This window comes from Rattus rattus, chromosome 12, assembly GCF_011064425.1.
Source record: "Rattus rattus isolate New Zealand chromosome 12, Rrattus_CSIRO_v1, whole genome shotgun sequence".
Taxonomy (NCBI): domain Eukaryota; kingdom Metazoa; phylum Chordata; class Mammalia; order Rodentia; family Muridae; genus Rattus; species Rattus rattus.
This window is the reverse complement of record NC_046165.1, coordinates 21,098,024-21,242,202: the sequence shown is the minus strand read 5'-3', so window position 1 is coordinate 21,242,202 and position 144,179 is coordinate 21,098,024. Positions and strand designations below refer to the sequence as shown.

Sequence of the window (144,179 nt, the reverse complement as noted above, 5' to 3'; positions counted from 1 at the left end):
GACAAGCTTCAGAACCCCTTCTCAATCTGCACTTTCTGACTTGGCTCCCTGTCTGCAAGGCCAAGAGGTCCCTTTTCCGAGACTGTGCATCTGTTTTGCCATTCTGAGAACTGCCGCGTTCTTTCTGGATTTCTTAAACCACTGGGAGGGCTCTGAATGTCCATTTCCTTAATCCACCCATTCTAGAAAGTCTCTAATTATACAGCTATGCCTTAGCAACACCAAGTGATTCAGAGGACAAAGGAGAGGCTCTAAGTTTTAACTACATAATATAAACAATAACCAAATAGGTGTGTGTTAATATTGACGTAATCACCATCCAAAGGCTGTGGGAAGAAAGAGCCGGCTGCAACTAGGAGCTGTGCCTGCAAATTAGATTTGTAGAAGGTAAATGCATAAAGTAAAACGATCCTCTGAAGGGTCTTACATGCACCGAGCACATAGTTAAATTAAACCAGAACCTGTGTAACTCTTGGAGATCTAGTCTACAGTCCATACAAGGTAGGACTGCTTCCCACACCACACTACAACTATTTGTGGTGGCTTGAAACTATGTTATAGAGGAGATCCTCACACTTTTCTTCCTAAAATAAAATCTAAAGTAAAACTGAGGACGTCTTCCTTTTCCAGCAAGTGGAGAGGGGCTCCATTCAGTCTGATCCAGCTGCTGTCAGCTGTGACTGAAATCCTAAATCCCCGTCTTTATCACTTTTAAAGTGGGGTCAATTGCGGTGCTCACATAGACACAAAGGGGCACAATTCATTTAAATACTCGGTGTGTGTTCTGATATGCCATGTGCGCCATATGCCACCTTAAACACAGAAGGGAAGTTTGAATGTAGCTACGACTTCATTGCTGTGTTCAAAGTTGAGAAGGTGCGAACTCACACGTCCGATTAAAAATACAAGGTAACCCTTATTACCACCCAGTGTGAAATAAAAATGTGACAAGTCTCCTGTCCCATTTAGTTTAACAAGCCTTGTTACCCAGGTGCTTTTGTTTTCATTCTGTGTGATGAGAAGTCGAGGACAGAGGCCAGGTTCAATGTGGGAGTCAAAGGGAGGGGTGCAGGGAGATTGGGCAACGTTACTCCGCCTAAATGCCATTCTAATCTCCAAAACCTCACTTTGAGCCTGCTGTGATACATCTTCCTCTTGGTACAGCTGGCTGCACCATATCAGTTCCAACCTAGTGAAACCTGAAAACTTGGGCGTTAACCTTTCATTTGACCAAAAGATAGAAATCTAACCCGGTAAGACAAAGAGACAATGGGTAAACTTTGCCACTCACCCGTCAGTGTGTAGACTAGCAGAATGATGCCAATCTGTCAAAAATGACAAAACGTGGGTCTCACCCCCATTCTAGCTGGATCAGAATCTGATTAATGTCAAGACCCCCAGAGATGCCCTTAGGTGAGGTAGGGTGATGGACTTCATTGCTTCAACCAATGTAATGAAAATGATGTTGTGGGAACAGAGGAAGCTAAGTGAAGTGTATTGTTGACGTTAGCGCAGCCATGTCAAGGAGACAATGCCTCAGACCCTGGGGGATGGCAAGACCTTCCCCTTGTTCTACAGATGATAATGTGTATCAACCACAGTTCCTTCCTTCCAGGTCACTTCAGTAGGAGACTACTCCACCACAGACCCTCCACCAAGATTAGCTAGACTGCCTCCTGTATACAGCAGATGCGTGGAGTTCCTGGGCTGCTGGTGCACCACCGTCAGAGCACACTGCCCACCCCCACTGTTTGCTCCGACGATGCCAGCCCTCAAGATGCCCGCCCTGATGATGCCTGCCCCCACACTGTTTGCTCCCACATTGCCCAACTTCTGCTTTTCTGTTGTGTTTGTCATTTCTTCAATTTCCATTGGCCCAGTAGGTCAGTCCCAAAGGCATGCGGGTCCTGTCGTTGGATGTTTCCTAATTCTAGTTTATTGATTGTAACCTTTGGCCATGTTTTAGTGTGAGCAAAGACCGTCTCTTTTACCATCGTCAACCCAAATCTTCTTTTTTTTTTTTTTTTTTTTTTTTTTTTTTTTTTTTTTACGTAGCTGGGGACCAACCCAGGGCCTTGCGCTTGCTAGGCAAAGCGCTCTACCACTGAGCTAAATCCCCAACCCCGTCAAACCCAAATCTTACTCTTTACCTGTGACCAAGTACTCATGGGCTTACATTACACCCTTTGGGCTCAGAGACAGGGAGGCTCTGTTCCAAGTCTTCCAGTTCCCTCACTGAAAACTAGAGTTAGCCAGTTCAATCATTCGTAAAACAGGGATAGATAATGTTAATACTATTTTCATGTTCAATCTTCCAGTGGATCTTCCGATGTACAACACGTGTGCTTCTGGGTGGGCAGCTCATTTTCCAAAGTTCTCTGGGTGGCTGTCTTTAGGCAGCCTCTCAGTGAATCATAATATTCAGAATTCATGCAACTCAATTTTGTGCAGCTTTTTTTTTTTTTTGGAGACTTATTTTCAGAATGAGGAAGCATTTCTCAGTTTCTATTCCTCAAGTTGGCTGTGCTTGGCTGTGTTCTAGTTCAAGAGACAAGGTTCTTGTAAAGAGAAGATGCTTCTCCCATGGGACTGTTGTTGAAGAAACCCTTGCACACACAGTAAGCCTGTGGTACACAGCAGACTTTGCCTTTGTGTCTAGGTAAGATATTTGTAGAGCCTGGGATTGCTGCATTCTCTAATTCTTAGCTAGGTCTGCCAATTGCAAAAACCCAAAGACAGGAATTAAAGAGCTGCACTCGTATGTCTTTTTTCTCCATTTCTGAAAACACTGGCTCACTGAAAAGGAAAATGTCAGAAGGAGCTGTTCTCCTGTTCTTAATGTATAGCCACAAGCAACATGGAGACCAGTTCCCTGAAGAGAATTAGAGTAAGCTTTGAATAACAGGCTTGTGTAAGCGAAGCCTTCCTCTCTCGAAGCTGACTTGTGGTTTTACTGTTTTTCCCAAGTCCACAGTGCCTCGTCTGAGACTCCATCTGTAAATTTGCTTTTGGAAAATGAATTTAGTGTTTTGGGGAATCAAATTCAAGCTTGCGTGTTTTGAAACCATTTAAACTCTTTCCACCCAACAGAGTAACAGAATAGTTAGAATGAAAACAATGGTTTTCTTTTACCGGTGCCACATTGTTTTTCTTACTTTGCCTCCCTCTAGTGTCTCAAAGCGAACCTTGCATGGATATTTCACACAGGGACCCATCCTGCTCGTGAATTTGCTCATCAGAAAGAAGTTGTATCCAGTTTCCGCCTATTACAAATAAAGCGGCTATGGCCATAGTTGACCACGAGTCCCTGTGGTTTTGTGGAGCATTTTCGGGCTCTGCCCAGGAGTGGTATGGTTGAGTGTTGAGTTAGAACTAGTCCCAATTTTCTAAGAAATAGCCAAATTGATTTCCAAAGTGGTTGTGTAAGTTTGCACTCCCATCAGTAATGATGGAGTGTCCCCCTTGCTCCAGATAAATGGTCACTTGAGTTTTTGATCTTAGCCCTTCTGACCGGTGTAAGGTGGAATCTCAGAGTCATTTTGATTTGTGTTTCCCTAATGACTAAGGATGTTGACCATTTATTTCTTTAAATGCTTCTTAGCCATTAGAGATTCCTCTGTTGAGAATTCTGGCTATCTGGCTCTGTACCCCATGTGGGTCCCAATAGCGATTATGGTGGGGCTGTCTCTGACTGTTGCCTGCCTTTGGATCCCTTTCCCCTAACTGGGCTACCTTGCTGGTCTCAGTGGGAAAGGATTCACCTAGTTCTGACTGCCAGAGTGGGCGGTACCCATGGGGGCGGGGCTTCCCTTCTCAGGGAAGAAAGGGAAAGGGGTGGGGGAGGAGAGTGTGAGGGAGAGACTGGGAGGAGAGGAGGGAACAGGGCTGTGATTGGGATGTAAAGTGGATAATAAATAAATCGAGGAAAAGAAAAAGGAAGGAAGGAAGCAAGGAAGGAAGAGGAAAAGTTGTAGAGATTCCTTCTTGTCCTTGTTAGAATTTGAAATTCCTCTGCCTTCCTAACTTACCAACACCACAGAGTAGCTTTTCCTAGAAATACACGGATTTCTAAGGACCAAGAGCATGATTGATCACGTGTTTTTCCCTAAAGAATGTCTGGTTCTTGCCCCTCCCCCCGCCTTTGTTTGAACCTAATAATACTAGAGATCATAAAAGTATTCAGATATCAAACTCAACTTGTACTTTATAGGTGAATAATTTACTATATCGAAGTATTGACTTTATCACGCGGCAGTTTTAAAGAGAGGGGGAAATCTATTAATATTTAGATATCATGTGTTTTGCACTCCATTTTTGTCTCAGTCAACATCCTTGCCCTACTTCTGCTAATGCCTGTCATCTGTTCTTTTGTTTGTTTGTTTAATTTTCGGTTTTGTTTCTTGGTTGGTTGGTTGGTTTTTGTCCTTAGTCTTGAAGAAAAGGAAAACGATGTTCAAAGCCAATTCCACTGCAGGAGCTGTTACTGGGCAAGCATTGCTCCCTGGTTAACTCCCTAAATGAGACTCACTGTGCCTTATGGTCTCTCTGACCTGGTGCGTCGGCACTGTGATTCAGAACCACTTAAAGTCCCCTTTGTTGCAAGGGAGGGAATACATCACCAAACACATTCCCAAGGTTTCATGTCTCACCTTTCAGTTGGATGGCTCTACCCTGCGACAGATGTATTAATCAGAGAATCTTAGGTGTGATCGTCAGTAAGTGACGCCTCTGCCTTTTCTCAAACAAGAAGATGCACGATGACTTGAAACCCTTGTGTTCTCGGCAGCACCACGAGACACCGAATATGCCATCTCTGCCTGCTGCCCATCGGAAAGTAACCTAGGTGACAGCCAAAAAAAACAAAAAACAAAAAACAAAAAACAAACAAACAAAAACAAAAACAAAAACAAAAACACCCCAAACCCTCTGATTTTAGTCAGCCAGTTCTCTATTTTTTATTTCTAGGAATTAAAGATTACTTTTAAAAGAAATAACACACGTCATTTTATTAATTATTTGTAATTTCATATGTGCATGCAATATATTTGACCATGTTCACCTTCCCTATCTACCTGTGGAGCCTTAATGTCTTTTTGAAACTTAAGTAAGAACTGGTGGGCTGCAACTGACATCCCTGGTGTTAAGAGGGGGAGAGCTAAGGTGGGGAGGAAGCAGCCCGGGTGAGGTGCTTTCCTTGGCAGTGTTTTAGAGGTATTTGGCAGTAGTCTTCAAAGGAGACGTGTCTATCTTTCTTGGCATGGCTCTTGTTTACTTGTCTTAGAGCCCCACCTTTTACTGGGGGTAGCGTTTTCTTCAGTATGCTGGGCAACTGAGCTGAGACTTCGCACAGCACCAAACTCTCCGGCCAAGTCAGAAGCAAGTTAAGTCTGGTTGTTTCTTCCATCAAGGAGAAAAATAATAGCCAAAGGATTGCCTGGCAATACAGTACTGGTTGATATGCTGAGGCAAGCCTTAACAACTTGAGTGCCCCAAAGTTGTAATAATTCACTACAAAACTATAAGCCCCAGGGCGATTTGTAGCTCTTTATAATTTGATGATAATGCCATTTTGCTGGGGGGACAATACCTACTTGTCATCAAATATGGACAGGTCGAGCTGGTGTCCAACTAGAAGCTTCACCCCTAGTAACTAGCATTCTTAGTACTAGAAGGAACTCTGCCGGAGGAGAAAGGTCATCAATGTCACCCATCTACAAACCCTGCGACCTGCAACAATGACTGGCTGTATGCCGGTGTGATGGTGGCACAAACGTAGGAGTGACCAACCACTTTTAGATGGAATGTAAGGCCTGCTCCATGAGATGGGACTCGTACCCGGTATTGCTAAAGTGGCCAAGAATTCGATACTAGACAGGTCATGGGCCTAGGGGGAAATCTATCACTGTTATTCTGCTACAGAAAAGTAACGGGTTGGGGATTTGGCTCAGTGGTAGAGCGCTTGCCTATGCGCAAGGCCTGGGTTGGTCCCCAGCTCGAAAAAAAAAAAAAACAATAGAAAAAAAAAAAAAAAAAAGAAACGTAACAATGTACTGACTCCTGCTGACAGACTGCTGTATCGGTAGATCAATGCATCATCCAAGCTGCAGCACAAAAGCGTCTTCTTGCAAGAGACGGAAACTGTCACAAAGATCCACAGCTGGACAAGGTGCAGAAGCTCAGAGAATTTGAAGCACTCAGCCCTGCAGGCGCAATGTTTTGTGTGCACTGTATCGATTATCCGATTATCCGTGCATTAATAATGCCGATTTCTCTACCCCTGTATCTGGTTGCAAACCAGACGTGGCATTGTAACGCTTAGTCTATGTTTCTCCCGTTTCAAGTTTGTGTAAACACTGCTCCCATTTATTCCCTGACTTGCCAACAAAAGCCGATCAGCCAATGGCTGGACAGAAGGGAATAGGACCCGCCTTCCACCAGCCAGGGGGAGGGGACAGAGAAAGGGAGAGGAAGAGGGGATTTTCCATGAGTAAGGGGTCCAGAGAAACATCATGGAAAAACACCTGAAGCCCAGAAAGCCAGACCAATAATAAAATGCAAATATCTCAGGGATTTTTGCTGAGGTAACCAAGATTAGAGGATTAGAATAGATTATTAACCACCCAGTGATTGAGCCATAATGTTTATCAAATAAATCTCATAGTCTCTGTTTCACTCATTTGGGAACTAGCCAGGGAAAAAGAAAAACTGCCACTTTAAAAAAACATATTTACGCCGTCCTAAGTGGGGTATCTGTAGGCTTAGATTCTTTCAAAAATCCACTTTTAATAAGGGTTTTTAAATGCTCCCTTCTAGTCTACCATAGGTAGTGGAAAGGAAAGGTTAATAAAACAAAAGAAGATGAGGACTTGTGTAGAAAAAAAATTTTTGGAGCAAAATTAATCAGTGTTGTCAGGATATCAGCAGTGAAGTTCACACGAGTCTTCAGTGGGGTTCAATCCACTCACAAACACTATTCAGGATTTGGCAATGGTGGGTCGATCCAGAAGAAACCTTGAAGCTCTGACAATTGGCCTGAGTCTGAGAAGTGGCAAGAAGCCACCAGAAGGTTGTTCAGCGTGTTTTTCTCTGCGAAGTTATGACAAGCGATGGCCAGCCGATGCCACACAACATCGTCCGCTGTCTGTTGGGTTATACTCGTATCTTTTGCAAACCGCATGCTCTCTCAAGCAAAACATCACAGGCCATTTTTTTCAGGCTGCTTCCAGAGAAACACCATGTGCCTGTTCTCAGCAAAACATCCTCCCACTTCACGTGCCTGCTTTGGCAAAAAAAGTCCTCTCCTAAGACAGTTTCCAGAAAAAAATCGCGTGATACATCTGAGTCTTCAAACAAAACAAAAATGTCCAATTCAGGTGTCTTTATCCAGTCCTTCTCCTTGAGAGGCAGGGGTCCATCTAGAAGAAATGGCCAAAAGGGTGTAAAAGCCAAAAGTGGTGGATGATACAAGGAAACTGTCTTCAAGACATAACTGACTGATACACACATGAACTCACAGTCTGTGGTAGCACACATAAGACCTTACACAAGCTCCTGTCTGATGGAGCCCCAGCACTGAGGAGGGGAGTCCTCACTAACACAAAGTTCCATCCTTAATCGAGAAGTTATCTGTGCTTGATTCCTGATGGCAAAGGAAAAACCGCTTTTCCCAATGGAGTGTGGTGGTCTATATCAACCACACTCCAGGGCGGGTCCCATATCCCGAGTAGTTAGCCAACACAGAACAAACTCCATATTTTTTCAGGGTTTTAAGTTTCATTTTAGCATTATTTTTTATCTAATTGGTTGTTTTACTTGTTTTTCTTTTTGAGAAAGAGAAAGAACACAAAACTATGTGGGAAAAGAGGTGGGAAGAACCAGGGAGCACATTGAGAAGAAAAATGTGATGAAAATATATTGTATGAAAAGGTTTAAATAATTAAAAAACATCAATAAACTGTCAATGGACATTTTTACTTTACTGAAAGTGTTGTACTTTCATTAGTCGTTAATAGCAACTTTACTTTCTAACAGAAACCATAAATACTAAAGGTATGCTTCAAGGCCTTGTGTTTTTATTTGTAGACCCACATTTTAAGATAGAAATTTTTGTGTAGGGCCCAAATACAGTGGCCAGATGCATGGGCTTCAGGGAAGATTTATACGAAGGTCTCTTTGACCGAGATCTCTCTGGGATTGGAGACTTCATAAGGCCAGGGATCCTTGATGTATGCCCTTGTACGTATGCCTTCAAATTGCCTGACATATTATTAAAATGAAACTATAGGAGCGTTTGTTTGTTTTTAGTTTTTTTTCCTTTCTGTGCATGGATTTTCTTTTTCAGGTAGTGTTTTCACACAAAAGGAGGCAGTGGCTTTTTGAAGGACAGTTGGGCTCTGCAGGCTAAAGCGTGCAGGAAAGACAAGACATTCTTCAGAACTCCGGCATGCTTGACTTCCTGCTCCCATTGCCTTGCTCGCAATTTTCAGTGAAGTCATTTATGAAACGATTTCCTTAATTAATGATAGAAATGAGACCAGAAGTATATCTACTATTAAATATTTTAGTATTGCCATAAAAGAATTCTCAGTATTCAGAGCTGAAAAGGGGGGAGGGTCATTATATTCTTTTGTTGTTGTTGTTATTGTTATTAATGCGTGTGTTGAGGGAGGTGCTCATGTGTTACCACACACACATGGGGCCAGGAGACACTTAAGTGAAGTAAAAAGCCTGGGGGTGGGGCATGGAGTTTGTTCTGTGTTGGCTAACTACTCGGACATGGTGGCCAATCTTGGAGTACGGTTGATATAGACCGTCACACTCTATTGGGAAAAAGCAATTTCCCCTTTACCATCAGGAATCCATTGCAAATAGCTTCTTGGCTATGGGCGGGGACTTGGTGTTCACCTCCCCTCCTCAGTGCTGGGGCTCCATCAGACAGGTACTTGTGCAAGGTCCTATGGGTGGTACCACAGACTCTGTGAGTCCATATGTGTGACATCAGTCCAGTTATGCCTTGAAGACAGTTTCCTTGTATCACCCACCACTTCTGGTTCTTACGCTCTTTTTTGTCTTCTCTTCTAGATGGATCCCTGAGCCTTGAGGGGAGGGGTGTGATGAAGACGTCAATTGAACTCAGGTCATCCGGCTTGGGTGGCAGAGGCCTTTACCCGCTGAGCCATCTCTCTGGAACTAGACTTTGTGGTTGCTAAAAATTTCAGTTGATTAATATCTTTCATATTCTGTGACCTGCAACCATCAATAAATTTCACCAGTGCCAAAATTAAAGTTGTATTTCATAATCAAATTAAACTTTTGAGAAATAATTTCTCAAGGGCTTTCCATTACTGAAGGGTGTCTGTGTGGAATACTCACGGAATTTAACCTGGATCGCGTCTGGTGGCTGCCTGTCAATGGTTATGAATGTCACCTAATTTCACCAACCTTCATGAGTAATTACCTTCATAAGTAATGCCAGCCCTGAGCATTCATTCGAAAATGAGTAGAGATATTTCAGATCCCAAAATTGTATATGTTATAGTTACAATCTTGATATGAACACAGACATTATACAAAGATTGATGCTCCCTTACCTTGGATGTAGAAATCTGTGTCTGCCTTACGTTGATTTTTTTCTTACTCTGTGACTTTAGTCTACGTGTAATTTCAGATGCTAAGGGTATGGCTAGTTTAGAAATAAAGATGCTGGGAAGATGATTAAAGAGAAGAATGTCTTGAAAGATTATTTTAAGCCATGGTCCTCAACAGACCTAATGTTGCCACCCTTCAATATAGATCCAGGTTGGGGTGACCCCAACTATAAAATTATTTCTTGAGACTTCATAACTGTAATTGTGCTACTGTATGAATTGCAATGTAAAGACTTTTGGAGATAGGGGTTTGCTGAAGGGGTCAGGACCCACACATTGATAACTACTGCTTTAAAGGCCCTTCCAGGAAGAATTGTCCTAGCTTTAGGAGATAAAGGATCTATGGGAAAATGTGCATTACTTTATCGGATATTATTTTATTGTGGTTTTTGATTTGACAATAATTTCGTACTTAAAACCAACAAAAATAGTATTAAGAACACATCACTACCATTCCGCGGAACTCAACTAATGCCCCCATTTCACTCTATTTCTTTGACAGTTTGTTTTCTTGACCATGCGTTAATGATTAAGTGAATATTAAGCCGTATGCACCACGGTCCTCTATTCCTGGAGCACCTGTCCTCTAAACCTGTTTCAGTGTGAGACTATCCATGGCCCTCCTTTTTACTCACAGTCCTCACTGTCTTCTGTTCTCTCGGTTAAGGTCACACATACATTCTGAACCAGACACTTACCAGTGACGTTGTGCCTTTCTCAAGGTATAGAGCGTGGGGTCAGGCAGAGGTCATTTGCTCCTTACGCTGATGTTAAGAAGATGGTGAAAGTGTTGCTTAGTTTCCACCCTGCATAATTGCTTTGTTTTTAACTTGAAATTAATTAGCAGCGTGTGTGGTAAGACCCTTCAAGTTCGTGCCAAGTTTCTGGTCTTCATCAAAATCTCTTTTTAGATTTAGCATCTGTCAATGTTTCTTGTCTGCTCCAGTCTTCCTTATGATGCTGTGATGGTGTAAAATCATTTTTCTATCTCTCCCTATCCCTGACATATACTCCTCTCCCTTTCTCCTCTCCTCTCCCCTCCCCTCCTCTCCTCTTTCTTTCTCCCCTTCTTTTCCATCCTCTTCCTCCCCTTCCCTCTAGTTATAATGCATTCCTTTTTTAATTTAGAAATCATATGCGTGTAAACCTTCCTTAGCAAGGCTCTGGCTCTTAACAATGTAAACTCACTAATTCACTGCTCAATTCTGTAACACATCTGAATTCTTTTAGAATTACTCCCTCTTACTGCCACAATAAGTAAAGCTATTTTAAAAGGAATTTTAAGGGGCCAGAGAGATGGCACTTACTCCTCTTATTATATCAGAGTTTAGATCCAGGCATCTATGTCATGCCATTGGCAAATGTCTCTAACTCTAGCTCCAAGTGATCTTTTGGTCTCCATGGACACCTGCACACACACACACACACACACACACACACACACACACAGAAACAGAGAGAGAGAGAAACATATAAATAAAACAAAATAAATCTTAAATTACAATAAAAATAGGTTTTTTTTAGCCTTACATCCACCCTATTTTCGACCTGCAAATATTATTTTAAGAACATGTGTTTCAAAGCCATCAGTGCTCACTTCTGTCTTTTCGGTTGGCCTAAGGGTAGAAGCGTAGGTTGATAATTACTAAAAGTGGGTTTACTCCAAAGTTCAGTGTCTCTTAATATGTTGGCAGATTGATATTGCCCAATGTAAATTTTAAGTGACTGACATATGTGTGGACAAGAGTATGTGTGTGTGTGTGTGTGTGAGTGTGCATGTCTACATGCATGCATATGTGTGCTAGACAGAGGTAAGTAAAAGTATGTGTTGAAAGTTGACTTACTCTTATCACACTTTTCCCGATTTCAATACTCAGCCAGTTGTAAGTGTAAAACAAACAAACAAAACAAAAGAAAACAAAACAGTCTGCAAAGGGTACACATTGCCTACTTCCAACCTTTGGGAGGAGGCAGAATTATAGGAACAGTAATTATAGGAATGGTAAGATAAATCTGTAGATTCTAGGGCTCAGGCAAGGGGGCCGTGGGGATGAATATGTGTAGCTGGATTTTGGGGGCAGTGAAAGTATTCCGCATGGCGCTGCGGACCTGACGTGCATCTACAAAAAAAAATAATGCATATGCAAAAACCACCACAAAAGAGTAAAACCCAGGATTAAACCACATGTCAGCAGCAGTTATAAAATCAAGCGATTATTTGTAGGAAAGAAATGAGAAACTAACGTTTGTCCATTTAGTGTTTTCTGCAACGATGCCAAGAAGCTACATAGGAGTTCTCGTAGGCCCTGTCGAACCGGGAAACACAGATAAAGGTGTGGTCCTTAGCAATCCTGGCTGGGGACTCTCAGGCTTGTTTTCCAAACAAACAAGGGAGAGCAGTGGGAGATGCCCTTCCCAGCCCAGACCAGAGGGTTCAGGCTCTGTGCCTGCCCAGCGCCTGCTCTGCGCCCACTCAGGGTCCGCCCCGCCGGTGTTAGCTTGTCTGAAAAGACTAGAACTCTTTCCTAATCCTTCTGTCTCAGAGCTCACATCCACATCACCACCTGCCACAGCCTGTGCATCTCACTACTTGACATTCTCAATGCATTTTCCAGTTTTCCTCTCCACAACCACCACCCTCCTTCAGAGTAGTGAAATCTCTTGCCTGAAAATGTGGCACCACCCTCCTAAATGTCCTCACTAAAATGGGATTTCTGTGACCCGATAGTGAAAAGTGAAGAAAAAAGGGGGAGCTTTAGGTGAAGCAAAACAAAACAAAACAAAAACCCCCCAAACAACAACAAATAAAATAAAGAAAATAAATAAAATCAATAAAATAATCAGACTTTAATTATATAGCCCAACACAAATTTACATTTTTATACACTATAATTGCTATTTAAATCACATCGGTGTAGTGAAGGCCTCCAAAAACCCAGAAATGTCCTGTGTGGCCCTGTTGCAGTACCTGGTGTTGGTCAGTGGGAAGAGAAAGTGCCTGTTAAATGCAGGGCGCAGTGTCTCAATTGACCTTCTGTGGGACGGAGGTCAAGAAGATTAGTCCACCATGCCAAACAGGCCTGAGACCCCCCCCACTGTAGCTAGACAGCCATAGGCTCATTCACAATTCTGTTATCATAGAAGAAAGAAGAAATAAATTGGGAGGGAAGTCCATTACATTATCATCATCATAGTTTTTTAACTCATAAATTATTTCATAGCTCACTGCATATTTAGCACTTCTCTACAGTTTTCAATAAATTTAATTTCCCCTCATGGAGTCATACGTGCTTTTTCTTAGACGTATTCTTTCTTTGGAGTTTCATAGTCTATGCACTCTATTTAATTTTCTGTGTGGCTTATAGAGGGTAAGCATGTAGATTATTTTTAGATGGTTTCTCTTATGCATTTTTTTTTTAAAAACCTGGCACCATTGCTTGGTATATTTATGGACAGTGCTTACACAATCTGCATAACACAAAAGCTATAGTTTTCAGAAGAAAACACAAATACATCTACAGACGCTCTGTGATCAGAATATTTTTATGCTGGCGCGACCCAGTGTGTTTTGGAAAGTAGTTCCTTCCTGCTTGTCCCTCACGGTTGTGATGTCTAAGGTGTTACCCTCTCTGCCATCTTGCCTGCTTCTCTCTGACACCGTCGGAGGGACAGACTTTTCAGAGACAACAGTTTCCTCCTCTGTCTTGTGCAGGGAACACTGCATGTAGCCTCTCTTAATGAGTCCTTGCCTCTGAGTATCCTTGTGGAGAACAGAACCATTACGTGATATTGATTAGAGGGTGAAGCCGAGAGGCCAGCCCTCAAAAGCTTTTCACTGGAGTGGGCTGAAGAGAAAGGAAGGCTGTAGACCATTACCCACTAGTACCCTTCGCCCCAGCACAGAGTCAGGATGACCACGGACAGTGTCTACAAGTAACTGGGGTACGGCCTCTGTGCTAATGTCCCAAAGATTTTATAGAACTGCTTCTTCCTGTATCTTTCTTGTTGTACAGCTGTACAGCTGCTCACTCTGGCGTATACGAAGTGGCTGATTTATGTCATTTGCCTCTCCCCGTGGATGCCTGACTCGGTCTTCCTTGTTATAAACTCGAAATAACAGCCATCGAAAAGAAAAACACTTTTCGATGTTCCACCCATTCCATTCCGGCTTCCAGGAGGGTCACGCATGGTTCACAAATGACTCACAGACCCTGAGAGCTGACTCCTGCTGAGAGTCAACAAGGCCCAGGATGGTGGCACAGTTCACAGTCTGCAGATTCCACGGGTCACTCACCCAGCATGACATTCCTTGGAGCCAGTGGAGGGGATCAGTAGAGCAGCAGCTTGGACAAACAAGCAGACCACAAGACAGACAGACAGGTAGTGACTTCAGCCCGAATCCAGTAGGACTAGAGATAGACAGATGAGATTGGAACCAAGTCCTTGTTTTTCCAGTGACTGATAGGCCCTGCAGAGTGACACTGGCATCTGCAGAGAGAAGCCTGTGAACAAAGGGGAAAGCAGAGGGTATCCATATAAAGGGCCCAGTGTTAATCCATCCTTTACTGGGTGACTCTAAACTCATTTACCAGTATGATTTCTTCCTTTCCTTTCCTCCTCCCTCCTCCTCCCTCCCTCCTCCCTCCCCCCTCCTCCTTTCCCTTCCTTCTTTCCTTCCTTCCTTCCTTCCTTTTAATTTTAAAAGTATCAGTAGGAGAGGAAGTCTGTAAACATTTCAATATAAACGTGGACTTCTGGGTAAGTGCCCTTTAATAGTAATTTCCTTTCAAGGAACTCTAGATGATCCTGTGCCTCTGGCTGAGGGACTTGTTCCTTCTTTGCGTCATGCCTCATTGGGAAGAGGTAACTGCCAAAACTTCCTGTGCCTTTACACATCCCAAAGAATGACTCCCCAAGAATGCCTTTTGAGAGTGTGTTTGCCAGGCCTCGTCATGTTTGGCTGTGGAGGCGGGATCAGTCCACAGGGCAAGCAGCATACCTTTGGGGAGACCCGGAAGTGCTCTGCCAAGCAAAGGGCAGACCTTGGGGACCTCTGGTGAAACATGAGAATTTGTTTACTGGGGTTAGGAATTTGCCTGGAGGAATTTTCTCTTCCTCCTTCCCCCCCTTTGTCTCTCCCCCCCTCCCTCCCTCCTTCCCTCCCTATCTCTCTCTCTCTCTCTCTCTCTCTCTCTCTCTCTCTCTCTCTCTCTGTATGTAAATGGTAGTTTGTTATTATTTTAAAATAAGCTCCTTTACCATTAGAAAATGACCCCTTTGCAATCACAGGTCTTTACTGATGGTTCTTTTACTGTAATATCTTGAAGTTCTCACATAGTAATTTGATATATTTACAGGCACGTGGAGTGACATTTCACGTATGGTGACCACACCGGGGGACTTGGTATAATTTATAACCTCAAATACTTACAATTTCTTTGTGTTGGGAGCATTGAAAACTCACTTCCAGTGTTTCGGAATATCGGTATTGAAATGCTGTTAAATGTTGCCGACCACAGTTCTGGGAAGGGCAATGGTACTCCTCTCTTCTGCTCTCTGGGGCACTAGAGGAACACCCATAAAAGCTCACAGTTTCCCCAGGGCTCTGTTGAGAGGACAAAGAAAAGGGCATGTGTCAAGCCCCGTTTTGGATTCCACAATGTTATTTCATTACCATCAAATATTATATTTTTTACGAGCTGCCTCACCCAGCAGACTCTATGCTATTTCTTAACTATAGCAGGACAAAGTGTCTTTATTGGAACCTAAAGGGAATTATTTTTACTGTAAGAGAGGCGTTTTCTCTATAATTTTAACCGTCACAGAATTCACTTCAACAGATTCAAAATGGGCAAGGAAGGGCAGGGAAGAAACTCACGCTTTTAGGCATTAGCTGTCTGAGGTAAACACACATTTTATATGTGCCTTATTCCAGAATCTGAGATGAGAACCAGAGTGTATAGTGTATAGACTGCACTCGTTTCTGTGAGTACACGGGTCAGGAGAGGTGACTTACACTCACCCAGAGAATGTATGAAGACAATACTCGATCCTGTAACATGAGCAGAGGAATTTAAAAACTTTCCCCATAGTTCATTGCTTGCCATTCAGACCTGTCTTTTAATGACGGAGCCTAGTTACAACACTTATCAAAAGCCCATTAGGAAATCATTTATAGAGTGAAGAAGTATGCATTGAACTCTATTCTTCTATATGCACCTTTATCTAGTTGATGATGGTCAGGAATTCTGGGAAAGCAAGTGGAATGAAGTGGGTAGACACTCATGTAATACTGGGGTGCTTTTCCTAAGCATCAGACGTTCGGCTGTGAATGGAAGGGAATTCAATCTACTTTCCTGGGTACACGCTCTATCTCTCTGGCTGTGCACATCGATTTGAGGCACTGAACTTCACCTAGAGTCCCAGAGCAGAGAAGTAGAGTCCATTGGCTTTGCTTAGTAGGCCTCGTGTGTGTGGTTACCAGGTTCTTCAGACTCAGGTTGTTGCATAAACAGAGATCAAACATCTACATTCCCTGGCCTTTCTCCACAGGGTTGGCCATGGGTGTGTGTAGATTCACTCCCTGTTTCTGTGTTGCAGAATCATGGTTAGACTGGACAGACGAGTCAGGTGATGTGACCGCATCCGAGCGGGGAGGGAGATCCGAGCACGGGTGGGAACCTGAGGGTTGACTCTTCAACACAGAGAGTATGGTTGCCTGACAGAAAAGGCTTCTCACGAGCACTGAGGAGCACTGTGCCAGAGGAGGGAGAGCAATTCAAACAGCAGGAGGAGGAGCAGGAGACATGTCGAGAGCTCCTCCCTTGGACGTTTGCCTGCTCTGAAACTCTAGCTGCATTTATTAGAGTTTCTAAAGGCTCAGGTTTTCTTTGACTCCTGGGAACAGAAAAAGATGATAGTATTTTACAGTGTTGATATGAGATGTCATGAGTCTGTTATCCTGGCAAAGAGGAGGATGAGGCAGGAGCTCAGCAAATTTGAAACCTAATCTACACAGGGAAACCCTTCCTAAAAAATAGGAAAGGAGGGAGGGAAGGAGAGAGAGGACAAAAGTTGAGAGATGAAACCAGATAAGGAATAAATATCTAGAAGCCCACTGACATAGTGCACAGTATAGATGTATACCATAATTTTGAATGGACGGCAATTTCACCACCACACAAACTAAGTTAATGAATCTTGTTCAAGTCTCCTGGATCACTCAGAAGCTCAGTATTATTGTTCATAAAATAGAATATTTGCTAAATCCTTATGCCCCTTTTCTTCGTTAACATTCTCCTTGAACAAGGAGGGAGAGAAAAGCAAGAGACGAATCTTTCCAACAGGACTGCTTGGCACGGACCAAGAGTTGGTTGAGCATGGGTACCTGTGGCTTCAGGGCATTCTGCCACCCTCGCTGGGTTCCCTGTTGTCCACCGCTGCTCCAGAAAGCAGTGGCAGAGCGGAGGTGCCTTTTGCCTTAGGCCAGCATAGCCAGCATGAACTATAACGTATTCTCTCTCTAGCCTGTAAGAAAAGCATTTCAACTCTCTGGTTGAGTTGCCCGTGAGACATCATGTGCTTCTTGTCTGATGCTGCCATAGTAACTGGTGCCTCATCTGTGCTGAAAACCAAGGTGTGGTATGTTTTACTCTCCAATGTTAGATGTGAAGGTTTCTTAAATCGTTGGGAGAAATTACCAATGATGGGGAGGAAATATTCTACAAGATTTTTTAAAAATAACTATCATGTTTTAAACAGATGAGGGTTTTGGAATCCCAAGTTGTTATGTCATTCGAGCAATACTCATACCCCTGGAATTGGGACCCTGGAATCCACATTAAACTCTGGATGTGATGGCGTCATCTATAATCCCAGCATTCCTTGGAGAATTGGGAGGCACAGACAGGAGAGGAGCCTGGTGCCTTGCAGCTAGCTAGTGTGAATAAGTATCCTTGAATCTTGTTTTAGTCTGACTTCGCCTTCTCTAGATCTGGTAATCATAGTAGAACAGATAAAATTAAGTGTTGTTTTTATGAAAGACACAGGAATGTAAGCATATGTGATCTTCCCAAATAACTTTATCTATTAAGTAGACAGAAGACAACATGGAAATCAACAACGAAGACATTGAAAGCATAAGAAGATTTTAAAGGAGCATGGGATATATGAAATTTAACAAGTGAGTTGATGCTGGGAAGATGGTTACATAGATGAAGACACAGGCTACATAAGCCTGAGGGCTAGAGTTAGGGCCCTGGAGTCCACATTAAACTCTGGATGTGATAACGCCAGCATTATAATCCCAGCATTCCTTGGGGGTGAGGAGGCACCAGGAGAGGGGCTTGGCGTTCTGCTGGCTAGCTAGTGTGGAGCACAAGCCACGGCCGTAGAAATCTCTCTGCCTCAGCAAGCTGGAAAGTGAGAAGCAACTGGAAAACATGTTTCTCATTTCCACAGTCATACAGAGGCAGGCGCGAGAGCACACACACACACGCACACACACACACACACACACACACACACACACACTACAACTTTCAAATCCTTGAATGCAACTATTTTTTATAGCCTTTAGATATAACTAGTCCAGTAAGAATGGTTACACTATTGGTTGGGAGAAATGGTATAAAAAAAGGATGACAAGGTGTGCCAATATCAAAAAATCACAGAATTGGAGAATTGAATCATCACAAATCTGATCCTTTTGTTATAAAGGATGGTTCACTATTTTACAATAATATTTGGAGATTTGAAAAAGTCCAGAAATATCTGGAATGTAAAACTGGATTCACTCATTTGATTATATAAAAAGCATAGGACCTGGGAGACACTTTGCAGATGAGTTGTGAGGAGGATTGTGGCTAAGGAGGAAGTGGGCAGGAGAGGGCAGGTGGTGGTGAGCAGAGGGCTTGAGACACTGTGTGGGAGGGAGCCAGGTCACAGGTCTCAGACCTCAGGTGACTCAGGTGGTTTGAGAGACCGTGTGTGATGCAAAGGAAAATTGCAACAGGAACACAGCAGGAGACAAGAGGACTATGGGAGCCACATTTCTCTAGTCAGTGGAGCCTGGGACTCTAGGAAAGTCATGGTCCTTGGCTTCAGTGTCCTTGCTAGTGGCTTCTTTGCTTTTTCCTCATTTGCCCTCGGTAATAAAACCAAATGCATTCAACAACAGCAACAAAAAGAAAGGAAGAACCAAAACCAAAACCTGAAACAACAACAACAGCAACAACAACAACAACAACAACAACAGCAACAGCAACAGCAACAACCACACTAAATGAAACCAGTCTCTGAGAACTCGCTAGGGAGGGATAGGGAGGACTCAAAGATAAATAAACTCAGATCCACTTCAAGTTGCTTCCATTCTGATAGGAAAGACAGGTTCAAAGAACATTTTCAACATTGTGTGTGTGTGTGTGTGTGTGTGAGAGAGAGAGAGAGAGAGAGAAAGAGAGCGTGTGTGTGCATGTGTGTGTGTGAGTGTGTGTGTGTGAGTGTGTGAGTATGTGTGTGTGAGTGTGTGTGTGTGAGTGTGCCTGTGTGTGTGTGTGTGTGAGTGTGTGAGTGTGTGTGTGTGAGTTCAGGTGGTACTGGTAAAGTCTCTATATACCACTTGTGTTAAGAATGTGTAAATAGAACTTGTACATATAAATGAAAGCACATGTATGTCCTTTTGTAATGCATCCAATTTATCATAGCTTAGGTAGTATGTGTCTCCTGGATTCCCAAACTACCCTCGTAGCCTCTTACACTGTTTTGAGTATAAAGTTTTAGAAGCAATCATTAATTATGCCATCTATTTTAACTTAAAAGCCAGAAGAATATGTTCTGTTTTATATTGATTTGGCTCACTAAAATTATATGTGCATTTTGTACTTTTATTTACTTAAGATGTTTATATTGTGGGCTGGAGAGATGGCTCAGTGGTTAAGAGCACTGACTGCTCTTCCAGAGGTCCTGAGTTCAATTCCCAGCAACCACATGGTGGCTCATAACCATCTGTAATTGAATCTGATGCCCTTTTCTTGTGTGTCTGAAAATAGCAACAGTATACTCATATACATAAAACAAATCTTTAAAAAAGATGTTTATATCATTAACTTACAAAAATTGAAGAGTTTCAGAGAACCTGGAAATACATGAAAACAAGATCCAGTTTGTAAACTGGATAGTGTCTCCCTAGAAGATGTCCACATCTGAATTTGTAAATGTGCTAGTTTGATTGGCAAAAGAGACCTTTCGGATGTGATTGAATCAGTGAGAATGAGAAGAGGAGAGCGTTCTGGACTGTCCTGATGGACTGCCTTTATCCAAAGCATCCTCCTCAGAGGGAGACAAGAGGACCACGTCAGTAGCAAGAGTTACGAAAAGAGAGCCAGAGGGCGGATGATACCTGGAAGAGATCGTTGACAAAGGAATGTAGGTGGTCTCCAGGAATGGGAAAAGACAGAGGCAGATCTTCCCCTGGTGCCTTCAGAAGAATCTACCCTGTCTAACATCTGACCATTAGCTCATGAAACTAAGTGTTTAGACATCTGGCCTCCAAATTGTAGGAGAATAACGCGTATTGCTATGAATTTGTGGTTATTTACTATGAGAATGGTGGGGGAACCAAAGCAGTGGTAAATTATGAGAGAGGAGGTGAAATAGATTTCAAAGAGGAAATGCAACTGCTGTTATGGTATTGGAACACTGGAGAAGGAAAAGAAAATATAATTCTAAGTAGAGAGGAATGCCGAGACAATTATAAATGCCCAGTTGTTTCTAAGAGAAATCAATTATGCAATATTTTAGTGAGTGGTGCACTCCAAGCAGATTTACTTTATTTTCTTATAATTCCCTTTCAATCAAAGGTCATTATTAGTTCTTTATAATGCTATCAGTGTGCTCCAGAGACTGACTCTTGGAGTGATGTCCCTGCACCTTTGAAAATCTGAATTTAGTCATAGCATAGGTGACTTACTCCATTTACAAACAGTGTTGTAGGAAAAGAATGTTCGTATGTTCTTGATCTTCTCATGTATGAATTGAGTACATTAGTAGTTCACTAAGAGTTAATTTTTAGATGGCACCTATCTAAACTGTTTCCCCTTATTGATTGATTGATATAGATTGATTGAGATAGAGTCTCACTATGTCCTTTTGGCTACCCCAGAACTCACAGTGTGGAATAGGCTGGCTTCAAACTCACAGAGATCTGCTTGCCTCTGCTTCCCAAGTGCTGGGACTGGATCCTGAGAACGAAGGCTTGCACGACCACGCCCAGACTTTGTGATTTTCTATGTTAACATAGTTGACACCCAGAATGATTCAAAGGAGGAAAGGAGTACTTTATTATTTATTACTGGTTCACAGATGAGAACACCAAGAGAAGAGGCGTTTAACAACTCAAGTAGCCATTGTCTGAGGCTGACATGGTTGCTTCGAAACCAGCTATGTTGTCTCCACTGTTAAGAACTCCTAATGTGGAGTGCTCTGTCAGGATTGTTATATGAGATGGTTAAGGGCTGTAGCAGAAGAATATAGACAAATTCCCTTGACACAGAGAAAGGAACCAGGTTATGTGCTCACTGGCTGGTAGGTAGGGATGAATAGGGATCACCAGTTGCACAATAAACAAATATTTCCAGTCACAAGAATGCCATAAGAATGGATATCGAAGATCTAAGATAGCAGGGTGCGTTGGGACATCAGCAAGTATGTGATATGGCTAGAGCTTAGGGTGCATGGAAAGTATGATTCTGTAATAGAAGGAAAGGCCTTCTAAAGGTCAGAAGACTAATTTTGTGCATTTCTACCTTCCTTGCCTCTTTATTGGCTGAAATGTGGCTGCTCCAACTTAAAAAAAGTTTAACTTTAGTTAATTTTATCAATTAAAGTTTAAATAGTAACAAGGCTAGTGGCTATTGCTGTAAACTACAATTGTACATGAATTAATTTGATTGTGTGTGTGTGTGTGTGTGTGTGTGTGTGTGTTGGGCATTGAAACCAAATGACAAGTGGATGCTATTCCAAGCTCAGTTGTGTATGAATTGAAAGTAATTAGACTTAATGGGGAAGTGGGAGTGTTTTAATAATGAGAAGGGAGTGGCATGGTGCCACCTGTATTTTGGTAAAATGTTAGGAATAGCATGTTTTGCCTGGTAAGGAACTAGCAACTGGATGTATGCTGTCCCTACTGCTCACTCCTTAGCAAAACCAAGGTGAGGGAATTGTATTGAACCATGCTGTGTTATAGCTTTGGCCATAGATTATTGACGTAGGGTAGGTGTCTGTACCAGTTCCTTGTGCATTGCTGTGAGTATGAAACCTGACAGAAAGAACTTGACTGTGGGAATCTTCCCTTTCCCCTTCCCCTTCCCCTTCCCCTTCCCCTTCCCCTTCCCCTTCCTCTTCTTTCTCTTCTTTCTCCTCCTCCTCCTCCTCCTCCTCTTCTTCTTCTTCTCCATCTTCTTCCTCTTCTTCCCCATCTTCCTCCTCCTCTTCCTTCTCCCTTCTCTTGCTCCTCCGTCCTCCTTTTAAAAACTTGATTTGTTTTAATTTATCTGTATAAATGCCTTTCACACATGTACATCTCTGCACCATATGCATGCATGGTACCCATGGAGGTCATAAGAGGGTGTCAGGTCCCCAGTAACAGTCAAGTATGTGCTGGGAACTGAACCCAAGTCCCCTTCAGAAACAAGCGATCTTAGCTTCTGACCTATCTTTCCATTCCACATGGCCTGTTTTATAACTTTGGCCTCTGAGAAAATTTTATTTGTCCACATGTTACATATTTTTTATCTGTAAAACTGCATATATTTTCTATTTCCCTGTCCCTCCTTTTACTTTTGATTATCACAGTAAACCCTGATAAAAGCTGCCCCATGCACACAGCCCCACTGCCATATTGTCTTAAATTTTCCTCTATCATGTAAATCAGTATGGTATTTTTTCTTTACTGACTTAGTCTCATTCAAGATGTCAGGGCATAAGCACAATATGTGATATTTTACTGGAATCCTATGTGAATGGCCTCCAGTCCTATTTCCAGTAGAGTCTTTCTTCTCATTGGAAAACAACATTTTGTTGTTGTTTTTTGTCTCTTTACAGAGCCCTGGCTGTCCTGTAACTCATGATGTAAATCGAGTTGGTGTCAAGCTCACAGAGATCTGTCTACCTCTACCTCTTTAGTGCTGAGATTAAGTGTCTGCACTATGGTGCCTGGTGTATTATCGACATCCTATCAGCATTCTTGTATCTAGATTTCATCTTTGTCATCATTATGTTCTGCTTACAGCATTCCTTATAAAGCATTTGGAGTCTGAAGCTCTGAGTGTTCCCAAATTCCTCCCCAGACATGCTCTTAAGGGCTAACGATCATACGGTCAAATTTGATGCTTGCTCTTGGGTTGGCAGTTCAATCCAGGTTAGTTGACTCTGTTGATAATGACCCCAACTTTAAGATAAGACTTAATTATACAAATAATTTGCCATTCTACATCTTTCAGTGGAAGAAAAGTAGTCCTTTCTTCTAGTCGGTATGCAGTCCTTTTCTTCAGCCTGAAGTCAGAATGGACGAACCATATTTACATGATAGCACATGACTGTCTACAGAGGTCATGAGACTTGGGTATATACAGATATGAACAGACTCTGAGACTAAGACTAAGACAGGGACTTCTGACGAGTTTGGTCTGACTAAGGCTACATTGTCCTGGCTCCATTTTGTGGATGACAGTTCTTAGCCTTCTACTCTGTCTACTCCACCCCCCAATAGTCATGTCTGCCTGGGAACACATTTGGAATTTCCACGACCCTCACCATGGTCCAGATGTATTAACAAGCATAATTAATGTTTATATAAACCTAAGCTAGAATAACTGAAGACGGTATAAGTCAAAGTTAGTGTCATGTTATGTCTGAAATGACTCTGTTCTGTCTAAACAAATGTCTCCAGGTTACCCTGACCCTCCTCTAACATCGATGCAACTGTGGTCATTTTTAAAAATGCTGTAACCCTGAGGGTGGCACCAAGAGATTTTGAGGCATGAGATTACTCTTGGTCACCAGTCAAAATTAAAGGGCACATATTCTCTTAATTGGCTTAGTCAACATAGTTGCCTATATCTTTCTCACGTGGGTTTATTACTGGTAGACACAGGAATAGAAGGAGGGAATTAAAACTTTGCAATAGGGGTTTCCGACTTTAGTACCAATGAAGAGAGAGAATGGCTGCTGCGATTCCCTTATCCAGTTGTACCAATTCCTCTTTCCATGGATTGCCCAAACCAGAGCTACCTTCCCTGTAGAGAAGATATCATTTGTTTTGAGTTTGAAGAAGACGCAGAAAGCAGCAAGAATTTAGGACTGAGTTCTCCAGATTCCTGATGTTGCCTATAACACAGGAAGATACTGTGCTAAAGGCAACATCTCGATTGGATCACCGTATCAAGGAGGACTAAGGCACAAGGGCTGAATGACTTGCTCAAGCTGGATCCTGAGTCCACAGGAAATCAAAGCCAGGCTTGCATGGGTCTGTGGTGAGTTCTCCATTGCTCGTGACATGATGGCGCCGTGAAGTACATTAAGCAAAGCCCCAGCTCCTGCAGTGCTGGCAGCAAGTCATTAATTATGACATCTATCTACTCATAGGCAGAAGAAATTGGCTCTGTAATTACCATCCTCATGATGTCTTTGTTTAACAGACATATAACATTTATTTCTTTTACCTGGAAGGAAGATGAGCAGTCCTCTATTAAAGAAAAAAAAATCCTCAAAGTCTAGGAGAAACAGACCAGTGCTGACTTGTCTTTATCAGTTTTGGAGCCTCCCTGAGATATGGAGGTAACGATCGTTTAATAACAATTATTAAATGATATGGGACGCTTCTTAGAGCAGTCAGAAGCACAATAGGCATGTTTTCTCCTTCTGATATTAGGTAGGATTGGGAACTAGTGATTTCCTTAGACATAACACACACACAAAGCAACATGGCACCCCAGTCTCTAAGACAGGGTACAAGAGCGGCGCTGTGGACAGTGACACGGTTCATCTTGGTGAGGCCAGATTTTTCTTATAAACCTCATTCTATTTTTCCAGCTACCACCAATCATTTGGCATAGGCACCCAACACCAAACCTGGCCATCGAAGCTTCTGAGCTCACCTTCCGAGGAGTCCCCAGGAACTCACTGTCCAATGGGCCTGACCAAGCCCAGTTATTCTAAGAATTCTCAGGGCCTAGAACAGGTCAGGTTGGAGTGAAACTGAGGTCACACCTCCCTGGGCCACCGCCACACCCCACACACGTTGTGTTTGCCCTCTGTACACTCCTTGGAATTCCAGTCGTACTGAAGAATTCCTGTTTCGTATGAAGATCTCTGGGCTTTGCTTACGTGTTTAGAATGAGTCCTCTTTTGAATCAGAGTTAAAAAGATATTGGGTTTGGTTAGCAAACTGGGTGTCCTGACCCACAGGGGAGAAGAAATGCTAATTATACAAAGAAATAGTTATTCGTAAACTCAAATCCCTCCAATGTGTCTTGGACAGTTTTCTTTAATCTCAATACGAGGTAAAACCTCCTTTTTCTGTTTCTGTATTTTATGAGGGACAAAGCCATATGTTTAAACATTCCGGAAGTTAGTTAGTACTTGTCCATACAAGATAGCTTGGAACTGTTTATCCCTGTAATTTTAACCAAGTTCTAACACTGACTACAACTTTACTTTTTATTTTTAAAAGCTTTTCTTTGTTTCTGAGAACCTCAATCTTGTACACAATGAAATATGTCCCTTCTGTCTCCTTCAACTCTCCCACCATGTCCCCTTCCAATTTTGTCTATTCTACCTTTTGTTTTTTCATAATATATTAAGTCCACTTAATACTGTTCATGTGTGCACGGGTGTGGAACCGTCCTCTGGAGCATGGAAAACCTTCCAGCTTCCATGTTCTTAATAAACAATGACTCTCCCTCCCCAGGTACTCTCTGACCCCAACAGCTCTTCAGCATTGGGTGAGGTCTGGTGACCACTACCCTATCCGTGCATGGTTTTTATTGGCATGATCTTGTATAAGATGGGTCGCATCTTCTTTTCGAATTTTCTCACAGACACCAGTCATAGCTAACCTTACTCTAACCAACATTTATCACTATGACAAAAATTTAAATTTTATTTTAAAGTTTTTTCGGGGGCTGAAGGGAGGCTCAGTAAATAGAGAGTCCTTGCAGTTCAAGTATGGAGACCTGAGTTCAGGTCCCCAGAACCCACATTAAGATGGACACAGCAGGGGTGTGCCCTGTGCCCTGTGGTAGTGGAGGCAATGACATGTGGGTCCTTGGTGCTCTTGGTTACCCAGAATGAGATCTGAGGAAAGGAATCCATCTCACAAAATAAGGTGGAGAGCACCTGAGAGAGACACCTGAGGTGAACTTCCAGCACGTGAGACATGTACGCAGATGCATGTATAAGTATGTATATGTGCAACAGCCCCCCCCACAATCATGTATAGACATTATATACATCCCAAGTCATAACTGTATGCTTCAGAACTGTGAAAATAATCTTCGCTTTGGAGATTCAAACCTCTCAGCCTAGAATTAAGGACCATCCAGGAAGTGCTCTCCCAGCTTCGATCCGTCCTGCAGTTGGCCTGGCCTTCTCACCTGAGTGTTTCTACTTCTTGCTATTCTTGTCATAGGCACAGACAAGCCTCACCAGTTTTAATTGTTGGTGTGCTGATGAATTAAGATGACCCGGGAAACAGATGATCCAGTTCCCTTGACAAAGCTCTGAATGCTAAGCTTCCTTAAGTCCTTCTTGCTGTTGTGAAAGGTTCCCTTCCTAGTCTCTGAGAGGAGCTCCCGCCCAGGATGCTCTTCCTGGGTCCTTTCTCTCTTCTTCACAGCAGAAGCAGCCTTGATGCAGGAATCTATGTCATCATCAGCTGTAAAAGACGTTCCGACCAACCTCACCACATGAAAATTTGATTAAAATTCTATTTAATTATTTGTGGTATGTGTCTGGATATGCATGTTAGGGTCTGCATGTGGTCAGAGGATAAACTTCAGGAATCAGTTTGCTCCCTCCACTGAGGATGAAACTTAAATCATCGGGCTTGAGGGCAAGGTCCTTTACCCACGCTGACCATCTTCTAAATTTATTTCTTCCTTCCTTCCTTCCTTCCTTCCTTCCTTCCTTCCTTCCTTCCTTTTAACAAAATGTGAAATAATTTAAGGGTGAAGATTCTTACATTTGGGGTGTGATATTCCTCTGATGTCTGTATGTAATGTTCTGCATGTGGAATTTCTATAATGGATTCTGTCTACATCTTCTGGTCCCAGAGTTCATGTAAATGTTCCTTTCCCAACTGAGCAGTGCACTCCTGGGGACACATGTCTGTGACTTCACATCCCAAGTAGTAGAGGGAAGGAGGGAGAAAAGAAGGGAGAGAGGGAGGGAGGGAGGGAGGGAGAGAGGGAGAGAGGGAGAGAGGGAGGAGAAGAGATTCCCTCTACCTCCAGTTTTGCTTTTTAAAAAGCTTATTCCCGAGTCTAGGCTGCCAGCCGGACAGTGTTGTGTGTTGTGGAGATCAGCTAAAACAGCGAGAACGAACATTTTGCATTTTGGGGCCCAGCAAGGCCAGGAGTTATTTGAAGAACTTCCCTACAGAGAGTCCCGTGAATGAGACTGTTTTTTGTTGAGCTGGTATTTGTACAGGGTGACACCCTCTTTCACACCGCCTACCTCCTCCCTGTGTGACTCAGTGTTGAGAGAGAAGCCTCTAAGCTGCTCATTAACAGTCAAGCGGAGGTGGGAAGTGCACCCAGGAAGCTCCAGGTGCCCATTTGTTCCAGCAGGATCCACTTGGGGAATCACTGCGGGCCAGTTAGCCAAGAGTTCCGGGTTTCTGCGCAGGAAAGGTGAGCTGAATTCTATTTGCAGAGAAAAAGACAACTGCTTTGTAGTTTGTGCAAACTTTTCTGTTTTTCCCTCCACGTGATCAGGGCCGTCTGTATTATCTTTGACTTCTTTCTAAATTTGACAGTTTACGACGAGTATCCCGTGCACCAATAGCGCTACGCTTTTAGTTTCCACAGTCTGCATCACAGCATCACAAACACGGAGAGGATTTTGCTTTTCCCACAGGAGCTCGCAACTTTTAAATCAAGGAATCAGCACTCACGGGTCTGTGTTCTCCAATGACTATAAAACTGTTTTATAAAAAGAGAGCTTTCTATTTTTCATAAGTGATGCTTCTAGTGAAATATTAAACTGTATCGACTTTACAAATAGCTTCATATATTTTTTCTCAACTGTGACAAAAACTGCAAACCCGTTCAACCATATTATCCTCATATAAGAAAATCTCCCTTGTTTACATAGTAGATTCATGGGATGGAGTAAGGAGGGGGGGATGTAGAGATGTGTGATTCTTCACAGGGGTTTGTGTGCATGTGACTGGCTTCGCTATGTTCTGGTTTGAATTAGTTGTGGTTGTCTGACTCTATTTTTTTTATCATTTCTGTTTATGATACAGAGTAGCAGGAATCAAACGCAGCTTGTTAGCAATCATAACTCCTGCAGACCTGGCTCTACTGAAGAACTGGGGTTTTCCTTGCTTCCCATGACTGACTAAGCTGCCCAAAATCTCAGAGTAGCTGAGATGTGTCAGTGCCCAAAGGTTTACTGAAGCGCCCCATTACTTTGTTTTCCAACATGAACAGCCAACAAAGCCCAAGGACAGCATTGTGGGGTACAGTTTCATTTTTCATGAAATTGAAAACTGGCTTTCACTTCTGTAGCTAATGATACGGAAAAAAGAAAACTAAGCAGTTAAGAGTTTACAAGGACAGTTGGATGATTTTAAATGTCAAGATATATAGAGAGTACATGGAAACAGCTCAGAATTTTATAGAAATTTAGGCACATGTAAATCTTAGAACTCATGAATATAATTTTTCAACTGAAAGGGGGTGTGAGTATATGAGTGTGTATTGTGGTGTGTGTGTGTGTGAGAGAGAGAGAGAGAGAGAGAGAGAGAGAGAGAGAGAGAGAGAGAATATGAGAGAATGTGAGAGAGAGGGGCAGAGAGAGGGAGAGAGAGAGAGGAGAAAGAGAGAAAGACAATATGAGAAAAATATGAGAGAGAGAGAGAGAGAGAGAGAGAGGAGAGAGAGAGAGAGAATGTGAGAGAAAAGAGAGGGCAGAGAGAGGGAGAGAGAGAGGGAGAAAGAGAGAGAAAGACAATATGAGAGAAAATATGAGAGAGAGAGAGAGAGAGAGGAATGAAAATATGAGGATGGGGGGGGGGATTGGGGGGTGTGTGTGTGTGTGAGAGAGAGAGAGAGAGAGAGAAGAGAGAGAGAGAGAATATGAGACAATATGAGAGAGGGCAGAGGGGGGAGAGAGAGAGGGAGAAAGAGAGAGAAAGACAATATGAGAGAAAATATGAGAGAGTAGGAGAGAGAGAGAGAGAGAGAGAGAGAGAGAGAGAGAGAGAGAGAGAGAGAGATGAATATATGAGTATGGGGTGTGCATACCATAGCAAGCATGTGGAGATCAGAGGACACTTCTCAGGAGCCTTCCACCATACTGAGGTAGCATCTCTCTTTTGTTTCTGCTATGTGGTGTCTTACAGTCTCGCTGGCCCCTGGGCTTGAAGGTGATTGCCTAGTCTCTTCCTCCCATCTTACCGCAGGGGGGCTGAGGTTACGAATACGTGCTACCACGTTTGGCTTTTTAACTTGGTTCTCAGAGCAGGTCTTCAGGTTCTACCCTTTGAATTTTCTAGACGAGGAAAGCAAAGGAAAGGATTAGGCAACTTTCCAGGCCGAGAGTGGCAGAACCAGAAGTGAAGTCGTACGTATGTCTGTCATTTGTCTCGCTAGATTTTCTCAGCGAGTTTTCAGAGTTCTTACACATAACAAGTAGTAACTGAGTGAACTAAGTTGTATCTTTATATAAGGACTATGGGTGACATGTAAGCAACAGGGTCCTCGCCAGAAGTATACGGCAGTGCTATTGTATAGAACGCATGGGCCGTGCACTTAACATAGAAAGGCATTTTTAATCTGTGGCTTTTGGACTTGGTCTTTTTAGTTTGTATATTTGTAGGACTAAGTAGTGGGAGCCACCAGCCCCTTGGTGTGATCTTATGCGGTACATATGTGAAGGCTGTGGTCTGGTCCCCGCAGTCAGCATCATCTTCCCTCCAACTGCCATTCCCTAGGTTCTGTTCACTGAGCTGCCTTCCCTGACGGTTAGAATTCTGACCACCGCTCTCAGAGAGAGTTCCATTCCTGGGACCTTTGTAAGCCAAGCAGAAGTGCGGTTTAAATGACTGAGTTGGTACGGTGGAATGAACTGTGCATAGTCCCCCGGACTGTCGCTTCAAGGGAACGTGATCTCACATAGCATCTGCTGTGGTGGGTGCATTAGCTCCAAGCACTCCGTAAGAGCAAGGGGATCAAATCCTTAGCCCAGCAGTCAAAGAGAAATCTTAGTTGTTTCCGAATAGCTTCCTTCCTGGCGTTATCCTGCTTGTCGGCCATTCATAGATTTTATTCTGTTTTCTCATCTCAAGAACATTGAAAAAAGTGAAAGGTTGCTAAGTATTGGTTTCAATACAGCCCCCTGTAGCTGCCCAGCATTCCCTGTTTGACGTGGTGTACGCCTATCACGACTTTCTGATTGGAGCGAGGCTCTTCCTTAGATGCATGCTTTGCAGATGACAGCTTTGTTTATTTTGCTTGTCTTTCATGTCAGTTGCCAAATTCTTTGAAGATGTGGATCTCTTACCGTGATCATTAGTTACAGGAGGGAATTTTACAGCTTCATGTTAAATGCTGATAGGCTTACATCTAGCCAAGAAAACCTGCAGTCCAGCCTACTCATTGTACTCAATACCCAAGAGCTCTAGAAATCTAAGTTACACATCACAAATTGTCTCCAATCCTAAGGTCCTTGGCTGTAAGATGATGCTAGTAAATCTCCTTTATGTGGTTGTTCCCTTAGAACACAATGAACTGCTTGTCCCAGGAGACCGTAGCAGACTTCCAAAAGAAATACATAAGGATTAAATGGTGAGCAGAGCATGTCTCTGCATGAAAGACTAATTCTAGTTAAAAAAATCTGCAGGAAACGACCCTCTCCTGCCTTCTCTCTTCCTGTTCATCATCAGGGATGCTGTATGCAGTAAATCCAAGGGGCTGTCTCCCCAGTGGGCTTGACCTTGAGCCAATGAATTAGAAATGGTCCATGATAGGACTCTGATGATTTTTGATGCTTGAATACTTGGCTCTGAGTATTAAGTCAGTGCCTCTGTAGGATGAAGTGAACAAGTGTCCCCAGAATTAGGTAAAATGTAGAATTATCCCCCAGCAGGGATCAGGAAGGTTTCAAGTATTAAAACCAGGAACTGTCAGAGAGTCAATGTGATGTTAGGGGTTTATAAAGATGTAGAAAACTGGTGCATTCAGAGATCTGGATAACAAAAGACTTCACTGTGCTAAATTTTGGGTTCTTTTCCTCACCAGTAAGCAAGATTACCACTGCTAAGCTTTGGCTCTAAGCCCATGAGAGAAAAACAGGTGGCCATTTGTAACCACCTTAAGAGGCTAAGGAAGTCCGGGGCCGCCTGAGACGTTTACATTTCCTTCATTGGGTAGAGACTCACCAGAGATGTTTACTGTGATAACTGTAACACTGTAATTAATTTATAAATTAATCCATGGAGCTGGTCCAAAAGGAAATACGTAACTAAGATACTTAGAAACATCTCTTTGTTTTCCACTTCCTAACATTTCATGGCTTGGGGTGATAATGGTTCTTTGATGGCTTGTCTTATTTATTGGCTAGAACATCTTTTTGCAGGTCTGTGGTTATTGGTTATCGATTATTTACAAGTCTGAGACAATCTCTCTCATTCTTCTTTTAAAAATAGTTTTACAGCCTTTCCCTGATTAGGGATTCCATCTGCCACAGTAATTTCTGAGGAACAGAACACCCAGGACTTCCTAATAAATCAGGTGTTTTTTCCAGGCCCCTTCTGTTTATACCATTGTTTTTCCTAGAGACATTTGCTCTTCTCTCTTCCTGCTTCTAGTCTGTAGATATTTGTCCTAGACAAGTATTTTCATGCTTTCCAAAAAGCCAGCCATTCCCTTAAATGTCTTAAAAGTGGAAAAAGATTCTGAAGTAGTGAGTCTATCCAAGGGCCACTCTCGGTTGACCTCGTACTCTTGGTAAAATGAGCTGTGAAAATCAGCTCTGGCTCAGGCATCTGGTTGACCCCGCGCAATGCTCTACAGCAAAGAGACTCTTATTCCAGTCCGGTTCCCTCTAGTCTGCTAGCTTTCCACTCACTGCCCACGCCCCCTCGCTTGCTATGTTCCTAAGGCAGGAACTTTGGTGTTAGGTTGGTCTGAGCTTGAACCTCCGCAGTGTAATTCACCAGCTATGTAACCCCAGGCAAACCATCCACCCTGAGATTCCTACCCAGGATAAACCGGCCTCTATTTCGAGCTCCTGTCCTAGCTTTCTGGAACATGACTGGGGCGTTATTTTAATCACATCAATTGCCTTAGCTACTTTTTGTTGCTCCTATGGAACGCCATGACCAGGGCAACTTAGAGAAGATAGCGTTTACCTTAAAAGGGTTCAGAGGCGTGGCGGAGGCGTGGCCAAGGGGTAGGAAGCCGAGTGTTCATCTCTTCAAAGTTAAGCATGAATGAAAGAGAGCAAACTGGGCTGAGCAGGGGAAGACTTTTAATCTCCATGTTCATCTGAAGGATGTACTTCCTCCAGAAACATTGAATGATCTAACCTTTCCCAAACAGCCCAACTGGGGATCAAATATCCAACAACACGTCCCCCATAGGGAACGCTTTCATTCAGAAGACCCCATTCCAAACATGGCTCCATCGGGTCACGGCATTTCACCGAGCTACGAAGTGAGGACAGTCGTTGTAAACTGATGACCTAGAAATGTTGTGCGAGTCTTAAATGAGATGATGTGCATAAACGTGTCACCCTATGACCCAGGTCTTTTGTTTTGTTTTTTTTTTTCCTTGCCTTTTCCATTTTCTTCCTGTATCCTCTGTCTTGTTAATCTACCTTCAGCTCTTGGCTTTTTTCTTTTCTGTTTCGCTTTCCCACCTTTCCCTCTCTGGGCCCCTCCCCCGTCCAGTCTAAATTTTGTTCTCACAATCCTTCTGAAAGAGAAAGGCGGCAGAAAGAGCTAAGGGTGTTACCTCAGCCAAGCTCCTCCTTGGGCCAGACTTTTAAATGTCTATCTTTGTAGAGATGACCCAAAGAAGAAAAAGAAAATTGTAGATGAACTGTGAGGCAGTCTAGGAAATTCCAAAAGCTGAGGTAGTTAGGGGTGGCCAGGGGAACAGTTAACTGTTAGACAGGAAAGCTAACCCCAGAAATGCCACTCTTAAAAACAGAAAGCACTGGGAATGCAGCTCAGTGCTGGAGCGCTTGCCCACCATGTAGAAAGCCTGGGGACAAAAAAGTGAGCATTTCAGAAGCAGGGGATGTAGATGGTTTCTTATGCATCCAAGAACTAAGACAGTTGGTTGATTTCTTGATTCTGAGCTCGAGAAAGTAGTTTTGTCTTAAACCGGAGGACAGTTTCCTTTGGCAAAGTGTGCAAACAGTGAATGCTACGGGTCACCTTCTGGGGTTGAACCTCGAAGAGGAAGTGAAAGGTTGGCTGGTGGTTCACAGTTATTTGTGTTTTTCTTTACTTCGTTTGGTTCTGTTTATGTCAAGGTCCTTGAGAATTTTAGCTTCCTGATTAGAATTTCAACTTAAACATTTAGTACTTAGAAAGTTCAGGAATATTTAAACTTGAAGGTTGAAAATTGGATATATGGTCATCTAAACTATAGCTTGTTATGGGCACAGGTCAGTACTAACACTGGGGTGAGAACACAAGATTTAATATGAGAATTTCTAATTTAATCCAATACTAGTTGGCTGAAAGACTATGGACCCCTTCTCTGGGATTTTGTCTCCGATTATAAACCATAGGTATAATGTGACATACCACGATGTTCTTAGATATAGTATGACATATCACAAAGTTCTTGCAAGGACTTGAAAAAACACTAACAAATGGTGATCTTTGTAGTTCCCAAAGCAACAGAGAACTGGAACATCATTCTCTCGTGAATTTCTACATTTAAAACATAAGTGTAAAATATAACTCTGCTATAATCCCAGCCCTAGGAAGCTGAGGCAGCTCTTGGAGTCTAGCCTGGGCTACATGATAAGAAAATGGAAACAGAGAGGCTCATTGCTGACGTATGCCACTGTTCCACACAGATTCAGGCAGCAACTTTTTGAAGATTTCATCTGTCTCCTGAAAAGCTATAAACTTTACTGCAGCGAGACTGAAAGCCCAATTAGCTGAACTGAGGCTGCTAACGTGGTCTCATTTGCTTAGATGCTGACCTGATTTAAGATTCAGGTAATTCCAGTCCCTAAAACAGCAATTGCACTAAAGAATTTCATAAAAAAACAAGCTTTCCCTGCATTTAATTTTTAGCATTCAATCTGAGAGGCTTGTGACTGACAGCTCAATTCCAAAAAAGTATTTTTTAAAACAAGGATATTCTTCACAAGATATATGTTTTTGATCCCTTTCTAATAACTACATAAGAAGTGTCTATCTGTACATTAGAAAGATATTGCTTTCTGTCCTGAGTGGAATATGTTCCATATTTTCGTTGCAGGAAAATGTCTGGGAAAGTAGAATTGCATGAAGGAGGGGCTTGCCTCACAGATTCTTTAGAATCCCCAAGTAATGGCTCTGGACCACCAAATGGGCTGATGAAAGAAGGCAAGGTAGATAATGGTTAGCTGAGGAAAATTATGTAGGAGAGATAGAAAGGAGCCCACAGAGGAGACCCTGCCCACCTTGAACCATCAATCAGGGGACCATTATTTTGGCATCACTTAAATCCAATAATTGATGATGATGATGATGATGATGATGATGATGATGATGATGATAATCTGTAGTATCAGTTATTTTTAGTTCAGTGGAGAAACGCAGAAATCTCAATGAAGTATTATTACCAAATTGCATACAATACAACTTCCGTTATTATCTAGATTGCCTCAACGGACAACGTGAGTTTTGGAAGCCAAGTGAAAGCCTTGCTCAGCTTGGCAGCAAGATGGCCGAGGGAAGCAGTACTCTCAGGGCTTGTCTTCAGTGTGGTGGGAACTGAGAAGTTCCAGGCTGAGCTGTCAGGAGATGTTGGCACTGCCCTTCCCGACTGTTGCTACACCCAACCACACTTCCACTGTTGCCCACTGTTGGTCTACCAGAGTGATTCTCTGCCAGCCTTCTATTGGCTCTATCGTGTAACGTTTGGAGCTGTGCATAGAACCATTTACTGCGTTGCAGTCATACATACTTCATTACAGCCCCTGTTTCTACCATCTGCGGTGATCTGTGCAGGTTACATTGTGGGCCCCTGCAAGTAAAGAGAATAGCACCCACTGAAAAGATTGATATAAGATCATATGCCTGAGCATAAGAATTGTAGTGACCCAACAAGTGGCCCCATTGCTAAAAGTCTTGGTCACAGGCATGTTGTCATATGTGCTGTTTACTCATCAAAGAACCATGACTGTACTGTTGACTCCTGGCCAGATGTTAAATCTATTTGTTCCATAAAAGCTTAGAAACACGGGGGAAGAGCATTAGGCTTGAGTAATAAACTCAGATGCAACTTAACTTTTAATAACAGGAGCTTCACTGTTCTCCTAAAAGGAAAAGTTTGAAGGCAGATAATTCAGGATAATTGGGGCAGCTCTATGATTGCTGTAAAAATGGCCACTCCTACCTTCTGCGTAGAATCTTAATTCAGAGCAGAGCGTCTGGAAGCAAAAAGACTAAGCAAAGGGGAACTTTTTCCTCAAACTCGATAGCCTAAACTGTGCCCACCTGTGGCTTCGACAGAGACTGAAAAGCGTGGTTCTACGTACAAGTAAGGAGGAGGTGAAGAACGGGGACTAGAGAGGTCACCGTTCTGTGTCACGACACCCTGATGAGTTGTGTCTGGTCTTTTCCTTGTCATCCGTTCCTACTGCGTCAAGGGCTACTTTGATGGTTCCTAAAATTTAACATGAAACAGACAGTTAAAAAAACATTTTAATTGTATTCAATTATACGGTTTTTGAGATAGGATTTCTGTGGGTAGCCCTGGCTGCCCTGGAATTCTCTCTGTAGATCAGGCTGCTCTCAAAATCACAGAGATCTGCCTGCCCCTATCTCCTAAATGCTGGGATTAAAGGCTTGTGCCACCGCTGCCCAGCATGAGTGAATTTTAGTTAAAAAATGAGAAGCTGTTGTATCTTTAGAATGTTTTTTTTTTTCTCATTCTGTGAGAGCACTCTACCATCTCAGTGGGATGCCCGTCCTCCTTTTGGTTTTGCCTTAAAATGTGAGACCAGGTTTCACTCACTCTCACAGATGGGTCTTGAGCATCCTGTGTCCCCCAGTAGCTGCAGTCATGGATCTGTTCTACCAGGTCTGAATTCTGGGGCATTATAAATATGAAAATCAGAGTGATGATCACTGACCTGTTTGGTCATGAAAATTAATTTTAAAAAATTATATGATCTCACATATGAGACCAATTTCATACTCGGTCACTTACCAGCTGACAAAAAGACATGATGGACATATAGTCATTTGCATTCAACTAACAGAAATGCTTGCACACTGAGTATAGGCACTTTTGTAAGTATACTTTCTACAGTAGTTCAGTGCTTTTATCTACCCATCCTCTGCATACCCTATTCACCTAGAGCAGTGATTCTCAACCTTCCTAACACCTCTACTCTTTATCATGACGTGGTGACCCCCAACCATACAATTATTTTGTTGCTACTCATAACTGTAATGTTCTACTCTTATGAATTATAATGTAAATATGGTTGTTTTTAGACGATTTTAGGCATGACCCCCAGAGGGGTCACCACCCACAGGTTGGGAACCACTGATTCAGAGGTTTGCAAACTGGGGTCTAGATTCTAGGCGGGGTTGGGTAAGATCTCGAGGGACTCCCAAACTGTCCTACTGTCAGCCTTTTACAGAATGTTGCATACAAAACAGAAACCAACCAGCAAAACGAGAACTTGCCTCTTCATGTTAAGTTTAGGACTAACTCCCATAAGACAGGCATGACACCCTCCTGGAAGGTGTGACGTTGGAAGCTAGGTGTTCTTCAGAAGGCCTGATTAAAGAAGGTAGGCTTCTGATCCAGTTTCCACGCCTTAACCTCTTCCTCTCCATTAATGACTGGTCTTGAATCTCATGTAAATACTCACAGACTCCACACTGGAGTCTCTGGATGTGTCTAAGAATAAGTAGTTAAGGGAAGCCTTGTTCTCTCTGTGCAGCTCTCTGGCTCCAAGCCCATACAAGCATTGTGTTTTCAGTTCTCCATGGACTCTCACCCATGTCCCATGCGATATCCTTCTCAACCCAGGAATCTGTTGTCTTTGTAGGCTCTGGTGAGGGAAGGGGAGAGTTTAGACAATAATAATAACAGCTTGGACGATTTATAGTAATTTATAATTTATAGAACGTTATCTTAGTTTTCACAGTAGCCGTTTAAGCTTGATATAACGCCCACTTTGCTGAGACAGAGTAATGGCTTGCTCCACGTGGCTAATGAGTACCACAGCTGGGACTCAGCCTGAGGCTAACTCACAGCTCACCACTTCCCCTCGGAGCCACCACTCAGCCTTAATGTTTCCCTGCATAGGCAGGCTTTACTTTAAACTAGCTAGCAGTCATGAAGATGGAAAGATGATGATCGTCAAGTGCATTGCGATACTTTGAGAAAAACAGAAAGTTGTGGGGGCCTAACAGGAAGCTAAAGATGGGACATAACAGGGAGGGAGGCTTGACATAAAAATGGCCGGATGTCTGTACAAAGCTCCACAGGCAGAATTGGCACTGCAGTCGATGATAAGACAAATGACATCATGCAGAAGCCGTTTGTTCTGAAGACTAGAAGTATATGGGGAAGTATATGGAGGAAGCATGGTGCACACAATATGAGATTTATGTGTTGTAGATGGGCACACGTGTGCCTTTTCTACAATGAATTTTAAGTCCAATGCTTCAGAATAGCCATTCACGCTATTTGATTTGTTTTGTAAATGAACTGCATATAACATGTATTTACTATGGATGTGCTAAATATTTTATCTATCCAATGTGCACTATAAATAGTGTATTTGATATGTTGTTCTATAGCATACCAAGTGAAATATCAGAAAACCTAGTACCCAATAGCTACATGTTTATGCAACATGGTAGAATATTGCCTTCTCTTATTGTCATACAATCTGCTGTGTCACCTTGTTAATTCAGATGAAACATGATCTTGAATGAGATTGACATTTTTCCTCTTGACTCCCATTCTTGCTTTCTTGTAAAAGAGGGTGACTCTGTTTCCAAACCAAAAATAGAAGTCAGGATCTGGTCAGGAGCCAGAAATATTTAAGCATCGAGGGTTCTCAATAATGTGCATATTATCAGCATGTGAAAGGATAAAAGTCCTGATGGAGCTGATGTAATCCTGTGATATAACGTTTATTCATTTTATTCTGGCATAATTATGGGAACGCAATAAGGCTGTCCCTTGAGCACTCATATGAACCCCATCTGCCGACAGTGTATGATTTGGTTTTTTTTTAGTTGAAAGCTAATTCATATTTCATAACGTTTATCTAATCGAAAGTATAAGATTCAATGTTTTTTGATTCATGAATTTGTAATCCATCATCACTTTGCAATTCCAGAACATTTTCACCCCAAAAGAAGCCTCATTCCCATTAGCAGCATCTTCCTTTCCCCTTGCTTCTAATAACCACAAGCTAATCTTTTTCCAAGAGCTTGAATATTGTTTGTATTTCATAGAGATGGAATAACACATCGTCACTGTCTGGCTCTGTTCATTTTGCCTGTTTCATTTTTCATCCATCTTCTAGCATGAATGAGTTCTTGAGTCCTGTGTATTCCTGAGCAGTGATCTGTTATGTGGATATGCCAAACTGTGTATCCATTCATTGTTTGGTGGCTATTTGGGTTATTTCCACTGTTTTTTTTTTTAGTATTATGAATAATGTTGCTATGACTAGTCCTGTGTAGGTTTTTGTGTTGAGATATGTTTTATAACCAAGATAGTATTCAAGAATACACAAAGAAGGCCCTTCACTGATTGTTTGTTGCAGTGATACCTTGAAAGGATGCCTTGGTTGCCCTGGTGCATTGTGGGTAGAACTTATGGGACTTGTGAGACATCATGGTCCCCAGTGAGCACTCTATCACCAGTAAACCTGTCTAGTCTTTTAGTGACTCATGAAGAACATGATTGTTGGGTGCTCAGAAAAGAGGCTGTCTTTGTTTGAGAAGTCTGCCATTGACACTTAGCATCTTGGACAAGTTGTTCTGTCACTGAACGTCATATGTTTTATCTGAGCGTTGGCAATAATAATAAGCACCCCACAAGTTCACTTGATGGTGAGAGATAATGCCTATGACATACATTATACTCTCAAAGTAGGGGCTCAACTAACACATGTTTATGATATTGGGAATTGCTCTGTACAATATGACAGCTGAAGATATTAAGGGTACAGATCAGAAGGGCGTGGCACAAAGCTCTTTTCAAAGCTTCACTACTTTAGAAAAGCTTGATCATTTCCTTCCTAAGAACTGGAGAGGTTTTCTAGGGGTGCCATAACAAAACACCACACAGATACGTGGCGAGCTAGAGAGAAGAAATGTGTTGTCTGGCAGTTTTGGAAGCTGGGTGTCAAGAGCAAGGATGAAGGGAGTCAATGTGTTCAGGTTCTCTTGAGCTTTATTTGGCTTACAGGTGAGCGATCCTTGTTACTCCAAAGGCCTTGTTTTAATTTCCCCCTCTTTAATTTCACTATCTCCAAATAGCATCATAGTCTGATGTGCTTTAATGTTAGAGTTTAACGTGTGAATTTGGGGGCCAGGATTCAGTCTAGGATATAGGTAGGCAGTGTCTGCATTATCCTACACTGGGAACAAAAGAGAAAGCCCATGGCTTACTCACTGAAGCCCACCTTCTTGGAAGAGACGGCACAATCAACAGATAATTATACAATGTTTTGTCTCTAGTTACCCTGTCTCACAATTAAACTTGCAATATTTGCAAATGTATTATCAAAAATATATTCAATATGATGTCTCATAGTCATCATAATCAAAATCATAGTTCAGTCAGCAGAGATGTGCCTTGTTGGTATAGCTAAGAAGGAAAAAGGAAAATATCAGGTTACATTTGGAAACAAAAAATGGATAAGCTAGGAATCCTAAGAAGTAGGTTCCAATTGAGACACAATTAGTGAACAATTGAGATACGTGCCTCTATTTATTTGTTCTCTCTCTCTCTCTCTCTCTCTCTCTCTCTCTCTCTCTCTCTCTCTCTCTGTGTGTGTGTGTGTGTGTGTGTGTTGCACATGCTTGCTAAACATGTCACCACCTGCATGTGGAAGTCAGAGGAAAATCCCTGTAGGCATCTCTCTCTCTTTCAACCATGTAGATCCCGAGGGCTGAGTTCAGATCACCCCTGAGCCATCTCAGTAAACCTATGCTGAGTAAACCTATGTTTTTAGGGTTCTCTTTACTCAATTTTCTTAACAGCCAGAGGCTGTCCCACACTCACTGAACATTTGCCAAAGTTCAAATCTGTCCTAACCCTTCCCTACCCCCAACCCCTTTCCTGGTTTGCTCTCTGTTTTCCAAAGTCATACAATAAAGGCATGGAGTAACTACAGGAGTTGGGCAATGATTTGACATTTTACAGAGGTTCTCATTTGATTCTCACAACAGCTTGACTTTGCCTCATTTGTAGATGAGGGACCCGAGCTAGGAGCATACCCAAGGTGACTCTAGGCTTAGGAAGGCAGTGACCATGGTTGTTGCTGCTAGCCTTTGTCTTGCACCTGTCTCTCTCTAGACTCAGTGCATGAGAGGAAAGTTGGGTTTCAGACATTGAGGGTGTAGTCTCAGGAGTGGGAAGTAAAGGATGGGAAGGCAGAAGAAACAAGGACGTGCTCTGTGACAACTGATCTTCAGCCAGATTCCACAGTCTAGGCTACTTTAATAAAGGCTCAACCTCCCCTCTAGCCTACGGTCCACCAGAGGTAGTGGAAAGGAAGGGTCTTAGGATACAGGGAAGTGTGTCTGTGCATGCACGAGGACATGTGTGGAGGCCAGAAGACAGCTTCTAGAAGTCAGTTCTCTCCTTCCACCCATTTTGATTGTAAACGTACGTGAATTGGACTCACGACATCAGGCTTGGTGGCAGTTGCTTTTATCTGATGAGTCATTATGTTGGCCCCCGACAATTATAATTTTTAACGCATGTGTCTATGTAAGAAGGGGCTTTTAGTATCCATGAGTAACATAGATGCATAACACGCTTCTGAGGAACTGTGTCAGTTCTGAGAGAACTGGGACTGGGGTCATATTAAACCCTTCACGCTGTAATAATGGAGGCTGGTCATGGCTAAGGACCTTGGAGCTTTCCTATTGGGTAGTTGTTTAAAATCACCAGTGTTTAGTCAGATCTGGAGTTTCTTTGTGTCCTGTTGCTTCATCTTTCATGACATACCCCTTGCCTGGTTGACTTTGATTTCCCAGAAGGAACTGGTAAGCCCATCTTAAGGCCCTCTGTCCTTGTGCCTTGAGTCCAGCACAATGTCTCTTTCTGTTCATTCACCCCAACCAACACTTGTCTGACTCTCTCCTAGCTCAGGGCCAGGCACAATGTACATACATAGTGCATATTTATTGACTGAGTAAAAGAATCGATTGAAAACTGGATTTAATTAGTTGCTTATTGTATAGCCCTGGGGATTTTAAACAGGCTGGGTCTCATTTTTTTTCCATGTGTAAAATAAGAAAAAAAATGCATTCCGTGGACCAGATACACCCTCAGACTCTTGGAGGGCACTTTGTGTCATATTTGTGACTTCCTTATAGGCTCTGTGAATATCGCTGAAAAGTATATCTTAGCAATTAAATTGCCCCTTGAGTGTTCTTAATATCATGGTTATATTTTCTCATTTCCCCTCATCTCCATCTTTCTTTTAGATCCTCACTAGAATCCAGCATGTCAAATTTTTCCTCAAGAAAAAAGTCTCCTGCTGGAAATGGTAATGTAGATAATGTTTACTCAAAAATTACAAAAAAATCCCTTTAAAATATAAGCAAAACAACTCATGTATCATGTTTTTACTATGGATAATGTTATTTGGAAACAATGGCTATATATTAGCTTTGCTTAAGTTAGGCATCTTTTTACTTTTTAGTAAGAATAAGGGGTGGGGAAGGGGTGTGATGTAAATTTAGTACTCATATGTGAAATCCTTTAAAATCCTAAAATATTTTTTAATGCTGTAGTTACCACTTTTGTCCTTATAAATGAAAAAAGCACATTAAATCAATATAAAATATTTTTATTGAAGGGCAGTCTGCGCCCTGGTTCCTGTGAGATCCATGAATTAAGCCATGAGTAATACAATTCACCGTAATTCACGGTGTCTTTCTGAAGCATGTTCACATTGAGCGGAATGGCCAGCTACAAACCAAGACAGACGCTCCTGCGCTCTGATGGGGCCTCAGATGGGGCCTGCTGAGCTGCGACCGCGGCAGTTTCAGTTGGCACCTGAGCGCCTTTAGTTGTTATCTTTGGTGATGGGGTGTGGGATTTGTTCTTTCTTGCTGGGGCGCCCTGCTTCTAAATGCTACTAGGCTTGCCAGCGCAGATGAGGCCAACAAGACGCGTCTCTGAAGACCTTCTGGTTAACGCCCCGCCCTCGGCTTCCCTCTGAGGCTCTTTGTGTTTCTCTTATAGATCCGAAGAGCACCCGGGGAGCTGCGCTGAGACAACAGGGTTTTCACGATGTGAACAAAAGAAGGGCTTTCTTACAGGATAACAGCTGGATAAAGAAGCTCCCAGAGGAAGAAAAGTAAGCATGAAGGAGGATGGATAGGTGAATGAGAGGCATCTGTGTTTGGAAGACATGGCCATCTAAAATGCAGTCCTTTCCTGCTAAAGCACTTGGTTATACTGCTGTAGTTGCTAATTAATCTCTGCTCACATTGACCTGGCAGCGGCGGCAGGAGTAGCAGCCCATGTTACTCGCTACCACCCCAATGTTCTGGTTCCTGAGTGAAAGATACACACGCATATGTGCACGCACAGACACACACATACACAGCCTTATATTTTAATATGCCTTAAACAGCTCAATGTCTGGGCCACTTCTTAACTTCCACGTGGCTAGCACGCTCCTCTCTGATATTCCTGACTCACCCTTACTAAAACCTACATTCCATCTTGGCTGCCTTGAACCCAGCCCTGCAGCCCTCCTCGGCCATGATCTTACCTGCAGGCTATGCTCTCCCTCCTGTACCTCTCAGGCCTGCTCTTTACTCCTCTCCCAGCATGGAGGCTCTCTCCTTCCTCCTCCTTCAGTCCCTTGCCCATGAACCTTAAAGATCCCACCTCTGTGTTTCTACCCAGCCATTGACTATAGGCAACTTCATTACCAATCAAAACCAATGTGGGGCAGGAACCCTCAGTGTCTTAAGTGCAGATTCTTACCTAATTTTGGGGACCCAATTAACGTAATGCAAGTGTTAGACAAGATTCACAATACTACGTGGTCTAAGTTTTGTAAGATCTAGTAAGCAGTTGTATCACACAGTTAAGAAAATCTGCACTTTTACAAACACATTCACAGAGAGAGAGAAAAGCAAGCCATCCCAGTTTCAGAAGGACAGCAGTTAATACCCTCTATGATGTATTGATCGTATTAGTAATTTTTCAAGTCCAAAAATATAATAGTAATTAAAACTTTCTATTGCATGAATAAAATCTATAATCTCTCATCCATTTTGGTCCCACCTCACTATCTACCTCCAGATGGCTGGAAGAGTATGGCCTTATACAAGGGCAAAATGTTACTGGCTTTGAGCATTGCCTCTGCTCGCTGTACATTTAAAGAACTGAAACTACGACCGTAGGCTTCCAGCCTATTAGTAACAGATCTATGAGAGATATTCATCTAGCCTGGTTATATCTTTACTATCAATTAGTTATGTATTATAAGTTATGCATAGCCATGGATTCATTTTCTGATTTCTTTGTGTGTTAAGCTTAATGCTGGTCATCTGGTTGACGAAGCATCACTAATTCTCATAAACATATAAGGTAGGTATTATAATCTCGTTTTATAGGAGAGAAATCTATAGCCCTGAGAAGCTATGTAATTTGTCCAAATGACCACATAGCTTTTATGTGGCTGAATTGATATTTTAACATGATCCATTGTCTTTCTACTGTAGCCACGTTTTTTAACCAGAGCTAATTTACCCCAGGGGGTATTTGGCAATGTTGGGAGATATTTTTGGTCCTGAAATTGGGAAATATATCTATGTAGTGAATAGAAATCCAAAGGACTGATAAACATCCCGAAATGTGCAGAGTAGACCTCACGGTGAAGCACTTTCAAACCCACGATGTTAACAGCCACATGTTGGGAAACTGCATTTAAGGGTTCTTGTTCTAAATTTCTACACGCTATCCAGACATGCTTATTTGGGGAGCATACTTAAAACTGGCAGTGACAGGTTAAAAAAAATCTTTTAGCTTCTGTCATTGTATCCTATTTAGCTACTGGCATATGATGATGTGCAGAGTCTTTGTCACCGTCAGACTGAGCACTGACACCCCCTCCCACAAGTCTGCACTTAGCTCTTCTGTGAGAGCACGCTTTAGCTTTCAAGTGTTTATATCGATGGGTGAAGGTAGAAACGCCAGTAAGTCATGGTTGGCGGGAATGCAGGTTTGATGCCAAGCCAGACTCCCTCAGCAGGCCCGGGGAAGCCGGCTTGGGTGGCATGGCAGGTGTTGAGTGAAGGGGAAGTTGGCTCAGATGCCTTTCTAGCTCCTACTGGCCCAGCTCTGGGCTGTGTGCTGTCATTGTTTTCTGGTAAGACATGTGCCTGGTCCCTGCTGTGCTCTCCTGGGTTTTAAGGAAAGGTCTAAGGAAGAGGGAGACTTTTCCTCGTGGCCTTCTGAGCGTGCGGCCTCACTAGGCTGTTTTCAGCTCCACTGCTCACCTTTCTCATTAATTATCCAGTACAGTTTCTTTTATAGCGTTGTTAAACATAGTTCCGAAATGTCCAATAGCGTTAATGGAGTCCATTGAGAGCGAATGCGGTGTTTCAGGTTTGGGGAGTTGGCAGGGAGAACTTCAGGTACTTCCCTTCTGCAGAGTTTCCGGGTCACTTCCTAATGTTGCCTGCACTTCCGGGCCCACTCTACAAAGTCAGAATGGCGTAGCTTTGGCAACGTAGGCGTACCATTCTATCACAGGGTTGACTAGTGAAGAGGAGAGGAGACAAAGATGTGGGTCCTAAGCTACCTTTGTCACACGCTAATCTTCTGATTCTAGAAAAGCCACAAAACCTTTGATGAATGGCTGCATCTACTGACTAGCACAAACAGTGTCTTTCCCGCCTCATTTAAGAGGCATTCGAAGGCCCATGCATTCTAATGCTTTAAAAAAAATGGGCTTAATCTCCTATGAATGATTAATCTCCCTCATTTGAAACTTAGCACTTGCATTCCCAAGGCAAATGGTCAAATGGATCAAAATGTGCAGACATCGTAGGCTTAATTAAAGCTGAAGAATGCTTATAGAGAACTTTTGTCTTTTCTTCTTGTCGGAAAAGAACTAATAAACACAAAGCCGATGCCCTTATGTTCCCATACTCTGATTAAAAAAAAAAAATCACAATAAACAAAGCACTGACTCATCATGGAAATCTCGTGGGACAAATAGACTGGTACCGCCAAACTAGTTCTACTCCATTCTGCTCCTGCAAGTTGTGACTGGTTAATTTAGATTTATGGTTGTGCTCCTAGGCATGGAGTCTCTCTTATTTGGTGCTTGGCAAACAGCGTGGTAACTTTGGATGTGACTTAATTTTGGTCTCTCTCTGCAGAGACGAAAACTACGGCAGGGTGGTGCTCAGCCGACATAACTCCCATGATGCCTTGGACAGGTGAGTGCCTACAACAGTTACATAATTCAAAACACAAAGATGGAGGTCGTGCAAGCCAGATGTGTATTTGTAGGTGGGCTTGGGCTTTCTTCAACGTGTGTACATGCAAAAGAACATCTGAAATCTCATCCGGGGTTATGCCAGAAAACTGTCCCATGTCAGGTCTCAGAACGATGGCTCTGAGGAGGCTCACACATCCTCTCAGTCTGTTCCACTGACTCTCGTATAAAGAGATTGATGCTTAGAGAAAGGAAGGCTCTGATACAGAAGTTGCTCTAGAGCTCCTATGCTTTACGGAGCAGCACATTTTCTTAATGAGGTCTGAGGGTTTGTGGCAAAACACCGTGGTATTAAGTAGACCAACAGATCAACAGGAAAATTAAGATAAAATGTGGAATCACAATCGTGTGAATAATCTCAGATTAATCGCACAGATAGTATTCTCATTGGTTCATGCTTGTGCTCGCACGTTGAGGAACACCCACGCCTGTTGGAAGAACCTGAGTATTTACCACAGTCTAGTTTCATCTGGTGCAGTGCCTTGCATTTGTGTACCAGCTGGAAGTCTGTGGTAAATGAACGTGAACACACACACAGATCCCCCACACACACACCTTGAAATGTATCTACTTTTGAAACTTATACTTGAGAAATTTTCTTAACCATTTTAAACCTCTTCATAAATTTGACCTGTTCTAAAGGTGCCTAACTTTCGATTTTCTGTCCTCAATGCCAGTTTTTAGCTCAATGGACTCAGTGTTGGTTTTAATTCTTGTTTAAAGTTAGTATAAGAAGACCAGCTTCATTGTGACGTTTTATACATTCATGCCCTATATCTTGTTCTAAATTTGTCCCATGCTCCTACTTCCTGATTTGCTCTATAAAAGTACTTTGAAAACAATTCTATTTTATAAAATAAAATATTGGTCCATCAGTATGATGACCTATTTTTCAATGGAGTTTGGTTATTTTTCTGTAGGAACTTTAATTTGCTCTTCTGGGGTCTAGGGATTTACCACCAGCGCCTCTGCCTTCCTCTTTATTGTTTCAGAGAGTGGGACCTGGTTTATAGTGGGCTCTCATTTCACCAAGTAAAGAGACACCGATTACTTGAGTCAAACAATCAATAAAAATCATTCCGTGTATTTAAGAAGCCTTTCTGTGGAACACTAGAGAACACACACCACACACTCTTGTTTTAAACTGTGGCAGTGAAAACTAAGTCTTGTCTTCTCAGCGTACCCACAGTACTGCTTAGTATAAAGGGATCTTGATGCTGTCCGTACTAACTTTACATTTGAGATCATATTGGTTTCCTGAACTCTTCCTAGTGGCCGGCATTTTGGCTAAAGCAGTTGGCCAGCCTAGAGATGACCTATAACTAATGTCTCAAAATGAATCTCCTCAAGAAGTATGGCAGCCTCTCCTGAAACGACCTCAAATGACTCTGCTTGTCACTTCCCTACCCAGACCCAGAGGGTTTCCTGAGGCAGTCACATAGCCATTTTGGAGCATCTGTTGGGTTCTGGGAGCACAGAGATGCATGCATGAAGTAAACTTAACCAGGAACAAGCTCTTACACAAATGGAGGAGATTATGAGCTACAATACTGTAGTTCACCACAAGAAGTAGCTATTGTGCAGATGAAGGTGTTTTGGAAATAGAGAAAAAGAAGAGATTGCCTTGGCCTGAATAATCAAGGAAGTGGTCTTTGGTAGATGCTACAGCCCGGAGAGTGAGGAGGAAGGTTTAAGTGAGGCTGGCTGGCTGGCACAGGAGAGGGCTTTCCAAAAGAGGCAAGAGTGTACACAAAGAGTTGGCAGAACAGAGACTGAATTAACATATTCTCATCTCCTCAGATAGCAGCGTCATATTATCTGAAACTAGAAAATCTCCCTGTGTAGTTCCTTGGGCAGATCATTTAATCAGGTCAAATCAAGTTGGTATCATCTGTGGAGTATCCTTGGGTCCCAGACATTGAGCTCAAAATTGGATCCAAAACAGCTCCAGCTTCCACTGAATCTTCATTCAGTTGAGAGGTGAAGGATGAAAACAAATAACAATAGACATTGCTGTGTCCCCACAAAGTTTGCTCTCTGTAGGTCATGTGACTTCAGGAAGCATTACTTCATGCTAAGAGAAGAACAAATCCAGTCAGAGCCTAAAGCCTTTATCAATGGGCTGGTTTTTGTTTCTGTTGTTGTAAATTTGTTGGTGTGTTTGCTTTATGTATTTGCTTGTTTGTTTTGAGGCATTGAAAGTAGTAGAATCCAGTCCTTTCCACATTGTAGACAGCACTCATCCATTTTGCTACAAAGCATTTGCAGGGGGCCTCTTGGTGGAGTCCTCAGGGGCTACCCCACTCACTGCATTTGTGCAATACCCAAGACAGAACCACAGCAAAACTTCTGACTGCACTTGGAAGTTTTCTGTAAGACTTGAGAAATGTAGGAGAAGTTCCATTTCCTTCTTTTTCTGTAATATTCCATCAGCCCACTTATAAATGTTCACGTCTGCTTATCTTCCAGGGCCCAGGTCAAACTGCACCTTATCAAGAAATCCTCTGATTTTACACTTAAAGCTTGTTTTTAACATAATTTTCTTGAATTTCGCTCCCTTTTTTATAACATCAAACACTTTTTGCCTTTGGATATATGTCTGTGATTTCTCCCTCTGGGTAAACAAGATGCGTTTTTAGCTAGCAAAATGTCTGTATACTGCCTACTTCCAAATATTTGCATTGAAAATAAGTATACTACTTTGAGTTCAAAAGTAAACCAAAACTTGCAAATACAGTAAATCACCCCATAATGTCCCACAAAGCTTGTACTCTGTAGGTCGCGGGATTCCAAAAGCATTAAGTAGGGTTGGATAAAGGTTTCTTATCTTTCTCCATTTCTCCTGTTTTCCCTTCTTGTTCCTCTCCCATCTCCCCTTTACGGATCCATCACTGAATCTCTCACTTTCTGCTCTCTGTTTCTGTCTGGATTTTATGTTCCTTCTCTGCACGTTTTTTTTTTTTTTTTTTTTTGCTCCAAGTGTTGGGCCTTTGTGCCTGTCCATGGTGCTGAATGTTAAAGGGCGTTTTTAGGAGTTCTCTCTTGCCAGAACATCTATTAAAATCGGGCAAAGAATACAAAAAGATAGTTCCTATTTCGCGGAACCAACACTGAAAGAGCATACGTTAATTGACCACCATTAGCATTTGTTTTGTATATCCTTAATTTCAGTGTGCATATATTACACTTTGATGCTTTATGAAGTTATAGAAAAATCATCGGAACTAATGAAGTATCATTTATTAGCAGTGAGAATTGAGTTTGCCCTCATTAGTTCTATCTAAGTAAAATTTTGGAAGACTTCTGTATGCTAACTTTGTCTTCCACTGGTAACATGTGCCCTTCCTAGACAAATAGGTCGGCATATTTTCAAATTTCTGATAAAGGTTTTATAAGCTATTTTTGTAATTTTTATCTCTTGGTAATTATATTTTCTACAGGAAAATAACGGAGAGAGATGAGCCCAAAGCCACAATTAGCCGGTACAGATCTGAGGACATGCTGGACAGGTGAGGGGCTTATGAGCCACGTCAGTGCTTAAAACCACGATGTGCTAGCATTGCGTCCCATTCTTACAATGTACTGAGGGCGGGAGTCCTTACGACGTGATCTTTGCACCAGTGCTATCTTACCTCAAAAAGCAGAAGCCTCAATGCACAGAACCTTAGCTAAATGTATAGACCATCTATATTTTGGGAAAAGTAGATTAATTTAGAAGATTATGACTTGTGTATGGGCAGGATAGACAGACACGGCATGGAATTTGTTAGCTCAGTTTAAACTGAAGAATATCAGTCCTTACTCCAATAGGGGTTTCTCCACTCGGACGCTGGAGAAACAGCAGCTTCTGGGAAAATATTTGTAAATATGCACGTTGTTGTAAGAAACGTGAATCGTGCTAAAGAATTTTAAATCATCTGTGGCATGAAAACTGAAGGTCCTCACACTAGAGATTAATATTAAAAAGACTAGGTTAGGGAGCCCCCTAGTGTTCTGTTGTGGAAGTAACACCTTCCCTCAAACCTTAAAAGAAACTCTGAAATAAATGCTGCATGCAACCTATTTTGGTGGTGTTCTCTGTCACTCCACACCCAGATCAATCCTTCCACATGCACTGTTGGTGACTCTTTCTTTGTGACTTTGATAAAACGGTATGACAAGACATCTTATAAAGGAACACATTTAATGGGCTTCTGGTTTTGGAAGCTTAAAGTCCATGATGGCGTAGTGAAGGGACAGCTGAGAGCTCACCTCTCAGTTATAACCATGGGGATGAAGAGGGGAGAACAAACTAGAGGTGGTGTTGTGCTGAGCTCTGGTGACTCACCGTTTTTGTTTGTTTGTTATTTTTTTCTTTTATTGGATATTTATTTACATTTCAAATGTTATCACCTTTCCTGGTTTCCTCCCCGGAAAACCCCATCCCATCCCCACCCCACTGCTTCTGTGAGGATGTTTCCTACCCGCCTACCCACTCACCCCTTTTCTCCACCATGGTCTGGCATTCCCCTACACAGGGGCATTGAGTCTTCACAGGGCCAAGGGCCTCTTCTCCCATTGGTGCCCAACAAGGCCATCCTCTGCTACATATACAGCTGGAGCCATGGGTCCCTCCATGTGTACTCTTTGGACGGTGGTTTAACCTGGGAACCCTGGTTGATTGGTATTATTGTTTTTATGGGGTTGCAAACCCTTTCAGCTCCTTCAATCCTTTCTCTAACTACTCCATTGGGAACCCCATTTTCAGTCCAATAGTTGGCGGCAAGCATTCGCCTCTGTTTTGGTCATGCTCTGGCAAACCCTTTCTGGTGACAGCTATTTCAGGCTCCTGTCAGCATGCACTTCTTGGCATCAGCAATAGTGTCTGGGTTTGGTGTCCGTACATGGGGTGGATCCCCAGGTGAGGCATTCTCTGCTCCACACTTCATAGTTTCTCCTGTGAGTATTTTGTTCCCCTTCCTAAGAAGGACTGAAGCAACTGCACTTTGGTCGTCCTTCTTCTTGAGCTTCATGTGGTCTGTGAATTGTATCTTGTATTCCAAACTTTTGGGTGAACTCACCTTCTTTAACAAGGCCTCACCTCCTAATCCTTCCCAACAGATCCACCAACTGGGGACCAACTGTTCAAACAGATGAGCCATGGGGGATGTTCCCATTCAAACCACCACACCTACTCAACTTTATTTGTGTGTGTGTGTTTTTTTAACCTATCAAGACTAATTCATGCTGACATGGAGTCTCCCACCAAAGTGAGGCCAACTTATCAGGGGATAGTTTTAGAGAAAACTGTCTCTCGCCCAGAAGCTAACAGTCACCAATAGCTCCATGGCTAGGAGTGAGATGTTGGTGCATTTTCCGTCCTCGGATGCAGGGGTCTGGTCTGGCTTGGGCTGGCACAGGACTTATGCACGTTATCACAGCTTCTGTGAAGTTGTATGTGTACCTGCCCTGCTGTGTCCAGAACACACAGTTCCCTTGTGGCTATCTACTGCTCTTTAGTCTCTTACCCTCTTTCTGCCCCCTTCTCTGCCATGAGATAGACCCTTGAGCTCTGGGAGGATGGAGTACACACACACACACACACACACACACACACACACACACACACACACACACGGAATGAATGGGGCTGAGCGTTTTGCAGTTTCTTATTCTCTGCACCTTTGCCAGTTGTGGGTCACTGTGCTAGTCATCATCTCCTGCAAAAGTAGCTTCTCAGATGCATTAACGTATGGTTATGCCGAGTAGATTTAATGACCCGCCCATCTAAGCAGAACAATAGGTTCTCTTCTAGGACCTAACCTAAGTAGATTTGTTGAAATAAACTAATTTATTGAGATAAGATGTTTTTAATCTATCCCTCCTTTATCCCAAAGCCTGAATGGTTTAATACAATAGTTAATGGCTTGACTGGTGAGAGTCCAGTATCCAGGGAGGGAGTGATTCAGGCGGCTAAGTTCTTTCTATGCACTAATGCATAGAAATCCATGGCACCAAACCTGCCATGGCAGGGGAAAGAGCATAAAGTGTATTCAGGCAGCTGTACAGCGGATCAGGACGTGGTGGCATTTCTACCCACACTTTTTAAAGCCCAATCGATGGTCCTAACTTAATGACCAATGTAAGTTGGTAAAACTGGCTTCTGTTTGCTCAGGAGAAAAAGAAAATAATTTTGGCAAACACAGATCATTATGCGACAGAGTTTTCTTTAAAAACACTATGAAGTATTTCACTGATACCTTTTACCAATGTAGGATGTATAATCATCACACACACACACACACACACACACACACACACAACTGACTATAAAAATATGAGTAATCACAGGTGAGTTTAAATTACAATGAGTCAGGAATGTCAATAATATACACTCAGAATCCCAAGTGACATCAAGGTGGCCTTACCAGCCTTTTTTTACTTTTGAATATTGTAAAATGTCATGCATAGAAAACGGTTCTTTTACAAAAAAAATGATTATATATAAAATTGTTCAGGCATGAGAGAGAATCTGTAAGAAGTCTGACAAGTTGTTCATGTAGACTTCTGTGTTGGGTACGAGGGGTATCGGACAGAAGTGCTGTCACCAAAACAGACCAGGCCCAAACCTTAGATAGCCAACTAACCAACAGGTACCAGCAAACACAAAATTTGGAAAGGTCTCAAATGTAATCTTTTCTAAGTGTTATTTATTTTACTTAACAACTCACAATCATGCTTAATGCTTTTTTGTAAATTCTCGCCCTCTTTATATTTAACAACAATGAATTCTGTGAACATTTCTTCCATATATACATATGATATGTTTTGATCATATTCGCTGCCACACCCTCCTGTAACGCCTCCTAGATCCATCTCTCGTCCTCAATGTCCTTTTAAAATTTTTACTTATTTATTTTATACCCATGAATGTTTTACCTGCATGTTTATCTGTGCACCACGTGCATGGGGAGGAGGCCAGATGAGGGCGTGAGCTGCTGTGTAGGTGCTTGGGATTGAACCTAGATCCTCAGGAAGAACAACCAGTGCTCTTAACTGCTGACCCTCACCCCCATGTGTTTACTGTTTTTTCTATAGCCCAAATCAAATTTGTGCTGCCCCTGTAGCTATGAGTGTGGCGCCATCTATTGGAACATGGCCAGCCTACAAGGAAGAGCACTCTCTTTTTGTTTTGTTTTGTTTTGTTGTTTTGTTTTGTTTTTGATTCTTCTGCTGACAGCAAGAGGATTTATTTATTGTACAAGAGTAACACTTGGCCACAAGAGAGAACAGAACTAGTTCAGAGTTCCAAGGGTCCAGGGCAGAGGGCCAACGGGACTGTTTGGTAGTAAGAAAGGCAGGCATTTTCCCAGGTGACCTCGCGAGGTGACTTTCCAGGTCCACTGAGACTTATTACTGATAGCAGCACACGGTACAACAACTTGTTCGGGTGTCCGGGCCTTCAGCAACCCTTACTTCTGCTCCTGCAGGCTTCGTGGGTCCACAGGCTGGTTTACTTGGACCTGCGCCTCTTCTTCTCTTCTCTTGCACTTCTGCCTGCACATTCTCTTCTTCCGCCACTAAAAGCCAGATCTACTCTGGTGGTGCAGGGTCTTCAAGGAAGATGGCGCTAAGACGGAGCACTCTTATTAATTAATTAATTATGACACTCCAGATTTGATACCCCTCCCGGTTCACCTCCCTAGCCCTCTCACCAAGATTCCACATCCCATACCTCCTCCCCGCCTCCGCTCCATCCTCTCCCCTGCCCCGCACTCCCCCTCCTATCCTCAAGGATGTCCCCACTCCACCCACCCCACCAGACCTCTAACTTCCTGGGTCTCCTCTCTTGAGGGTTAGGTGCATCTTCTCTGACTGAACCCAGACCCGGAAGTCCTCTATTGTCTTAAAGAAAAGCTTTTGACTATCTAGAAGCCATTGACTGTCAATACCTCTTAGGCTGGGGGTGAGGGTTTGGATCTCCTATTTGTTACATTCCGGAATGTTGAGTGGCTTGATCTGGTGCAGCCTTGGGCAGGCCACATCCCCTTCTACAGTTTTAGAACAACATTTCTCAAGTAAAAACCGTTGATCTTCCTCATGACAGAATAGAGTGTGGCCTGGCTTACAAACCCAGAGACTCCATTGCTGCGGGCCCTTAATCTTACCTCGGGCATGTCCCCGAGGCTATTGTTAAGGCTATTGATTTTACATTTGTATTGCTAAGAAAACTATGGAGTCTAGCATCTTAAGACATTGGCCTTAAAAATGAATTTTCTGAAGAAAAAATATCTTGAGATCTAGTACAGGAAATTTTAAGCATCCTGAAAGCATCTTACCCAATTTATTCAAATAGTCATAGGTTTTCTTCCTCTCAGGTAACCTTCAGCTTTTCCTAGCATTTAGCTTTAAAGTCATGGACAAGCAGAAAGAAAGGAAGCATCGACTTGGTTTTGACCATTGCTCAAACTGTACCACTGTTTCTTTCTTCTAGATCGCTGTCCACGTTTAGAACTCCAGAATCAACCAAGATGTAAGTACTTCCCCCCGCCCCCGTGGTTTTATATTCTTTTTTTTCCCCATCTTTATTAACTTGGGTATTTCTTATATACATTTCAATTGTTATTCCCTTTCCCGGTTTCCGGGCCAACATCCCCCTAGCCCCTCCCCCTCCCCTTTTATATGGCTTCCCCTCCCCATCCTCCCCCCATCCTCCCCCATTACCACCCTCCCCCCAACAATCACCTTCACTGGGGGTTCAGTCTTAGCAGGACCAAGGGCTTCCCCTTCCACTGGTGCTCTTACTAGGCTATTCATTGCTACCTATGAGGTTGGAGCCCAGGTCAGTCCATGTATAGTCTTTGGGTAGTGGCTTAGTCCTGGAAGTCTATTTGGTTGGCATTGTTGTTCATATGGGGTCTCGAGCCCCTTCAAGCTCTTCCAGTTCTTTCTCTGATTCCTTCAACGGGGGTCCCGTTCTCAGTAAGTACTTTCTTATATATTTGGTTGTGAGCCTAGCCTTTTTAACGGCTGAGCCACCTCTCCAGCCCCAGTAAGTACTTTCTTAACTGGTGTGTTTCCTCGAATGCATTTTAAAACAAGCACTCTAAGAGCTTACCTACCATCTCTGTAGCCAATCACTAAAGCCTAGACCAATGCCTTTAGTTTTATATTTAAGAATGGACTCAGGGCTGGAAAAACGGCTAGTGGTTAAGAGTCCTGGCTGGTCTTTCCGAGGTTGCCGGTTCGATTACTAGCACCTACATGGCAGCCTGCAACCCTCTGTGATTCCAGGTCTAGGGGATCTGATGCCTTCTTCTGGCCTCCTCTGACACCATGCATGTAAGTGGTGCAGTGGTGCTCAGAAATACATGCAGGCAAAATGCATGAAGGTAGCTCCTTCTGTGTGTGTGTGTGTGTGTGTGTGTGTGTGTGTGTGTGTGTGTGTGTGTGTATGTGTGTGTGTGTGTAGGGAGCTGGAGGGTGGCGATAACCTGTTGCTCTGCTCACTAAACAGGCCAGCTGGCAGCTCCTTCAGTGCAAACACCACTGCCCCTTCAACCCCCGCTACCACTCCTGTGAAGAAAAAGAGGTAAGATGGCACCCCGTGCTGCCTCTCGCTAACGTTCCACAGAAGACTTCTCTTCATTGGCTGCCAGATGGCCCCCACCCCCACCCTGAGTCTTGAAGGTGTGGCTGGAACTGTTTTATCAAACATCACAGTATCCTTAGGGCTTTGTAACCGTAGGTCATGATGTTACCACTCTGCTAACTTTAGTTTTTATAGTAATTGGCACTGAAGCCATAGCTCGTGTACTCTAAGAGAGCACTCTACACCTGAGCTCTATTCCAAGCTCCTCTGGGTGACTTTGATGGTGAGCCTACATGTCTAGAGCTAAGCTATTTTAAGTAAGCTTTCATAGAGTCGTGCTACAGGGAGTGGCTTAACTCAAAATCGTGATTGGTGAATACCCACACCTTACCGTGCACCTGCAGCTTCCCCCCCTTTCTCTATACATTAGGCTAATTCTACATTAAAGCAGGCTAAAGACCCTTTCTGGGGCTTTGTTCTGTTTCCTTTGTTCCTTTACAGGTAAAGTTTAGACAATTTCATTTTTATTTTCATTATATACATATGGTTTTATTTCCCTTATAAGACTAAAAAGAAATCTATGTGGCACAGTATACTCCTAAGAACTTACCCAAAGGAGTCTAAGCCAGCATATCCCAGACAAATGGGAGGGGAGGGGGTTAATAGAGAGGGTAATGAAGGCAGGGGGATATTCTCAATGGACAGTAGATACCTGTGGGAAAACAATTAGTTTCTTAAAAATCAAAATAAACACAATCAAATACACCAGAGTTCATTCCAGCATAAACTCACAAGAACTGAGCTATGGAAACCATTCTAGGTATCTAACAGTGGAGGGATGGATGAAGAAAATGTGGCATATAACACAATGATGGGATTTCTTTTTTCTCTTTTCTTCTTCTTCTTCTTCTTCTTCTTCTTCTTCTTCTTCTTCTTCTTCTTCCTTTTCTTCTTCTTCTTCTTCTTCCTTTTCTTTTTCTTCTTCTTCTCTATCTCCTCTTCCTTTTTCTTGCCAAAAAGCTATGTCAACTGGAGATGCTTACATTAAGCAATTCAAGCCAGTTTACTTGAGAAATGTTGGCCGGACTTCCTAGCTCATCATTCCTTCCTCAGCATCTCTCTCTCTCTCTCTCTCTCTCTCTCCCCCCTCCTCTCCCTCTCCCCCCTCCCCCTCTCCCCCCTTCCCTCTCCCTCCCTTCTCCCCTCCCTCCTCTCTCTCCTCTCTTCCTGTCTTTTATTTTGTCTTTCTTATCTTGCCTTCTCAGCAGGGCCCTCCACCACAGTGGGGGCTTTATGAATTATATCCCCGCACTGTAAGGTCATCTTTCTAGCAGATGTTGAAGCTGAGGTTGGCATTGCTGTGGCATTTGTTTCTGTGTCAATATCCTCACCAGAGTGTCCTAGCGTACAGTTTGGGAATCGTATTTTAACTAGTTGTTACTTCATTATGAACTATTTCGGGAAGACAGACGAAGAGGAAGAAGGGCGTGGTATCACACAGACCTGCAGTCAGACTAACAGCTGTTATTCTTTCAATTTTTTACAATTTTAAGGAAATGTCCATGTGTTTGGTGTCAAAGAAAATGCAAAAGCAGTTCACTTGGGGAAAAACAGCCTGAAGTACAGGGTCCTTCCCTACTCCATTCATGAAATATCGTTTATTTTCTTTCCAAGGCTTTCTGTAAAAAAATATCTTGCTGCCTTTTTAGCTATCAGCTGTCTTCCCACTCCAAGACATGGGGTGGGATTGGCCATTCAAACACCGTGGTTTTGATTGATGTCGTTTCTTAACAGACAGTCCTGGTTCCCACCACCCCCTCCTGGTCACAACGCCCCTCCAAGCGCCGGAGCGAGCAGAAGGTAAGAGAGGTGTCAAGGTAATTGCTATGTTGCTGATGGACGTGCCTGTTAGCCATTGACAGCATGTAATTGTTTTTGAATAAATTGACAGCAGTTTTGTGAACCCTGAAGAAGACAGTGCCCAGTGGGAGTGGGGTCAGGCTTAGCAGCGCCCTTGGTGAGAAATCTGGCAAGCTGTGAGAAGTGAGGGGGTGCCTGTATTAGTTTGTCATGTTTTCCATGACAAAGTGCTACAGATGTAGTAGAATAAACAGTGGAAACTTATCCCCTCACTGTGACAGATCAAGATGAGAGCAGGGCCAGCTCCTCCTGAGAGCTGTGAGAGAGTCCTGCTCTCTCAAGTAGATGCTGGCCTCCTGGCAATCACTGACACCCCCCGGTCTGCACAGTCTGACTTTCCCTGCCAACTGCCACCTCCACATGCCATCCTTTCTGTGCAAATGGCTGGGCACAAGTTTCTTTTGCTTTAAAGAACACCAGACTTGTTGTTCGCTCAGGGCTCCAACTTATGCCAGTATGACCTCGTATTAACTTACAATACCTGAAAAGACCTCGTTCCCCCAAAATGCCACATTCTCAGGGAGAACAAGTCAAAACGTCCACATGAGAATCTCAGGGGACACAGCTCAACTCCTAACAGTGCCAGGGAGGGAACTAAGCCAAATTTCAGGCTGGGGCACCATTGTGGGTCCATCTACTTCAGGCCCAGTTGACAAGTGGGGATATGTGTGACAAATTCCTTGTAAGCACGGTGTGATAAACAAGAGGTGATGAGCGAGTGTTTTCTCTTTACTTGTTCTTTTGAGAAGAAATATAGCTAAAATCATAGGCCTCATTCTTCAATAACCATGCAGGGCATACGAATAATTCAATAAACATTTAATGGATCAATCATTGTGTCAAATGCCACTCTGGATTATTGGGCTTTCTTGGTGAACAGAGCCTCTTTCTTGGATTTTAGAGAAGTGTCTTCTATAGGTGCCAAAGTCCTATGGTGTACGTCACCACTGAAATAGGAGAGAGGTGTGGCCTCTGATTTTATTTGCATTCTGATATCCAAAATTTCTCCATGTCAGAAGCCAAAATATCTTCACTGAAATATTTCCATATTTCAATGGGTTCTTGTCCTGCTTATAACTATGAAACTGTATATGTGTGTAATATAATATTGGCATATTTCCTAAACGTTCATCTGACACACACACTTCCAGTGTCTCCTTTATCTCCAAATGATAGAAATTTGTAGAAATAAATGACCTTTAATATATCCTTTAATACGTCCTTTAACAGCACTGGATCTGTAAATATATGAACTGCAGTTGGTCAAAGAAATTGTTATCTTTCCACATTTTTCTATATATTTATATATAGATACTGATATGTCAAAAAAGTTGTAGGACACATTAAATAACCGTAATATGGAATAACATCCGCTTTCTCTTAAAATGTTTTATTCCTTAACATGCACACCTCCGGGTGACTTACTGTTCTGTGAATAGTTAAGTATGACTGTATTTCCAGCGTAAAGCACCCCTTTTCCTCAGGGTACTACCAGATAATTGCCCAATACCTGCTCACATTTCTCTTTGTCGGTTAAAATGCTCTCCCACGCCCACCTCCAAGTATCAGGAGAGCCATTCGATCTTTCTTTGATAGGCAGCAAGTGGTATTTTTGCCAGAAGTATTTACTAGATAGTTCCAAAATAACTTTTAATTTTGGTCCATTCTTCCCGCTTCTAGTATTAATATAAATTATCATCACAATGGGCAAATGATTATATAACTTTGTAAAAGTGTGCAAGGATTGGTCACGAGTCAAAATCCCATATATTCTAGGCCTGTTGAGCCTGTGGGTGTGGCTTTGCTGAGAGCGGGCAGCCCCGGCTCCATCCACAGCGATCCAGCGATTGGCTGGATGTGTTTTTTTACAAGGAAATGAACAGTGCTCTGTTAAAAAAAATAAATCTGGCTTAGTTCATATCACTAGAACCAAGGAAATGGGATTGCGGGTTTCATTGATCAATGGGACTCTCGGCTCCTGTTTTAGGGTCACAGGGATTTACATAATGCCCAAACAGAAAGGCTTCTTGCTGAGGCCACACCCGGCCACACCCAGCATAAGGGCTTGACTCTAAAAGCGTAAGTGCTTTGGAGTTAGGTAAAGCATCTTCTTTAATGTCTTCAATGCCAGTGCCTTCCTGGGGTTGATAAGTAGACTTTGTAGTAAATGCTAAGAAGAAAAAAAAGGAGCAATTATTAATGACGAAAGGGAGGGAACGCTACAAAAACAGATCTCTGTCCCCATAGGAACCAAAGTGAATGAAAGTAGGTCAGAGACAGATAAAACTGGGGGACGGCGATTTAACACCAGTTACGAGCATAATGCTGAAGTTACTTCTCTTTATCTTTCACGATACACTGGGATCCTCTCCCTTTCTCCTCCCTGGCCTCTTCTCTCAGAGCACTGTCCGGCTGCCTCGCCACATGTCTGCCCATTGCACAGGCACGCATTCATGGCGCAGTCTGTCCCTGAAATGTTGTTCATCTTCTGTGTTGTATGGTTACGCGTCCTCCAGACATCCGCCACTCCAAGAGACAGCCTTTCTCAAAACGCTTTTCCCCCTAGACCTGTGTAGCCTTTGACATCACTGATCATACCCTTTCTTGTTAGTTCCCCCTTTAACTCGATGGGCTAGCCTGTGCTAGCCAGGAAATCCAAGCGCGTTGTGTTTGGATTGAAAACTTGTGCTGGCCTGCATAAACTGGAACAAAATGGTCTGTTTTCCTAATGAAGGTCATGACTTCATACTTTTATTGTCTGTCTAACATCTTTAAACATAGATGCTTATGCCTATGATTGTAAGTTTATCTATATGAACATGCTAGCTTTTATATCTACATCTCTAACTGTATCTGTATCTATATATTTAATTTAAAAAGGCCAGCAAGATTAGCTATACTTTAAACGATCACCTACCAGCCTGAAAGGGCATTTAAAATAAGGTTTAAAAAATCATATTTAATCCAGGCATGGTGGTACACGCCTTTAATCTGAGCACATGGGAGGCAAAGGCAGGTGAATATGAGGTTAAGCCCAGCCTGGTCTGCATAGAGAGTTCCAGGCTAACCAGAGACAGGAAGGACCCTGTCTCAAACAAAATAAACTATGCAACAAATCACATTTACAGTTAAATACAAAACTCACATATTTCCAAAAGAAAAAAAAAAGGAAAGTAAAAACCAAACCATAAATAAACAACAACAACAAACTGGCAGGGGTAAATATTAAATCGAAACGCACCCCCCACACACTGTTGCGGGCACTGGTGGGCCACATGGCATCTGTGGGGTATTTTCATCTTAATCAGCAAAGTGTCTCAACTCGACTCGCTAAGTTTCCAATTTCCATCCCACGTTGCTGCCAGCTACTCTCTGAGCCCTGCCGCCATCTTGCCACCATGGCTAGCCCCAGAAGCCATCACCCTTCTAGTTCCCATGGTGCCGGTTGCCACCAAGCAAGCCCCATGGAGCCATCCACCCCCTGTGGTTATAATCACAATTCCCAGTATCCCATTAAAATCAAAACTCAATAAGCTTGTAATTTATCAATCAGATTTATATCTTAAATTCTCAACCCACCAAACGTCCGCACGATAAACTCAGAGCCAATTGATATTGATATAAACTGCCCACCTAAATAAGACAAGTTGTCCTGCAAAAATCCATCCCTCATGAAATAGTCATAGCTACCTGTGGCCACTTAAAGCCACACAGATCTGGGTCGTCCTTGTTTGCCTCCATCTTGGGTCCTCTTCTGCTTTCCCCTCTCTCCTGTCTCCAAAACTCTGTGCCTGCCTTACTTTTTCACTGCCCAATCACAGGCCTTGCCTTATCTCGTGCCTGCCCTCACCTGCATATAAACATCAATCCACACAAACCAACCCCAAACCCCTTGCATGCTCTGAGGTTTGCACAGCCATGTGAGTTAAACATTCCCCACAACTAAGTCTGGACTGTTTTCCTGAGCTATGTGCAAAGCCCTGAAAACCGATAATGAGCAATTATAAACAATCAAGCAAAATGTCTTTTATAGAAGAAAATACATATAGCACAGAGACTAAAGTTTTGAAATACTACCCTGAAATGCTTTAGGGAGTTTTTAAGGCTCAAGAAAGATTTGATTCGGTATGGCTTTACTCTTATCAGTGAAAAGAAATCAAATGCTCTCACACTTGAAAATAAATTGCGATAAATTAATTGTTTGAGTCATGTGGCTGTTGCTAATAGCTTTGCTTTAGTTTCAATAACTTCTTAACTAAAATTTCCGAGACTAAATAACATAAAATTTTCCAAGAAAATGATAATTTTCCATTCCACATCCATTAGTCCTGAAATGAAGGGTTCAGACATGAAAGATTAAACAAAAGAGAGGGCATAATGGAGAGATGTGAAGGCTTTTCATATGGGATGATGTAGTTCATGGCAGCAGAACACAGTGTGTTGACTCTGCTTAAGCAAACCCACTTCCTCTTCCCAACTGACTTCTGAGGTCGCTCTCGGTCAGTGTGCTGCTCGCTGGATAGTAAATGTTGTTTTGAAACGCAAGTAACCAGCCTCATGTTTTGAATTATCAAGAAATGTCAACAGGTTTATGTTCTCTGAAGTTTTATCTGATGCCCTCAGCACAAATATTTTTCTTTCATTTTTATCAGGACTGAATAAAAAGTTCAGCTTAATTAGCCATTCTTCATTGCGTTCATCTGTCTGTTCTGCCCCTCCTCTCACCCCCCCCTCCCCGGGATCAAGCTTCACTGTTTTCTCTTTATTCAAATCTTTCATCTTAAAAAAATATCGTATTTGACATTTTCTGGGCAGATCATCCAAATCCATTCAGTGGCTCTCTTGCTCCTGCCAAGGGTTCCCGTCCGCATTGTACTGGTGTCTATTATCTTCAGCTCTGGGGACAGCTCTCCCACAGGTCATGGGTGGCCTTGGTGATAACGCCCTGCTGATCCAGCAGGTCCTGCGGACTGACCCTGTCACACTGCAGAGCTACACTGCGGCTTCGTGACCACATTAACTGCCCCCAGCACACGGTCCTAGATTTTATTTTATTTTGAATAATTCTCTTTTTCTTCCCAATCATTATGTGGAGGTGTGCCTAAAGCCCAAAGCTGTCTCCTCCTCCTCCCATGGTGTCCTAGGCTTCCACCTTCAGCCACAGCGAAAGGCTTGGACGCCAAAGGTCACTTGTTCCTTCAGACGTCTCTGGTTTTCACTGGAGAGTCACCTGCATGCTTGGCACTTTTGCTTAGACATCTCTTAAACGTCTCAGAATAATTGGAAACGCAGCTCATCCATGATGATTGTGATTCACTGAGTCCTGACCTTTCACCTTAGTCAACACCACCAACATTTCCAGCCATCACACCCTAGAACGCCTTCTAGTTTCTTTCTGTTGCTCTGATAAAATAACCTTGATGAAGAAATCAGTGGAGGAGTGAAGGAGCTTTATTTCATCTGACATTCGGTTACTTCTCCATGGAGAAGTCAAGGCAGAAACTTCAAACATCTGGTCATGCTGCATCCACGGTAAAGACCAGGGAGAAGTGAATGCAGACGTTTATCTCCCTGCTTGCCTTGACTTCTCTGCATTTATGCAGCTCAGGATATCTAGGGGATGGTGCCACCCACAGTGGGCTGGGGCTTCCTACATTAATTAACTTAGTTAAGACAGTTTCCGGAAGATATGCCCACTGGCCAATTGTATGTAGAAAATCCCTCATTGAGATTTTCTTCTCGGGGAATTCTAGTTTGTGTTGACAGTTTCAGTTTGCCATGATAGAAGTTGAAGGTACCCCACATTTTCCTACTTAACTATGGGTTCCTGGAGCATAAGCAGACGTGGCATCCTGCCTTCCAAGTGAATTTTGAATCCGGTCACCTCCTAATATTGCTATTACCTTGAATCCTTTCTTACCTGGACTATGACAATAGGAGACCTCTTTATAGTCTCCTTCCCTCACCCTTATATCCACCCTTTATTCCTCTATATAAATGACAAGGTTATATTTATAGAAACAATAGCAATCAGACCGTCTCACCTTCCTAAGGACAGTTACGATAATTTTAAATTACTCTAGAAAAACGAGCCAGGCTCCTAGGGACTACTCCTAGCTGCCTTCCCCCCGTTCATCACGAATCCCCCTTGTTTGGTTCCGTTACTTTATCTGCTGCTTATTCTACTCTCTCCATTCTAACGAGCTACAGGATACCCAGCCCTTCTGCCTCGACCACTATCTTCTCCTTGAATACTATCCGAGACACTGAAGTTCTCATGCCTTGTTTTCATCTCATTTCTCTTCACCGTTTTCATTTCTGATTTACGCCCATTCTGTTCTCTTAGCTCCATGTTCGCTAAGAAAGTTTTCTCATATTATTAAAATGCTACCTGCATAAAGGTTTACTAGAGATGTAACTGAGGGATGTTGGCTTCTACAGAAGAAGCTCTGGCTGGACTGTGCACGAACCGTCAGAAGTCTCTGAGTTCTTCAGTCAGGTGTTTCTCATTGACCGGAATTTCTTACAAGCCATCCCCACTGATGCTCCGCTCAGCTGCCTTATACTCCTTGTTTCTCCACCTCTTTCTTTCATCCTCTCAGAAAATTCCCTCACTATTTATGCCACATAGTTTAGTTCTGCCTTTCCTCGACCCGGAAATACCGGAAGAGCTCATCCTCGAATCCAACGGGAGGATTCATTGATCCGCATTCTGGACATCCAGTTTTGAAGGGGGTTTTCCGTGCTACCTTTTACAACACAAACTATTCTTTCAAGTCAAAACCGTACCAACAGTTCCTGCCACCCACTCTGACAAATTCTACATTAACCTCAGAGTCTTCCTTCTCTTTCCATCTTTAAGGGGAGTGTTTGAGATTAGCGTGGGCCAAGAAAACGTCGCCAGTAGGTGGCAGTAGCACACTAAGCTTAGTTTGGCTGGTGCTTCACCAGGTTTGCCTGTTCAGGGCAGTGAGGAGATTCTCCAAGGGCCACTAATTGCACGCGAGCCCCAAGCACTGGGGAAAATGGAAGGGGACTCCCGGGAGAAGGCAGATCATAAAGGGAACTTACGTGTCCGGGAGGTGCCCTTTGGGAGTGCGGTGGGAAATCTCTGTACCAGAACTCTGAGGGGCCACTGCAGCTTGGAGTTCTTTATGGTAGCTAAAGCTGCCAGCTATAGGCATGAATAACCAGTTTACCAGCACACAAAGGGTCACACAAAAAGCATCCATATCCTGTGGGAGAACTGATATGGCTCGACAAGCTTGTAATGTGGACTTAGGGGACAGGTCTTGGAAGAAGAGGAGAGAAATTACACAACGAAGGGCTTTTGAGCCCAAGTGGTTTTAAGTATAGTGATATAACCACTCCGTGTCAAATGATTGCTCCGGGCATATGCGGTGGGACCAAAGACACTGCTAACATGCTTAGCACTGAGCAGGTAGACTCTAGGATTCTTGAAGGATATTTTTTTGTGGAGGCGATTCTGAAGCGAGAGGAAATGCTTGGAGGTGGGTTAGGGTCCGGGAGGAGCTCAGGTAAGAGCTAAAGGAATCCTGACTTCAGGATGGACTTTAAATGAGGCATATTTAGAATGAAGTTACTGCGGAGACAATATCAAATAAGAAGGGGGATGAATATGGAATGCCGCCCAAGGGTTTGTGTTTTGTTTTGTTTTTTTTCTGAAATCTGGACTCAGAAAAAGTATTGTTAATAATCCTCATTGGGCAACTAATAGTGCATTACTTTTATTAATATAGCCTATTCATTAAGTACACGGAGTCATCTTGTAATCCTTTGCAGTGTTAAGTAAATGTATCCATAGTTATCTATTAATAAACATAGCCACCCTTGATTCTGATCCCTAATGTGTGCAAAGCAACGCATTTCCTCAGCTTGTCACTCCCATGTGACTTTGTAGTTACCTGGGCCTTGTTGTGCGAGCTCAGAGTTTGAGGACTGACTCCCTACCAACGTCCCCACCCTCCTTCCCTCCCATTGTCTGTCTCACTCCAAGGCACAGGTGTTGATCTCTATGTGTAAGAAAGCACTTGGACGGAGACTCCAGAAATGCATTGGTGTTAGGCCCCCTCTCTACTCCAGGAGACTCCAAAGCCAACTATCATTAACCTTATCTTTATATTTTTATTTGGCTTTTAAACCTCTCACCCCCATTTTGCCATCTTAAGTGATTCTTTTGCCAGGGTGATAGCATTTGCCAGGCCGGAGCCAATGAGAGAACAGACGAAGGAGGGTGGTCACCAGCCACGTTCAGCCTTCTGAGCCAACCGATACATCTTAACGAATGCAGGTGCTTCTGTGTATTTCGAGGACTTTGAGGTCATGAACCTTGCTAGCCAGGTACTCTAGCACAATCCCAACATGGGAGGAGGATGCAGGGCCCATGAGTTCAAGGCCAGCCTGAGCCACAGAGCGAGGCCGTGTTGAAAAGCTAAGCAAACGATTTGTTTAGCCATATTAAAGCACTTGCTTAACAGACAGTATAAATATTCATAAATGCTAGCCAGAATGCAGAGAGAGAGAGAGAGAGAGAGAGAGAGAGAGAGAGAGAGAGAAAAATGAAGCCACTGTCTCTATTTCCAGTACTAATAAAGCCAGTACGTTTTCTTCTGGAGTCATTTTCAAACACAAGGGAGAAAATAATCATGGGCCAAAAGTGAGATAGTGGACACGTGCCTAGCAAGAGGAGAAAGGAACTATTTCCTGTGCGCCCCCACATCATCTCACCCTTACTCCGCTACAACCTCCTCTTTTATGGGTTTTGACTTCCAGTTAGCGGATTGGTAGAATTAGGGGAGAAAAAAAAAGACCCTGATTGAGAAGCAAGTTGCCATAGCAACCTCTCACTGTAGTTATATTTTTTCTGACTGCAACTATAAATGGTAAAATGTAACCTTTCTAATTATGCTGTAACATTTTTAACTCTATCGTTACCAAACCCTTTACAGAGATTGATCCCCCCCCACACACACTCACACACACACACACACACACACACACACACACACACACACACACACGCAAAGCAACGGCTTTCATCTTCAACTCAACACAAATCTTTACATTAACTAGAATCTCTTATAAATATTAATGTTGTCGGCACTTAGTATAGAAAACTTAAAAAAAAAATGCCTTTGTGTCCAGACTGCATATTTTCAACATCCGAAATAGTTAAGATATTAACCTGGGTCAAGGTTTGTCCTTTCGTTGAAATGGATTTTGAGTACAATGAGAAAGCTAGTTTAGCATGAGCAAGTAAAGGCCTTGACCTTGAACAAGGACTTGCTTTTTTTCTTCAGTTGTTTAAGGACAACTCGGACCGACTGGGCACCTCCCCACATCAGGTTTAAGACAAGTGAAACCAGTACTTTGCCCAACACTGATTTCTGTGGCCCTACTCCCCCTTGGGTCCCTATTGTTCCTCTCTCTGCCAAAGACCAATTGAGGTTGCTGAGGTGTTCCAGGTCCAAAGCAGAGAGGAGAAAAAACCTGGGCGAGTCCGGATACCTAGGACTTACCACTTACCAAAACCACAAAAGCCAGACAGCTTGGACAAGAAAGGAACGGCTTTGCTATTTAGCGACAATGTCTTGATCTCTATCAGAGATCGCTACTTAGTTCTCTCAAGAGCAAACGCTTCGGTGCGTCTAAAGGGCTGTCTTTGGCTATTTAAACTATAGCGGGAGTTACTTATAAAGCAGATATCTTCCCTACTGATACAGCAGAGGTAGAGCACAGTAAGGCAGGGGAGATTTGCCTTGTGTGTAAGCACGGGAAGACTTATGAACAAAGTTTCCGGCAGGGAGCCCTGGGTGTGGTTGCTCTGTGGGTGATGGGGGTGTCAATCAGGTGTCTTCCGAGGACAGTGGGAGGAGGAGCATGTAAAGACTGTCATTTTTCCTAAGACTGCCTTTGCATTTGGGGAATGGGGCAGTGTACCTTTTTATCTTCTCAGCTCTCAGCTCTCAGCTCTAAAAGAAAGTCACACAGCAAATTCTCGGATAATGTAGTCCTTTGAATGTATAGAGCGCATGCGCCGTCCCTCCGTGCTCTTGCGGTTTTATTACCAAGTGGTGTTCTACTGTAGAGAAGGACACAGTTTAGTTATCCACCGAAGGAAAAGGCATCAGGGCTTCAAAATATCCCTGTGGTTTGTGTGAGCATATGTAAATGATTCTCTTAAACAAGCGCCAAGAAGTGCTAGGTCACGTGATAAGCACATGCTTAACTTTGTAAAGACCTCACCAGTTTTGGTAAAAATGTCTGTTGCTTTTGATGCACACGGCCAAAGGATAAGAGCTCTGCTTGCTACATCCCCTTAATATTGTTTAGTATTTTCAGTTTAAAAACTTTAGCTATTCTAATACGTACTTTATCTCAATACTGTTTAGGGACCTGCTTTTCTAGGGACCACTGTGCAGTGTGTCCTTTTGTAAATTTGTCCGTCAAGTGCACATCTTTAAAAAGAGTTTTAAAAGCATACATCTTTTATCAGATATATAATTTATAATTCTCGAAGGTGTCGCTGACATTTTCAATCTTTTAATCACGTATTTGTCAGAAAATATTTTGTAAAAAATCATGCTGAAATCTGATTTTTCAGGTTTCATTAAATGAATTATGCCTTTGGTATCGTGCCTAACCAACGGTCACAAAGTGTTTCTTCTTTTACTATCTTTTAAATACCTTTTAGTTTCATGTTTTACATATAGATCTATGACCCATTCTGAGTACATCCCTTCTAAGTAGATCCATTTGAATAGATCCATTTAGGTGATGATATGTTTTCCACCAGGATAATTCCTGGACTGGTCAGTCAGCTTCCTTTGTTCAATCCCCAGCAAGGATCTTATCCTGAGTGTGTCTGAGAGAGCAGAGTGTACTGTGAGAGAGGGTATCAGAGACGATTATGACATTAAGCTAATTCTTTTCTTACTAATTCAGTCTCATGGGAACTCAAGAAGGGCCCACACATTATGATTTGTTGACCTTTTTACTCTACACCCCATTACCAGAAGAGTCTAGACCACTCATTGCCATAACCTGAACCAATCTTTCTGACAGAACAGCCTTTGGGAAACCACATCTACTCTACAGAACTGACTGTTGTGGACTTATGTTCTAGTTCAATTCTAAAGTTAAACTACATTAGGTACAATGTATCCACATATGTTTGAAAAAATCCAGCGCTCAAATGTCAACTTACCTGGTCTATAAAGAAAATAAAATAGCCAGGATCTCCAGGGATGGGGAATTCTCTGCAGTCTCTGTCTTCTCGAGTGACCATCTAGACCAACCTGTCTCTTAGGTAAGAAGCCGAGATTCTAGAAGAACTAGCATGCTTTCCAGGTTCGTACAAAGCAGGCCAAAGGCTGGGCTGGAGCAGAAACCCTGAAATTCTGACTCAGGGCTTGGGATTTAGTAAAGTGACCCCTAGCCTCTAGAAAGTCACATCATTACATAATTTCCCTTTGAACATGGCCATGTGCCTTGTAAGCTCTTTGTAAGGGTGGGCTATGCTTTTTCTAGACCCAAACACTGGTATCTGTCCTAACATTAAAACTGGGGTGGCTATGGGAACAAGTTCTTGTGAAACTGATCATGGCTGCTTCTCTGGCTTTGAACTTGAAAGCCTCCTGAGTTAACCTCCCGGGGGCTTGGGGTATAAACCACCAGGACTGACTTGGCAGCCTTTGAAAAATGAATTTGCATTTAAAACACTTGATTAGATGTAGTTCGGTAAAGAGGAAACATGTGATTGACATCAGAAGGCCTGTACCAAAAGCCTTGGCTGAGATACTCACCAGCAATGTGGTGGGAGCAAACTTATACGGCTCCCTAACCCTCCGGGGGTGGGGGTGGGGTGAGAAATGCACCCACGTGTTGTGCTTATGAAACTAATAAAATTATGTATATGAGAGCCTGCCAATACCTATACACACTCATTCCTAAAGTAGTTTTAATTTTATTTTTCTAGAACTATATTTCAGATTTTGAACTTAAAGAAGTGTAGACATTAGAGATTTTGACATTTGAAGATTTGGAATTGCAGTTTGGGGCACTGTGCCCTCACCCACCCTAATCAATTTAGAATCCTAAATTGGTAAGGTGAGTGTATTATGGACCTTCCTATTGCTGTGATAGAAGCAAGACCTAGGTACTTAGAGAAGAAAGAGGATATATATTTTTTTAAAAGATGTCTTTATTATATTTAAGTGGGTACACTGTAGCTGTGTTCAAACACACCAGAAGAGGGCATCAGATTCCATTACAGATGGTTGTGAGCCACCATGTGGTTGCTGGGAATTGAAGTCAGGACCTCTGGAAGAGCAGTCAGTGCTCTTAACCGCTGAGCCATCTCTCCAGCCTGCAAGAGGATACTTAAGCTTATGGTTTCAGAGGAATGAGAGTCTCTCCTTGCAGGGTAACCTAGTAGCAGTCAGCAGCCATGATCTCAGGAACAGCGGACAGCTCTCTTCTAGGTCCACACAAGCTCCTTTGCTGTTGCTGGAATGGAAATTCTATTTGTGCGGAACAGAAAGACGCACGATGAACTGTGAGAGCAAAGATCACAAATGTGTGGGTCGGTTGTCCTTGACGGAACCCAGGGCTGTGCTGCACTAAGAGAAATGACCTCCAACTCAGACTGGAATTCAAGTCCAGGAGCCAAGCACCTTGCCCCAGAACAACACTAGAGCAGAAGTGATCTGAAAAGACGGGCAGCATAAACAGCCCGTTCTACGAGAGGATCCCCCCACCCCAATCTGGTCTTTGTGTTATAGTCTGAAGGTTTTCATGGTTCTCTTGAAAACTGCCTCTGTATTCCTTGAAGCAACACTTTCCTATTACACCCACTGACATCGTGGCGTAGATCCTGTGAAAGCGTGTAGGGTACCAGCAAGGGCATCGGAGAGAGAGAGGGGCCTATCTAAGCTCAAACATCACGTCTCGAAGCAGAATTCAATTAAGATCACTCCAATAAATGTCCTTTGTTTCTGTCCCTTCCCAACACTCCAGGCCACAGCTTCCTGCCCGGCTTTCATTTTTAATCCCCCTGCTTGGATCACATAATGTTCCTGGCACAGTGTGAATGACTTTTCTCATCCTCCCCTCACCCGGGGCTTGGGTTCTGTCATCTGTGGCTGTCAATGCAAAGATGCAAATGGCAGCTCCTCTGAGGTGAACTGAAGCCCACAAATGGGACACTGCCCTGTAGCTGACCCAGCAGGGTGCAAACCTACCACCCAGTGAACTGCGCATGCTCCATTGTTCTTGGCTTTCGTGACCCCCATATCCACCTCAGATCTTGGCTTTCAGGACCCCACCATCCCAGATCTATTTTTTCTCTGCCGACGTCTACCTCCCGGACTCACGCAACAAGCATTTACTCTTTGAAGCATTAGCCATTCTAAGATAGAAGAAATCTCACGTTCTGTTGATGCCGATCTGGTATAAGCAAAGCTTGACATAGACCCACGTCTCCTTTTTATAACCATCCTGTCTGTGTGGTTACGGCTCCCCTCTCTGCCTGCGTATCCAGTGCCCTGCGCAGTCTTAGTCTTGCCTGGCATTGATCCTTCCATATCTCCCGTCTACTTTTAGAAGGAAAGGGTTTGCTCAGCAAATCCTCACAGACACACTACCAGTTATCAGTTGATGTACGTAATCCAACACTTGGAGACTTTTTGAGAAAAGATGATAGTTTCAAAAGAAATGGAATAATCCCAGCATGTACAATCAGACACTGAATCAAGATGGGGAAATTGCAAATTGCAAATTGCAAATTGCAAATTGCAAATTGCAAATTGCAAATTGTTCTAGTGGCTCCAGCCTACTGGTACCGAGTCAAAAGCCAGGAAATTCGTATGCCCTTGTGTACCATAGGAGCCTCAGTAAAAAAAAAAAAAAAAAAAAATCTATCGTGTAGCCACTAACCCCATAAGAAATCCAGTCAGGTCATGTCCGACCACTTGAACCATCATCACAGAATCTTATCCCTGATCTCACCCCAGCTGATTTCATCCTGCATCAATTCCTTCCACTTTAGCAAACATCCATTATCCTCAAACTCCCCATCCTTACTCAGTCATTACTCATCCTCTCCTCTTTAAGTGAGAACTTTTCCCTGTGCCTACATATCAGAAGGATTGAGGAAAGGCCGCCATCTTGTTTGGTCCTCTTTCTCCTCCATTTTGAGTTTAGCTCCTCCCTCTTTAACCCCCTACCTCTCCTTGGAAGCCATGTTGTCAGGGGCCTTTCTTCTTCGTGGGCTTCCTCTGAAGGTCTCTGGGTCGTTCAAGTTCTGTCTTTGAAGACTTTGACATCAGACTCTGTTTTTCATAAACACCTATAGACCCTGTTACAATATTTGCTGATTTTTATATCTATGTTTAGGAAGCCCCTCCCCCCTAAACTTTCACGTTCTCGACCTCCTTTCGAAAGATCTGTACCACAGCTTATCTGTCCGCAGGCTGGGTCCTTCCTTGTAAATGACTTCAGGGCCCCTGAAATGTCACTTTCTAAGGTTTTCTTTCACTGCTCTGTTACATCACTTTCGATCTGATCTAAATTCCCCAACCTCACATTAAACACCCGCGCGTGGGCTCTGCCATCTTTTCCATAGCGCCGCATTCTCGGATCTTGTTTTTCTTCCATGGTAGACGCCACGCCACAGTGTTTGTTATAATCCTCCATTTCACTCCCACCCGTCCCGGGCTGTCACATTCTGCTGTACTCTCAAGTGAACTGGGAACTTAGTCACCCCTAAGCTTCTGGTTAGTCTGTTTCCAAATGGCTAACTCTGGCAAGAGAAAACGACATTCAGAAACCTAAGCCCTCCTCTAACCGCTTCTGTACCACCGCAGGTGTCTACGGTCTCCTGAGAGGCAGCCAGGCAGGAGGAGGGGTGTGGAGCCAAAGCTCGGTACTCGGATCCCCCACTCAGCCATTTGCATAATTTGCATAATTTGTGTAACTGAAATATTTATTTTCACTGTTCTTGGCTCAGTCTTTTTATCTGTATAATGGCAAGGAAAGATAATAGCTGGCTCTTGGATTATAGTAAGGATTGATTGAGTTAATTAATCAACCAGAAGCACTTAGAAGAGTTCTTGACATGTCATAATCTCTTAAAATAGCATGCTGTTACCTGGGTCTGCTCACTTTCCTGCTCTCTAGGGGAAGATTTCTTATGTTACCTTGTCTCGCTCCCTTTCCAACTCCTGCTTGCTTTCCTTATTTTGAATCAATGGCTTTGGTTTTTCTTTATTTTCTTAGAAAATAGAAATAGACAAAAGACAACTTTCTCTGCCCCAAATTAACTGAGGTGCCTCAGCAGATACAGTGAGTCTGTGCTTTCCAAAGACCAAACACACATAGAGGCAGACACACATGAGCACATACACACACATACATACACGCATACACGCATACACGCATACACGCACACATGCACACAGTCATGTGCCCTTCCTTGTACATCCCAAAAACAGCGACTTTAATTCATCTTCCTTCTTTCACATTTTCTCCTAAATCCTTTCCTATGTGTGTGCAGCCCCACCCCAAAATGCTCAGGGTTCTGTCAGAACTGGTTCTGTCAGAACTACCAATGCCCTGACCACTATGTATAACCATGATATATATAGTCATAGCACAACTATGGCCATGGGTATGCTAACTTCATAGTCTCCATCCTGCTTTGCTTGACCGCTGGGCAAGGCTTTGCTTGGCTGGCTTCCAGGAAACCACCTCTTCACTTTTACTCTCTTTCCCTTGACCACCCTCCCTCGGGCTCCTTTGCTCTAACTTCTCATATGTTTGATTCTTAAATACCATTGGTATGTGAGGCCGGAACCCTCGGTTCCCAGTTTGTGTCTCTCTTTACAATAATTTCTTTGCTTACCTCATAAAGTTTCAAGTGTCAAATGTCATCTTTAAGCTGGTGTTCCAGCTGTCCTCGGTATTTATCACTTCCTGCAAGTCTCAACTCTAATGTCCCCTTACACAGAGGCTTTCCTGGGGCCATGCTAATAAAATCATGATTTTTTTTCCTTCCTCCCTTCTTTCTTTCCTTCCTTTTTTCTTTCGTTCTTTTCTTCTATCCTTCACTCCTTTCTTCCTTTTCTGTTTGTCTTTCTTTTTTTGTACAATATCACTTATTTGTATATTTAAAATCTATTGGAAACAAAAGGCATTATCTACTTCATAGAGTGCATCACACATAGAAAGCTACCAAGTGGTGTTCGCTGGCTAAAACTATGATCTCATTCAGTCCTGGAAATCCCCACCAATCTTGTTAGAGAGCTTACAGATGAAGACACAGGATAAGGTTGTCTATGCAGACAGTCTTATCCTGAGTGCATATCTACTTAGCAGGCTGCAGAGATTAGGGGATCAGATTGCGAAGAGCTTTTCTCTAGGTACAGAGCTCAGAGTCGGAGCATTAGGAAAACTGAAGTGGTAATGGTGGAGGTGGGGAAGCCAGAGAGTGATATGACTTCAGGAAGAGCTGACTTTATTCACAGATAAACATACTTGCCCATTTCCAGTTCCCTTGTCACTCAATCATGTGGCCTTTTGGGGCTGACCTTGGTGCCTCATTGAAAATTGGCTAATGTCATATTTCATATTTTGCCAGCACTGAGGTGTCACGTGCTGATAATATTTAAGTCAAGTACTAGTTAGTAGTCTCTAGACCAACTTTTCTTTGAGAGCTGAAATGCGAGAAACCTTCTTGCTGCTTCTACAGCAGCCCGTGAGTTGGGATCATCCCTAAAGAAGTTATACGTAATGCCAGGGAACCATTCATGGTGCTCCTGTGATGACTCAAAGTGGCACATCTGGCTCAACGTACTGGTAAAGTGCTGAGCTGACCAAAGGGTGTGCTGTAGTTACAGACGGCAAGGGTTCTCACAGCCCGGGCGAATGGACCTTTAAAACATCCATTTGCAAAGTAAGACTTCTTTAGAGTCTGTGCTCTGTGGCCTCTGACTGTCAGGTTCCACACACACGGGGGTCACGAGCCCAGAGACATTCCTATGATAAACATGCTTGGTTCCTAGATATTACAATGCATGCAGTTTCCACAGTTTAATGAGCTGCTGTTTTCTGTTTCAAAGGGACCCGCCTCTTCACCCTCCACTACCTCCAAAGCCCTGTTCTCCCATTGCTTCTCCCAAACAACTGAGGCAGAGTCATAGGTAAGAACTTGCCCTTCTGAATGCCTTGCCAGGATGTCGAAGGGAAACGAGAGAAAAAGATTGTGACCAGCTTTGAGGAAAGCGTGGCTATACTCTCTGTGCGTTCACTAATTCGAGACTAAAGAACTTACAGCTCTGTCAGTGCACATGTGTAAATTACTTTTGCTTTAGAATAGATGGCTGTTACATGCCTTTTGCAGCTTTACCTCTGAAATAGTCATAGACAAGTAGAGCTGGAAGTGTTTATGTGAGGGTTTCTTATATATTAGCACTCGATATAAATGCATATATTCTATATATTTTATGTCTATTAAATCTACATATAAGAATGTATTTTAAATATATTTTATGTCTATTAAATCTACATATAAGGATGTATTTCCTCTCCATTCCCTTGTAATTAAGTTTTCCATTGAGAGCTACATATTTTAATAAGGGATAGTCTTACAACTTTGTATTACCAGTCAAGTCCTCAGTTATACTAGAAACACCTTTAGGCGCATTCTTTATTTTTTTTAAATAAGTATTTTTTATTTATTTCAAAACTATCAAAAACTTTTAAAGACTATTCCAAATAACTTACTTCTAAGTCAAGAAAGACACGCTTAATCTTTTCTACCTTGAACTTCTGAAACTTTATAATTAATGCTTAGAAGCCAATTCAGAAGCGTGACAGTCTTACTCTGTGTCCCTTGAACCATTTTTCAGAGATGGACGTCCCACTTTTTTCATCAATATTGAGAGATTAAGACCCCGTGTCTCAGTGGACACTGAGACGTTGGGATCTGCTTGAATGCCTACTTTGGTTCTTTTGTATTGTTGCCTCTCGAGAGGGATTTTTGATACTATGTATGACACAGAACTATTATTTTGTAAATACAGAACTATTATCCACAAGTCACAATTATAAAAGCATTTTTTTTAAAGAGAGGATGGCCTGCTAGAGAGCCTGACCAAGGGACAGGCATGTGTGGCACTGTGTGTTCATCCTTCCTTCGGAGGTAAAACTCCAGAGCTGAACTTCTACCCGTAAGATCCCCCCGGATCCCTGAAAATTTGTCCTTAGGATATTGCTTTAATGAGTCGGGAGAATAGTTTTTCACTGAACTAATTAATGATATGGATTAGCTTCATAACTTTTCATTTCTGCAATGATTATAATTGTCTCATAAGAGCAATCTCTCAAGCTTCCTGTCTTACCTGACTGTCCTCTCGGTCTTATAGCATGAAGTCATAATTAGAATAGATTTTTTTTTTTAAAAAAACAGAGACTAAAATAAATTGTCCTTGTATCACTTAAACTCTCATCCAAAACCATTGACACTAGAGGGCTGCACATGATTATGTTCAGAAAAAGCTGAATTCCACAGGAACTGGTCAAGTCAGTTTTTACTATTCTCATTTCTTTCTTCCACTAATGATCCAAAAAATAAAATTGGGATAACTTGCCTGTTTTAAAAACCCTGATTGCTTTAATCACAGCATGGTGATTTTAATGAACAGATATGAAAGGGAAGTGTTTCCTATGTAATTAACACATGTCCTCAGGAGAACAAAAATGGTTGAATATAGCTCGTGAGAATAAGCAAGAACGTCTAAGTAGGTCAACCGCAGTCTGAGGAAGAGAGAAGTCTTACAAATTCTAACAGCCCAGCACACTAAATTCGCTGCTTCCACTCTAACACGGCCCTTCTTGGTATGGTAGAAGTATTTGAAATGTAGACTATTGCTGGTCTTCCTCGAGCAAATGCATTTCCTGGAAGTATTCACATGAAATAAGTCTCTAAGAAAAAAATGTTATGCTGGTGCCTGAAAACGACAAAAAAATATTCTTGCTATTTAAGATGCTACATCGTTATCTGATAGAGGCGAGGACAAACGCTCTGATGGGTGGAAACAGAGCGAACAGTGTCTAGATCAGATATGACTAGATGCACCTTGAGGTTTAAAACATGGGAAGAGAAGTTGATATTGTAAAATTTGCACCTTGTACTTTTTAGACCTTCTAAAAGGGGGAATGGTTGAATTTTAGCCAATACAAAGAGCTAGGGTTGGGTTTTTGTCAAACAATATAACACAAATGTCATCTCATACATATGAATTTGACATGGAGGAGTTTCTTACCTAATAGGCATTATGTTTAAAATCTAGGCAGATGCACATGGCCACAGCAGGGGCATGTGGAGAAGTTGACAGACATGCTGCGAGGAATATAAGGTACAGACCTCTGTCTGCGTGCACACAGTTGTGCCAACGCTAAAACGTGCTTTGTCGGAGTGCTTTAAAATGATAAATTAGATAACACCAGTTTTCTCGCCAACTTTAGCTTTAATGACTAGACAGTTTGTTTCTTCGTCCATTTGTTCGTGAGGCAAGCTTTTACTGTCTTGCCCTAGCTGGCCTAGAACTTGCTCTGTACACAAGGCCAGCATCAATTCTATAGAGATCCATCAGCGTCTGCCCTCAGAGCACTGGTATTCAAGTGAGGCCCCATGCCCGGCTTGGTAACACGTGTTTCTGTAGGTTCTTGCTCTTTAATTTTGCACAAGATTTTCATCGCAAATCCAGAATTGTCTGAACACACGGACAGTCTGGGAGGAAAGCCTTGAAGAGAGGAAGCTTGCTTATCTCTGTGTTCCCTGTAATTGCCTCAAAATCTAGGACACTACCGCTGTGTGAGTGAGAGTGAGTGAGGGGAGGTATTTTTGCTTAGCTGAGCTTGTGAGTCAGAAGCTTTCTATCGGTTCCAGCTGTAGAAGACGCTCAGCCCCTCCTGCAGCATCAGGAAAGGTTCACATACCCGGCTGATTAATCCAGGGAAGGAAGCATTTCCCAAGTCTCTGCTCTCCCCACCACGGTCCTGATTCACATCTGTTTTGTACATCTTACCTAGTTTAGCATTCATTACGGATATGTTTGTGTTTCTCCTTCATCATTTAGGAAAAGTAATAGATTTTAGAAATACTTTTTAAAAGCCATGCCTGGTGGCACACGCCTGTAACCCCAGGCCTTAAGAGGCAAGGAACAAGAGGATTATTGCAATTTTGAGGCTATTCTGCTAAACATCGTGATTTTTAGGACAGTCAGGGCTGCGTATGGAATGCTGAGTGTAGAACTAGTCTTCCATGGGAAAGAGCATTCTAATTGGTTATCTAAACAGTCAGCCTTAAAGGTATGCATGCAAGCGACATTATAAAGACTGAGTCGTTCGTGCTTAATGTACAATTAATGAAAGAGTTCATGAATCTGAAAAAGTGTGTGTGTGTGTGTGTGTGGTTTGGGGGGAAGGAAGAAGAGGGGAAATGATGTCATTACATTATGATCTCCAAAAAAATTTTAGAAACTGTTCTAATGCTGCTGGTATTACTGTCTAGCCTTTAATGGCTGAGCCATTTCTACAGCCCAGAAACTGTTTTACTTAAAAAGAAAAAAACAAAAAATATAACATTGGTATTTCAGAGTTTTATAGTTTCATCACTATAACAAGCCAATTTTCAGTGGAAAAAAAAGAGCTATTCCAAAGAATCCAATTTCTCTTGTGTCATCCCTTTGACTGTCAGAAGAGTCCTGGTTGAGGCATAGATGACACACATGCCTTACACTTGGAGGGAGTCTGACTCCCCTGTCCTTACAGATTTTTATAAAACTTGTCACCTCTCACATTGTGCTGCATGTGGCAGTGGCAAAGAAGGGTGCTAGTGCCTGTGTGCATGGAGACCTCAGGGGTAAGGAAGGATGCTAGTGTCTGTGTACACCATGCATGGAGACAATGGGGTCAACTTATTAAACTCATTGTTCCTGAATATGGACTCACCCATGCTTCACCAGAAATTCTAGGAAGTTTAGCCCAGCAGTCAAGCTTCACCCCACTGACCTGCTTCTCTTTCTGTTCACTGAAGGACCGAGGATCTTGATGACATCATCAGGGTGGCAGCTGCACTTCAGAAAACTGACAAGGGGTGAGGTTTCAAGAGCTCTCAGCCTAGTTTTTCACCGTCTTCTTTGTGGTCTAAAAGTTAGTCAGTGCCTCTGTAATTTCTAAATATGAGCTGTTTGGTATACCACTAAGAAGAAAGACCTCTCAGCGTCTCTCTGTAAGTACCATGCTGAGTGGGTGGTGCTGACATGGACTGACGCCCATCTTCCCCTTCCTCTGAGTCTATTCATCCTGGTGACCTCAGATCTCAACCATCCCTCCAGTTCTGTGTTTTCATGGGTAGCCGAGATATCCACTGATTTTTGCCCTTAGCAACTCCATTTCAAATGTCCTGGGACCGTGTTCACCTTTCTTCACAGATGTGCTATTTTCTATGTCTGTCCTTCCACCCCTGCAGGCTTGACCTTCTAAACTCATTCATGGCTCCTCCATCCCTTTCCCCTCTATGTCGCATAGGTATGTGTAACCTAAAAGTCTACAACGTCTCCTGCGCACAAGGGCCTATTCAAGGCCTCACTGAGTCCAGGATGAGAGACTAGCATGCCTATACTTACACTTCATTAGTCTCCTGTTCTATTGACCCATTTATGCCGCTGGATGCCACATAGTTTTCTGTAAATACCAGCCACGGCCCCCACGTGTAAATACATGCTGTAGTTACATATGACTGTTTGCTAACCTAGATCAAGAACAATTTGGTTCCAGAATCGTTTCCAACTCCACCCACATATTTATCCCATATTTGACACCAGCATAGACCTTTTCCTTTCTATGATTTCTTTTTTTTAATTGAATTTTTTATTGGATATTTTTTATTTACATCTCAAATGTTATTCCCTTTCCCGGTTTCCTGGCCATAAGCCCCCTATCCCATCCTCCTTCCCTTCTTCTATAAGGGTGTTCCCCTCCCTAACCACCCCCTTTCCCCCTGATATTCCCTTACATTGGGGGGTCCAGCCTTGGCAGGACCAAAGGCTTCTCCTCCTATTGGTGCCCAAGAAGGCCATCCTCTGCTACATGGGCAGCTGGAGCCATGGGTCTGTCTGTGTGTAGTCTTTGAGTAGTGGTTTCTAGATACGCTTGTGTCTGCCATTCCTTCTGCACAGAGGTCTTTACCAGTCCTGGTGCCACCATACCCATCTACCATTTTTCAAGATCCAGGTCACAAATCATGCCCTGTGAAGTCTTCCTTGTATGACCCAGTGGAGCACCACTCTGTCTGCCTCAGTGACCAGAGCCTAGCCATTTCTACTGCCCAGTGCCTAACCACACTTTTGTTGTCTGTATAAACTTTCCATCTTCTCTTCAATCTCACCCTCATCCCTGTCATCGTCATCTTCAGGGCAGATACTTTGATTTAGTCACCAGAGATCATCTACAGGCTAACAAGCAGCCTTGTCCAGAGGGGTAATATGCCAAAATCCTGGGTACAGATATTTCATTGTTTTAATCCCGAACCTGGAACTTTTTCCTTGTTTAATGTAATTAAGCAATTCTAAGAATTTACTAGAGTGCATCTCACTAAAAACCAAAGCAAACAAAAAATAAAAGAGGTTGGACAAGCTGCACATACCTTCAATGTCAACACTTGAGAGGCTCAGAAACAAGGCCAGCTTGGACTACAGAGTGAGACCCTCTCTCAACAAATACCATTACTTGACCAGATGGGGAAATGACTCAGTTTTCTGTGCAGGTCATGGGGCTTTGACTTAGAAGGAGACTAGAGAGGATCTTCAGGTTTCGTGTTCACGTTTGATTTTTTTCTCCCATGTAAGATCCTGTATTTCTGACATTATGAATTTACTTCGAAGTATGCTCTTCAGGACTGGGGTTTAAGCCTAGGCCTCAGACTTGACAAGAAAGTGATCCATCATGGAGGTTTCCTCAGCTTCTTTTTCCTTTTTTTTTTTTCCAAATCAGAGCCTCTTTAAGTCTCCCAGCCGTGACTTGAACTCACGCTGTAGCACAAGCAGGTCATGAACCTGCGATCCTTTTTACTCTTAACTTTCTGAGTACCTGGGTCACAGGCTTGCTCAGCCACGCCCAGGGTAGAAGCTTGTTTTTAGTAACAGGGGAAGGAGTTTTCAGTTGGAGAGTGGGATACGCCATGTGAGGGACGTTGAGGAGCAATGACATTGTGTGAGTCACTCCACACAGGGAGCCCAGAAAGCTGGCTGGCTTTCCTGCTCCTGATCCCCAGCCATAGGCACAGAGCTCACTGAGACAAACACATCAGAGAGAGTTGCTGCTTTCTCGTGGACCAGAGTAATGTTTTCCGGGCTGTCTAAAGGGGATAGAAAGAAAGAGCTTCCTTCTGCCAGCCGCTCCTTGTGGAATAGAGTGGGATTGCTATCTGATTCAGGGTACTTAATTTGTTGCAAAGAAAATGGTGAAACTTAATATCTGAAGCTTTTTATCAATTTACAGCCATTTTCAGAGCTCGGGATTTTTTATTCAGAACGCCGTCTCCCCGGTGTTTAATTTAGCACAGAGCATCTTTCTCGTGGTTTATGCTAATTTTCTTGTGATAAACAATGGGGGAACTTGAGTCCTGAAAAAAAAATCTCATCATTGTGGCTCATGCCAGTCACTAAGGTCTGGGATTAAAATATACAGGATTCTTACAATTGCTCTTTCCCCTGGGGTGGAAACAAATTTTTAACCAGCTTCTGCATATCAGGTAGCATTTTAAGAGAGAGACAGAAACAGCACAGCATGTTTGAACACTGGGCTGTTGGTTTTGTTTGTTTGTTTTGTTTTTTTTTTCCCCATTATGGTAGAACATTATTCCTTTTCCTTTTCAGTAGGGGCCAGAAACTGTTTTGAGAACATTTCAGTGTTTATTCTCAACCTTCAGTTCTATCATTAAATGTATAATGTTTCTTTAAATGAGTCATCTATGTATTGGAGATGATCTGAACACACAGGGTTTCTGAGAGGCCTGTCCTAGAGACAGTGCTTCTGGCAATAGTGGTTCGCCTGACATCTTCACTGCACAGAACAGACTCATCCACTGTATCTCTCTGACGTGGAGACAGTGCCTTGATATTAATAAATTCAATCGAAGGGGTAAACAGAGAGAGTATGCGCTCCATGAAAGATACTGGCAAGGCTGTTTGGTATCATGGTGAAGACCAGGTGAGGATTTACATTTTAGGCATTATGCTCTGAAGTGTCTATTAACTTATTGGTTCTTTTCGATGACGAACATGGATATTATTTTACCTACGGGGCAATTGTGTCAACATGAGCTGCGGAAATTCACTCAGGTCGCCAATGGGTCATGGAGCTCTTTAGGTGGCAAGGTAGATGTCGTAGCCTTAGAAGCTGGAGAGTGTAAATACTGGTGTCCTGGTCAACACCAGAGAGGGCTCAAGAAGATGTTAAGAAAAAAACTGGAGACACGTATGACTTAGAGCATCAAGAAGAGAGAACCAAGATACATGAATAGAACCAGTGTATGGGAAAGACAGAGAGGATGGGAAGGAGGAAAGAAAACCTGGGAGAAGGCATGCTGTGGTGAGCACATGGGAGGAAGCAACAGAGGACGCTCCCGGGGAGCACCCTACCCCAGGCACCCCTCTGAGGAAAGCTGAGTCCATGGTTTAAGAGAAATTCACTAACCCATAAGCTTAACTTAAATAGGTCGCTCCAGAGAAGGCTGCCAGAAAGGGGCTTTGCAGTTCTCAACTATGGAAGCAGGCTTGCAAGTTTACTTGGCCTACTATGAACTTGTAGTAGCGTGGAAGAACAGTTACTTTCTGGGCAGCTTCGTTGTGTGAGAATAGGATCTATACTTAGCCAGCGGACCCGTACTTGTTGATTCAGTTAAAAGTGAGTATTAACAGCTACCTAAAGGCAATGTGTTAAAGATGGGCAGGATGCATTGTAGAATTTTAAGTAATGTGTGTAGGAAGGAAGCTTAACAGCCAGCAAGCAGACAGTTGCTATCGTTTAATATACTGTGTAGGAGAGTCCCACAGAGCAGACACGAAGCCCACGTACTGCAAGAGGTCCTACCGTAGGGGAGGCTTCAGCTGACAGTCAGGAAAGGGGTCTGGCCGCCTGGCGTCAGCAACGCCTTGAAGGATGAGTAGAGTTCCACAGATAATTAACGTGGGGGCATGCATTCTATTTCTGAGCACTCGCAGTTATTTTAAGGTGAATCTGAGAATGCTTTCCGACTAATATTAGATTCTGTTTTCTCTTCCCAAAGTGAAGAACTGGATAATCTCATCAGAATGAACAAAAGCTTGAACAGGTGAGGTTTATAAAGGTCTGCTGCTCGTTTTTTATTATTAAATTGAGCATTGTGACTTCTTGCATCATCTTTTAGAATTAAAAACAATGTTCTGGTTTTAGGGTAGGAGGACGGACTAGTCATTAGTATCTCGCCAATCTTGGATAAATGGTTTGCAGAAATAAATAACTGAAGTTATGAAAGTCTCGAAGGACTAATATCTAAGTATCTTTGATTTTCATGTTCCATGAAATTTAAGGTAGTTGCATGTTTATACAGATACAACATTTCTGGTATCTTAACACACACACACACACACACACACACACACACACACACACACATAAACACTTTGACTTGATTGATGAATACTTTGAGTTTAGCCACTTAAAAACCCACTAATCTCTTTGTTATTATTATCATCCCCCGTTTTGAATCACTTGCAATTGCAAAACAAAATAGTGTAGGAGAAACAAATGAGTGATAGAGATAGAAAGGGTCAGCAGATACCAGAGAGGATGTGCCCACTGGTTTCCTTCCTCTAAGGCTATGAAACAAGGTCCTCATATGCTGCTTTGGAAACAGCAAGTCACCTAGATTTGCTGCTCTTCAGGTTCCTCACCTTTAGCTCAGGAGTCATAGAGGCAGGTGGGAGCGAACGGATATGGCGACCTCAGAGAGCATAAGCTGTGGAGCAACCAGGGGAACAACAGAAAATGTCTGGTCAACGGCAGCACAACATCGATTGACGAGTCACACGGGGAGGTGAAGCCAGTGTTGCGGGGCATTTTCAGGAGATCCTGAAACATCGTGATCCTGCATCACAGATAGCTCTATAAATACCAGCTCACGTTCATGTTGAGATGTATGTCAGCAGTGAAAGAGAAAAAAAAAAAAAGATGAATCTGAGAAAAAGGCCGTGAATCCAAGAGAGGGGTGGGAGGACATGAACCTGGGAGGGATTGCAGAGAGTAAAAGGAAAATGATATGCGATTGTATCTTAATTCCAATAATATAAAGGAAGTGTGGAAATGGCTCCGTGGTTAAGAGCACTTGCTGTCTCTTCAATGGACCTGGGTTTGGTTCCTAGCACCCACATCATGGCTTCTGACTTTTTCAGCAATCAAGGAGTGCGCATGATACACAGACATGCCAACAGACAGAGTGCCCTGACACATAAAGACATACAAAACCAAAATTGTGTAAAAAGAATACAAAATGAAATGAAAAAAGGAGGGGCTGGAGAGATGGCTCAGAGGTTAAGAGCACTGACTGCTCTTCCAGAGGTCCTGAGTTCAATTCCCAGCAACCACATGGTGGCTCACAACCATCTGTAATGGGGATCTGATGCCCTCTTCTGGTGTGTCTGAAGAGAGGGACAGTGTACTCACATACATGAAATTAATTAATTAATTAATTAATTAATTAATTAAAAATTCTTCCAGGCAAATCAGTGTTGAAACCCAATAAAGCAATAATAAAATAATTGGACATGTCATCTTATATATAAAAAAAAAAGAAATGAAAAAAGGAAAACATTTCATGCGTCTGAACAGCATATCTGCAGACTTATCCTGGCCCGCACCTCCCCATCTCATCCCTTTGGTTGCATTTTCTCTCAGGCTTACTGTAATTTAAATTGGACTTCAGGAAAATGCTCGTGTGGAATAAAGTAATTTCCAGAACGATAGCTCATCTTTCCTGGGCAGCTTCTATTTTACATGTAAACTGGTGTATGTTTTTTATAGTTAAATGTCTGTCATTGTTACTGATGAGGGTTTTTAAATCCATATATTTAAAGAAACCAAGGTCTCGATGGCCTCTTCCGAGCAAACCTGAAGGCACAGCAGTTAGACAAAAGGTAAGAGGCCCTGTTACTCTGGACAGCCTGTGTCCCAGGTTTCCTGCCTTGATCCTTCAGATGGTGACGGTGGTGGGAAGGGAGCCGCAGCCTCTGCAGGCCAGCACACTAGCAGATGGGCGAGCTCTCCTGGCACTGCACACTTAGTTCAGACATAATTGCAGGGAATGATCTCTGCTCTTCCATTCAATGAGAGAAAATGAGCGATTCATGGAAAATGTTTATTATAGGTGACCTTTCATGATACCCCACAGTCCTCACAGTTTTATTGCAATTCTTTTTGTCTCCAGAGCCCAGAGTCTTGAAAGTCTAATCTATATGAACACCCAGATGGACAGAGATGGCAAAGGGTAAGATTCCGTCAAGTCAGGCCACTTAGAATCGTTTGACTCCCTCTGTTGTTAATCAGGAAGCCCCTTTCTCCACCAGGGTCGGGAGGTCTGGTGATGCAAGCTCTGGGTAGGGGTCAGGGAGGACTGGTGCCTCAATATTGGCTCTGCCACCATCATGATGTCAGTGACCCAGTCAACTGGCTTAACCTCTGGGGACTTGTTTCCTCATGGGACTTGTTCCCATAAGAAGTGTGTGAGGTAGGTGGCCTCCATACACACCTTCACAGATAGAAATGAAAGACACCCAACCTACTTACATAGGAAGTGTACAGACTAAGTATATTGGCCACAAGACACTTTGGTTCTGAGAATGGAGCTGGGGGCCACTGTTGTCCTTGGATGCAGAAGGCACTTCTTAGATGGAATCTTGGTCACATTTCATATGTTCATCTTTGCATAGGTATCTTTTTTAAAGTTGGATATTTTTTATTTACATTTCAAATGTTATGCCCTTTTCCAGTTTCCTGTCCATAAACCCCTATCCCTCCTCCCCCTTCTTCTATGAGGGTGTTCCTTTACCCAACCACCCACCCCTTCCCACCTCCCTGCCCTGACATTCCCCTGCATTGGGGTGTGCAACCTTGGCAGGACCAAGGGCCTCTCCTCCCATTGGTGCCCAACAAGGTCATCCTCTGCTACATATGCAGCTGGAGCCATGGGTCTGTTCATGTGTGCTCTTTGGATGGTGGTTTAGTCCCTGGGAGCTCTGGTGGGTTGGTATTGTTGTTCCTATGGAATGTTGAAAATTTTTGTAGCAGGTTAATTTGATAGTAAATAACTAAGCTAGCTTTTGAGAGATGAACTTACAATTTTAGACTGATCGTGACAAACTAGAAAATCAGCTCTTCATTACTGATAATTTCTTAATATTGAAAGAAATCAAATTCCAAGCAGTCTCATTAAATAAAATTTCTGAGCAGTGAAGAAAGATAAAGGTTAAGGATTTACGAGACTTCTACCATTTATCCCCAGACTCGCCACTTACTTTGTATGTGTAATATACTTTCTTTTCTAAGATGACAATTATTTCTGATGTCACATTTATTTTTAAAAACCATTTGTCTGTGCCGGTGTGTGCATGGAATGCTACCCTAGCTTTTCAAGTCAACCCTGTCATGTACACTTCTAGCTTTCTGATCTAGAAATCAGAGTCAGAATGATTGGAAGGGTTCTCAGTGGGAGGAACCCAGGCGTGCTGGTTCATTATAGGTGACTTCCTCCAAATGGAGAACGTGGGTGGAATGCAGTTAGCAGTTCTATGGTGTCCATTTGTGTTTTAGAGGAGAAAGTGAGATTCCAGACGAGGAGCTTTGAGAGCTCCAAGTGGATGGGAGAAAAGACAAACACTAGGGTGAGTCTTACCTGTCATGGTGTGGACTGTGAAGGAGAAAGAGCGGTGACTTGTAAAGTCACACAATGATACCTGAATGACACAGGAGGAAGTGACCTTGTAGGTATAGGAGGGAGAGTGTCTTGGTTAGGGTTTTACTGCTGTGAACAGGCACCATGACCAAGTCAAGTCTTATAAAGGACAACATTTAGTTGTGGCTGGCTTACAGGTTCAGAGGTTCAGTCCATTATCATCAGGATGGGAACACGGCAGCATCCAGGCAGGCACCTCCCAGGAGGAGCTGAGAGTTCTACATCTTCATCTGAAGGCTGCTAACAGAAGACTGGCTTCCAGACAGCCAGGATAAGAGTCTTATAGCCCATGCCCACAGTGACACACCTACTCCAACAGGGCCACACTTTCTAATCGTGCCATTCCCTGGGCTAAGCATGTACAAACCATCACAGAGAGTGGCCTCATTTCTTGTCCTTATTCCCTTCTTCCATCTGATATAGTGAACGTTCTTAATATGCCAATCATTTTATCACACTGAAACCAATCAGAGACGAAAAGGCCGGTGTACAGCACTTGGTTGGTTGTGTAGTCTTAGATTAGCTTTCAATTCTTTACTCTACATGAGGGTCTTGTCATTTAGCCCCAGTTAGTCTCAAACACATGATCCTCCTGCCTCATCCTTTCAGGTGCTTGGATTATGGGTATGGCCAGCCACCAACCTCTAGCTTCTGGTACATTCTATGTGATCAGTTCACATAAAGTATTGCAGTCAGTGCATGGTTATTTCCACTCTCCAAGGCAGGGCTAGACCATTTAAGGACACTTTGGAGACTTTAATAGGAAACAACTCCTTCAAGTCCTCAAAATATTTCCATTTAAAGTGTTGATCAATAATTGGTTTCTACCTAGCATCAATGAGTTTTTATGCTTAAATAGGACAAAAATCTTCATCATCAAATTGAACTTATCCTCCATCTAATCTATCCCCTAGAAAGAAAAAGCTGAGGCCTTCCTTTTGCTTTTAAATTTGCTTTTAAATTGATTGAGTTGTAGCTGAGAAGTGCTTGATACCTTGATATCAACATGTCGCCACTTGGATTAGGCATTTCTAAGAATGTCCAATGCTTTAGTCCCTGATTGCATCTCCTTCCTGCTGGGAGAAATCTGCAGTTCTCCGAAGAGATTCTGGTCATGCCACTGAGTTTCTCTCAAACACTTTTTCCCCCCTCAATCCCAATGCTGTAAAGAAATCAAGCCTTCGGGAGCCTTAAGAAAATCAACCAAAGGGCTGACACCGAGAGAGGGTAAGTGCACAACTTCATTGGTGAGAGTCTTTCTCTAGCCTCTCACGCCTCATCAGAACTCAGTTTTATTCTTGTTTTCTGCCACAGATGAACTCTTTAGATGCATCAGAGATGGTGGGTCAAAGGGACACAATCCAGGCTATCTCTAAAGGACGGCCATACACCTCTACCACCAAATCTTTCTATTAAATAATTAGTACATGTGTCAACTTTTAACTCGAATCAAGAAATGTAAGGGAAAAATTGAAAAATGAGAGACAGGATGTAAACATGTTTAAATCAAGTACCACCGTGGAAATTAATGAAGTTATAAAGCTAGAAAATGGGGTAGGGAGATAGATGGCCCAGTGACTAACACACCTGTTTTGCGAGCACATGGATGTAAGTTTAGATCCTCTGCACCCATGCAAAAACCTGGTCAGTGTGGAACCTGAAACCCTAGTACTTTGGGAGAGGGAGACAGGAGGGGAGGTGTGTGGGGATGTCTGGAGTTTGCTGACCAGCCACTATAACTGAATCTGTGACCTCCAGTTCACTGAGAAACCCTGTCCCCAAATGTAAGCTGGAGAGCAATAAAGTAAGAAACTTCATGTTGTCCTCTGGGGTTCACGTGTACACACTTGTGTACATACACCCACATGTACACATGACATACACACATAGATACATCGTATGAACAAGCAAAACTAATCCAAGTTTATGCCAGTTCTGGTCAGTTGTTTCTAGAAATATCCAGCACCACATTCAGGCATTACTTACACAATTAGGTTTATTCATAGCTAAGGCACCTGAGGGACTAAAGAACGGGTTTATTCAGCATATACCTCCTCTGTAAGGTTCACCATCCAAGGAAGTCAGGGCAGGAACTCAAACAAAGGAAGAGCCTTGAGGGCAGGAGCTGATGCAGGGGTGCTACTCATTGGCTTGCTCAGCCTGCTTTCTATAGAACCCAGGACCACCAGCCTAGGGATGGCACCACCCATAGTGGCCTGGGGCCTCCTGCAGGAATCCCTAATTAGGAAAATGGTCAACAGGCTTGCCTGCAGTCTAGAGGCATTTTCTCAGTTGAGGCTCCCCCTTGAAGGTGAACTTAGCCTGTGTCAGGTTGGCAGAAAACAAACCCGCACAATGGTTTTCAGAGGACCCTGCAGGTATTGCACGGAATTTAATGGAAGCGGGTTTTTAAATTGAAAATCCACATAATAGGTTCTGATCACTGTTTCCGGTCTCCCTTTTCTTCACATATCCCCCCAACCTCCTAAACACCTTTCCTTCTTCTTTTCTATTTCTTTGTTTTTTAATTTCTTTCTTACTTTCTTTCTCTTTCTTTGTTTCAAAACTAATAGGTAAAATTTAATAAAAGGAAAATAATGACCAAAAATAATGACCAAAAAGCATAAGAAAACACACACACACACACATGTACATACCCTATGAAAATACAAAATAAAAAACTACAATATACAAGCAAAGGACCAATAAGATTTAAAAAATGCTCAATATAAGACATAAACAAAAACAAAAAATTCTACAAAAACATGGAGTTCATTTTGTGTTGGCCATTTGCCGCTGTGCATGGAGCCCACCCTTAAGTATGGTTTATATACCCAGTGACACTCCGTTGGAGAAACCTAATTTCCCCTTTGCAAGCAGTTGTACATCAGAGGTAGCTTCTTGTTTAGAGATGGGATGCAGTTGTTCACTTCCCCCTCTGTGCTGGGACCCCAACGGGTTGGCTCTGAGCACTCAGCCGCAGTCTGTGTGAGTTCATATGTGTGTGAGTGTTCCCATGTGAAAGACACAGTCTCTTTGGTGTCGACATAAATTTTGATGCTTTTTTTTTTTCACCTAAAGAAGCCAAGATCAGAGATCGATTATCAGAACAAATGCCATGGCAGAGAGAAGCAGCAGAAGGTGAGAATGTCTATCACTGATGTCTCTGAGTTCCAGGCTCTTCTGATGACTAACTGGTGACCTCAGTGATGTGGAGGGCGTCACAGCTTCGAACCAGTCTTCCATTTTACTATGTCTCACTTCTGCAGCCCTGTTAGTCAGTTTGAAGAATGTATTGTGATTGTATCTAGACATATTTATACACAGCACAACAAAATCTTGGAGGTTTACTTTAACTATATCACTCAGTCAATCTTCTACTAAAATAAAATTTATATCAGAATAATACTTTTCCCCAAGGAAATAATAATTTAATAAAGGTTTAACGAGCTAATCATTAAAAATATAGAATGGATGATATAGTCTATGGCAATGTCATGAAACTAATCCAAACGTTCTTTTCATAGAGGTAAAGACCTTGATGGTGTCATGAAGATCAGCCCCAAAGGACATGAAAGTGCCACTGGGTATGTCTCACTAATGTCTCCAATTCTGATTTCTACACACTAACCAGAAGGCAAAGCATTTGACTTTTAAGCTTTATAACCACATTTTATTTTATTTTATTTTTTTTATTACTTTTTTTTATTAACTTGAGTATTTCTTATTTACATTTCGAGTGTTATTCCCTTTCCCGGTTTCCGGGCCAACATTCCCCTAACCCCTCCCCCTCCCCTTCTTTATGGGTCCCCATCCTCCCCCCATTGCCGCCCTCCCCCCAACAGTCACATTCACTGGGGGTTCAGCTTAGCAGGACCAAGGGCTTCCCCTTCCTCTGGTGATCTTACTAGGATATTCATTGCTACCTATGAGGTTGGAGACCAGGGTCAGTCCATGTATAGTCTTTGGGTAGTGGCTTAGTCCTGGAAGCTCTGGTTGCTTGACATTGTTGTTCATATGGTGTCTCGAGCCCCTTCAAGCTCTTCCAGTTCTTTCTCTGATTCCTTCAACGGGGGTCCTATTCTCAGTTCAGTGGTTTGCTGCTGGCATTCACCTCTGTATTTGCTGTATTTTGGCTGTGTCTCTCAGGAGCAATCTACATCCGGCTCCTGTCGGCCTGCACTTCTTTGCTTCATCCATCTTGTCTAATTGGGTGGCTGTATATGTATGGGCCACGTGTGGGGCAGGCTCTGAATGGGTGTTCCTTCTGTCTCCGTTTTAATCTTTGCCTCTCTATTCCCTGCCAAGGGTATTCTTGTTCCCCTTTTAAAGAAGGAGTGAAGCATTCACATTTTGATCATCCGTCTTGAGTTTCATGTGTTCTATGCATCTAGTGTAATTCAAGCATTTGGGCTAATAGCCACTTATCAATGAGCGCATACCATGTGTGTTTTTCTGTGATTGGGTTACCTCACTCAGGATGATATTTTCCAGTTCCAACCATTTGCCTATGAATTTCATTAAGGCATTGTTTTTGATAGCTGAGTAATATTCCATTGTGTAGATGTACCACATTTTCTGTATCCATTCCTCTGTTGAAGGGCATCTGGGTTCTTTCCAGCTTTTGGCTATTAATAATAAGGCTGCTATGAACATAGTGGAGCACGTGTCTTTTTTATATGTTGGGGCATCTTTTGGGTATATGCCCAAGAGAGGTATAGCTGGATCCTCAGGTAGTTCAATGTACAACCACATTTTAAAGTATGGAACTAGTGAATCAAGGTGGAAGATACGGCCACTCATGATTATCTCCCGTACATTAATAATTTTAAATTAATTATCTCAGTGTCTAATACTGAGTTACTCTTCCGTTTGATTTGAGGTATTGATTTCTTTTGAAGGACTGATAAGAAACAATTTATCTAAAGAATGCAGCCTTGACATAGTTTCTGAACTATGTAATTTCCAGGATGAGAGAGAAAGCCAAGCCAACTGTGGCTAGGACTCCCTAAGTAATCTCTTCTGAGGACGGATGGTGGTTTTAGCTGGCCATGGAGGGAGAGGCTGGGACAGAGCCTGGAAGGGAATACGGATCCACTTCTGCTTCACCTGTCCTGGGCTACGATACAGCCATCTTACCCAATCTCTACTTCTACTAACCCCACCCCACCCCCAACTGCCTGCTTTGAGAATAGCTCCCCTGGGTTTTAATGGGACAGCAATAGATCCACTAAGTGAGTTACTATGTTTCCTACTCAGAGGCAGAAGATATTTAAAAGGTTAGAACGTGGGCATGATCAAGATGTTTATATAAGGGCATGCATGCTTTTTTAGTATTTCCAATATTGTTAAATTATTATGTGTTATCAATATTTTCTCATTAGTAAAACAAACAAACAAACAAAACAGAGATCGTACCAATTTGTTCGGTAGCAATTTGTATTCAGTCCGTTCCTAGTGGAAACCCTCATCTAACTCACCTGACGTCACTGTGTCCCATTAGAAGCCATCTAACTGGATGGACTGAAGACAGGGCTGGTTTTGTTTAGTGAGAAGTCTCATGACTACTCACATTCAGGGAACAGAACAGACACTACATATGTGTGTGTGCTGTTCGCAAATTAACAGCCGTAAACAGCTTCGGCGTGACATATGAGAACTGTCCTTTACACTTAGAACTTTAAATGTTCACACTGCGGTGGAGAACTTCTACATTGATCACTCCGTAATATCTGAGCTACTAGTCGCTTGATTGGTGTTTTATTTCCATGACATTGTTTTTTTTTTTTTTTCTCGGAGCTGGGGACCGAACCCAGGGCCTTGCGCTTGCTAGGCAAGCGCTCTACCACTGAGCTAAATCTCCAACCCCCAATGACATTGATTAGAACTCATTTTCTTTTCCAAAGAAAACAAGACCTTGGTGGACTGATTAACGTGAACCCGGAAACAAATAAAAGTATGAAGAGGTAAGACGCCTGATGTCCGTGTTCACGCCTGAAAGCTAATGTTTATGTTTGGGATAGTGAGTTGATGTTCAGGCCTAAGCCGCTCATTTATCCTCTCAAACACATTTTACTAAGCAGTCTGATATCAGTGATGCACAACATCCTTCAAATTTTGTTCTTTGGTGACGTTCGCTATCTGGTAATTTAAAGAAATTGTGAGACAGTCGTAACTAAGTTTTTCAGCGATATCATTTCTCTTCGTATTAGCGCATGTGTGCGTGTGTGAGTATTTTACCCATAAAAGTGTGAGAGGTTATATTAGTAGAGGCATACATAAAAGAACATATGTGTATATAAGTGTAAAATGTGTACGAATGCGTATGTATGTGTGTGTATACTAGAGAGTGTGCGTGTGAAGTGTATTTGAACTCGTGGACTTGTGGCTGTGTAGCTGAAGATGGTGTATCAAACGATTGCATGTAATCTTTCCCCTGGGTTAACTCAGTATCTGATACTGTTTATTGGTTCTGAGACGTGTCAGCAATGCCCCAGAGGCTAAGCTGGCAGAGCAGAGGTTGTTGCACGTGCTGCCAAGCCGCCCTGCTTTTGGCCATGTGGCACAGTCAGAGGCACAACCACCCAGTGAATAAGGCAAAACAAGCAAATCTTGCACACTGGCTGAGAGGAAAGCACTGGCCTCTTTGGGTCCGTATGTGGTGCAGGAGGATGACTGAGGTATTGGTGTGAACAGGAAATCTGGATCCCTCCCCCCACACACACACAATTCAAATTCAGCCTCTGGCTAACTGCGTCACTGGCCCTGCTTACCCAACGTCTTAGTTACTTTTCTACTGTTGTGATAAGGACCAAGACCAAAAGCAACTTGGGGAAGAAAGTGGTTATTTCACCTTACAATTTTGTATGACAGCCCATCTCTAAGGGAGGTCTGCACAGGAGCCTTGAGGTAGAAACTGGTACAGAGGCCATGAGGGAGTGCTGCTTACTGGTTAGCTCCTTGTGGCTTGCTCAGCCTACGTTCTTAAACCACCCAGGACCACCCACCCAGGGGTGGCACCTTTTGCTTTGGGGTAAGGGTATTCACATCAATCATCAGTCAAGAAAGTGCAACGAAGGTTTGGTCACAGGCAAATCTGCTGGGGGCATTTTCTCAATTAAGGTTTTTTCTTTCCAAAGGACTCTAGTATGTGTCAAGTTGACATAAAACTAGCTAGCACACTCATCTGCCAAAGAGGAATCATAGTACACTGTACTCAGCCCATACTAGACACAAACAATGAACCAGAAGTCAGTGTTAGAAAAACATTCAGATTAATTATTGTTTATACTGGGCTAGGCAGTCTACATATATTTTAGTTTATCTTGACATCCAAAATTATGTTCTTATTTAATATTTACTAGAACACTTCAAATTGTGACCTATTATTCTTTATATATTGAAAATGGATATGTGTGTACATGGCTAAGTATACATATGTGTATGTTTTGAATACTTGCTTGCATGTGTACATCTCTGTATAAGCACACATGTATGCTTGCGTGAGCGTGTGCGTGCGTGTTTGTGTGTGTGTGCACACATGGAGATATATGCCTGTGTATGTATACAGGTAGACATATACATGAATTTGTGCATGTATATATTTTTACAAGTGAATTATTACATATATAGATAATGGTTGTGTGTTCATGTATGTACATCCTGTATATATACATGGACATATGTACATGTGTGAACACATGTGATATATGTGTTCATATTTGTATATATGAGCTTTCTATGAACTTTTAAGGATAGTACTTTTAATTTATGTTTTATATAATAGTACTTTATAGATATTTTAAATATAAAGGTAGGGGCTCAGTCAGTAACAAGCATGAGTTTAAGTCTCAGCACCTTGCAAAATTCAGGCTTACACACAGCACAGTCCTGTAATTCCAGTCCTAAGAAGGTAGAGATAGGAGCTACCTGGGAATAGCTACCCTGCTAGTCTTACCAAATTAGTGAGCTCTGCACTCAGTAAAATGTCCTTGTCGCAAAAAAGAAACCAACACAAAGTGATATAGACAGCAACATCTGGTGTGTACATTTACACATTCATGCATGCTCACCACACACACACACACACACACAGAGAGAGAGAGAGAGAGAGAGAGAGAGAGAGAGAGAGAGAGAGAGAGGGCAAGCTTCCTGGTAGGATGATGTCATACAGGTGAAGGCAGGTACAAGACAGAATGAGGCCTGTCATTGGACAAGAAGGAAGGAGGGGTGGGAGAAAAGTTTTAGAGCGAGGAGGAGAGCAGGAAAGGAGCAGCCAAGAGAACACGGAGGCCGATGTTAAGATTCCTCTCTGCACATTTACAGGTTGTTATGAATATTCTTAAGGGGTGGATGTGTACAGGGCTTGTGGGCAATTATATCTTACCAATTGGATCAGAGGTTATTGTGTCGTGTGTTCTTTCATGTGCCGATTTAAGTTCAAGAGAGTGTGTGGTGGCTGGAGACACTAGGCCGCCACAGAATTGGGATGTGTATGTCTGGCCTGGCAGCAACCTGCCTTGGGAACTGGATGGGTAAAGAGATCGTTGCAAGGCTCAGAGAGAGGCCATCGGCAGTGTGATATGGGATGGAGCAGAGCAGGTGAGACGCTTTGCTGACTGAGATGAAGGTATCTACCTGATACCTTGGGGCACTACGGTACCAGACCTAGTGCGGGGTAAAAGACAGCATTTTATTTTTTATAATTTTACAGCAAAACTTCCTTCTTCATTAAAAAGCTTTCACCGTTTTTCTATCTCAGGTGGAATAGAACTTTAATGCTTAGAGACAGCCTTTTAAACTTTCTCAAATCCTATCAAATAAACCTTACATAGTTCAGGTTCATTCTTGACTTCTTTTCAAGTCATTTTTTTTTTTTTTGACTACTGGATGTAATTAAATTACACACCCTCACTTGTCTTCGGTACTACAAACACAAATACTCTTTTTAAAGCTCAGCATACATTAGTTAACTGACAAATTATAACATTCACTTAGATGTTTGTGTCTTGCCTTTCCTCAGTTTGGAATGGAAGCTTCAAGTAGGCTACTTCTGTGTCTGTTTTGCACACAACCATCCCACCACTTGGCAGAGCCTAGTTCATTGGTCTTTGCTATGTGTGGACTGCAAGAATGTATAAATACTGATGATATATACACCATGAGGCAATGACTCAATCAGTTAAACTTCAAATAGTATATCACTAAAATTAGATTACCACATTATTTAGTTTGCTTGTCTTTATTGAGCTTATGCATTAAGAATTTAAGAATCTTAGTACATTATGGGATTTGTTCAATGTTTGAAGAGGCTGAAGTCTTCATGAGCAAACTCCTCAACCAACACTCTCCAAGTTGATCCTGTTGATCATGTTGTTACTTAGTCAAACACTAAAAGTTTGCAATTGTATCCTGAGACTTCTTTTTCCTCTAAGACCATGTGACTCAAATTCCATAGGCTCCGTTTAGGTGAAAAAAAAAAGGGCTAATCTGGAGTAGAGCGGTTGCTCCTGTGGGGTCAATTGTTCCATGGTTGTCATAATGACGGTGTGGTGTGCATGTTGTCTTTGCATGTTTAGTCTGAGTGTCACATCCTGAGACTTCTGGATGAAGCAAACAACTTGGGTCAACATCTGGCTGTTTCTGAATTCTGTACCTTTGATGTGTGAATGAAACCTCAGAGACGGCTTTGTGGGGTCATCACGTGAGGAGAGAGGGTAAAAGCTTCCTCCTGAGGAGGCTCTTCTCCCCATGTGGCATTCTCTGTAGATCAGAGGAGTGTTTGCTAGCGAGACTTGTGTGAGAAGCGTATGCATATGCAATAAGAGAGGCATCGCTCCATTAAGATCAGAAGCAGGCACCCAGTCAAGGCCAAGAGCAAAGTGTGCACGTGTTTTTGGTAGCTATGGAGTTCACGGTCCAGCTAAAATGGCGTACATTCTGTATGTTTCAGAAATCCATAGGCTTTCGCTTTCTTATTGTTCGTTCCTAAAACAATCAGGTATAATGTGTCTCGTTCTAATGAGGTATAAGCACCAGAGGTAGATACCACGTTCTTTATAGCACATTTCAAACAAACTGGTACATTTGTCTGAATGTAGTTTTGTAATAGAAAACTTACCAGTAAGTGTTAACAAAATAAGCATTTAAGAAAGTTTGTTTCACACATGTTGGAGGTTGCTACCAAGAGAGAATGTTCTACGAGACGAATATATGAGCTAATTAAAAACTGTTTCATGTACTTGGCAGTGGTTAACAGGATACCATTAAATGCACCAGAATACAGAGAGCTCTAGTGAAAATTCTCTAGTATCAAATGTCTGCATAAGTCTCACTCAATGAGTTCTGAGATATATATACATGTGTGTGTGTGTGTGTGTGTGTGTGTGTGTGTGTGTGTGGTGTAAATCCTTCCATTCATGAACAGTCACCTTTAACTCATTGTGATCTCAATGAGTGTTTATTCTGTTTTTGAGCCTTAAATAATAGTTTCATTCTACTGAAGCTCTACCATTAACCACTTCATTTCTTCAATGTTTTAAAGGGGCCAGAGCCTTGAAAATCTTATCAAAGTCACTCCGGAAGTAAACAGAAGTAGCAAAGGGTAAGAGAATTATGTCTTACCTCTCCTTTCCTGTGTTAATATGTAGCTCTTACAAAAGGAATGGCTGGGACACTCAGGCTGGGCAAACATGAAGCTCGTTGCTTAGTAGGTGGGATTCTGAGCAAGACCCATGGGACTGAGCTGTAGCTGACCAGTCACAGTGTGAAGATCACGTGCTTTTCCTGTTTTTGGTAGCAGGAAGCAAGAAGGATCAAGCGCAACAATGGTTATAAGGCCTCTTTGAAACAAAAGTGCTGCAAATGGAAATTATTATCAAAACACCATTTAGTTTGCAGCTACAGGATCACTATGAATGCTTCTGGAGGAAGACTAAGTTTTTGGGTAAACAATTGCCTTGTTCCAAAATAAGCTAATGAAAGAAAAATCTCAATCGCGCCCCAATATTAGGGTTTGTTTTGAGAAGAAATTGAGAATCAAGCCAGTTTACTGATGATTTGTATAAAGGTTAAAGTTTAACAACCATAAGCTGAAGATTTAGACCAGTATTGATTCCTGTAAAAACTTAATAGTAAAATTAATCTTGTGGACATGCAGATTCATAGGATTCAAAGCAAAATGGCCAGTTGATTTCATTCCATTTTTACTGAGTGGGTTTTTGTTTGGTCTGTTTATTTAAAGTTCCAAAGATCTTAGTAATTTCATCAAGGTGAATACAATAGCAGGAAAAAAGACTTCGAGAGTAAGAGTTAACATGCTCTTCTGTTTAGCTTCATGTTAATCAGTGTTTATAAGTTGGCTGATCGCAAGTGAAAGTGATAATTATGAGAAAGTGCCATTATTGAGAGAGTAGAGAGCTTTGCCTGTTAATTTCTAGTGCAGCGAAGGTCCTTTGACCGCTTAGGTCTAAGTTGTTCCTTAATAAATATTGAAAACATTGTTATCGGTTGGGTCCTTTTAGTGGAAGAATGGAGCAAGCATGGTAGGCTTGAACCCAGAGACATGAATCTAGATCTCTCTTCAGACTAGTCAGTCTGTTTGGGCTTTTCATCAAACTGAAGAACTGGGGCTGCCTGTTCATTGGACAATTCCAGAACCAGTGCTATCACTAAATTTCAGCAAAATAGCTGGTGTCAAGGTTTTAGTAAATATTTTATAATAAAATGTATATCTGTTTTAACAAATCACTTCAACCATCTGATGTAATTGATATGGTTATTCCTTCTATATTCTTAAGGGGTCAAAGTCTTGACAATTTCATCAAAGGGATTCCTGCAACGGACAGAGCTAATCAAGGGTAAGGCTTTCAAAAATGTATCTCTCTTTCTTTCTGACTCACTCTTAAAAATCAGAGAAATTCTTTATACTGTCCTATAGACATCTGCTAGAAGGGATGAAAAGTGAGAAACAGGTGTGTCCCCCACCCATAGACTGGTACTGAGACCCCTGCCCAGGTTCCCTGCATATGGACTGTGGTAGAGACAGGACTTCCTCAAAATACAGTGATGAACTCATTCCAGTGCAACATTTGTATTCCACACTAATGGAAATGTCCATGGGATAAGGCAGCATCCTAAAAAGATCTTTTAAAACCAGGTAGCTGATGTAGAAGTCTGGAGACGACAAAAGGTTCTTCGGTCTCCCTTTATTCCCGTTCATCTCTTTGTCTAAAACCCAAACAGTTCTGAAGTTAGGAAGTCATGTGTGTGTGTATGTGTGTGTGTATGTGTGTGTGTGTGTGTGTGTGTGTGTATGTGCGCGCACGCACGCGTGCGAATGCATGGGGGTGAATGGTGTGCACATGCGTTTATCTGTCCTTATATGTATGGATCTATGTGTGGGGCTCCTACATGTATTGTCTGTATGCTGAAGTCAAAGGTTGACAATGTGTCTTCCCCAGAAGCTCTCACCTTAAATTATTGGAGCAAAGTCTCTCACTTGAAACCAAAGTTTCTTGGTTAGACTAGTCTAGCCTAGAGTTTAGCTTACCTAGTTAGCCAGCTATGGAGGAATCTTCTGTCCTCTCCAGACCTGAATTACATGAGTGCTAAAAATCCAAGTTACAGTCTTTACTATTGTGTCCCAAATGTTTCCCAATGACCTATGTCCTATTCAAGGAGACCGTTAAAAAAAAATCACATTTGGTTCATTGAAAAAAATTTTAATATGTTATTTATCTTTCATATAGAAAGAACTTCCCCTGTGACATACCATGTCAAGTAAACAAAGGAATATAACCAGACCATAAATATACATTGCTATATCAGTTGGATTGTGTTAATATGAATGGTTTATAGATATATGCCTTCTTTGTGATCATTTCCTGTGTCTCTGAATAGGGATGCTGTTTTAGAGTGTGTAGTTATATAATAAAGCTTGTGTAGACCAGACCAGAAGCCAGCAGCTTTTCTCAAAGGTCTAAAGAACAAGTAATCAGGTCTGAGAAGCCCAAGCAATCTCCATTTAACCACACAATCCTGCCACTACTGTGAAAGCAAGTAGAAAATACCCTAGTAAATGAATCCGAGTGTCTGTGTCCCAATAAATATGTATTAGAAAATTAGCATGCAGGAGGAATTTAACCCAGGGGGCGTGGCTTAGTCAGTGGAGATCCCTAGCCTAGACAGTATTGGAAGGGAGAGGGGACTCAACCCAGAATGCAGTGGAGCAACTTCTTAAATTCATCCAGCTGCATAAATGATGTCATCGTAGTGAGGCTGAACTGAAGATGTCGCCATCCTGAATCTGAATCTTTAGTGCTAAGTTGGGCTGAGATTTCACAATGCCACTACGGGTAAAACCTTATTGTCAGACACTGAATTCAGAGACCGAATAAATACTTTACAGTGGAAGTAGAAAATCTACTACAGAGCCCCACAGCCCCTGCTCAGAATGACTGTTCTAACTATTAGAATACTAACTGTAGAAAACTCACTGTGGTATGTTGACTTTGTGTCTGGCTAGTTGTGTGTGTGTGTGTGTGTGTGTGTGTTCATTTGCAAATTTTATATAACAAAGTTTATTTTTCAGAAGGGGACTCTCAAGTCATGCTGGAGTTTTCAATTACTAAATATCAGTTTGATTTGATATTCAGAGGGAAAATTATAATACCATTGTTCTTCGATGGCCTTGTTAGATATTGCAATGTATTATTTTCAGGAACCAAGGCCTGGACAGTCTTATGAAGGTGACCCCATCAGCAAACAAAAGGTGAGTTTTGGGAGATTATTGATTGATATATTCTCCAATTTATGTAAAAAGAGTAGGATTATTTGGCTAAAGATGTTTCAAAGGAGGGGATAAAAAACTTAGAAGATGATTTTTGATCTTAAACTGCTAGACTGGGTTGGTTTTTTGTTTTTTGTTTTTTGTTTTTTTTTTGTACTGTTGTTTCCATTTATGTCACTATAATATTGTTTAAGATGAAAATCCTGATGCTAATTCTGTGTAATTACTGCTTGAGAAATTTCTTGTGACACCATAATCACACAAGTCAGTTAATACTGCCAACTCTTTTTTTTTTTTAAAGATTTATTTATTTATTTATTCCACGTATGTGAGTACACTGTCACTGTCTTTGGACAGACCAGAAGAGGGCATTGGATCCCATTACAGATGGTTGTGAGCCACCGTGTGGTTGCTGGGAATTGAACTCAGGACCTCTGGAAGAGCAGTCAGTGCTCTTAACCACTGAGCCATCTCTCCAGCCCAATACTGCAAATTCTTAGTTAATAAATTGTAAGTGTATAAGAACGAATAAACTGAAGAATATCCGTTTGCTGCTGACTCACAATCACAAGGAGTAATATTTAAATATAATAAGAAATTAATATTTCTTGTGAGAACACTGGCAGTGTAGCAGGTTTATACTTAAGTTAGAGTGTTTTTACGTGACGCTGAGTTTACTTCTGGTTGTGAGAAATGAAGTCCGTTTACATACTGGAGCAATAGCTAACGAAAGCATGTAGGAGACACTCCGACTTCTCACTCAAAAAGCTCCTGTGAGAACCATGTTGGTGCATGAAAGGGGATACTGCAAACGTGTGGAGGAGGGAGGAAGTCAGGGAAGAGCACAGAGCTCCCGGGCAGCTGTCCTGAGCTCCACCTGAAGGACACCCAGGGGAAGGAATGAGTGAGCGTGCTGCTTGGGGGCTGTGTGATCAAGTGTGATCCCATTTTTCTTGGGGATTTGGCCCCAGGGTGTGTCTTAATCTTTATGAAACTCTTCTTTATGAAGGATGGTCCTATCCATCCCTGTACTCTGAGAACTGAAGGGTTCAGCAGAGGTTAGAGTTCAAGACCAGCCAGCCTATTTCTCTTCAAAGGAAGTAGGGAGACCCTATCTGAAAAACAAAACAAAAGCCAAAGTAATTAATGATCTGAGGTAGAAACTGTATCATTGCACACACACACACACACACACACACACACACAAATATACATACACATATCTCACATACACACTCACACATACACATACACACACTCATCTCACACACTCATACTCACATACATCCCTCATACACACTCTTGCACACTCACACACAGACATTCATAAACTCACACACACATATATTCCAACTCATACACACACTCATACACACTGATTTCTTACTGTCTTTGACCTTTTGTTTTGTTTTAGCAATCAACACAGTCTTGATGAACTTGTTAACATAAGCCCCAAAACTGTCAAAACTACTACTGGGTAAGCAAAATTATTATTTTTTTGCTTTTCTTCTTAACTAAACATCACAAATATGAATACCATAATCATTTTATGAGAAAATTGGATGAGTTCTTAAATGCCATCATTATTTTTATATGTACCAAGACAGTTACATGTTAATTTCAGTATTTAGACATAGCAAGACACAGAGAGATGAAAATTGTATATAATGGGCCTTCTCTTAGTCTTAAGAAAAGCAATAGGTGGGAACAATGAAGAAGGGAGGTGGGGTGATGGCTGGGCAGAGACTAACACTATTCGGCTTGTAAAGCATTAGTGCTTTTTTTCCTCATGATAAAATGTATTAATGATAACTGGAAATGTACCCAGAAGGCTCATTCGATCCCTTGTGAGTGGTGCACTTACTTCTTTGTGGGAAAGTGTTTTTTTGGGGGGGGGTGTAGAGATTTGATGTGGCTTATTGGTCTTTAGAGGGCTTAGGCTTACAAAAGGGATGTGAATTAAATTTAATAATTCTTCAAGTAGTGCCTCTAAGATGGTTAAATGCATTTGTCTCTGATTATGTACAGTTCTCATTACATATGTATTTTTTTGTATAAAATCTTAGGACTATCTACAAAACTTCCGTTTCAGGTTGTGTTGGCGCCTCTAAAAACTGTAAAGCTTTAGAGATGGAGTGGAGGAACCCTAGAAATCTTAGCCCAGTCGATAGGAACGATTTTGAAGAGCTCAGTACCAGGATGCTGCTTTGTAGAAGGGACAAGAAGGACTTCGAAAGGTTAAGCAGTTTAGCCAAGGTCACAGAGAAAACTAAGGGGAGACAGATAGCGTTTCCATGATTTCTGAGGCAGTGAATAATTACCGAGCACCTCCTGGGTTCACAGCTATCACTAGGTCTCATTTGCTCGCATGTTCGGTATAATTACAGGCCGTGGACACCAAAAAGAGAATTCGGTCGTCATACTCGATCTTATAAAGAGCAGGCAATTAGCATAGATTAAAGCTAATTATGTACCAGGGGCACAGAGATGTTACTTTAAGACAATAATAGGTTGTCAGTTTAACAGATTACATTTAGGAGCCCCCCATATACTGGTGACTGAACATAGAATGTATTGTCACTGAGTTGCATTTAAAAGGAAAAATGAAAGGAAAATGCTCTTGTAATAACATTACACCCAGTACCATTTGTATTCCTGGGGTCGATGTTAGAGAGGACAGAGCTGTAGGCAGTGTCTGGCCCAAGCTTGTCGCTGACACATCACTGAGGGTTGATCTCAGAACATTCTGTCTTCTAGAAATAAGGTCCTGTGGTTGCCTGCTCAAGTCTGTTCTTTACTCTGTAGCACACAGACTTTAATCTTCAGGTAAAGGAGGGTTCACTAAATGCCTCAGGAAATCCAGGAGGGGACAAAGATAGGATCATGGCTTCTGTTGTGGGACAATGGGAAGTGCCCCTCAGTGGTCTGACAGAGTCACTTGTAGGATCGCATATGGATGACATTACCACAAGTGTGCAACACAATACACTGCAGAGCCTCACCCTCCACAGAAATAAAACATAAAGACCTGGTGCTCCACCCATTGGTAGCACAAATCATGGACTTGAGTAGGAAAGATGTTACATTTTCCCAGGATAACGTAAACATTGAATTCCTTTGTTTGAAGGATTTGGGCCTGGGCAGTGTTTCCAGTTCCTATTTCTATTAGCTGAGATAAGTTGCCTCTGCCAAGCATTGAGAGACTCCAGCGCCATCGCTTAGATCCTGGCTGTGGTGATGATTTCACACAGTGTTGCCTTTTTAAAAGTAGTGGTAGCACATGGCCTGTCTTTGTCTGCTGGGCTTTTGTTTCTCAGACTTTGGGTATGCTCCTTATTAAAGGGTTTATACCTAATTTAACAGGTAGCAAACAGCAGAAGAATGAATCAAATAGAAAATATTCACGTTCTAATGTAGTCAGGGCATTCCACTCCCCCCCCCTCCCCCATCCCCCCTCTCCCCCTCCCCCCCCCCCCCCCCCCCCCCCCCCCCCCCCTCCCCCTCCCCCTTCCTCCCTCTTCATTTCCCTCTCCCTCTCTCACTCTCCCTCTCCGTGTGTGTGTGTGTGTGTGTGTGTGTGTGTGTGTGTGTGTGTGTGTGTTTACACTGGGCTTCATATAATACTGGTTCTAATAGAATATCATGGTTTTAGGCTTTTAGACAAACAAGACTGTTTTGTGCTCAGTGGAATATGTAGAAAAAGAAGCTTTGACATTTGTTTTTGCACTTCCTGTCTTTATTCTAAATTATGTTTTCGGACAGTGTATGCAGTCACACCGAAATCCATTTTGACTGATCTTAAATGTAAACAAGCTGTGACTTTTAAATGCACGCTTCCCTCTACAAGGTTTTATCCCTTGTTGTTCCATTTTCCTCTTAATATATTAAGTTCACTTGGTTTTAAACGCTTCCATATTTGTCATCGTTTAGACTTAACAGACGTCTTCCAGCCTTTCTCATTTAATCTTCATAGCAACCATTTTGTAACTAAATGGTTTCAATTAATTTATCTTGAGGAATTATGTTTTTAGTTGTGCTCATTTGCCAACCATTTTTTCTAATATATTGATAGATTTTTTTTAAAATTGAAAATATTATTATTGAGGATAACTCAACACATTAAAATTTCAGGTTGAGATTTCCCATCCCACAGGGAGATCTTAGAACTCTGGGAAGATGGTTTCCAGTGGTGGAAGCCGTGATGAACACACATGGAGAGGAGGGGGAGGGGAATGTTTCCTTCCTTTAGACTTTGTTGGTGACTCACCGCTAAGCGGCTCTCTGTCTAGCTCTGTAGAAATCATCTTGATAGTAAAATACTCCTTTATATCGGTGTTAGGGGAAAGGGGACCCAAGCAAGCTGCTGCCCCAGATGGTATGGGAAAAAGATACTGTCCGTCGCTCTTGGAATCTTTTGCCATGGCATGTGACATGTGTTTCTCTGAGTATATATATTATAAAATGTTAAGAACAAATGATCTAATTAAAGTAGGCAAATGAACGGGATAGATACTTCTGAAATGAAGTATGAATGCCCAATAACACAACAAAGAAAATTATAAGTAAAATGCAAACTAACACTACTTTTGGATTCTACTGTAGTCAAAATGGCTATTATGAAAAGTAAAATAAATTGAGTCACTAAACCAAAATCATAAACAAACAAACAAACAAGCAAAATACCAAAGTGCTTGTAAGCGTAAGGGGCAAGAGCAACCATTAGACACTATTTGTGGGAATGGAAATTAGTCCAGACATTATGGAAGTCATTATGCTCTTCCTTCAAAGAACTAAATCAGAGCTACCATATGACCCAGTTGTCCCACTCTTGTGCATACACATGGGAGGAAATGAAGCCTTCAAAAAGGACACTTAATGCAGTGCAGTGAGGTTTATATTATGATGACTGAAGAAGTCAAAAAAAGAAAAAAGCCAAGACAAAAAAAAAAAATAGGAGAGTGTAGGAAGATTTATACCTTGAAGTAGGTAAGGAAACCGTGGGAGTCATTTCCAAAGCAAATGTTCCCTTAAATGAAGAACCATGTTGTTTAGAAAGCATCTGCATATTCACATGGAGGATCACACTGAGGGCAGACACTTTGCCAAGTGTGCTTAGTACAACCGGAGCATTGTTGAGCAGTCTTGGTTTCAGGTCATAGAACTTAAGAGAGACAGATGGTGGATGGAGAGTCTTCTGGGCACACTTACCTTATTTCCCCAAATGTTTTAGCAAAGGTCAACAAAAATGATACACAGAAGGTGTCTTAGTTAGGGTTTTACTACTGTGAACAGACACCGTGACCAAGGCAACTCTTATAAGGCCAACATTTAATCAGGGCTGGCTTACAGGTTCAGAGCTCAGTCCATTATCATCAATCTGGGAACATGGCAGCATCCAGACAGGCATGGTGCAGGAGGAGCTGAGAGTTCTACATCTTTATCTGAAGGCTTATAGCAGATATTGACTTCCAGGCAGCTAGGACTAGGGTCTTAAAACCCACACCCACAGTGACACACCTACTCCAACAGGGCCAAAACTTCTAATAGTGCCACTCCCTGGCCCAAGCATATACAAACCATGACTGAAGGTATATGAATGTAGACACTTGTCCCCTTGTCCCTAAGGGTGCTGCCTCCCTCACTTAGATCCTAACTGGCACACTCATGTTTACTAGGACATTGTTCCCAGCAGCTAAGATATAGCCTAGCTGCCCATCAACAAATGAATGGATAAAAAAATAGATTATATATATATATATATATATATATATATATATATGTGTGTGTGTGTGTGTGTGTGTGTGTGTGTATTATTCAGTCATGAAGAAGATCAAATTATATCTCTTCTAGGAAACTGGCTAGAATTAGAAAGTATCATGTTAAGTAAAGCATCACAAATGAAGAAGGACAAGTCATGCATTTTGTCTCATGTAGAAACAAAACCCTTCAAAACAAAAGAAAAGTCACTGTCAGTAGAAGAGGGCTATTAGGGAAGGGAAGGGGGATTCAGGAAGAAGAGAGAGGGGGAGCACATTAAGAGCAGGTAGACGAAAGGGCGATGTGATCAGAACATGGTAAAAGAAGGTATGAGAAGTCTCGAGGACATTCATTGATTTATATGACAGTATGTGCTAATAATCATAACTAACAAGGCTTAGATGGATACTTTAAGTGCCTACTCCCTAGACCTCAAGACAAGGAGCTTGAGGATGTAAGTCCAGAGAGGTGAAGACTGGTTTGTAGTTGAGATGACAGTCAACCCATGGATCCTTGGAGGATGGTGCTTTATAAAGTGAACATCTAATCAGGGTTTTGATGGCTTGCTGGACATCTGTTTGCTAGGCTTATATTGCTTTGCTTTGGGCTCCTAATTTTAATATTGATATAATCTTTAAAATGACAAAGGCTTGAGGATCAGTTTGTGTCTTCATACTGTTAAAACACTAATGTGCAAATGTCAGGTCTTAGAAAACTCTGTGGAGGGCTGAAGGTGTACACCCTGGTAGATTGCTCTGGTAATAAAGTGTACAGACTCAGGGCAAGTTCTGAGCATGATTCTTCCTGCCCTGGGGTTAGGCGGGAAACACCATTGCTGTTCTTGATCACAACAGTATATCACATACTATAGCCATTTCCTCCTTTAAGGGCCATTTACGATGGCCCTAAACCCTACTGCCTCTAATCCTTAATGCTTCTTTTTTCTCCTCAAAGACACCAAGATCTTGATAAGTTCATCAAAGTCAATGCTGATGTTCTTACGAACCACCAAAGGTAAGAAAATATTTTTAATGAGTTTTGATTGGGAAGAATATTGTTTCATTATTTCAAGTAAAGTTGAAGCTTCATCCTTTCTAAAATAGCTTTATTATTAACTTTCTTCTTTACTTTTCTATTATTCCACCAACAGGAACCATAATCTAGACAACAGCATCAGAGGGAATCCTACAGTGAACAGATGCGACCAAAGGTAGTAAAACTAAAGCGTTAATTCACATTTCAGCTGTTTTCCTTGTGGGAAGTATTTACTATTGCTGTATTGATCTAGCATGACCAAATTACCATTACTAACCCACCCCCTTTTACAATTTTAAACAGCCATGACTTGGACAATCTTATCAAAGTGAAGCCTTCTGCTATCCGAAACCCAAATGGGTAGGTAACCCTACCTGACTGATTTTCATGTATTCCCAAGGCCCCAGGGTAGGAATTTTCTTTCTTTGCTTTTTGAAGAAGGCTTCCGGTTTTCTTTAGTTTACAAAGGACCCATTTATAACCTGTATGTCTCCTTCTTGAGCCAATGGCTTGGTTTCAGAGTGAGTTCTGGGCTTATGTGTACCAAGACAAATAATAAAATCTAAGATTTATTCCCTAGAGAAAAATAAATAGAGTTAACAGGAAAAAATATTTTGAGGAAATTAAAGCAACATTAAGGGAAAGGGTGATGTGATTCTTCAAAAAAAAAAAAAAAAATCCCAGAGCCTCAGCTTGTCAGTCTCTCAAACTATTTCAGCACATTGTAACTTCAAGCTTACATCTTGAGTTTTGAAGTCACCCCCTAATGTGCTATTAAAGTAAAATTATACTAATTTCCTCTTTCCTTTCTTCTGTCTATCCTCTCTAAGACACCTTTCCTGCACAGCCCCTTTCATGCTCTGTGGCTGTTTCTTTTCCTTTACTATTGTTATGTACACATATGCACTTGTATGTACACCTATGTAAATATAACCTGCAGGAGTCTACTTTCATTGTTCACATGTATATAGTTCCAGGCTGATCACTTTGGATGATCAATAAGCTAGCTAATTCCCAGGAGAAGGGAGAACCCTCCCTTTCCCATCAGGCATTGGTTTGCTATAGTTCTGGTCTAATGGTACAGCCCCATAGGATTTCTCCTTCTCGAGCTAGCACATCTGTTTGCATTGCCAAGGTTCTAGTCTTATTTGCGTAGCCATTTCTAGGACAGACTGTCTCACAGAATACTTCTTCTTACAATCATTCTATATAACTTCTTCCATGACCTTTCATAAGCCACAGATGCAGGAGTTGATAGAGATCTGTCTACTAGGAGCCCTGCAATTTGTTGATTTCTGCATTATGTCTAGTTGTGGTTCTCTGTGATAGTTGCCATTTGCTGTATGAGAAACTATTTTGATGGGTGTGGGGGCTACGTTTATCTGTGGGTATAAGGATAAGATTTAGAATGTAGGAAGGGATTATTCTGGTCCAGCAAAGTCAGGTAGTAGATTATTTTCTAAAGTCCATGATCACCCTAGCCCCAGGGAGATGTATAGGTTTCTAGTTCCAGAAATTACAGAATGGGCCTTATCAATAGAGTGGGCTCCAATTATTTGGGTGGATTTTTCTTCCTATCAGTATCCATTTGTGGAGATTACCAGTCATGATAGCAATAGATCTAACAGCCATGTTATGCAATAACTGATTGAGGAACATGCCTTCCCAACCCCCACTTCACCCCTATTTCCGTCAAATGTGTTGTATCGGCAATGGTAACTCTTACAAGAGTCTTGTCTTTGGTTTTGCTGCAAGAGAGAAATTTTACAAAGGGTAGCTTTTATTTTAGCAACTTCTTTTCCAGAAAGCCACAGCAAGAGAACATTTTTCTAAAGCAAATATGATAAATACTTTTTTAAAAAGGAATTCTTTTTTTTTTTTAAATTCAAGGTATCATAGAATTCTATGATGGCAGCTTGGTTGTCTTAGCTAACCTGCCTGACTCCTCTTTAGCAGTTTCCCAGATTCAAAGATAAACAGCCAAGAATTATCACGCAGCAGACGAACAGAAAAGACAGCCATTTTAAAAGAGTGAGTTTGTAGATTGATTCAGTCACCTGTATCTACCATATGACCATGATTTCAACATAGGTCAAGAAAGGGAACTTTTAAACACACCCTAGTGGGATGAGCCCTTGCAAAGCCCTTTACATCAGTGTGTGAGACGCCGACACTGATCAGTTAGAAGCAGGACAGCAGAAAATCAGTGCTTGTGTGTGACTCTGCTGACATTTCCAGCAGCTGCATATTTCATTCACAGTTAGAGACTGCATAGACCTCACGCATCCATCAGAAATATATATAGGCATCCCCGAGATCCCAAGAACACAGCGACCAGAATGAACGCAGATATGCAGAGAATTTCCATTTACTCAATGAGAAATAGCATGGCGTTTAGTAGTAATGTAAACCAATACTGAAGAGAGATGTCATTTTCTGTAGCTGATAAGCTGACGTTAGATGAATTATTAATGTTCTAAACTTCTGCTTCCACATAGGTATCAAGGAATACCTCATGTTGCTAGTGATGCTAAAGACTCCTTAGTAAAAAGGGGCATCATTCACGTACAGCAAAAAATAATCTTTATTTGTAGTCAGAGTTCCATTTGTCAGTATCTTTCCTGTTTGTTGACATAAACCCTCCAGGATTTTAGCCCTGTAATATGAGGATAGTTTCTTCCTATCTCCCTGCTGCGTATCTCTCATATTTCTGCTCAAGACAAACACGGTGTATGTCACTCTATTGCTTCACTTCCTGTAACCAATCAATCTATCAGTCATCACTGTGGGTGCTTCTCATAATACCCTTTCTCACCCATCCCACCCATCCTCTCTGGCCTGTACACTTTATTCCCTTTTATTGCCAGGCCAGAGAAGGTACTATGTATCCTTGGGCACCAACCTCAGTATTTCTCAAACTCTTTCTATCTACAAGGTCCTTAGAGGTGTGGATGGAATTATCTTGTTTCTTTCTTTATATAGCATAGCAACATAATGGCAACATGCCCGATACATATTAAGTGTTTCTCAAATTTAATGTGAATGAAAGGCTAAACTCAGAACAGCCAATGCTTTATGACAGTCCACCTAGGTGAAATCTATTGTCTTGCACATCCAACATTCTCAGCTCCTGTCACTGAAACTAAATAGAAGAAATCTACTTTGTTATGGTTTATTTATTTACTTGGGCCAGTGACTATTTCCTGCTTATGACAACCTCAAGGAATCTCAGTGACCCAGGAACACTAAAATTATTATTTATGTGTTATAGTTAAAATATTTAAATCATACACAAATCTATTTTTGAAGATAAAATCTTGAAGAATATAAAATACTCATTGAAAAAGCATGCTGACGTCATACCACCTGTCTATGTCAGTAAGTTAAGGAATTATGTGAGCCATTTCACTAGATGCACTCTTCTTCTCAAGAAGATTCACTTTGAGCTGAAGATCTGATGTCTAAAATCAATTTCTGTCAGAAAAGAAAAAAAAACAGTTAATTTTTTTGGTGTGGAAGCTATTTAATTTTGTAAATGTGTTGGACAGTATACCAAGCAGATTAAGTTAGCAGTGTAGAGAGAAACATATTGTACCCTATTAATAAAAGCCTCCTACATGCACACTAGAGAGGAAGAGTCACTAGAACTGAGCTCAGAACTTTCTTGCATCAGAATTTATCCTAGGAAAAGCTGACTGCTAAGTCTCTCCACATTTTCCCTCCATTGGCCCTGCAAGGGAAGCCCATATTCCTCCACACAGCAGAGAACACGTTATGCTATTACAACATGGAAATTCTTATGCTGAAAAATATGGATGTGCCTTCATATCTTAGATAACTCATGTTCTGTCATTTTAAAATGGCTTGAAAACTATACTTTAATGGCATACGTATGATGTAGCCAAGCAGAAGTCAAGTCTAGAATGTGCAAGGGCCAGGCTGGGTTCCTAGGGCCAATACAAAAATAAAAGACACAGAAAGACTTCGAGCACTGGCTCAACCTTGTAACATTTGGCTTGCACTTCTAAAAAAGAACTCTTTCGCTCACACTTTGACTCACAGCTTTTCATCTTCTGCCACAGTGTAAAAGACACCGTGCAATACATGTGATCTTAATTACAGAGCACTTATTTTTGCATCCTTTAGCTTGGGTAGTCTAAACTTTTACTGGATCTGCCGGTCGAGCTAATGCTACCCCATCAATGTGCACGACTCAAGAAAATGCAAATCACGTGCTCTTCATCACGTAGCTTCTTCCTTCCTTTACATATGGGTACAGGTTATTCAAATAAAAACAATCCGATAGCTTACCCAACCAACCTTGGTATGTGCCAACAGCTAACAAAATGAGAAAAATTATATGAAACCTCAGATGATGTAATTTCTTTGAGAGTATCTTCCTTGAAGGCATGCATAGGCTCAGTTTTTGAGTTACCTACTGTAGTTGCTGAATCTGCAAGGATCTGGCTTCCTCTGCCTCCTCCAGGGGAGCGATCCCTTTTCCTTCTCTCCAAAACTACACCCCAAAGAGCAGGAGTGAGTTGTGTAGACAGAGATGTGGTCAGCATCTGTAGCAGTCACAACTGGAATATTCTTGAGGAATTAAAGATGTCTACCCTTAGGCTGAGAAACTTAAGTCAGGACAGGCCTGTGAGGGATACCCAAGAAAACCCATATACTATATTGTTTAAACACAAACATATATTTTCTCATAATTCTAGAGGTGAGAAGTCTGAGATCAAGTCGTCTTGACAGGGTTGGTTCCCTCTTAGGCTAAGAAAGGAAGATCTCTTTCAGACTTTTCTTCGTGACTTTATCTTCCTGTGTTTGTGCAACACAGGCTTGCTGAAGTCCATATTGGGCCCTCTTTCACAGTAACTAAAGCCACAGCTCTCTTCAGTGGAACATTTGGTTACTTCAAGGTTATCCCAGTGGGGAACATGTAACTACCTGGTACAAAATTCTAAGTTCCTAACCTTCCCATATCCTGGGAGCTTGTACCCTTTCCCACTGTCTGTTTGAGTCATTACTATGATATCCCATATCTCAAACTTTAAACCAGGAAAGCATCACTTACTGGTGAAGGCTGTTAAGATAACATGGTAGCCTTTGATACCACAAAGATAGCTTTCATAATAAGTCATGGAAACCATCAGGGCTTAGGCCAATTCAAAGACTTCTGTGCATTATTAATGTGCAGGATCGACCTCACACAACTCTATCTGATAATGTGGAGGAGTTCAGTTATGAATATTATGTCATCACTCAGATTAAAACATCAATTAATATTCCTGAAATACTGTATATTTTATATAGTTTCATTAGAATATTTCAACTCACATTAAAAATATTTAAACAAATTTCTAGATTTTTAAATGGACACAAATAGGAATTTGAGTGTGAAGTTTAAGCGGCTATAGTGTGCTCTCTAATTTACATAGTTTACATAAGTTATTAATGGCTTGAATATTATATGGGAAGTATTAAATCCCTTTCCACATAAACATAAGGATATTTTATTGTGTTTTCATCCTAACGTTAGTTTTGCGAGTGAGAATCCATACGTTCATTTTTTTTGAAGGGTAAATAGTATTTGAATCCAACATTTTGAAGCAGGAGAAGGGAGAATTTTAGGAATTGGAGTTATTCCAAAGACATGAAATCTTGGGCTTGAAATAAAGATGAAGAAGTCCCTTGAGACTTTGGAATCAATAACTGTCATCCTTACATCACCACATTCTATTAACTATTTCTCATTTTCCCATTTTTACTGGTTTCATTCACGGCTTGATTATGGTGCATGACCTGTGTTTTCTTCACCAAAACCTTGGACATTGGGAACCTCATTTACAAAATGATATGTAAGGAATCACGTTCTCAAAGTAGTAAGAGAGAAAACCGGCTTCACTTGTTCTGATTCCGAAGCAAAGCTCCTCTGTAGGCTTCGGGACAAAGTCCTTTTCAAATTCATGAAAGCAGCAAACAGGATCTTTTAATGGCATGTTGATAGGCAAATGACTAACCTATCATAACATTCCAGAAGGCCCTGTAAATCATCGAAGGTGTAATATCCCGAGACAAGCTACGATTTAAGCATCTTGTCGCTACCTTTATCCTACACCTTGTGAATTTCTTACTCCGCTGCAGGGCAGAGCGTTTATATTTTTGTAATGCAGTAGTGCGAGTTAAGTCTCTGGCTAAAGCATCCGAGCACTGGTTTCATATTGGCAGGTAGTGCGGTTTCAACTCTTGGTTCTTCTGTAACTTAGTTCACTGGCTTTGGGAGATTCCCTCTGTCTTTCCAAGCGCCAGATGCTGGTCCTGCAAGATCTCCTGAGATCGGAATAAGATAGTCCACAAGAAAGTGTGGTTAGTGCTTCAGGCACACCTAGTGTTCATTCAGTGAGAGCTGAACGCTTTTTAAAAAAATAGTCACTTTACATCCGGATCACTGACGCCCCTCCCTGTCGCCACCTCTAAGTCCTTCCACCTATCCCCTTCTTCCCTTCTCCTCTGAGAGGGTGGGGGCCCCTCGGTATCCCCCAACCCTGACCAGCAAGTCTCTGCAGGGCAAGGTGTATTCTCTCCCACTGAAGTCTAGTTGGGGGAATGGATACCCACAGTCTGGCAACAGCTTTAGGGATAGCCCCCGGCTCCAGTTGTTGGGGGACCCACATGGAAACTGAACCACCAATCAAAGAGCATACAGGGGCTGGACCGAGGCCCCCGCACATGGGTAGCAGATGTGCCGTTGAACCCTTTTAAGACCGGATTTCCCAAGCTTTCTAAAGAGTGATTTCTCTCTCACTTATAAAATCCGCACTCATTTAGGATGGTAGGAGAATCAGACCCAGGATTGCTAAGGAAGATTCTCTCTACCCTTCCAGCCACACATGCATATTTATCCACAAGCTTATAGTGTGAGTAGCTCAGTGTCCAACTTCCGGTCTCCTAAACACTGATAAACTACATGTCTAAGATGATGTACTGGTTTTTTATTCATTGTAATATTTTTTTTTATTTTCTACAATTGTGTTGTAAATATCCTACACAAATATACTGTGTTTTGTTTTTATTTATTTTTATTTTCATTAGAGACCAGGACCTAAAAGGTTTAACTGAAGTAAATTCTCATGTGTCTGAAGATAAGAATGGAAGGTAAGAGTGATTGTAATTCGATTTCTTTCTCAGGAATTCCATCTATACCTGAGTAATTGCTTAGAAGATTTTTCCGGGGAGTTGAATTGCTTTATGACTTTTAAATATACACACTGTCCAAATAAGCAAAATTCCAGCACCATACGCTTAATATCTAACACAGAGAAAATTAACAATGTTCTAATTGTGTTAGAATTTCTCATCCCTGTTGCTCAGTCCTGTTACTTGGTATAAAAGGTGTCCTGAAAATTCAAAGCCCTTTACTTGGGTGGTGAGGGTTTATTTTTACTCCCTGTCGCCTGGTAGGTTTTCAGTAGTGAAGGAGGGACCCGGACTCACTTCCTTGGATAAAACCTGTTCAAAAGCACACACAGATGTCTCAGAGCTACCATGCAAAAGTCTCGTTTTGAAATTCCGTTGTACAACAGAATATAAGGGCTTGGCATTAGGAATGATATTAGGTTATAAACTTTACCTCATCATTACACACAACTTAAGTTAGGGAGGAACTGTGTACACTTCTTCATGTGTAACAATACTCTTAGCCATGTATGAAGGCCTTGAAAAATACTCATTTCCTTTTTTTTTTTTTAACTTTCCCACTGTGCCTCTGCCTTTTTTTTTTTTTTTTTTAAAGCTTTCGTGATTTTGTAAGAAATAATATTGTCGGTATTTTTGCAGAGGATGGACTGGCTAGGGAAAAACAAGCTGGCTCATTTTCCCCAAACTGTGTGGAAAACGCTCTTGAGTCTGACAGAGTTTGAGCTGCTCTGGTCCTCCGGATCATTTGTTTTTTCGTGTGACCCCATCAGAGTCTCTGTCTGAATGAGAGTGGGAAATGTTTAGTAGGATCCGTGGCTCCCAAAAACACACTCATGTGTGGGAATTGCGCAGGACTAACGCTTGACCAACCTCATTCAAACATTATTTAGAAGTGGTCAGTGTTATTAAAAACAATCTGAGAGGCTCAAAGCAGTTAAGAAACTTTCCATTTAAGTTGATTTAAGAGCGGTTCCATTTTCTGTCCTTGAAACGAGGTTTTGCAGGAAGGATTGGCTGGAGATTGGAGCTTGGAGCTCTGATGTATGAATTTTAGAGAACGCAATTCATTTGAGGATAATACTGTTTACATATTATTGACCACTCCTGTTTGTACATTTTACAAACTGATGATATTTAAGTTTGCATAGCTAAAGACAATGCAAATGCATTCGAATACCACTCATAGCCTTCTTCTTTGAAGCTGTGCATTTCTTTTTTTTTATTGGATACTTTATTTACATTTCAAATGCTATCCCCTTTCTTGGTTTCCCCTCCGGAAATCCCCTATCCCATCACCCCTCCCCTTGCTTCTATGAGGGTGCTCCCCTACCCACCCACACTCTCTCTCTCACCTCCCTGCCCTGGCATTCCCCTACACTGGGGGCATCAAGCCTTCACAGGACCAAGGGCCTCTCCTCCCACGGATGCCCCACAAGACCATCCTCTGCTACACATGCAGCTGGAGCCATGGGTCCCTCTATGTGTACCCTTTGGTTGGTGGTTTAGTCCCTGGGAGCTCTGGAGAGTCTGATTGGTTGATATTGTTGTTCTTCCTATGGGTTGTAAACCCCTTCAGCTCCTTCAGATATTTTTCTAACTCCTCCATTGGTGACCCCATTTTCATTCTAATGGTTGGCTTAGAGCATCTGCCTCTGTATTTGTCATGCTCTGGCAGAGCCTCTCAGGAGACAGCTATATCAAGCTCCTGGCTGGGTTTGGTGACTGTATGTGGGATCCATCCCCAGGTGGAAACTTCAGTCTCTGCTCCACACTTTGTCTCTGTATTTCCTCCTGCGAGTATGCATTTCTTAAGTTGAACTTTATAGTGTATATCATGTCATTTGTGTAGAATTAATTTTTACCTACTTACTGCTGCCAAAGTTTGAAACCAGAGTCTTATGAATTCTAAGGAACCACTAAGTTTGATTATTCTTCAACAATTCTAAGCTAGTTTATTATTCTTGGGATGACATAGCCTAATAAAACCCATGAGAAACCCGTGATAGTTTTGATCCCACCTTTTCACTATGTGCTATAACTTGAAAATTTACTCACAAACATCTCCATAAAAGCAAGATGCTCTTTAAAGATAAGCAAATGAAAAGTAACTTATTCTAGATATGTTCATTACAAGCACAAGTCCCCACAAACTTTCATTGACGTAGAAATGTGTACACGTGTTTAGAATCACATGAACGTGATAACTTTAAATGTATGATGTTATGGCCTGATACATTTAAAATCAACGCATCCCACATCTTTGTAAAGTCTTGAACAAAATGGAGAGAAAAGTCATGCTAGCCTCAATTCATAGCTTCATACTTGTAAATTTTAGTGTATATTTAGCCAAGGCTAATTTTTTTATAGTTTAAAATGTAAGGTACCTTCCTCTAATATTTTTATCTCATATAGTTTCATTTTTTGTGTGTGTCAGAGATGAGCTATTAATACATCTTCCTCTTTAAAAGTTATATGGGACAAGGTGGGAGAGATAGCTCAGTAGTTCATAGCATGTACTTCTTTCAGAGGACCAGAGTTCAAGTCCCAGCATCTACATAGGCTCACAACTGCCTAATATTCCAGCTCCCAAGTGATTCCTGTCTCTGGCTTCTGTGGGTGCAAGCACTCAAATGCACAAAGCCACCCACAGACAGTGTGTTTGAAAATAAGGCTTAAAGAACATCCGAACTGTAGGTTTCCATGTCTTTACTCTTGAAACTTACCAACACAGAAGAGGAGAGAAATTGCTATAATTTTCACTATTTTTTTTCATTGAGAGTTTCCTCCATTCCTTGGGAGAAAGTGAATGTGTTTGTGCTCTGTTAAACATGATGACATTTTTAGATCAGCAGAAATCTAGGTCAGACTTCTGCAGTCTTCAAAGTATTACCTTTCATTAAAGCAAAATGGGAACTGAAACGGCTCAAACCAACCCTTGGGTCGTTCATTAAGGTGATGAATCCTTAGATATGTGCTACAAGGACAGTTTTCTAAACAGCACCGCTGTTGTGGAAACAATCGAGGAACCAATTTTCAGTGGATTTTCTTCTTGATGAAAATACATTCTGCCATGGCATTGGATAATATGGCTTTTGTCTGTAGATTATTCGTGAAAGTAAGACAGTGAGTTCTATGGAGCCAGGGGACCCAGAAAAGACTATGTATTCTGTATGTATCTGTGCAGAAGCCAGGTAGAGGTAAAGAAACACTGTCCGCCAAGTAACATTTTAATAGAGCAAAAACACCTATAAGTGATCTTGATTTTGAATGCCAAACACACACGTTTGCTCTTGCAGGGTAGATGGCCAAGCCAATGGAGTCACTAACAGTCTGCTCAAAGAATCCCCAAGAACATCAGTCTATTCTCATGAAACCAAAACCAGCCTCAGGTACTACAGATCGTTACGAAACCAACGACCACACTGTCCCTGCATTTGTTTATAAGCAAGCTAACCACATCTTTGACACCTAGGACTTGCTATATGTACCTACCCTTCTATCAGAGTGCTGAGTCAGCAGCTCATTGATTGCTGGGACAAATGTAGACGGATGTAAAATGTAGTCCTTGCTTTAAAGTCTACAATTACACAGAATATGATTGTGACAGTGATGCTGACGACTTCTTTTAGAGATTTATTTATTTTATTTTGTATGCATGTTACGTACATGAGTCTATGTAGATGCACCACATATGTACTGGTGTCCAGAGTCCACAAATTATCAGATCCCCTGGAACTAGAATTACAGGTGATTGGGAACCACTAAATGTGGGTGCTGGGAACTGAACCTGGGTCCCCTCCAAGAAGAAATGTTCTTACCTATTGAACTATTTCTCAAACTTGACAGTATTCACATTCTTGAACTGGATCTGTCTGAGTATAACATTAAATCTGAGGTTTCAATAGTCAAAGTCCACTTTTAACTCAAGAGTTATTGGGGAACATGTATGGCATAGAAATAAACAAAGCATTAGGGAAACATACACTAACATACAGTACATGGATAGTTAAAATAGCCTTCATGCTTTCTAATATACCTCTCTCTATATATATTGTATTTATGTTATGTATACATGGATTATATATATATATTATATTAAATATATATATAATCGAACTGGAAAATAGTTTTGTTTTTATCATTCTCACAAGTAACATTTCAACACAAAGCTAAATGGTTTTATTGCAGCTCCAATTCTGGAACCAGGAATGCTGGGCCCAAGGACACTGTTGTTTACACACGGACATATGTGGAGAACAGGTAACAGGAAAGTGCTTAAGAAAGTTCACTTCCTTTTATAGCCCTGAATGGTCTGTGCCACCTAAGAGGTCCTACCGTTTCCGGGTGTGCTCTTTCATAGAGAAGATAGAATTATTGTAAGTTCTACACATATAATATGTTGTTCCCAATAATTAGGGAGATGAGCAACTCATGGTTATTGTATGGACTCAAAATTATTTAAGATAACTGAGTAAGTAATAGGATTATTAATCAAATGTTCTCACATAAAGTGTATGACTATTTGGTATAACAATTTTCTTTGAGTGACCTTAATTCAGAGGCTTTATCTACTATGTACTTCCAATCTGAAACAGAAAGTATATCTTCAGGTTGACATACCATGGCCTGATTTACAGAGTGCCAATGTCCCATGAAACTGTCTGCTTAGAACAATGAATAATGACAAAACTGTCCACAAAGGTCATGGATTCACAACATTTAGTTGTCAAGGAGTCAAAAAATGAGAACTGGCCTCATTATAGGGTAATAGAGTAGCAAAGCACACAAATGTAGATATACATGACATAGACATATATGACATAGACATACATGACATAGTCATACATGACATGTGTTAAATCCACACTAACAAAACCCAGAACAGCAGATCAGGGAAATCTTCTGTGTGCACGGCAGTTCCCACAGGCAACTCAATGCCTCTTTGGCTCAAATCATGTCTAACTTACACATCCAATTCCTGAAGTAACTTTTCTCCTAATTTCAATATCATGCTATAGTGGCTCCACGATAGTGATTCCTACTATATTTTAATTAAACTAAAAAATAAAGTATTTAAGAGAAAAATTAAATCAATAAGTAGTTATTGCATCTGAAAGAAACTGACACGTAGATAAACAGCATGGGAGTGGGAGTAAAGTCAAGAAATAGAATGTTGGCAAGCGGGATACAAGGAACAAGCATTTATACTTACATATCAATCTCTTTTCACATGTTGGTAACCCTGTGGGGCAGCACATTCATACATTTTCCTGTCTGAAGAAGTGTCTCATTGGAACAAAGGCCACCAACTGTGATGTCAACCTTTAAGAAACCGTAAATTTCTAGAATTAAGCGTAATCAACTAAACACTATTTCCAGATTTTTTTACTTATTAAATAGTTGACTTAAAATCATTGACTAAACCATATTTGAATTATTTAACCATGTTTACTTTTATAGACTACTGTATATAGAGAACATTTGTGTATGTGTATACAGGCAGCAACTCTCACATATGGTTTCTGGGTTGGCTTCAACAGTATCACATCAGAACTGTCACAACTGAAACTTACTTGGCCCCAACCTAAACCTAAAGAACCAGAAACTCTGCCATTGGGGTTCTGGCTATCTCTATTCTAACGCACGCAACATGTTTTTGATACAAATGTGTGTTTGAAAGCTGTGACTATAAGAGATAATACTGTATCATGCCATACCAATAATCTGTAGGCAGATTCCGAGAAGAATATTCCAAAAGGATAGATTTTCAATTGTTAGTTAACCTAACGTGACAGTGTTGGCCCTCAAATATCTCCAGCTTTCTTAAAATCTACACTGACAGGACAGTTATAGTGCGAAGTCTCTGGAGTTAGGTTCAGGATTGAGTTATCGTTTGCCATTGACTAACCTGATAACCTTGGCAAGGTACTCAAGTGTGTGCACACACACGTGCATGTGTGTGGGTATGCTGGAATTTTATTCATGTAGTGCTGAGAATTGAATTTAGGGCTTTACACATATCAAGCAAATTCTTTACCATTGAACTGTCTCTCCAGCCATCCTATTTAGTGTTCGTTTTGAGGCTTGCAGGCCTGTGCGTCTAGACCAGCAGGCTTTGCTTTAGTAACTAAGTGAGGTACAACAAGTGCAGATCATGAGAAATGATGGCGTCCCTGTTGCTTTTACTCAGACTCTGTCTCGGCCTGTTCTGTCCCCCGTGGTGACATGTTGACTTGCTGGGACTTCTGTGTCATCACTTCTACAGATTAAAAAAAAAATTGAAGGAGTAAGGATACCATCTGGGTTTGTAGTATTAAAAATAATATAATAATAGTGTATAAGGGAATATGTGTTTTCTTAGCTGTGAAGAGGTAATTATATCAATAGAAAAAAAGTTCTGATTCTCACGTGTCCCTCTATGTCCATTTTTAGTAAATCGCCAAAGGATGGATATCAGGAAAATATCTCAGGAAAATATATACAAACTGTTTATTCAACTTCAGATAGGTGAGTATGCTTGTAACTCCAATTTAGACATAAAGTGGATACACAGACACACACGCACACACACACACGCGCACACACACATGTATACACACATACACGCACACACACACATGTACGCACACACTTTAATGTGCTCAAACATGTATGTGTATTTCTCTTTTCTTCCTTTTTTTGGTGATGGTTTTGTTTGGCAGACAGGTAGGAAACTGTTAGAAGTAGACACAAAGGGATCAGCACACAGTTCTCTATTTGGAAACCTGCTTCCTAGCTGCTGTCTGGGTTTTATGTATGCTATTATAGAAGACCTTTCCGTGCCCCCCAAACTGCTTCCTTGGCCAGCCCTTTTTCTCTCTGGAGTCCCTGGCTTGCAACATTGTGATAAACACCTATGCTTTCTTGCTTCCCTAGCCTGCCCTGAACCCCTCCCCTCTTGTGGTTTTCCCAAAGGTAGGTGCATGGACTTACTGGCCCAACACATTCTGGACTCAACTCAGTTCCTAGAAGGATTAGGATGAGTATATATCTTTGTGGAGATCTGGTCCCTTCCCAGACCTTTTTGTCTAGTGCCCCTCCTCATTGTTTCAGGTTCATGGGGCCCTCGAGTAACTGTCAGGAGGGCTTGCCCATCTCCAGGAAGCAAGAGATCCCCAACTTCTAGAAACAGGCTGTTTCACAAGAACGTGTTCTTCCACTGCTATGGTTTCTAGCAGGGTCTGCAAACGTGACTGTCAGGGGTCAGGACCTACCTCCTTCTTAGGCGTAGCTTCAGCTCCTAATGCAGTGCTTAGCACCTCACAGGTACCCAGCAAATGATACTTGAAGGCATGAACTCCCATCGCACTTGCTAGGAGAAATACAGTTAGAGCTGTCATTTCTCTCATGGCATTCCATGTCCATGGCTTTTCCAGTGCAAAGAGCATCTCATGGGAAGGGGGCACTTCTTCCTTGCTTGTATTTCTGGCCCTTTGTCAGTGCTTGTGGAATACAATGATGATGTAGGAATGCTATTCTCTGCGCTTCTGGTCTTAAATGAGAGGTTTCGTTATATACATCTACACATATGAATATGCATATGCACACATACATGTGCACACACTCATGCACACAAACATACGGACAATATAAGGGGAAATATTTGCCAGGCATATATAATGTATAGGTAATTGTAGAATAAATTAAAAGTTATTTATATATATATCACTATGCAATTTGTGCGCGTACACACACATATGTATATATACACTAATCACTGTGTAATTTACATAGATTTAAACCTTTATATACCTATATGTGCTTATGTAGTGATTAGGATGATGTCATTAGAATAGCTGAGAGCATCAAAGCATGCAAGCTTTATCTACTCTTAAGGCCTTTCCTCTGTGCTCTCTCTTCCCCCGACTCCCTTTGCTCCGCTTGCCCCTAACTGGGTGGTAGAAGAGCAGTGCCTGGGCAAGCCTAGCTCTCTCCAGCTCTGAGACCCAACGCTGCATCACACCGTTCGGATCTACTCGTTGGATGTGTACGAGCAGCAGCTCACTTGCTGTTCTGCGTCCCTGTTTGCTTTTCTACAAAGTGACATGCATATCGAAATCCTGGCTCCTCAGGATGAACTGAGTTTTATAGTAAAGCCCCTGGACCCATCACACGGTACATGAGTATGTTGTGTATGTGTATTGTTTAATGCATAGCCAGAGTCATCCAGCTCTCTGAGTGGCATGATAATACAGGGATGCAGATCATAACAAAACTAATGTATGCATTTACTGTGTAAGTATTACCCATTTTCATTTCATTACCCTTCCATGTACGCTACTCTGGAAACTTTGGTCCTTCATGCTAATAGTACCTCCAAAGCAGTAGAATCCACCGGGATCTGTTTAAGACAATTATAAGACCTTTCCAAAGGAAAGGGGTCTTTAGTTGAGGTGCTGGCATGATTTAAAATTTTTGACTCTGCTGATCATGTCTATAGGTCATTCGTTGTTGATTGAGTTTCTAAAGTAAGAAAGGAATATATTTCAAGGATATTGGTTATTGCAATGCATAAAGAGATATGCATAAAATCATTAAAACGTTCTTCTAGCTTCAAGAAATGCTTCTAGTCTAGTTCAACTGGGAAACTGAGCATCTTTTTCTGCCCACATATGCTCAATTGCTGGTAAATTAATAACATTTATTAATATTATTAATAAGGCTCTTCCTGCGAGTTGTTTCCTTGACATTGTTCCAGAATTGACGAGGATGAGGGAAAAGCATGTCTTGTGGTGTTGGGATGACTCCTAAAGGTCCATCGGGATCCACACGCTCTCATGTGACTTCAGAGGAGACACACCTGTCCCTACAAGATGGCAAATTCTAAACGGTCTTTAATTCTATTGTCACCACAGGTCTGTCATTGAAAGAGACATGTGCACTTACTGCCGCAAGCCCTTGGGGGTAGAAACCAAAATGATTTTAGACGAATTACAGATCTGCTGCCACTCCACCTGCTTTAAGGTAAACACGTGCTCATTTCGTGTCACCAGGTGTTAGGAAGGAAGGTTGCACGACAAGAAAAATGCATCTGTCGAATTGCTTAGAATGAAGCCAAAGCTTTAAACACTCTGTAATCCACACCGATAACACTCTACTTGAGTTCCCTACATGTTCTGCAGCTTCGCCCTCTAAGGGCCATAATTATTCTCTTGGCTTTAGGTTTGGAATGTGTTCCTCGCACATCTCTTAGGAGACTTAAGTCTGTGGAAGAGATAAACATTTATCATTCTTAAGTCTCTATAACATTTGAATAAACAGTGCATCGCATCATGTATGTAATGAAGTCATACATGGACAGTCGACTGTTGAGCATAAAGCTAGCAGCTCTCTTGCCATGAGGTCAGGCCTTCATGATGGACTTTTAAGCTCAGTCTGCTGCCGAGACCATGATCAACTGTGGTTGAACGAGTAGCAGAAATGTCCAATAGCGAGCACCTCCAAGTTTCGTTTCGCTCAGCTCCTTCTTCTCACCTTGGGTGTGTGTTGTGTCTGTCCACGTATGTCTCAGTGTGGTTGCTCTGCTCTGGGTGTCTGAAGATCTCAGCTTTGCCTCTGCCCTTCAGTACGGTGGCCAGTGGATTTGGGTAATCAAATGACATCGGCCTTGGTTTCCTTAGCTAGAAAATAGATTGTTGACCAGGTTGTGGTTCTCAACACTGGTTGCAAGATATAATCATAAAGACCAATTAAGGAGGAAAAAACCTTAGAATACTCGGACAGAAAATTTAAGATTTCAGAGATTATTTTTGGACATTGCTTGTTTTAGAAGCTCCTTAGATTTATCTTATATGCATCCAATTTGAAAAGCGCTTGCCTAAATTCTTTCTAGTGGTCATATTCTGTGTTCGATGCAAATTATTTATTTTAGCCAAACAGATGTACTACTGTGTCCGTTGGTTGCTTGTCCACCAATTACCTAGTAATCAAAAACATGGCGCAGTGTTTTAATATAGAATCACATATCCAGGCTGGCAGGATGGCAGGATACAGGATTGACTGTATCACCTGTAGTCAATCTGATGACCTAAGCGTGATCCTTACAAGCTGCATCCTGGAAGGAAAAATGAATTCCCACAAGTCATTTGCTGACTAACTGTCTCTTGAGTCTCACGGCACATGTGCATCCAAGAAAGAAAGAAAGAAAGAAAGAAAGAAAGAAAGAAAGAAAGAAAGAAAGAAAGAAAGAAAGAAGGAAGAAAAAAGAAAGAAAGGAAATGAAACCCCAATATAGGATTATAAAAGTATAATCTGGGGTTGGGGATTTAGCTCAGTGGTAAAGTGCTTGCCTAGCAAGCACAAGGCCCTGGGTTCGGTCCCCAGCTCAGAAAAAAAAGAAAAGAAAAAAAAAAGTATAATCTGAAAATGAAGTAATTGTTTGATTATAAGATGAAAGTCTTTCTAGTTGCAAAATATACTCTATTAAATAAAAGTACATACTTTTAAAATTTTAAATTAATATGCCTAACTTTTCTAAAATGGAAATTCTCCTGGTTATTGCTTTTGGTAAATAGGAATAATTTTTATTTATTGTATTTTATGTGATTCATTTCCATTTGAAGTGTTAGAGACTATAGCAGACAAAAACATTCCTTTTGCTCAGAGAAAAAGATAGTGTAACAGAGAACCCCTTAAGCTAGTTTAAATGTTTAATAAAAGAATTAAAGACAATTTGCTTTAGTGGTTCATCTTGAAAAACCAACCGGTATTTTTAAATCCTGCCAATCGGCAGCCATGTCTAAGAAAAATGGAGGCCGACCTTTCCCTGCTTCTGTAACTGGTACAACTCGTAACACCCCTCCCCGTCCCTGTGTGATCAGCAGTTTGTTTGGTTCAGCAGGTTGTTGTGCCTGAGTTCCACAGCTCTCCCTTGTGGAAGCAAAGGATAAACTCAAATCTGTCGTTCTGTTTGAGACTTTGGATGTTTATCTTGTCCTTGACATAGCCAATCTGTGAAACACTCTGTCCACTCCTTTGTGAGTTGCGTAGAAACCCTCACTGGTAAAGACTCCCTGGCCTAGACCTGCATGTAGCAGGAAGCTGTAGAAAGTTCTAAGAAGGGTGGTCTCGGAACTGAAAGGTTTTCTGTCCTTACTCCCTTGAGGCTACATTCTCAGTCTGTAATATAAACTTGTGTTGCTTTCCTTAGTGTGAAATCTGCAAACGGCCTCTGGAAAACTTACAAGCAGGAGACAGTATTTGGATTTACAGACAGACAATACACTGTGAGCCTTGCTACTCTAAAGTGATGGGTAAGTGCTGGGCTATGAGCAGCAATCGTCCTAACACTGCAGCTATGTAGTATTGCTAAATATGAAGTATTTCAACAAAATCCAACACTTTATTAACTACAGCTAATGAGAAAGTAAGCAGCAGATAATTAAAACTGTGGTAGTCTTTTGTTTAATGATACAAATTGGTCAATATTTGTACTGTTTTTTGTATCAGTTAGAAAGCAGTGTAAACAAAAGTCGCACTTAATTTATAAAAATTTTCCACTTTGCGAAACAAATATTTTTCTGATTATATGGTTATTTAAGTTGAATCGTTTCTGTGGATGCCCTTTTGTATTTTCACTTGAAAATACATTTAAATATAGTCATAATTACCTTTAGTCATATCAATGCCTTTTAATGATACTTTAATTTTTATGTTAAATATAGTATTTTTAAAAACATTGCAAGACCAAATGTTACTACAGCTTAGACTCTTAGTATGAGAAAGCAAGATGTTCTGGGTATGCATTTTCAACTAAGCATGAGAAATTTCAGTGCTGATCTAAAACACATGCAGAATATGTCTGGAAAATAAAATCTTTTAAAATGTAATTGACTGTTACAAGAAAGTACGTTCAATTCATTTCTAGAGCGGGCAATATGTAGAACAAGAGAAACAAATTGCTATTGAAGGGATGGTCCAGGGTCTCAGTGTTTAGAGGGCCTTTATTCCTGTCAGTGTTGGTGTAGTGGATGGAATTGGGATTCCTCCACAGGATCAAAAGCACAGAAGCTAATGACAAACTCATGAGCTTAATGGGCTACTGGGAGGCTACATCTGGAAAAATACTCGGAATCCCCAGTCCATCGGGCTTCAGAACCAATTACTAGAATAAGCCTAATTATATTTGTACTTCGCCTCCTTCTCTGCTTTCCCCAGATTGTTTCTCACATCCACTCTTCTTGCTGATTTTGCAGCCCTAACCAATCTAATATTCCACCTGACCGCATAGGGTCCTTCCAAACTTTCACCCCAGAGAATCCCTAACACGATGTCCGGGGTGTGCTTCGCAAAGACTCACAAGTCTGCGTGTCTTCCTCTCTGTGCCCTCCACAGTAATACATTTTTAAAAAATCGCATTCACAAAGCTGTGGCTCTAACTAGTTATGCACACCCAGTGTGCGACGCTTCATGTTTGACGGAAGTCAGAGTGAAGAATTTAGGACTAGACGGAATGATGGGGTGCTTAATTCGGCTCTATCCCCTGGGAGAGTGATGTGTTCTTTCGTAATTTTAATCGTGGGTTTGTTTTTGTATTGATTTACTTGACTAATCTTGTTTCCGAATTTTCAGCGAAATGGATTCAATAATGCTGACACGGAGAAGCGAAGACAAACACCTTCACTGAGGAACTTAAAGCTACATTTTAAGAATATGTAATCTCAAAATATTTACACTGAGCATCAGCTCTTGTTTCAAAATAACAATTCTGTTGTTGAACAAATAATCTAATGACTTTGAAGAGGGTCACATGTGTGAAAAGAACCATCTGGCATCTGGCAAGGTTAAGTGATTAAAAAAAAATCTACATAGTTCTAGTTCCCTAAGTCAATGGCCGTGAGCGTTCTCAACTCTCAGCGGGTCATCCCTGCTCCATATTTGGCTGCCCATCCTGGTTTCCATTATAGCCGAGTTTCTCATCTTCTATGTCCTCCTAATAATTTGTATCAGTATTATTGACACCCTGACAAATAGGCTGATAGAAGCAAGATATACTTCTTTTTCTACAAAAGAAAATGCACATAGAAATCTTCTTATACAAATTTGCTTCAAGATGTCATTGTCCCAAGTCGTTTGAACCTTAGGAAATCACTTCAAGCTTCCAGCTTTCTGTGACATTATCTGTGACACCATAGATCTTCGACAACTGATTTCTAAGTCCCCCTCCCCATTGCTTTTCCTATCCTCCAAATCTAAAAGAACTTGAGTTTCCTATTTAGAAACATGCTGGTATATTTGTTAGCTATATTGGAAAAATATAAATAATTTCATCTGAGTGTCATCCTTCAGTTTATCCCAGGCATAGCTTTTGAGAACTATTCTTACAACTGAAATAAATAGCTCTACGGGTGATAGGTGAAATCAGATAATGTGTAATTTGTTACATTTTATTTGCATGTGTTTCAAAATCTGGGTGATCAAATAATCTGAGAAGTGATAGCTATGTATTACAAACATGTTATGTATGCTCGTGTTATAAACAGCCTATGTTTACAGAAGGCTCACCACAATAAAATGAACTGTCAATTTCTGCAATGTTTGCATATCATTCATTAGCATTGATTTTTGTCAATTATCCTGAGCACAAGTTGTATTCTGCTCCCAGAGTAAACTTATCTTTTTTTAGCTGCCTAAAATATAACTTTTATTTTGAAAGAATTCTTTTGTTAAGAAGTTGGAAATTCAACAATCATACAAGAAACAATTAATATTGCTAACATAAAAAAAGTTGAACATGTAAAGCATGTAATAGTCCCATAGCAACTATTTCTTGAAGGAAGAGTGACTAGGTTGGGCTGGGACATAGAATTCCTGGGCACTTGTAAGCAGTTGTGAGCAAACAAACTAGGGAAATTAAATATGACTGCATGATTAGCAAAGTGATAAATTTAAATAATTATTCTCCTGTGTAATAATTTTATGCATCTGTTCCTCTTAGACTCTGGTCCACAAAGTGTTAAACACAAAGTGCTTATCAAAATTCAGCAGTGTATAATTGTCCTGTGGGGACGGAGCCAGCAAAAAAAAACAATTAATAATAATTTGATATTCATTAATTCACACTTGATGAGAAGCAGTGGTAATTGAGCCATATGTTTTATTGTTCTTTTATTATATGCTATCAGAGTGGATCAAAAGAAATAATTTTCTTAGAGTTGAAATTGACGGCAGAAAGCAAGGATTAAATCACCCTCCTCTATCGTATAAAATACATTAACATTTCAATGCCTTGGTAGTAATTAAAAATCATCTGAATATCATTTAAAAATATAAAACTCTGAAGAGAATACATTTCTCACTTTTTCTGTAGCAGTTTTATGGACACTTTTTGCACAATAATGTATCAAACCAAGCCAAAAGCTGTTGGAGAAACAAAGTATACACATTATCAGAGAGACAAAGGTTTCTGATTCACTAAGACGACTCCATTATGACGGAGGATTTTCTCTCTGTCTGCATGACAGACTCTTTAAAAAAAAAATTGGAAGCTTTTGCTATTTTTACCATCAATTAATCGTGATATGACTGGCATCCTGCTCCTGAACAAGATTACCAAATCACCAATACCAGGTCCTGAATTCTGATGTAAATTTGTAAAAATCTCCTCATAAGAGATGTAATAGTTCTATCAAGGCAGCTTTCTTTGTGTGTGCATGCAGGATGTGTGTGCAGGTGCACATGTGTGTATATGTGTGTGGAGTCAGAGGTGGTTGACTTGGGATGTCTCCAAGTGACTTGTTCCAGTGACTTTCCTCCTCTTTGAGTCACGATCTTTCAGTGAACAGGGAGCTTCCTGGTTCTTCTTAACTATCCAGCCACCTTCAGGGGTGGTCCCATCTCTGCTTCCTCAGCACAGACTTTACAGACACAAACACCATGCCTCCATTTCATGCGAGGTGCTGGGTACCACACTTGGATTCTCATTTCTGTGTGGTGAACCCTACCATTGCCCAACCATTCCACCATCAAATCTAAGCTGACAAAGCCATGCACTCAAACCCACAACAGGGAAGCAAAGTAAAAGAAATACCATTACTTCCGAAACAGAATTTGTTAACAGAGCATGCACTTTTAAAGGCAGGTCAAGAAAGAAGAACTGATTCAAGAGGGATATATCCTTAGCTGTTTGACTACATTTGCTCATTGGACCTGAGTGACAAGGTGGTCCAGCTCCCAGTGCTGGGGCCTTACTGGAAAGTTGTGAACATTCGGAACAATGGCCAGTTCAGCTGGATTCAGAGCTCCAAAACAAATGAATAATCTATATCATGACAAGCTATCGGGGTTGGGGATTTAGCTCAGTGGCCTAGCATGTGCAAGGCCCTGGATTTGATCCTCAGCTCTGGGGAAAAGGAAAAGGACAAGCTACCAATGAGACTGACTCGTAGTTGGAATTATTTTGTTTTGGCGCAATGTAAATATTTGCACATTTCTAGAGTTTTACCTATTTCCTAGGTGTTTCCTTAGAGGTACCTATAAATGTCATTCTTAAATTGGGTAGGCTACTTTCCTCCTGTCTTGATTCCTTCTTGTTTAACATGCAGACTTTGAATGTTGGCTCTCCAATGTACCAGGAGTTCAAGCATTGCAGACATTATGAGTTTGTTTCTCCTGCTTGCCTTATTTGCATATGATCTATCTTGTGACACCCCCATGGTCCACCGAATGTTTTATTTGTACTTAGAATTTTATTTTAATTCTTCACAATGCAAAAGTTGGTCACCAGCTAGGTTTGCATCACAGGTATGCAATGCCAGCACTTGTGCAACTGGGCAGGAGGCTGTCGAATTTAAAGACAGCCGGGGGTGACATAGTAAGACCCTTTCTCAAAGGAGAAGCAATAGAGCAGGCATGATTCCTTGGATCTTTGACCCGCGGTCTGGTGTGGCTTCTGAGAAATGGCTCTGGAGTAGTAAAGTGCACAAGGCAAGGAACAGGTTTACACTTTTCAATGTGTAAAAAAGAATCCATGGTTTATAATCTATCACCGCTCACTCACTCAGTTACTAAACAACTCTGACCTTTTCCTTGACAGTCTGTATTGTGTGATATTTCTCAGGGAGACATGAACAAACATTTATTCTCCCTGGCTCTAATTCCTAGGGTCAAATCTGGGCCTGTAACAACCTTAACAAGTTAGGATCACCTACTTGGCTCATTGAAGAGAGAGGGAATGGCATCAGTTTTTATAGAAATTATGGCTTTACTAAGTGTCTATAACAACACTATCGCCACCTCCAGCGGGGAGTTCTTCTCTGTCATCGATTCTCACTGTAAAATAAAAGTAGGTTTTGTACACAGAACTGTTCAGAGCATACGTGTTGCTGCTGCGTCAGGTTCTCAGGCTCTGTGATCAAGGCTGACTCAGCAGCTTCACGCTGGGCAGTGACTGAGAAAGAGAAAGGAAGCGCCATCACCATATTCATGGCTGTCACTCAACGCTGACCACACCTAACAACGGCAAGGGAGGCTGTGAAGTGTTTCTGAGGCATTCCCCGGGTTACTGCACTACTGCTGAGAGGGAACACCATGGCCAAGGCTACATACAAAATAAAACATTTAACGGGGCTCTTGCTAACTGTTTCAGAGGGGCCAGTCTATGAATGTCATGGAGGGGACGTAGCAGCAGGCAGGTAGGCCTGGCACTGGAGCAGAATCCAAGAGCTCACATCTGGTCTGTAAGTTGTAAGCAGATGTACACATACACATGCACACCGGGGAGACAGAGAGACAGACAGACAGAGAGGAGCACATGGAGGGAGTGGGAGACAGAGGGGGAGACAAAGGGAGGCACAGACAGTGAGACACACCCACACACACACACAGAGGGAAGGAGGGAAACAGAAAGAGAGAGAGAAAAAAGGAGGCAGGGAGATAGGAGAAGAGAGAGAGAGAGAGAGAGAGAGAGAGAGAGAGAGAGAGAGAGAGAGAGAGAGAGAGAGACTGGTACTAGTATGTGACTCTGAAACATCAAATCCACCCATCCCCCAGTGATACACTTACTCAAACAAGGCCACACCTTCCTAAACACCTTCAAGAGACACTCAGATTAGTCTATGGGGGCATTTTCATTCAAAACACCACAAATGTGTTGAGTCTTTTGAGTATTAAAAGGAAGTGGGGCCATGATTCTGGCAGCCACAGATCCCTATAGGACAGTGTCGTGGGCCTGCGCCGTGATATCTCTCCAGTGGCTACTAGCTCACAGTCTAACTGGGCACCGCCCTTGTAGACAGAATACTGTGGCTAGAGTTCCCAAATCACCTAAAACATGTTTTTCAGTTGTAAAGAATATGTTTAAGATGCATGTGGTTGTTAATGATTTTGACATGACACCTCCCAGTTTTGACAGATATCAAAATGAAGAGAGAGGAGGAATCTCCAACCATGCTGGATGTCATGACAGGGTCGTGTTATCATTGGGAAAGCTAAGGTTGGCATCCACATTCTAACATCTCTCTTGGCTATAAAATTTTAAAAATGATTACAACAACCTAAAATTTACCTTGCTAGAATAGAATAGTGTAACCAATTAAACCGTCCGTGACGTTTTTAAATTTTGGATACTGTGGTGTTTTAACTTTTAGAGGTACAGTGAGTGACACACCCCTGACTCCCACTTAACATGTGGCTGTCATTCGTCTAGCTGAGATTTTTTTGTGTGTAGATTTCTTCTTTCTGAGCTGCTTTTTGTACCCTGCAGGTTTCAGTATTGAGTTAGTTAAATTTAGAGCCATTTCAGGCCTACTTAGCATGAAGTGCTTTACAGCACCAAGCCCTGGAACAGAAGCTAATATGAACAATACACATCCCAGGCCTCCAAACCACAGTTTATGATTATGTTAGACCTACGTTGTGAGATTCGCTCTAGCAAAGATGACTTGAGTTTGTTACATTTTTTTCCCTAACATTTCCTCTGGAAGTACAGCTTACTTATCGCTCTGCAATTTTGTGGAGCCCAGGCTGGCTTTGATCTTGTGATTCTCTTGCCTCAGGCCTTCAAATAGCTGTCTTAACAGACCTCAGCCATTACATTCAACTGTCCTAAGTATAGATCCCCCTTTTGCTTGTAATTCCCACCCTTAATTGTCTGTAAAAGACAGTCTATGATGCATTTCGGCGAAGTCTGTTGGTCTTTAATGCCATCTTCACTTTTAATAGATCCACACTGGTTTGGGGTGCTTAAACCCACCATTTACCTCTGATGGAACTACAGCTCAGAGAGATCCCCCAGACTGTAGGAGAAAATGTAGTCTACCTGACGCACTGCACTTCTAAATAAGAACCATGGTGCAGCGCGTCTCAGAAGTCAGAACACTGACATCTAGAGTAGCGTGGGTAGCCTGCTGCTGGCCTACACTCTCCATGTGTCCTTTAGTACACTTCTTCCTCACAGAGACCCCCGGTGTTCTTAGTGCTCACTGTTCAATCTGAGGTGATGTGCTAACCAATCACAGTCAATGGCTTCCTCTGTATAAGTGGTTGCTCATGTACAATAGAGCAGATGCTATTCCCTGAAACCAACTCCAGAGAGGTTTATCTCTGTGCTCTTTACTGACCCAGGGCATCCGTGTCTTGTAGAAGGACATCCAGGTATCCATGGCACCAAACCACTGTTAATTATGAGAACTGATCAAAGAAATTCAGAAAACTTGGGGGAACTACGATCTTTATAATTAAGGCAAGAGGATGCAGTGGGCAGAAGCCAAGGGAATAGGAGTCCAGGACAGCACTCCTGATGACATCTCGCGACTGAGAGATACCTGTCTTAGTTAGGGTATACTGCTGTGGACAGACACCATGACCAAGGCAACTCTTACAAGGACAACATTTAATTGGGGCTGGCTTACAGGTTCAGAGGTTCAGTCCATTATCATCCAGGCAGGCACGGTGCAGGAGGAGCTAAGAGTTCTACATCTTCATCTGAAGGCTGCTAGCAGAATACTGACTTCCAGGCAGCTAGGGTGACTGGTTTAAGCCCACACCCACAGTGACACACCTACTCCAACAAGGCCATACCTCTGATAGTGCCGCTCCCTGGCCCAAGCATATACAAACCATCACAATGCCCATGTTGAATTTCAGCGACTCCCCTCAGGGCCGCTGCATTCTGTACCGATTTTCCCCAGCAGTGATTCATGGCCATGTTTGCTGAGTAAGGACAGTCAGAATAGTTCCCCTTAGCTTTGCTGCCTAGGGTTTCCATGTAGTCATGGCAGCATGCTAACCTCCGGCATGCCTGACTTTAGTTTCCAGCCCCTCTGAGGGTAGAGAGATTTGGAGTTGTCCAAAATTCCCCATAAATCACTTGGCTATCGCATTGTATCTAGTGTGACTTGTGATTCCAGGGAAACCAAGACCTATTCAGAAGGTGGATAATTCAAGGTTACCATCCTGGAGCCTACGTTAAAACCCTCAAGTCTCTCTCTGGGAGAGGTTAATCCTTTTCTACACAGCCTTGATGCCAACAGGGAAGCTTTGTAAATCCAGATGTGCTTTCAGTCCCATAGCTGTGTTACACTAAGACGGGAGCCCAGCTTTTGACACATAATTAAGCCGGATTCCATCTTTGTCCAGTGCCTCTCGGAGGTTTGTCCAGGGGACTCAGATATGTGCCGCAATCCACTTTTATTTGCCTTCTCTTTCCTCCCCTCTCCTTTTTGTTCCCAGCACAAACTATTACTACACACGACGTAATGTCCCAGCTTTCCTAATGCCTTCTCTTCTCCTTCTAACCAGACTACACATTCAAGACGCACTTCAGCCGAGCGCTGCCCTCGTCCTTTAGGTGGTGAGAGGTGGAAATTGGGGGTGCGTGTTTTCTCTAACGGAAATAACGGGAATTCAAATGCTGCATCCATATTAATATTTTGACACAATAATAACTTCACACCCTGGACAATAGCTGTGCTCCAGGCCTTTATATAAATGTGTTTTAGGATCTAATATCTCACCTTTGCAGAGATACCATTAATCTGGGAAGTTTGAGGCCATTGAGTAGAGGGAATATCACCCAAGAATCGCCATAGGCACACACTATTAATGGGCTTAATTCCATACTTTGACACAGTGAGGACACACAAACATAAAACATCCGATGTTAAAGATGTCTTCTTCCTGTTTCCCTCGCCAATAACTTCTCCTCCAACTCCTCCTCCATCCACAACTCTTCTCCCCTTCTCCATCCTCCCTCTGCTCCTCCTCCTGCTACACCACTGCTTCTTCCTGTCCTGTGTTTTAAAACTCGACATCGAATGGTTAATCCACAGGAAAAAAGGGAAATGCCTAAAGATTCTATCACTTTTGAATGAATAAAAACGTAGACACGTGTCTATATTTGACTCTTCCAAAAGGCGAGGGCGTACGTGGAGGCTAAAACAGTGGCACTCGTAAAGGAGAGACAGGAAGACCATAAATTCCAGTCTGCTTACCCAGACTCTATCTCAAAAATTAAACAAAGCAACACTGCCAATGACTTCTGTCAACACTCGTTCGTGGAGATGGAATCCGTTGCGAAATGTCAATATTTAGTAAAGAGAAATGACGTAGAGACAAGGATTCCTCTCCATTCATGAACTGTAGCAGCTCTCCCGTTCATTAAACTGTCCGTACACACACTCCTGGGGAAATTATAACCAACTCTGAAAACACTTTAGAGCTTATTCTTCAGGAGAAAGGAATCCCAGAGTCCATTTCCCTTTTATTCAATCTCCAATACTTCAGCCTTATGCTCTGCCATTTTACTTCAATATCAGAAGACTAATGAAATGGTGGTTAATGATACCTTTACAATATTCCAATTACTATGTTTAGTTTTCTGAATATAAGGCATCTAAATATATCATTAGCTATAATTTCCCAGGCTCCTTAAATATCTGTATAGTGTTCACAGTTTGTCAAATATTCTATAAACGTCTTTCTACTTCTGTTTGAATTATGAAATATAACCTCTAGATATTCCCTTTTATTAATTACGGTCTTGTCTCCTTTGATGCATAGCAGCAAGGTTTGGATCTAGACTGTGTCCAAAAGAGCATGTGTGTATAGTCTGGTGTCCCAGTTTGGGCTTTTGGCACTTAGTGGAACTTTGAGAGGCGGGGTTAGTGGGAGTCTTCTGGTCACTGTAAGGTATGCCCATGAAGAGGACAGTAGGGTTGCAGCCCCTTTCTTGACCTCTTTTTCTCTTCCACCATGATGGGAAACACAGATACAAAGGCAAAGGGACAAATTGAGCACGGACTGGACCTTCTAAACCACGACGCCAAATCAGCCTATTCTCTCCTGGGCTCAGGGAGTGTTGCAGGGATGGGAGGCTGACACAGACAGGTTCTTTCCTCAATTCTCCTCTGTCTCCCTTGGCAACTCCATTGTTGGAGAAGACCAACAGCTGGGTCTTCCCCCAACATTTCACACTTTTGCTCTCAGAGGGGGTTGCATAGGACAGTCTACAAGAGCCTTTCCTCTCTAGTGTGTGGGACCATGGAACTGGATTCAGGTTGTAAGGATTGGTGACAAGCATTTTTACACACTGAGCTGTCTCGCTGGCTTCTGTACTTTTGGTTTGTACACTTTTTCCCACCTCTGTGTAGTGGTGCTGATAATGGTGGTAGTGAAAAGTGTGAAAGTCAGTTCTCTGTCTCTGTGTCTCTGTGTCTCTGTCTCTCTTCGTGTCTCTGTGTCTCTCCCCATGCACATGTCTGTACAAGTGCATGTGTGTAGTCAGAGAGCAATGTTTGGTATGAGAACTCATCAATTAGGTTAAGCTGGTTGGACAGTCATCTCCAGGGAGCCACCTGTCTGTTTCACCATCTCTCTCCCTCTCTCCCCCTCTTCCCCTCTCTGTCTCCTTCTCCCTTCCCCCCTCCTCTCTCACTGTGGATTCTAGGGATTGAACTCAGGCCCCCACGCTTGCAAAGCAAGTATTTACTGACAGCTCTTCCTAAACCCACCATCTTCTTAGTAAGTGACCTTAAGTCCTTCCATCAGAGACACGTAATGCCATACCTCTCACTTTATACAGTTAAGAACTCAGTAAAAATTGCAGGATGTGGTGCCCCCTTTCATTTATTGGCCAGTGGATTCCCGTGAAAAGACCCTTTATATCATCATCCATTTGACCATTATAAATTTGAATAGAAAGCAGAGAATGAGCGTTTTATACTTTATTAATTTTCTGAATCATGAGTCAAATCTAATATGCTTCCCCCCTACATGTCAAAGGGTCATTTTTACCTAATAGATGTAAACGGTTTTGATGTATATTAGCTGTAGGTTGTTAATATTTTGGTTCATACTAAAATAGTTTGTCTTTGGTGGTTTGAGCTCATATAATTATTTCCCTAGTGTTTTGTTGTTGTTGTTGTTTTGTTGTTTTTTTTTAAACACAACCCAACTTTTTTTTTTTTTGGTAAGAATTCCACGGTTATTTAGTGGATTACTTAGATTTCTTTTGGTGTAAATGGTATTTAAAGACCTCAACAAGCCCATAGCATTAGCCACCGCTACCTAGTTGCTTTACATCCTTAGCCTATTTCAGTGACAGGGCTAAAGATGTGCTTTCTCTGATACAGAGGCAGAACAAGTTATCCTGATATCGTAACTCATTTCGGTGAGGAGCCCAAGTCAAAACCACGTATCTCAGTGGTTATCTATCTCCTGTGCTAGTCACAGCAGCTCTCAGTGATGCAAATGCATTTTCCATGTGTAGGGTTCACAACTTAAACCAGACCAACACCGACATCGACAGTGGGTTTTCTTCAACTCACAGGTAGCTCTAGGGAAGTTAGAGCTGAAATATAGCTATGTCCTGTTTGTCTATCTGTCTGTATGTCTGTCTTTCCTTGTTCTGATTTGTTGGGGTAATTTTGTTCTGTCTTATTTTATTTGTTTTTGACACAGAATCTCGAGTAGCCCAGGCTAGCTTCAAACTCACTGTGTACGTAGTCAAGGGTCAGCCTTGAAGTCCTAATCTTCCAACCTCCAACTCCTAAGTAGTGAGATTAAAGTCTATGTTAACATACCTCAGGGTTGATGATCCTTTCGTAAACAAAGGCAAATCGAATGGTTTATCCATCGTTCCTTTGTGTTATTTAAGTTCTTCGTAAATCTGTTAGAATGCTACATTTTACATTAGAAGTCCAGCTCAGGAGGAGGCTGGTATGGGGGAGGTTTTTCTTTTCAGAATTAACACCTTTTAATTCAAATGACTTACAAGGACATCTTCAGCTAGTTCTTATCTCTGCTGTATGTTCTGTTATTTGATACCACATTTGCAGAGAAACACCCTCCTAACAGGACAAGACTCACAATGAGTTGGTGTACCTCCACGAGAAAGGTTCAGTCCCGGTCAAGCCATACCCGACTACACTATGGTTCTGCCTGGTATCCCCCAACAGTTACCATAGCCACTTTGAAGTACTGAAGTAACAGATGGCAAATTTAAAAGAACAGCTTTTAAAAATTTAAAACAAGTCCAAATGTAAACCTCCCTCCTCGTCTCCATTCCTTTCTGTGCCAAAAGGAGAGAAAACATCACAAGTATGATTCTGAGCTGCTTATTTTAAAAATATCATTTATCCTAAGTTTTAAAATCCACTACAACTTATATTAAACAGATTTTCAAAAACACCAACTCTTCATTTAAAAAAAAATCTCTCTGTAGCTAGCTGATGACCACGATGTAGAGACAAGAGTCACAAATCTCGGACTTTGAGGAGGCAAGAGCAAAGAAACACACCGTAACCCCGCCCACTTTAATCTACCACATGGATATATTATCACATCAACATAGGTAGAATTTGTTTTTAGGAGAAAAACATGGCATACCATTTATTTCCTTCGTTTTTATTTAAAGGGTAGAATCATAAAGCCTTGAGCGTTCTCCCCTCTGGGTAGGAGCAGGCTCCTCTGGGCGATGCACTGGAGACTCCTTTTCAATCACAGTCAAGTGTCAGTCATGGTGGGGGATTATGGTACCCTGTTTATTCTTTTAAAGTAAATGATGAGAAAACATAGATTTGTCACAAGGACAGTCGTTTATGCTGTGAAACACTCATACACCGTGTGTCCCAGCACGAAACAGTAGAACAAGGAAATAAAATAACTAGGATGATTTTTATGGGTCATGAATGCATGCAGGGAGTCTTGTGCTGGGGGGTCCCAGGGTCACTTGTTTTGTAACAGAAGCAGCAGCCATAAGAATACCAGTTTTAGGCCCCAAAAGTAGTAAGGAGGTCACTGAGTCTTTCCTTTCCTTTCCTTTTTTATTTTTTTATTTTTTTTTATTTATTTATTTTCTTTTTTGTCTCCTCCTCAGGAAGAAAAGCAGGAAGACAGGGAAGAGGGCTGACACTCACTGTGGAGAGTTACAACCCAGGAGATTGAGTACCAGAGAAGAAAGACATCGGGACACAGTCTCGGTGACCAAACTTTCCCAATAAGCCATCAAATCTTAACTATTCCTGATAACATAGTGGAGTAAGATCTACCATTCTGTCAGTTCTGTTCCTCTAGAGAACCCTGACTAATATAGATTGTGGTTCCAGGAGTGGGGTTCAAATCCTCACAGACACACATCCATTGGCACAGTATTCTGTACTAATAAAGTTTTTGTATAGGAAAATAAATATTAGATAAAATTTAAATGTTATTTTTTAGAATAGTATAGAATAGTTTAGAGATATCAAACACACACACATAAATGTATCTACACACTGTACATAGTATTAGCATCATTCCAAAGAAATAGGAAATTATGATGGAAAGCTTTTGAAATTCAGTAGTCTAGATAAAATTTAGCTGGTATATTAATACTATATATTAATCTAGCATTAATAAGCTATATAAATAAGAATTATATTCTGAAATATCACATGAGTCAAGACATAGATAAAATGCATTTAAAGCCAACAATTACAAAAACAGAAAATTCCAAAATGTGTGGGAAGCAGTCAAATTATTTAAGGTAAATTTTAGATGTAAGTTTACTCAGAAACAAGTGACATTTACATATAAGACTTTTGTCATAGGCAAGGTTCTACACCAAATCTTTCCAACCCTCTGATCACACAGTGTGGCGGTGCTTAGTCCCTGTCCCCCTTGGAGTTGTGGGCAGTTGTGACTGCGTGGCTTGTTTTATTCAATGGACTTCATATAGAATGAGCTTTTGCTACTTGAAGATGTGAGCTATTTGGAGCAAGCACACAGTTGAACAGGTCCTCTCTCCTTATCCTGGACTTTCAGTCTGTGCGGAGCTAACCCTCCTCTGGCAAGCATCTCTGTTCAAAGGTGACAGCCTGTGGTGTCCTGGATCTCCAGCAACCTCTGACTTTCCTCCTGTCTCTCCTCTTTGGCTATATTATCAGCAAACTTAATGTGAGCAGGATAGAAAGATGACTCAGTGATCAAGAGTACTGGCTGCTCTTACTGAAGACCCGTGTTTGATTCCCAGCACCCCATGATGGCTCACAACTCTCTGGGACTCCAGTTCCAGTAGCTCTGATGTTCTCTTCTGGTTTTGTGGGCAATGGGCAGGTACTTCATGCATAGATAGATAGATAGATAGATAGATAGATAGATAGATAGATAGACACTCTTATATAAGATAATAAATCTTAAGATCAAACCAAATTAAATGCAAAAACTTATCACCACCGTCTCATTGCCCACTTAGGCTGCACAGTCATTGTCTAAGTTTCTACTGATTAATTTTCAACCTTTTTTAGTCATACTGTATTTGCCATCTCCTAGAAAAAAAATCATTGAATGAGCTAAGTTTTTCTTGCTTGCTTGTTCTCTTTTCTTTCTTTTAAGACACAGTCTCTCTGCAAATCTCTGGGTTGCCCCAGACGGTCCCTACCTATTGGGATGACCTTGAACACCAGAGATCACCCTGCTTATGTATGCCTCCCAGGTTCTGGGATTAAAAGAACGCACCACCACTCTTGACATGAAGGGATCATTTCTTTATGCATGTATGCATATACGTGTGTCTATTTACATCATGCACACAGTGCTCAGGAATGTCAGAAGTGGGCATGAGATTCCTGGGACTAGAGTTTCAGATGATTGTGAGCCACCAGCTCCTCTGGAAAAACACCCAGTACTCCTCACTGCTGATCTCCATCTCCAGCTTCGTTAATACAAATTTTAAAAGCATTAATCCTGCTAGTTTTCTTTCAACTTGACACAAGCTAGAGTCATCAGAAAGGAGGGCGACTTGATCAAGAAAATGTCTTCATAAGATCTGGCTATAGGGCTTTTTTTTCCTTGTCTCAAGTTTATTTGTAAAAACAGCATAGGACACTGGTCATCTGCAAAGTATGTAGGTTGGTGTGTCACAGCAGTCCGTCTGGCTGGAGTCTGTTCTATGGGGCTATCACAGGAGCCTGGGCACCCTTGGGAGCCTGGGCTGGAGCTGAAGCCTGGGCCTTAGCTGGAGCTTTGGCCTCTGCCTTGGGCTTTGGTTGGCAGAGCCTCCGACCCTTGGCTGTGTAGCTTCGAATCTTCTTCCCAAGCTTGGGGCGAGCGATGAAAGCCAGACCGCTGGGTTTGCGGCTGGAGCCCTTTGGCATCTTGGGCTTGAAGGCCTGAGGCTTCACGGGGGCCCTGATGGCCTCTGCTCGTGCACTCACTGCCTTGGCATTGTTGGCCTGCATCTTCCTCAGGGCTTTCTTGTTGTGCTTCTTGGCAAGGCGCATGTTCCTCAGACACTTGGGGTCGACCCCCTTAAGAGATTCGTATCTTTGTGACCGGGGTTTCTGTGCCATTTGCGGGACTGGTTGTGTGTGGTGTGGTTCTTGGACTTGGCCATGTCTGCACGGTAAGCCACGACTCCCGCAGCGCCTGGGACTGGAAGAGAAAGAGACAGGGTATTTTCTTAATTAGTGATTCATGGGGGAGGGCACAGCCCATTGTGGGTGGAGCCAACTCTGGACTGGCGGTCCTGGGTCCTCTAAGAAAGCAGGCTGAGCAAGTCATAGGAAGCAAGCCAGTCAGCAGCTCCCTTCCATGGCCTCTGCATCAGCTCCTGCTTCTGGTTTCCTACCCTGCTTGAGTTTCTGTCCCGGCTTCCTTCAGTGATGGACTACAATCTGGAAGTGTAAGTCAAATAAGCCCTTTCCTCCCCAATTTGCTTTCTGGTCATGGTATTTTGTTGCAGCAATAGAAATCCCAGGTAAAACAGGTGTGTATTATTGCTTTTTTCCACCTCTGTATTGTTTTCTAGTAGCAACTGAGACCTTTCAGATATTTTTTTTTTATGTGCCAGTAAAAATTGCTTCTAAATATCATCAAATTAAATCCTGAGTCTAGAGACAGAAGCTTAATGCCGGTTGTAAAGCTATAAAACACCGCTGTTATGAATTCTCTCCTGTCCCATCTGATTGGCTATTCACTATTTCCCAGAACCAATCATCTTCATGCTTGAATTCTGGTTTGGTAAAGGCAACCATATTTTTCATAAAGCATCTGATAGTAATCAATACATTTTATTCCGTCTGATAACAAGTTATTTCTGAAGATAAAAACCAAGAACCTACGGTCACACATGCTTCATAATAGGGATTTGTCTTGATAAATGTGTCTGAGATGATTTCATCATTAACAGGACACTACAGACTCACTTGATGGAGATGGCAATGTCACCCGATGACATGATCTTATGGGGGCCACTATAGTAATTCATGTGAAACATCGTTGTGTAGTAACTGGCTATGTGTATTAGTTCTCTTTGCATTGCTGTGAAAAAGCACTATGACCAGAGACGCTTATAGAAGGAAGGCGAGGTTTTTCTGGATAGAGCTTCAGAGGGAAAAGATTCCATCGCCGTGGAGAGGCATGACAAAAGGCACCAGACTTGATGGTTGGGGCAACAGGTCAAGGCTTACATCCTAAATCATAAGCAGCACACAAAGAGGCTTTGGGATCTCAAATCTCACCCTCAGTGACAAGCTTCCTCCAGCAGGGCCACACTTTCTAAGCCTATCCGATAGCACCACCAACTGGGGACCAAGCTTACAAACCTCTGAGCCTGTGTGGGGCATTCTCATTCAAACTGTGACACATCGATAGGCACGATGACGACACAAACGTTCTATAACAAGACTATCACCAGCCTCTCTGTGGAGACCAGAGTGGCTCCTAGATTACAGCTTCAGTGCAGATCATCTCTTCACAATCTTATTATTGTTTTCTGAGCAATAATTATGTGCACAGAGTGTGGACACTCTTTTGAACCAGAATCATAGCAGTAATTCCTGTCCCACATCGCACAGTGCTTCTTGTCCCACATTGAGTGAACTTTAAATGAGCCTGGCCTGAGTCTGTAACACTTGTGTATAACTGTGGTAAGTTGTGCAGAGGACTCTTATAGAAACTCTGTAAATTAGCAAAGAAAACCTTTTCCTTGATGATGCAAAATAATCTTTAATCACTCTCTCAGTACCCAAGTGAGGCTGACACTTTGCTTGTTAAGTACTCTCTACCAAATCATTTTCCCCATAGGCTACAAAAAATGAGTCCTCCAAATGAATGAAAATCCCACTGCATTGTCTTTTAGGATGAGAGGAGCACTTGAGGAATACATGAAAAGAGACCGTTTTAAAAGTAACATGTTTAGAACCTTAGAACTGCCCACTGTGGCGGTTGTATAAATGGCGTTTTTCTTCAGCAAGACTCAAATTATACCAGTCACCTTGTCCTATATTTTTAAACTTTGAAAAAAAATTGAAGTGATTTTTATTTATTTACTAGCTTCCATGCCATTGCGTTCTTACAGATTTGTTCCTTACTTTCCTGAACACTGAGGTGAGTGCTTCTGTCATTCCCTTCACAACGTGTGATATTATTTTCTTACGGATGAACAACACCTCATTGTGTACAAGGGCCGTGTTTTCTTTAACCGTTCTCCTGCTGACAGTCACTGTGGTTGATTGGGTATCCTGAGTATTGTGAACAATGCCGCTTTATTTATTTTAAATTAGGTTTTTGAGTTAGAGAGTGGTGCTTTTCAGTGTAGCATTTTTTTTATATACAACACGTCTCATTTTACTACGTTCTCATGGTCCCTTTTCTGTTTTCATTTCTATCTCCCTGGATCCATTTCCCTCCTCCCGACCCCCTGCCTCTCCACTCCTATCTATTCTAATCTATTGTGCATATGAGAAAACTCATGCGGTATTTGGGTATGTATATATTTTAAAGATGCTTTACGTATGTTGCTATTCTAACGTTTCCAATTTGGGGGAAAAAAGAAAACCTTCTGTGTTTTGATAGTTTTAAATTTAAAAACATTTCCCAAACCAGCATGATACCTGTTTGGGTTTATCAAACGCTATAACATTGTTTCCTTGGAGCATGTTTAAGGGTGATATTAGCTTGTAATGAATCCTAACGTCCAGACTTGGCAAATAGTGCTGAGATTTTATGCTCTGCTTGTCATGTGCTCAGAAAGAAGCACTTAGTAGCGAGTGAAGAGCCATTGTCCTGGGTCAGTGTTGTGTCTCCACTGGCAACTTTGTTGATCTTGGAAGCCGACTGTTTTCTTATCTGTTCTTGGTGACCTTCAAAGTCCAGTAATGTTTCTTTGTTCCTCTGTTCAAGGCATCCCAGTTACTGAGCTTTGCACTGGTTGATAGTTTCTCTTTACAGTTGACGGGAACTGCGCTGGCTAATTTGATGTCAACATGACACAGGCTAGAGTCACCTGAGAGGAGAGAACCTCAATTGAGAAACTGTCTCGTTAAGACTAGACTGTGGGCAAACCTGTAGAGCATTTTCTTAATTAGCGATTGAGGAGGGAGAGCCCCACTCAGTGTGGATAGGACCATCCCTGAGCTGGTGGTCCTGGGTTTTATAAGAAAGGAGGCTGACAAAGTACAGGATAACAATGCTACAATCTACAGAGCCAAATGAAGTAACAAGAGGGGCCCACGAGAGGATGCCGGAATCTCA

General features: G+C 41.9%; 1 protein-coding gene and 1 pseudogene across 1 annotated transcript; one reads left to right on the top strand and one right to left on the bottom strand.

Moving 5' to 3' along the window:
• Window positions 1–27,435: 27,435 nt before the first annotated feature.
• Scel (sciellin) lies at window positions 27,436–127,771 on the top strand. The gene is made up of 31 exons (XM_032917686.1): window positions 27,436–27,556; window positions 41,806–41,867; window positions 42,569–42,683; window positions 45,730–45,789; window positions 49,289–49,357; window positions 54,322–54,360; window positions 55,345–55,419; window positions 57,214–57,279; window positions 74,478–74,558; window positions 76,710–76,775; window positions 78,458–78,517; window positions 82,712–82,756; window positions 84,537–84,596; window positions 84,887–84,946; window positions 87,581–87,637; window positions 89,492–89,551; window positions 92,317–92,376; window positions 96,954–97,013; window positions 98,209–98,268; window positions 100,131–100,181; window positions 101,614–101,676; window positions 106,911–106,970; window positions 107,107–107,166; window positions 107,295–107,351; window positions 114,087–114,149; window positions 117,488–117,580; window positions 118,380–118,451; window positions 120,624–120,698; window positions 123,086–123,194; window positions 125,380–125,482; window positions 126,801–127,771. Exons 2-31 carry the CDS (start codon window positions 41,825–41,827, stop codon window positions 126,815–126,817), a joined length of 1,959 nt encoding a protein of 652 aa, XP_032773577.1. The 5' UTR covers window positions 27,436–27,556; window positions 41,806–41,824; the 3' UTR covers window positions 126,818–127,771.
• Window positions 127,772–140,593: 12,822 nt separating this feature from the next.
• Window positions 140,594–141,069, bottom strand: LOC116913078 (annotated as a pseudogene).
• Window positions 141,070–144,179: the final 3,110 nt, after the last annotated feature.

Coding starts and splice junctions, on each gene's coding strand:
- Scel (XM_032917686.1), top strand. CDS start 41,825: ATGTCAAATTTTTCCTCAAGAAAAAAGTCTCCTGCTGGAAATG. Junction 84,597..84,886: donor GCACAGCAGTTAGACAAAAG/GTAAGAGGCCCT, acceptor TTTTGTCTCCAG/AGCCCAGAGTCTTGAAAGTC. Junction 97,014..98,208: donor GTAAACAGAAGTAGCAAAGG/GTAAGAGAATTA, acceptor TATATTCTTAAG/GGGTCAAAGTCTTGACAATT.